At 36.9% G+C, this 141,729-nt stretch overlaps 13 protein-coding genes, 3 long non-coding RNA genes, 1 other non-coding gene and 2 pseudogenes across 25 annotated transcripts; 10 read left to right on the forward strand and 9 right to left on the reverse strand.

The window, feature by feature from the left end:
- The first annotated feature begins 7,976 nt into the window (after positions 1-7,976).
- On the forward strand, positions 7,977-12,019 carry LOC126600055 (uncharacterized). Of its 2 annotated transcripts, none has more exons than XM_050266562.1 (3): positions 7,977-8,317; positions 9,087-9,434; positions 11,302-12,019. In XM_050266562.1, exons 1-3 carry the CDS (start codon positions 8,084-8,086, stop codon positions 11,824-11,826), a joined length of 1,107 nt encoding a protein of 368 aa, XP_050122519.1. In that variant the 5' UTR covers positions 7,977-8,083; the 3' UTR covers positions 11,827-12,019. The 2 variants fall into 2 exon arrangements, with proteins under 2 accessions (XP_050122519.1, XP_050122520.1); XM_050266563.1 differs by having other exon boundaries at positions 9,090-9,434.
- A 5,175-nt stretch (positions 12,020-17,194) lies between these two features.
- TRNAG-UCC (transfer RNA glycine (anticodon UCC)) lies at positions 17,195-17,266 on the reverse strand. The gene has a single exon. It is a non-coding gene; the product is annotated as a tRNA-Gly (tRNA).
- A 606-nt stretch (positions 17,267-17,872) lies between these two features.
- LOC126600051 (fatty acyl-CoA reductase 2, chloroplastic) lies at positions 17,873-21,207 on the forward strand. The gene is made up of 10 exons (XM_050266559.1): positions 17,873-17,987; positions 18,146-18,529; positions 18,669-18,772; positions 18,858-19,057; positions 19,171-19,271; positions 19,366-19,573; positions 19,663-19,824; positions 19,928-20,009; positions 20,187-20,584; positions 20,805-21,207. Exons 2-10 carry the CDS (start codon positions 18,148-18,150, stop codon positions 20,965-20,967), a joined length of 1,800 nt encoding a protein of 599 aa, XP_050122516.1. The 5' UTR covers positions 17,873-17,987; positions 18,146-18,147; the 3' UTR covers positions 20,968-21,207.
- Positions 21,208-21,603: 396 nt separating this feature from the next.
- Positions 21,604-24,748, forward strand: LOC126600053 (lipid phosphate phosphatase delta-like). Its single transcript, XM_050266561.1, has 8 exons — positions 21,604-22,019; positions 22,143-22,238; positions 22,380-22,454; positions 22,552-22,682; positions 23,021-23,124; positions 23,210-23,338; positions 23,887-24,002; positions 24,217-24,748. Exons 1-8 carry the CDS (start codon positions 21,858-21,860, stop codon positions 24,625-24,627), a joined length of 1,224 nt encoding a protein of 407 aa, XP_050122518.1. The 5' UTR covers positions 21,604-21,857; the 3' UTR covers positions 24,628-24,748.
- Positions 24,749-25,273: 525 nt separating this feature from the next.
- On the reverse strand, positions 25,274-30,848 carry LOC126600057 (serine/threonine-protein phosphatase PP2A-4 catalytic subunit-like). The gene is made up of 11 exons (XM_050266570.1): positions 30,579-30,848; positions 29,745-29,801; positions 29,504-29,587; positions 29,181-29,252; positions 28,386-28,457; positions 28,066-28,106; positions 26,941-27,007; positions 26,278-26,469; positions 26,039-26,128; positions 25,837-25,944; positions 25,274-25,706 (listed from the first exon to the last, which is right to left on the reverse strand). The coding sequence occupies exons 1-11, from the start codon at positions 30,669-30,671 to the stop codon at positions 25,641-25,643; spliced, it is 942 nt and encodes a 313-aa protein (XP_050122527.1). The 5' UTR covers positions 30,672-30,848; the 3' UTR covers positions 25,274-25,640.
- A 6,916-nt stretch (positions 30,849-37,764) lies between these two features.
- LOC126600454 (uncharacterized) lies at positions 37,765-39,224 on the forward strand (annotated as a pseudogene).
- Positions 39,225-50,083: 10,859 nt separating this feature from the next.
- On the reverse strand, positions 50,084-52,479 carry LOC126600455 (uncharacterized; annotated as a pseudogene).
- Positions 52,480-56,635: 4,156 nt separating this feature from the next.
- On the forward strand, positions 56,636-61,271 carry LOC126600048 (DEAD-box ATP-dependent RNA helicase 37-like). Its single transcript, XM_050266554.1, has 7 exons — positions 56,636-56,870; positions 57,384-58,184; positions 58,273-58,356; positions 59,262-59,504; positions 59,692-59,859; positions 59,967-60,080; positions 60,667-61,271. Exons 2-7 carry the CDS (start codon positions 57,432-57,434, stop codon positions 61,168-61,170), a joined length of 1,866 nt encoding a protein of 621 aa, XP_050122511.1. The 5' UTR covers positions 56,636-56,870; positions 57,384-57,431; the 3' UTR covers positions 61,171-61,271.
- A 390-nt stretch (positions 61,272-61,661) lies between these two features.
- Positions 61,662-64,352, reverse strand: LOC126600052 (protein WHAT'S THIS FACTOR 9, mitochondrial-like). Its single transcript, XM_050266560.1, has 2 exons — positions 62,947-64,352; positions 61,662-62,047 (listed from the first exon to the last, which is right to left on the reverse strand). Exon 1 carries the CDS (start codon positions 64,297-64,299, stop codon positions 63,007-63,009), a length of 1,293 nt encoding a protein of 430 aa, XP_050122517.1. The 5' UTR covers positions 64,300-64,352; the 3' UTR covers positions 61,662-62,047; positions 62,947-63,006.
- Positions 64,353-65,582: 1,230 nt separating this feature from the next.
- LOC126600056 (F-box protein At3g58530-like) lies at positions 65,583-73,916 on the forward strand. Of its 5 annotated transcripts, none has more exons than XM_050266567.1 (13): positions 65,584-65,839; positions 65,974-66,033; positions 66,376-66,474; positions 67,263-67,393; positions 67,484-67,544; positions 67,797-67,867; positions 71,756-71,842; positions 71,921-71,993; positions 72,084-72,151; positions 72,243-72,311; positions 72,828-72,933; positions 73,010-73,101; positions 73,521-73,916. In XM_050266567.1, exons 1-12 carry the CDS (start codon positions 65,666-65,668, stop codon positions 73,073-73,075), a joined length of 1,065 nt encoding a protein of 354 aa, XP_050122524.1. In that variant the 5' UTR covers positions 65,584-65,665; the 3' UTR covers positions 73,076-73,101; positions 73,521-73,916. The 5 variants fall into 5 exon arrangements, with proteins under 5 accessions (XP_050122525.1, XP_050122524.1, XP_050122521.1 ...); XM_050266564.1 differs by having other exon boundaries at positions 65,585-65,839; positions 67,484-67,559; XM_050266566.1 differs by having other exon boundaries at positions 65,587-65,839; positions 66,376-66,459; positions 67,484-67,559.
- A 1,770-nt stretch (positions 73,917-75,686) lies between these two features.
- Positions 75,687-81,917, reverse strand: LOC126600050 (carbon catabolite repressor protein 4 homolog 1-like). 3 transcript variants are annotated; one of them, XM_050266556.1, is made up of 12 exons: positions 81,171-81,916; positions 78,384-79,137; positions 78,042-78,128; positions 77,848-77,931; positions 77,682-77,768; positions 77,499-77,585; positions 77,278-77,331; positions 77,020-77,111; positions 76,813-76,927; positions 76,538-76,685; positions 76,291-76,445; positions 75,687-75,874 (listed from the first exon to the last, which is right to left on the reverse strand). In XM_050266556.1, exons 1-11 carry the CDS (start codon positions 81,326-81,328, stop codon positions 76,300-76,302), a joined length of 1,812 nt encoding a protein of 603 aa, XP_050122513.1. In that variant the 5' UTR covers positions 81,329-81,916; the 3' UTR covers positions 75,687-75,874; positions 76,291-76,299. The 3 variants fall into 3 exon arrangements, with proteins under 3 accessions (XP_050122513.1, XP_050122514.1, XP_050122515.1); XM_050266557.1 differs by having other exon boundaries at positions 75,687-76,179; XM_050266558.1 differs by lacking the exon at positions 75,687-75,874 and adding an exon at positions 75,955-76,191 and having other exon boundaries at positions 81,171-81,917.
- An 11,318-nt stretch (positions 81,918-93,235) lies between these two features.
- On the forward strand, positions 93,236-101,333 carry LOC126600457 (uncharacterized). The gene is made up of 5 exons (XM_050267019.1): positions 93,236-93,262; positions 96,380-96,487; positions 96,888-96,981; positions 100,872-100,931; positions 101,106-101,333. Exons 1-5 carry the CDS (start codon positions 93,236-93,238, stop codon positions 101,294-101,296), a joined length of 480 nt encoding a protein of 159 aa, XP_050122976.1. The 3' UTR covers positions 101,297-101,333.
- A 1,235-nt stretch (positions 101,334-102,568) lies between these two features.
- Positions 102,569-103,461, forward strand: LOC126598731 (uncharacterized). The gene is made up of 2 exons (XR_007614949.1): positions 102,569-102,748; positions 102,996-103,461. It is a non-coding gene; the product is annotated as an uncharacterized LOC126598731 (long non-coding RNA).
- A 7,150-nt stretch (positions 103,462-110,611) lies between these two features.
- Positions 110,612-111,520, reverse strand: LOC126598726 (3'-5' exonuclease-like). Its single transcript, XM_050265091.1, has one exon. The coding sequence runs from the start codon at positions 111,401-111,403 to the stop codon at positions 110,768-110,770; it is 636 nt and encodes a 211-aa protein (XP_050121048.1). The 5' UTR covers positions 111,404-111,520; the 3' UTR covers positions 110,612-110,767.
- A 923-nt stretch (positions 111,521-112,443) lies between these two features.
- On the forward strand, positions 112,444-116,994 carry LOC126598723 (serine/arginine-rich splicing factor SC35-like). The gene is made up of 9 exons (XM_050265089.1): positions 112,444-112,751; positions 112,846-112,924; positions 113,332-113,411; positions 113,527-113,593; positions 114,288-114,359; positions 114,537-114,764; positions 114,863-115,043; positions 115,143-115,758; positions 115,886-116,994. Exons 1-8 carry the CDS (start codon positions 112,676-112,678, stop codon positions 115,146-115,148), a joined length of 789 nt encoding a protein of 262 aa, XP_050121046.1. The 5' UTR covers positions 112,444-112,675; the 3' UTR covers positions 115,149-115,758; positions 115,886-116,994.
- A 2,525-nt stretch (positions 116,995-119,519) lies between these two features.
- On the reverse strand, positions 119,520-120,996 carry LOC126598728 (60S ribosomal protein L21-1). Its single transcript, XM_050265093.1, has 2 exons — positions 120,689-120,996; positions 119,520-119,976 (listed from the first exon to the last, which is right to left on the reverse strand). Exons 1-2 carry the CDS (start codon positions 120,923-120,925, stop codon positions 119,719-119,721), a joined length of 495 nt encoding a protein of 164 aa, XP_050121050.1. The 5' UTR covers positions 120,926-120,996; the 3' UTR covers positions 119,520-119,718.
- An 8,411-nt stretch (positions 120,997-129,407) lies between these two features.
- On the reverse strand, positions 129,408-131,295 carry LOC126598732 (uncharacterized). Its single transcript, XR_007614950.1, has 3 exons — positions 131,206-131,295; positions 130,384-130,463; positions 129,408-129,539 (listed from the first exon to the last, which is right to left on the reverse strand). It is a non-coding gene; the product is annotated as an uncharacterized LOC126598732 (long non-coding RNA).
- Positions 131,296-131,623: 328 nt separating this feature from the next.
- LOC126598724 (mediator of RNA polymerase II transcription subunit 6-like) lies at positions 131,624-134,667 on the forward strand. Its single transcript, XM_050265090.1, has 5 exons — positions 131,624-131,964; positions 132,408-132,582; positions 132,795-132,864; positions 133,982-134,091; positions 134,278-134,667. The coding sequence occupies exons 1-5, from the start codon at positions 131,723-131,725 to the stop codon at positions 134,437-134,439; spliced, it is 759 nt and encodes a 252-aa protein (XP_050121047.1). The 5' UTR covers positions 131,624-131,722; the 3' UTR covers positions 134,440-134,667.
- Positions 134,668-135,167: 500 nt separating this feature from the next.
- Positions 135,168-136,664, reverse strand: LOC126598730 (uncharacterized). Of its 2 annotated transcripts, none has more exons than XR_007614947.1 (2): positions 136,381-136,664; positions 135,168-135,974 (listed from the first exon to the last, which is right to left on the reverse strand). It is a non-coding gene; the product is annotated as an uncharacterized LOC126598730 (long non-coding RNA). The 2 variants fall into 2 exon arrangements; XR_007614948.1 differs by having other exon boundaries at positions 135,168-136,012.
- Between the last annotated feature and the right edge of the window lie 5,065 nt (positions 136,665-141,729).

Genomic DNA, 141,729 nt, shown 5'->3' on the forward strand with positions numbered 1-141,729 from the left:
TGAACTCATGATGCATTTATACGAAAGAGAATCACGGGGTCAACCATTACAGTTAGAAAGGTCGTATATCGTAATGTGCTATGGACTCTTAAGTTATTTGGGCTGGATTGAACTACCTTGTGGTAAAATAGTTCGGTCTTTTCCATGAGGGGTTGAAAACCTAACGCATGTATTTTATGTTGTTTTTGGATCTTATTTATTGAACTTGTTGAAATATCCTATAACGATCGTATTTTTGTGAAAAGATGAGTTTAAATATCCTAACCTCATTTTAATTAATATCGAGACATTTTGTGATAAAACTTCACACCTGACGGATTGTGCATGTGATAATAACCAAGTTAGAGACAATATTAATGTTGTTGGAAGTGAGTCTTTAGCCCGTCTATCTGATGATTATACAAAATTTACATAAACAAAATATAAATTTTGGAAAAATCGAAATGCAGTCACATGACATAATCAATACACATTTTTAGTATTATTTTTTTCATTACTATTCTTGCATACATATAAATCTCAATGAAAGCAGTTTATTGCATGTGAAGTGAAGTTTATAATGTCAACCAAATAATTAATTTATGTATTTGGAGAGGGTGGGCTATTGAACTAGTACTGTCAAGTGCATGTGACTAGGCCCTTCAAGCATAATTTTGCAAATGAATGCCAAAAAGCTGTTAATCTCAATAAGTTGCCAGCATCATTGAAAGTACATTTACACTAAGCTAAAAGATATGCTTTTGTGAAAAGTTATTCGAGAGGGGATTAGGTCGTGGCAGGTGGCCCTCTTTATATAAAATTTACAATTACTTCCAGGCTCGTTCTTCTTAGCTTTATCCTGCAAACGCACATTTTCTTTCACTAATTTTGGATTAGAAAAATGTTTGGAGAGTGTAGCAAAATCTTACTTTTGTTGTAAAGTCTGACAAAACATATAGAATTATACGGTTTTTAAATTATGAGTAAACTATAGTTTTATTCCCCAGATAACACTTGTTTTGAGATAGAACCTTCAAGTTAATACTTCGTCAAATTCAGTATGACTCATGTTTTGGGACAATATCATCTTCTAATTCACCATTTGTTTTTATGCACAACGTTTGGTCGAGCTATGTTACCATGTGTGTTAGCTTCAAACTTGAGAGCAATTGCGCATCTTGGATAGATATTCTACTTGGGTCTTGGGCGTTAGGGTCTTGTGTTTGTGTTTTGGAGACAGATGCTCTGCCCTCCCATTTTCCATGCCCTCCTATTTTGTGTGATCACGGTTAAGTCACGTCAACATTTTATATTATTTTTTTATAGATATAATAAGACAAAAAAAATAGTAATATAAAATGTTGAGTGGCTTAACCGTGACCACACAAACAGAAGGTCTTAACTAAGAAGATCAGACTTGCAGAAAGAAAAAGAAAGAAACAATACAGAGAATATAGAAGAAAACTTAGAAAGAATATGAAAGGTTTTGTATTGATAGAATGATATTTTCTTACAAACAATAAGCTGCAATCAGCTTTTTATATCCCTATAGTAGCCTAACTACCTTGCTTACTGTGTAAGCTACACAGCACCATCCTAACTAACTTTCAACAGAAATATGAATGACATGGCAGATGATGTGGCAGATGATGTGGCATTCACTTGAGTCAATTATTATCAGTCAACATCCCCCCTCAATCTCAACGAGGGAAACCAAGTTTGAGATTGAAACAATGACGAGTGAATGGCGGACTATGTAATCCTTTAGTAAGAATATCAGCGGTCTGTTCATCAGTAGGAAGATACTCAACCAACAGATCACCATTATGCACCCTTTCACGGACAAAATGATAATCCGTATCAAGGTGTTTGATTCTCGAATGATACACCGGATTAGCACTGAGTGCTATTGCGGATTTATTATCACAGAATATAGTGGGTTGAACAGGTAATGCAACTCCCAAATCTTTCAAAAGGAGCCGAATCCATGCCACATCTGCTGCAGTATGAGCAAGTGCCTTGTATTCCGCCTCTGTAGAACTGCGAGAGACAGATGATTGCTTCTTTGACTGCCAAGAGATTGGATTCCCACCAAGATAAACCACATAACCAGTCACAGATCGTCTTGTGTTCAAATCAGCAGCCCAATCAGCATAAAAAAACGCTGTCAAATGTATGTCAGTATCAGCTGCATATGTAAGACCACATTCGGCAGTGCCTTGAAGATATCGAATAATTCGTTTGACAGAAGTAAGATGTATATCTGTCGGAGCAGTCATAAATTGACACACGGAATTCACAGCATAAGCTATATCTGGACGTGTAAAAGTGAGATATTGCAGGGAACCAACCAAACTTCGGTACAATGTGGAGTCCTGCAATGGTATGCCCTCATTCAATAGCATCTGATTGTGAGGTTTGCATGGTGTATTCGCAGATTTACAAGACTCCATTCCAGCTTTATGAATAAGATCTTTAACATACTTGGATTGATTCACAAATATGTCTCCATTCTCCTTGTATTGAATCTGAAGTCCCAGGAAGTAAGTAAGTCTGCCCATATCCTTTAAGTCAAAAACACCTGCCAAATCATCGATAACTTGCTGAACTTTGCTAGCATTTGATCCTGTCAAAATGATGTCATCGACATATAGTAAAAGAACCACCACATCCTTGTCATCATTCTTCACAAACAAACTGGTATCCGATGAAGAGGGTATAAATCCCAAAGCTGGTAAATAGGTTGTGAACTTTGAATTCCATGCCCGAGGGGCTTGCTTCAACCCATACAACGATTTAATCAACTTGCAGACATAATGGGGTTTAGTTTGATCAACAAACCCTTGAGGCTGTTTCATATACACCTCTTCTTGTAAGTCACCATGCAGAAATGCATTTTTGATATCTAACTGCCTCAATTCCCATTTATTTATAGCTGCTAAGGATAAAATGAGTCGTACAGTAGTGTGGCGTACTACTGGACTAAAAGTTTCTGAGTAGTCAATGCCTTGTCCTTGGGAAAAACCTTGAGCCACAAGTCTGGCTTTATACCTCGATACACTTCCATCAGGATTCTTCTTAACTTTATATACCCACTTACTGCCAATAATGGTTCTGTTTGGTGGAGAAGGAACCAACTGCCAAGTTCCTTGAGTTTTGAGGGCATTAAACTCCTCTTGCATTGCAGTTTGCCAATGTGGGCTTGTAGAAGCTTTTCGGAATGTTGATGGTTCCTCCAAATCTTTTATTGCAGCAACAAATGAAAAACCCCCAGTAAAATCACATTCATTATCCAACTGTAGAGTTTGTAATTCTGGAAATGAACCAATATAACCTGTGTAAGATCTTCTTGAAATGGCACCGGACTTCAACCTGGTGACCATATGGTGAGCTGATTCTTCATTAGTGTCAACCACAGGAGAAGAGATTGGTGGTAATACCTCTAACTGGGAAGGACTATGGACATGCAACAATGATATTGTACTTGGAGTTGATGTTGATAGAGTAGGAGAGCTATGAGTATGAGCAGGGAGATTCGGAGAATCTTGACTTGATGAGCTTGGAACGTGTAAGTTATCCATTGATTGGTCTTCCACAATTTCTGGATTGGCATATGACTCGGCATGGGTTGGAGAAGCTGGGGGATCAGAACCAAAACATGGTATTGGAACAATGATTGGAGACATTGTTGTACTCTGGACTGTATTGAACTTCCCATAAGACACCTGCAAGCTTGTTTTAAATGGAAATGTAGTCTCATCATGCACCACATGTCTGGACAATACTAGTTTAGTACTACTCAAATCATAGCAGACTACCCCTTTATATCCAGCCACAAAACCAAGAAAAACACACTGCTTAGACCGAGGTTGCAATTTATGTTTAGTATATGGCCTTAAGAATGGATAAACTGCAGATCCAAATATCTTCAATGTATGCAACACAGGGTCTTGTTTAAACATAATCTGATATGGAGACTTCATCTCCAAAACCTTACACGGCATTCGGTTGATCAGAAAAGCAGCATGATTACAAGCATAATTCCAGAACTGTAATGGAACTTCAGCCTCTGTTAAAAGTGTGATTGCAGTCTCTACGATGTGCCTATGTTTCCTCTCAGCAAGACCATTCTGCTGAGGTGTGTAAGGGCATGATATGGAATGTGCAGTGCCTTTGAGTGCCAAAAAGGACTGAAACCTGTTACTCATATATTCAGAACCACCATCTGTCTGTAAACACTTAATTACAGAATTAAACTGAGTTGTAACAAATGCAAAAAACTTGACAAATACTTGGAAAACATCGGATTTATTGATAATAGGGAAGATCCATACAAATCTTGAGAACTCATCCACAAAACTTACATAGTATCTAAACCCTTCTCGAGACTTAACTGGAGCAGGCCCCCAAATATCAGAATGTACTTTTTCAAACATAAAACTAGCCCTAGTTTCTTTGACAGGAAAGGGTTGTCTACACATTTTTCCAGAAAGACATGAAGAACAAACAGAAGGTGAGGAATCTGCACTAACAGTCTGTCCAACAGTTCTAAGCATAACATCAAGCACTTCTGCAGATGGATGCCCAAGCCTCTTATGCCAAATAGAAGTCTTTACAGCTTTCCCAAGTAATGCAACAGCTTTATTCGGACCAGCAACCAATCTTCTCGAAAACACAGTCACAGGAATCTCATATAGCTCTCCCCTACTCTGGCCGTGGTACAACATCATTCCTGTTGCCTTGTCCTGTATAAAAAATATACTCTCATCACATATGAACCAGCAATGATTATCTTCACATAATTTCTTAACAGATAAGAGATTAACAGTAATGGTTGGAACATGTAAAACATTCTTGAGAAACAATAAATGTTGTGGAGTTGAAAGTGTTGTAGAACCAATATGATGAACAGTCAAACCTTCCCCATTACCAATAGTGATTTTCTCATCACCATTGTACTGCACAGGTTGATTTAGATTCCCAAGATTAGATGTCATATGGTGTGAAGCACCTGTATCCAACACCCATGTATCAGCAGCAGAGAAATGTTGAACATTCTGACCATATTCTGCAGCAGTCATGTGAGACGGAGCTTGAGTAGAAAATGCAGTAAGAGAAGGAGGTGGAGGTGCCCCCTGATAGGAATAGTTATTCCGATGTCTACATTCCAGAGCATTATGACCTTTCTTTCCACAAATTTGACAGATTATAACCTGATAACCATCACTCATATTCGAACAGTTTGCAGCAGTATGACCTCTGCGAGAACAAATCTGACATTCAACTATAGGACCTGTTTTGAAGGTAGTATTACCATTCCAAGAAGACCGATTCCCAGTAGAAGAACTATTATAGTTGTTTCCCCATCTCTGTCTATTCCCATTATAATAAGGCCTTGAATTATTGAAAGACCCATAACCATTTCTGTTGTAGTTCTGAGAAGTATTAGACCCCTGAGAAGTATTATACCCATTTCTGTTTTGAAACCTGTTGTTCCCTTGATAGCCTTAAATATCACCAATTCGGGATCCTGCATTTGAACTCTCTCCTTGTGAATACCCGGAATTCTGATGACCACCTGTGACCTTATCTCCTTGAACATACATTGCAGCCATGCCACTTGCCAGCGTAGAGACCCTTGCTTCCATAGCAGATTCAACACCAATCAACTGCGCTCTAAAATCTTTCAGCGGAATAGAAGTCTCCCTTGCTAAAACTACAGCCTTGACAATATCAAACTCCGGTGGTAATCCAGATAAAGCAGTAATAACAACATCATTATCAGTAATCCTCTCCCCTGCAGACACAAGCTGATCCTGAATGGCTTTCAACCGAAGCAAATACTTGTCAATAGAATCACTGCCTTTTTGAATTGTATGAAACTCAATTTTGAGTTGATTAATCCTAGCCCTGGACACAGACGCATAGCGGTCTTGTAAATTTATCCAAGCTTCATGAGACGTTTTACACCCTATTACATATTCCATAGCATCATCCGACAAAGTAGCAATTAACAGACTCAATAGGGCCATATCTTTCTGAACCCAAGATTTATAAGCTGCTGTGATTTCTGTAGTCACTCCATTCTCAGTGTTAACCACAAACTTTGGTGGAGAAGGAGACTCACCAGTAAAGAATTCAAAGAAATCATACCCTCATAAAACCGACTGAAACTGATAATTCCACTTAACAAAATTGTCATCTTGCAACTTCACAGTCAACATACCAAGCAAACTTTCAATGCGTACTGATTTATCAGACATCTTTATCACAAAGTACTGACAAGAAATCAATCTCAATCACAAATATGTTTAACTCCAAACTTCAACAATGATCACCTCTTCAATATATTCTCACTACTTCTTGGCATCGGCCTTCTATATGTATATACTTCAAACGCTGAAATTCCAGCAATTTCGCAAATGAACAACTGTAATCATATCACACCACAACTATAATTCGTCTATCTTCAACAAATCTTGGCATCAGCCTTAATCAAATCCAACACATAACCCATATATGAAAAACCAAAGAAAACATTCCAATTCACCATATATCTTCACTGAAGCAAAAACGCAAACACTTGATGTGCAAAGAATAAGGAAAGAAACCAACAACCTGATTGAATGACCCTCAACCCAAAATTCATCAGCAAGCGTTCAAGCACTTCACCAATCCTCCAAGAACTCCACCACAGCCTTCAACGATCGATCCCAAAGAATTTCTCAGCGGAAGAAAATACCCAGAAAAAAAAAAATCAACCTTGGCTCGATACCATCTTAACCAAGAAGATCAGACTTGCAGAAAGAAAAAGAAAGAAACAATACAGAGAATATAGAAGAAAACTTAGAAAGAATATGAAAGGTTTTGTATTGATAGAATGATATTTTCTTACAAACAATAAGCTGCAATCAGCTTTTTTATATCCCTATAGTAGCCTAACTACCTTGCTTACTGTGTAAGCTACACAGCACCATCCTAACTAACTTTCAACAGAAATATGAATGACATGGCAGATGATGTGGCAGATGATGTGGCATTCACTTGAGTCAATTATTATCAGTCAACAGAAGGGTACAGAAAGTGAAAGGGCAGATAATATGCCTCCGAGCCTCCTTGTGTTTTAGTGTCGTAGTCTCAAGTTTGCGTCTTGGGTTTGGTGTCTTCGTGTCTCTAGCACCCGCAACTTTTGAAGTTGAATCTCTTGCGTCAGGGTTTGGACTCTCGGTTATCAAATTTTTCACACCAAGGCTTCGTGATAACATATTGAGTGTCAAACTCATGAGTCCTTGGGTTGAGTCTCGAGTGCTAGGCCTTTGGTCCGGGGTCACGCGGTCGAAGTCATGGCTTGGAAGTAAGAAATAATTTTATACTAAAGTTATCATTACGAGAGGAGGAATTTAAAATCTTTCATTTGCAAGCAAATAAAAATACAACTAACCAATATTCTTGTTTACTTTGCATATTTTGTATATTTTATACTAAGGGGAGGGGGGAAGTTCGGCTAACTCACACAATGAGCAACCTCAATTGGTATTGAATTCGTCATCTACGAGATTTGAACATAAGATTTCTCACTTAAGTTAAAAAGAATACCGCCAGACTGCAGTACTGAGTGACCTGTTTACTTTGTATATTAAACATAAAGTCAGATCAAATTGCAAATATCCTACCCACCGTACGGGGCCTAAAACAATGCCATTACCAATAGTGTTTGAAGTAATTGAAGTGAACTGAGTAGCACGCACAAAAAATTGGAGAGATTTTTCAGTGTGATCGGTATATATAATGGTATACCACGTGTTACTATACAAATGGTAAGATATGTGTGTTAAAAAGTTAATAACTTAAAAAATAAAATTTCCCACCACTTATATAAAAACAAGTGATGTACCATCTGTATTCCTGTCACAATGAAATTTTTTTCGTGGAAAGGGTAATTATAAAACTGCCCTCTCTGTTTTAAGCACTTGTTTTCTATTAACTTCTCTCCCTCATTTCATTATGCTCTGCTTCTACCAAACATAAGCTTCCTTTTGCTTCTCTCCAAAAAACAGAGGAAGCACACAGCCATTGAAGAAGCTCAGAGATTCATAATATAGAGATGAGCCGGCTCGCACCGTTGTCGGAAGAGCCGAACATCAACGGAGAAGAAGACGCCGCGAACTGGTCAAGCAAAGGCATTCTGCGGAGCACTCAGCCGTGGCGGAACTGGATCAAGACCCACCTTTCTCCCCTCGTGCTCTTCCACAAGAGGTCCGACTTCAAAGTGCTTCTCAGTGTTCTTGGTTGCCCTCTCTTCCCTGTCTCTGCCCTCCCCAAACTACCCCTCAATGAGGTACCTATTTTCTCACCACTTTCCATAACTCTTCCATCCTTATTTAGTAAGGAAAAGTAATGATGGTTTGATCATTGATTCATTATGTGTTTGGATACTTTGGTACCTTGATATGCAGGTCATTCCATTTATTAATTTATTACATTTTCTTATACAAACGATATTGGAGAAGGAAAATTCGAATACAGAATCTTGAATGCAGAAATAACAATTCTTAATTAACTAAGCTAAAAGTCTTGTTTATTTATTAACATAAGTTTGTATTTGGCTTAAAAGTCGAGTTTGGACGACCTTTACCGATTACATTGCTGACCACTGGTCACACATACATAGTTGTGAAAGTGGTTAGCAAGATGACTAGTAACTGAGATACGTTGTTGACCGAACGATATTAGAAAGGATGAGATCAAATAAATGACCTCGGCTACGAATATAATTAACTGCTCGTAAATTCATAATTACTTAAGCAACAAACCTGTGGTTTTTTTCTTTTCGGGTAAATTTTTTTTTGGTTTAAAAGTTTTGTTGGATTTACTTTTGTTGAGGGAGAGTGAGTTCCCATGCATGTGAGAATATAATAATGACTGGCTTTAGGCTAAATTAAAATTGTTATTAAAGAAAAAGTAATTAGAATGTAATTTAGTATGAATTAAATAGGATTTTATTTGTTTTCAGAAAAAAGGTACCAAAATATTTACTCTAATTTCATGCAGGGAAAAGTCTTATTGTCCCTCTAATTTAATTTTTTTTTTCTTATGATTTTCCTAAGAAGGTTTCCTCAACTGCACAATACATAATACAACACTTCACAGCTGCCACCGGTTGCCGCAAGCTAGAAGGCAAAGTGAAGAACATTTTCTCAACTGGGAAAGTGACAATGGCAATGGTTGATGATCCCGGCCCCGGTGGTGGCTCAGCTGCCGGAACCACCACAGTTTCGGAAAAAGGGTGCTTTGTGATGTGGCAGATGGTTCCTAACAAGTGGCTGATTGAGCTAGTTCTGGGTGGTCACAAGGTGGCAGCTGGTAGCGATGGCATAGTCGCTTGGCGTCACACGCCGTGGCTAGGTGTCCACGCTGCCAAAGGCCGCATTCGTCCTCTCCGGCGAGCTCTTCAGGCAAGTCCTACTTAACTAAATATGTTTTAAATTAGAATAATTTAACTAAATCTCAGTTTTCACTGGGAAAATGTGTCAGACGGGACCAGGGACAAATAAATGGACTTGGATTCTCTGCCCTCCCAATTCGGTGCCCTCCCAGTGCCCTTCTGTTTGTGTGGTCACGGTTAAGCTACGTTAATATTTTATATTATTATTTTTTTTTGTCTTATTATTTTTATAAAAAACAATATAAAATGTTAGCATGGATTAACCGTGACCACACAAAACAGGAGGGCACGGGGAGGACACTGAAATGAGAGGGCAGAGAATCCAATTCCCAAATAAATATAGGTGTTGCTTGTTAGGTAATATAGCATGTTTTTTCTCGTACTTTTCCCCAAATAACATTAAAAGTTATTTATTTTAATACATACATATATATATATATATATATATATATATATATATATATTTTTTTTTTTTTTTTGTTGGGGGTGGGGGGATATGCCGGTTTTGAGTTTGTGACTGCAGAAATATTAGCTAGGGTAGAGATTTTCAGTGTGTCTGGAGTCACAAAATACGAGGTGGTACACCATATATCGTTATATAAATGGTAAAATAATTATGTTAAAAATTTAACAACTTAGAAAGTAAAACTTTCATTCACTTATATAATGATGCATGATGTGTCATCCTTGTTCTACGCACAATAAAAATTTCTTTAATTGAGAGAGGCGTCACCAAAATTTAAGAACTAATAAGTCATCCTGCACTCCAGGTGCACTCTTCCCCAGTTGAAAAAATATGTACACACGGATGAAGTGCAAAATGATTTTTTTTAGAGTGCATATAGCAGCTCCAAAAGAAATAAGCATGTAAAACCTTCTTTTGTCAAAATTGCTATCATTAAGCAAGAGTTGGCTTGTACATAATAGAATAATGTACTCTCGGAAGATTAAGAATCTAGACCATATCGACATCGACTTTCATCATAGCCAGTTTCACAATTTGACAATATAAATACTATGCGTATTTTATGTTACAATCGTACTCAAAATATATAGAAAAGCACATGAAAAGAACAACAAAACTGCACACACCAGCAAGCACTCATCTTCTACTTAGAAAATTCCTCAAACATCATGATGGGTAGCTTTGACAAGTTCCCTTTACGTTTGCATCTTCTACATATCTAACAGATTTGTAGAGAGAATTATAAGCAAAGATCTGTAATGACCCCAAAGAAAAAAAAAAGGATGTGTTAGACCCACGCTACCCATAAGCTGAAATGTGCTTTTCAGCTTGTACAATAAGCACTTTATATCTGATTAGGTATTATCTACTTATTTTTTTTAATTATTTTTTAAATGTTTTTGGTAGAGTTGCATATGCAAACTAAGACATGATCTTTACCAGCCAAATTACCGGATCTTGTTGCAAATAATTTTCTTTCATTTGTTGATTTTTTTTGTTTCTTTTGAATTTTTCTTGTTGCATGCATGTTAGGAATTTTTCTTTCCCCTGCCTTCATTCAAATTCATGACAAACACCAAAACCATTGGATGTGTTGATAGTCAACGAATCCAATGGTCGTTTTTCGTTGATATAAGTAACCGGCTATGTATATCATCTCTTCTTACAATATGTGTGCGAGCTTACCTGCATTAATTTCAATTCATGACGAACACCAATACCATTGGATGTAACCTCGGCACAAAGTTAAACATATCCAATGATCTTTATGCTCATTCGAAGATTATCATAATATATCCGGCTACATATAATCTCCTCTAAAAATAAGTACGTGAATTCTACTGTTACGCGTCGGATTTCAGATACTATGATGTTATATCAATGGTGACGTTTTTTTATTTTTGGTTAGTAGGGATTAGATCCAATGGCAATATCAGCTGTATTTTCCCTAGCGCAGTACATGGGGGAAAAGCAAATCTCCGGCGTTGATTGCTTCGTCTTGAAATTGTCAGCTGATCAAACGGATCTGGCTGAACGAAGTGATAGCACAGCAGAGATGATCAAACATGTAATATTTGGCTACTTCAGCCAAAGAAATGGGCTGCTAGTGCACCTAGAGGACTCTTACTTAACCAGGATCCAGTCACCTGGTGCCTACCCTACCTACTGGGAGACCACAATGTCGACGAAAATCGAGGACTATCGGACGGTGGAGGGTGTGATGATCGCACACTCCGGTCAGACGAATGTGATCATCACACGGTTTGGGGACAATCTAAAGACAGGGTCTGCAATCACGCGGCTGGAAGAAACATGGACGATTGATGATGTTGCATTCAACGTCCCTGGATTGTCCATGGATTGCTTCATTCCTCCTAAAGAAGTACAGAAAAATTACCCTAAGAAGAATTTTGATTGGAGATCACCATTGCATTAACGATGATGATGATGATGCTCTTGATCACGATTAGTTGATAAAGGATTTGATTATGTTTTGATCCATGACTTGTGTGAACAGTTGAATATTTTTTTACTCTTCCCGCTCTATGTGTCGAAGTGTAAATATAGTTATCTTCATCATGCTTATGTACATCTTTATATACATATTTTTTACTCTTCCCGTTTGATAACTATTTTGTTTTATTTTTTATTTTTTTTACTAGAGAAAGAAAGAAGTAGATAATTGGAAGCTTTTATGAAAATGATTTGGGCTAAGTTTATTTTAACAAAAAATTATGTTATAACTTTATTTCATGAAAAAGAATTAAATATTAATGGAAAACTCTTAAATTTTAATAAAAAGGACAAAAGAACTTAAATTTTAATGAAAATGACACAGTTTTAATATTAAAAAAAAGAAAAAGACCTGACACGCTGGACCCGTGCGTCCATCACATGCATTGTTTATGAAATTGAACACTATTTATGAAACTAAACGGTATTACACTATTTATTGGTCCAGTTTCATAAATAATGTCTAGTTCTTGGTCCACTTTCATAAATAATGCTTAGTTTTTGATCATGTTTCATAAATAGTGATTAGTTATTGGGTTTAGTTTCATGTGATTAGTTATTGGGTTTAGTTTCATAAATAGTATATAGTAATTCGTACATTTTCATATATAGTGTCTATTTCTTGGTCCAGTTTCATCAATAGTGTCTAGTTATTGGCTCACTTTCATAGTGCCTAATTCTTGGTCATGTTTCATAAATACTGTCTAATTATTGGTTTAGTTTCATAAATAGTTTCCACCTATTGATTTAGTTTTAGAAATGGTGCTTAATTCTTGGTTTCATTTGATAAATAGTATCTATTTATTAGTCCAGTTTCATAAATAATGTCTGCAAAATTGAAAAATAATGCAAATTAAATCAATAAAGTCAAATACAAAATATCCATCAAACTAAACACAGATGGTTTCAACTCCATATGTTCTTTTATTATTTATTAGAAAGTTTTAGAATAAATTCAATCATAGACAATTTTCGAAATTTGAAGATGGTAAACAATGATGTCTTCCATGGACACGTTCATGTTCTTGGGAGACTTCCAGAGTAAGATGCCAAGTTCCATGACCATGAGGATTCAAAATTGACATCGCCAACACCTTGCCCATCATCGGAATATTCTTCATCGCTTGGGGTTTCAAATACGAAACTTGAAGTCATTGGTCTATTTCAATCCCAACTCGATGTCGGCTGGAAAAAACAGGGTAGCTTTTTATTTTGCAAAAACCATTTTGAAATATCGTAATTAACGCACACATCGCTACCAATTAAACGGTTTGTGATTATAAACAAGCCATTATAAAAGCAGAAGAGATTTGGGGTCATCATATCAGTGGTTATTGTCCAGATGAGTTTTGTCATGTCTATCAGTAGTAAGCCTTCTGATAAGGGTCGTGCTCCTTGCACGCGCTTTTAATTAACTTTTTTTTTGTGTCTTTTTCACCGCTCCGTGGGCAAATCCATCTTTTTTTCAAAAGGGAATGGTTTCATTTTATTGTTCTTATTATTAAATAAAGTTTCATGATGGTTTTTTTGTTAAAATCCAAAGTTTTGAAACTTTTTTTATTAGTTTTCCTTAGATAGTTACTACAATATTCTACTATAATCTACATTCTATGCTAAGACTAGTATAAGGGTTTGAACTTAGGACATAATGAATTAAAGAGGCCCTAACGTTAATCCACCACTTGCCAATGTATAATATTTGTTTCTCCTAAAATACGTTTGATTTAATTTTTCTCTTTTGGTTTATTTGTTTTATTTATTAATTATGGTTTCTTGCCACTTATTACTAACCGAACTCATTCTCATTAGTGTAGATAATATTGTTTGTAAAAAAAATAAAAAATTATGATTTCTTAAAATAAAATTAAAAAGATTAGGGTTTCCTTTCCCAATTAGGATTAGGTTTTCCTTGTTATTTAGGGTTTACCTTTTATTGTTTCCTAGAACAAATTGGATGTGGTAGCTATATAAACCCGATCCTGTTTTTCTATTGTGGTATTGAGATTTCACTTTAGACAAATTTGAGACCTTTATCAATCCGGTGGATTCCAGTACTCTTGTGCTGTTGATTTACGACGCTGATCTAAGACTGTATTTTCCACTGCGTATTTAATTGTCATCGCGGAGATTACTAGCGAAGAAATTGAAATTCACTCCGGAGTGGAAGCAGCAACCCCAATTAACGGAGGAGCTGAAGAAACCGTTACACCATCAGCCTTCCGCTGCAAGAAATGCCGAAGAGTTGTTGCATCGCAGGACAATGTTCTGGATCACAAACCGGGCGAGGGAGAGCAATCGTGGCGGCGCAAACCCAAAAGTGGCGGTGGTGATGGCGGCAGCTCGAAGTCGGTGGAGGAGGGTTCAAAAATATTGTTCGTCGATTTTTGTGGACGAGCCTCCAATGTGGATGAAGACGGCGGTCGGAGAAGGTGCAGTGGAGGGGAAGTTGTACTGCGGACATTGTAAGTCTCGGTTGGGTTGCTTCAAATGGGCAGGCACCCAATGCAGTTACGGTGCGTGGATCACCCCCGCCTTCCAGCTCCATAAAAGCCGGCTCGACATATGATATCGATCAACCTCACAAGGCAAAAGCATGGCATCAAAATAAATAATTATAGCACTAAAGCAATGTTTAGGAAATTATATATATAGTGGTGAAGCCAGAAACTGTCGAGAGGTGAGGCGAACTTAAGAATGTAAGGTTCCAAAAAAGGGCAACAATCAAATCCTTTTATATAGTAATGTCTTTCATGATTTATCAATACAAACAAATTACAATTGTTGCCGGCTATGTTTCATTTCATAAAAATGTGGCATAATATGCTCATTATTAATAAAAATAAATACATTTTTCTCAATATAAACTCAATGACCTCACTTTGTTGGAAACTACCCGAAATACTTGAAGAAAGAATATCAAGAATATTCGAAGTAGGACTACTCGGAATATTCGAAAGAGGACTAGCTGAAATATTCGAAGGAGGACTAGTTAGAATATTCAAAGGAGAACTGGCCGGAATATTTGAATAATGATTTAATGCCTACTGTCAAAACCAATCATATGACTTTCTACGGAGAAACGGAGATGTCGGAAGGTGATAATCAAACACTAAGCATTGAGACTCATTCAAAATATGGTTGACACAAAGAATGTGTTATTAAAATTTTAGAGTGCAATTCTCACCTTTGGAGCCATGAATCAACACTTGTTTTCAACAAACTCAATGCTACAAAATAGTTTGTCCAACAACCATGTCAAAAACCAAATCGAACTAATTACTAAAAGCTACTCATGATAAACGGAAAGTTAAATGAATTCAGACCATGAAAGCTACCAACATCAAATTGGGTTTATCATCTACCAGTAAACAAAAAGAGGGGTTTTTACAACCCAATGAAGCTTATTACCTGAAGAACACAACAACAACCAAATCGAAGAGATATCGTTGCCCGTGACACTTGCACGAAAAAATTAATAAATTTGTTGTAGTTTAGAGTTTCATTCCACTCTAAATCAAATCCAGAACACAAAGAAAATGAAAATAGGGTCACCTGCTTGTTACCTTATCTTCTTTTTCGTTCTGAATTTTCGATCCATAAAAGAAGCATAACCAAGGTGGTGAGAGTAAGAGAACGATGCAGCAGAAAAACAAAAGAGCTTGTGACCTGTGCAAAAAAAGCCTTTGCGATTTGAGAGGGAAATGATAGTAAATTGAAGTAATTTGAAAAAGAGTTTGAGCTCCAACAAACCTTACCCATCCTCACTTGGAAATCAACAGTTGCCCACTCCAGATAAAGATTTGAAATACAACGAAATCCACGGGAGCCCAAGTATATCGGAATTGCTTTTTGCTTATAGAGGAAGGACACTGAGTATGGGAGCCAAAAACAAGGTGATCTCTGAAGCATTTCACGAGGGGATGCTAAGTGAAGTTTGCACCTCACGTAGGATTCTAAGTCCCACTTTAAGCCTTGGGCTAATAAAAGGAAGTATGCACCTCACGTGGGATTCTAAGTCCCACTTTAAGCCTTTGGCTAATAAAAGGAAAAGACAAATCAATGTCCTATTTCGCAAAGCCTTTAGGTGATATTATAGAAGGTCATATATGGGTTTTAAATAAATCCAATTAGCATCTTATTTTGTCAAGTCTGAATACAAGTCTACAAATTCAAATCAAATTTAATTCATAAGTCAAACTTGTGGAGCTTCAAATACACTGAAGGTTGCATCAAGGGAGGAAAATAAGAGCTCCTTTAAAAAGTGGAATTCAACTCACGTGGACCTTACAATCATGGGCACCGTTGACTGAAGATGATGCAAGTAAACATGGAGGCACATTATGTGTGAAAACGATGCCGATATCGAATCTGTGGAGGACGTAAATCACTTCAAATACCATGAACACAAACCATCTCAAAACACAAAGTTTGATTGCCTTACGCTACGTTAAATTTAATGGATCAAATTCCTAAAGTGGCCAATGACATGAAGTCGCTCCAAATATCAAAAGGCACGAAGCCATATCAAATACCAAAATGGCACAAAGTTGCTTTAAATGGCACGAAGCCATGACAAGACCCAAATGGCACAAAGCCATGTCAAATCAAATGACAAAGCCGCTACAAATGGCACGAAGCCGCTACAAATGGTACGAAACTGTAATAAATCCCAAATGGTACAAAGCTGAAGAAAAGTCTCAAATGACATGAAACCGTATCAAATATCAAATGGCACAAAGCCGTGACAAGTCTTAAATGGCACGAAGCTGCGTTTTGCTCCAATGACATAAAGTCCTTGCCCGCACGAGCTGAAACTGCATAAGGCACCAACAACTCCAATGGCTCAAAGTCCTCGCTTGCATGAGGTAAAACTGCACAAGGCATCAAATGCTCATTGCCTGCACGAGTTAAAACTGCACAAGGCATCAAACCCCAACAAATACATAAAGAACTACGAGTGATTTGATCCCTCAACGAGGGTACGTAGGCAATTTAAGGCTCGACCTAGGTGCAGTCGCAAAATCAAACACCCAAATCCCCAAGTTACGATTTATTCATATTAGAATCAAAGACTTTTTTTCCTTTTAATGAAGGATTGTAATTAATAGACGCATAATCTAGAATAGGTCGAACTCAAATTAATAAAACCCTCTTTGAAAAATGAATGAGAGTGAAATTATATCGAGTGAATTATTTGTTTACATATTGTATACAATTTTTGCTCAACACTCACAACGAGAATTCTCCTTGAAAAAACAAATGAACAAGAAAAAGTATGAAAATATGTAAATTGCGTTTGCCGGGAGTCGAACCCGGGTCTATTGCTTGGAAGGCAATTATCCTAACCGTTGGACTACAAACGCTTGACTTAACATTCTTTCAGAGTGTGAGGTAATATAATAATATTTTATGTTTATATTAGATAATATAATGATCATTGCCGAAGGAAAATTTGAAAGGCAGGTTTATAGGCTTTGTTCAAATGAATGTTAACTGAGATCTATAGGCCTTGTCCACTAAAATTCAGAGATGACTAACTTAATAGAAAATTCTAAGGCTCGATCGTCAAATTAAGTGGTTGTTCGACAACAAACAAACAAACTATGTTTCTATGTTAGGTAATTATCAACTGACATACTCATAGCTAAAAAAGAACCATACACAACCGCGCCCAGCCTACATAAGAGCTTAGCCCAACTGAAGGCATCATATTTCTCAATGTTCCATCCACACCCTTTTTGACATCAGATTATTTTGGGTGGTTAAAACTTGGAAATCATATGCTCATAAAAAACCTACCACACCCAAAGAACCACTCATAAAAACACAGTGGGAGTGGGAGATGACAAGAGAGTTCCCGCCAAGTTTGCCGTTGGTAAAAAAAGTGTGAAAGGGGGTGGCATCCAAAGAGTGCTCCCTCTTGTGCCAAAATCTCCCCTATAAAAACCAACTCCATTTCCACACATTCACCTAACTCCCATCTCCCTCCTCCCTCCTCCTTCCACCCTTCCTTTCTCTCTCTAGAAAATCAAGTTTGCAGAAACCATATCCAAACTACCAATCTTTTTCTCATCAAAATCTTAGGTAGTTTACTTGCTTATTTTTCTCTTTTGGGATAGGAAGTGTTTAGCTAGGGTTTCAACCCAACCATGCATTTTTTACTGCAACTTTTGTTTGTTATCCTTCTTTTTTCCTCTTTCATTTGATTAATTTGTGTTTTTCTTTTACAATGTCGTTGGCAGTGATGGAAGCTGTGTTCCTCAACTCTTTCTCACCGCCGTCAGCAGTCGCACAGGATAAAATCTTGAGTGTGTGTGATCATAAGAGGAATTGGTGCTTGTTGAGGAGAAAAAAGAGTGTGGTGTTGTGCCAAGGGTCAAGTAGTGGCAATGTTGTAAAGACTGGCGGGTTTTCTTCCGCGGCAGTGATGGATGCCGGAAGCCTGGTTTTGACTCCGAATGATCAGAAGAGCCCGAAAGAGAGTAACATCGCAGTGAAGGATTTGGTGCCTTTTGGTGGCTCATCGTCCTCCTCTTTGGTGGAGATGCATGATGGCATTGGAATTGTAAAATTTCTTAGAGGAAAAGGGTTTTTCATAACTGGTGCAACCGGGTTTCTAGCAAAAGGTAAGAACTTTCTACTAAATACAGACAGAAAATGTATCTTTGATCATACTTTTGATGTTTTTTTTTTCTTTGTTTAAGTTTGATCTTTTCTGATGTGTTGTGTACATTTATGTTGTTCTTTTTTGTTAAAAACATCTAGTTCTTATCGAGAAGATATTAAGGACGGCGCCGGATGTGGGGAAGATATTTCTATTGATCAAGGCAAGAAACAAGGAAGTTGCAATGGAAAGATTAAAAACTGAAGTACGTTTTTCTCTAATCTATTTATTTTTCTTCTATTTCGTTGCTCTTACTTTCAACTCTGATGTGCGCGGTTGTTATTGCGTAGATCATAAATGCAGAGCTTTTCAAGTGTCTAAGACAAACTTACGGAAAATCTTATCAATCCTTCATGTTAAGCAAGCTAGTTCCTGTGGTAGGAAATGTGTGTGAATCAGATCTTGGCATAGAAGATGATGTAGCCAGTTTGATTGCGAAGGAAGTTGATGTAATTGTAAATTCTGCAGCCAACACTACATTTCATGAAAGGTTAAATGGCCTTTTACATCCGAAGTTTCTCATTTCTTTGCTACATGTATACGAATTCCTCCTAAAAATTGAGTTCGGATTGTGATATATTGTTGCACCGTTCTGTTTTTCAGATATGATGTAGCTATAGATATAAACACAAAAGGACCTTGCCACCTTATGGCCTTCGCAAAGAAGTGCAAGAAACTTAAGCTCTTCCTGCAAGTTTCAACCGGTAAGTAACAGAAAGCTGTGATTTCTTCTATGGAACTGCTTTTGCCAACTCGAATTTTAATTAAGGATTGATGCTTTTGTCATCTCATTTTCAGCTTATGTTAATGGACAAAGGCAAGGGAGAATTATGGAAAAGCCATTTTATATTGGCGAAAGCATAGCGGGCGAAAGTCACATATCTGAAACCCCACCAGGATTTTTTTCCCTAGATGTCAAAAATGAAATAAAATTGGCTTTGGATTCCAAGGGAGCTTATGAAAACAATGAGGTTGCTCAAAAGATGAAAGAGTTGGGTTTAGAAAGGTAATGGCTTCAACTTTTTAACATGACAAAACTAAGACCTGAATTAGATTGATTATTGTTTTAACATTACAAAACTATCATCTAATCAGGGCACGAAAGTACGGATGGCAAGATACGTACGTGTTCACCAAGGCAATGGGTGAAATGATGATTGATAACATGAGAGGTGACATACCCGTAGTCATAATCCGGCCTAGTGTCATCGAAAGCACTTGCAAAGAGCCATTTCCTGGTTGGATGGAAGGAAATAGGTACATCTTAATTGTGTAGTTTACGCTGAAGCAGAAACGTCATCTACATTTTTCAGATTTACATCAGCTTTGAAATAAACCTCTGCTGTTCCGATTTTCGCAGGATGATGGATCCAATAGTTTTGTACTATGGAAAAGGGCAGCTCACAGGTTTTCTAGTCGATCCAAATGGAGTACTCGATGTGGTAATGACTAGTTTTCTTTTCTTAAATTTGCCCTTAGGCATGGTTGGTTGCTTTTATGACATTGACATGGAGAAATATGTGCCACCTATGCATATACACACAAACATGTATGTATATGTGTGTATCACATGTTCATTCACTGAATTTTAGTTGGAAATTGGCATGACATGCTAGCAGGTTCCAGCAGACATGGTTGCTAACGCAACGTTGGCGGCGATTGCAAATCATGGAATGGCTCAGAAACAAGACATAAACATCTACCAGATTACTTCGTCAGTTGCAAACCCTTTAGATTTCCAAGAACTGAGTGAACTACTCTATGAGCATTACAACTCCTCGCCGTGCAAGGACGCGAAAGGCAGGCCAATCCAAGTTCCATCGATGAAACTCTTCAGCTCGATGGAAGATTTCTCTGCTCACATTTGGAGAGATGCCCTCCAACGAAGCGGGTTGACAGCGTTGTCTTCCTCGAACGGGAAGCTGTCTCAGAAGCTAGAAATGATTTGCAGAAAATCAGTTGAGCAAGCAAAGTACTTGGCTGGCATTTATGAGCCATATACTTTCTATGGTGGAAGGTATGATACTGCATAATCCTTTGATATATTCTAAACTACTCTGATTACCGGGAAGGAGATCAAACTCAAGTGCAAGGGAAGCACACTCCAACCGGCCCAATCCACTCAAGTAGTGTGCTCCCCTATGCACCTACATCCGAATTCTCCGTAGTTTAAGTTGGATTAACATATCGCTCAAGTAAAAGAAAAACACGTGAATTTTATTAATAAATTGGTGCAGGTTTGACAACAGCAACACTCAGAGACTGATGGAGAGGATGTCAGAGGAAGAAAAGAGGAAGTTTGGATTTGATGTTGGAAGCATAGATTGGAAGGAGTATATTACAAATGTCCATATCCCAGGTCTTAAGAGGCATGTCTTGAAGGGCAGAGGGGGTTTGTAGCTCAAACAAAATGCTGCCTGCCTTGTGGCCCTAATCAAAATATCTCAAGCCATGCAACTAGTTTGTAATAAGCCACATTATTTTCCATTTTTCTTTTTTCTCTTTTCTTCTTTTTAATTAGCCTATAAATCTGGTGGGAGGGAAGGTGCAAAAAAGAAGTGTTGCCTTCGCTCTCCCAGTGTACTCTATTTCATTAAACTTCTATGATGCAAGAAAGAAATACAAATGTTCAATCACAAATTCTGGAGTGACCGTCTCGCTGCTAGCAATACTATATTATTTGTGTCATTGATGCCTCGTTAAATCTTTAAGGTTTTAAATTTATACACATAGACGATCATCAATATAATTTGTAAATTGTAATACAATCATGATTCAAAGTTAAAAGATGAAATTATATTTTATTTTTCTAATTTTACAACTGACGTTCATAATATTTGAAGTTTTGAACTTACAACCTCCTTGCTTCTGATTATAATTTTTTTAATAATAAATTATTAGTTTGGCAATATTCAAATGTTATATTTATTAAGTTAGATATGAAATTAAAGAATTAAACTTGATGTGAGGGGTAATACCAAGGGCCACTTGTATTAGTTTGGCAAATATTTGGCAACATTGGAAAGTGGGACGTTCTTTCCTGCGGAAGACATTTCTCTGCCAGTCAAAATCTAACTACAATTGTCCAACGAACAAATTGTTTTGCCAAATCCAATTCCTACCGCTTGTTTTCAATTTCGGTTTCTTTGATTTGAACAGGGAAAGAAAAAGAGAAGGTTCGGTTTTCTTTGTTTTCTGCGACTCTCATAGTCTCCTTCTTGTTCTTCTTCTCTCTGAGACAGAGAACGCGGAGAGAGAGAGAGAGAGAGAGAGAGACCGGAGACAAGGGAATGGAAAGCATAGCAGTGTGGCAAGGGGCAACACTGTGCGGGATTGTATCCTGGGTGATAGTAGCTTCATATCTCGATGTGACCCGAAAGCTTCGATCTTTGCTGCAACCATGGGTGGCCCACCATGTCACCGCCGGCACTCCTCTCATCCTCCAGATCCAGGTTTCCCACCTTCAAATCCAATCCGGCCCAGATGATCATTTTTCTTCTGTTCCATCAAATTTCAAATTTTATTTGACTTTTTCAATTTTTTGGATTTGGGTTTTTGTTGGGTTTTTTTTACAGAATTATCAGCATAGATTCTTGGATGCTTTCTTCTCTGCCTTGTCATGTGTTGTTTCTGTGCCATTTTACACTGCTTTTCTTCCTTTGCTTTTCTGGGTAAGCTTTTTCTTCTTACTTTAACAAAGTGAATTTTGGTTCCTTTGGTTGTTAATATGCCATTTTTGAGCTGTATGTTTGTTATGTTAATCGACATTCTGAGAATTTCTTGTCGTTGTTCTTTTCGTTGACGGTTTTTAGAGCGGGCATGGAAAATTGGCTAGACAAATGACTCTGCTGATGGCTTTCTGTGATTATATGGGGAACTGCATAAAGGTAATCACTTTCTTTCTTACTGTTTGGTTTTTGTATTCGGTAAGTGCTTTAGTTTCTGGTATCAAGTTATATATTTTTCGGCTTTGTGTGTTTATAGGATGTGGTATCAGCTCCTAGACCTCGTTGCCCACCCGTTAGAAGAATAACCGCTACGAAAGATGAGGAAGATAATGCTTTGGAATATGGATTGCCATCTTCTCACACTCTAAACACAATTTGCTTATCCGGGTATCTACTTGTCTTCTTGCCCATGCAGCTTGTTTTTCAAGCATAAATTTTTTTGCAGAGCTAATTATAAATTGTTTCAATTTTAGTTAAAAGGTTATAAACTGTGTGTTGCTGGATCCTGATTTTGAACATATATTCTGAATGAATCGGGATGGTTGGTTCACGCTTATTTCCCCTAGCTCTCGATTTATCAATTTGAGGCAAAACTTGTGTTATTCAAGACTAACTAGCATTTTAGCCATGAATCGTCAACACATGCATCAGAAAGCCAAGCGCATGCCGTATGAATTACTGTCATGTATGTACTAATGGTTTGCTCTTGGGTTAGGGGTTTCCAGACTCCTTTTGCATTACATCCTATCGTATTCTCAGAATGAAGATGCCCATGTTAAAATTGCTGGATTGGCTCTTGTTTGCTTGCTTGTGGGTTTCATTGGTTTAGGTGAGTTTATCTTTTTCTATGAGTTGTCTACAGCTTCTTTATATTTATTGTTTAATCCCGAAGCTAACTTGTGTTTTATTGATAGGAAGAATTTATCTCGGCATGCACAGTCCTATTGATATCATAAGTGGCCTTGCTATTGGATTGGTGATTCTTTGGTTCTGGCTCAGTGTTCACAAATACGTTGACAGTTTTGTAGTCTCGGGACAAAATGGTAAGCACACTACAAGTCATTTAACTCATATATTGTGGTTGAAACAACCTATAGCACAAACCTAAGCGTTTAAAGAACTTAATAATGCAAGAATAGACTGCAACAGTCAGGTGGTGAGCTTGAAAATACACAGATATGACCACCACATGCTCTCTTGCAAGTCAGAATTTGGAATACGGAAGCTTTCAGAAGGCGTAACCAGCCTTACAAAGCATTCTGTGAATATCCTTGTAGGACTGAAATAAGCATGGAACTCGGTCTGATACATGAGATACATGCATCCGACATGGATAAAAGGTTTCTAGAAATGCCTTCAGTATCATGTTAGAGTAGGGATGGCAACGGTTCGGTTTGGGGACGGAAATGCTATATCCATCCCAATAACCACGAAAATTAACCATATCCATAACCGCAAGTTAACCATCCGGTATAATCCATAACCATACCCACTGGATAACGGATTCCCCATCGGTTAACGGGTATTGCAGTTACATCCTTGTAAAGTCCGTATCCGTATGTAATCTTAATGCACACTGTTTGTATTGCAGTTACATCCTTTTGGGCTGCCCTAAGCTTGATACTGCTTTTTGCTTATCCAACTCCTGAGTTCCCAACTCCAAGTTTTGAGTACCACACAGCCTTCAACGGCGTTGCATTCGGAATTGTAAGTAATCGATGATCCCTTAACATCAGAATTGTAATTGTTGCTAAATTTGCATATTCGTTTACTATTACACAAGCATTATCTTATCAGGCCATTTTTATATTATCATGTAAAACTTTTTTTTTTTTTTTTGTGAAATTCATGCAAAAGTTTCTGTCGGAGTTTATTTTCCGCCACCGTAATGTTGATAACTAAAAACAACAATGTTATCCAGGTATCTGGGGTCCAGCAGACGTACCATCAGTTCCACCATGAAGCCGTTCCACGTGTATTTACATCACAATTAACCGCCCCTGGCTTTATGGGAAGAATGGTTGTGGGAATACCGACCATACTTATCGTGAAGTTCTGTAGCAAAGCTCTTGCTAAATGGATTCTTCCAGTGCTGGCCAACACCCTCGGTATCCCAATAAGATCAACCACTTACGTCGCATCGCTAAAGGGATCGAGTGATGGCAAAAAATCAGATGGTTTGAAGCAATCGGGTTATGTCCAAAAGCTGTTCATTTTCTCCGGCCAAGAATCGTTTGACGTTGATACAGGTATAAGATTCCTTCAATATGCCGGCCTGGCATGGTCCGTCGTCGATCTTGTTCCTTCCCTTTTCTCTCATCTAAGATTGTAGGTAATGTTTCATTATTCATATTATTAGAATATGCACTCGCAATTTTCCAAATGGAAACATGCTCTCTGTCCGGTTTTGTTAAATGTATATGTTGCAGTAATGAAACATATTGATTTTGCTATTCCCATGGAAACCTCTGAAGAGTTGCACGAATGATTTTGCTATTCATTCGAGAGCTGCAGACATTTGAAGTTACAGTATACCCGAAATGCTAATATCGGAGGAAATGAAAATGGTTAAGGGTGTTGCAACTGTTGTAACAACGCGCTATTCCTATTAATTTGTTTGTAAAAAACGCTATATTCCTTATTAATTAGGGGCACATGCTCTTAACTACTTAAGCTACAAGCTCCGGCGTTGGCCATCTTCAAACACTCAAAGCTCTTTGTTCGACACGTTTTGTATCCTTCAAAGTTCGGAGCCTTGAAGTACAAGATAAACTAAACATCTCCCAATGAAGAAACAGCTGCGGAAGAGTAGTCTACAAAACAAGCACTTGGATTTTCACAAAAAGACCATGTGCAATGGCTTCAAAAGTGCACGGGCACAGCGAGAACCCAAGGACGTTCAAGATCCTGCGGTCTTGTGCAAGTGGGTGAGCAAGTATGAGCACAAAATGCCATGATATTGCAAAAACATCGAGCAATCGAAGAAAAGAGCAAAACATCCACTAATAATAAAGTCCCATGCACCCATGGGAAGGGTGAGCAAAACGTACAAGGCGAAAAAGAACGAAAATACAAAAACGAAAAAGGATATCCACATCTTCTGCTGCTGGATATGATACAATAATTACGATGAGTCAACAGCTAGGCGAACTATTCGATGGGAAATCCAGCAACGTTCTAGTGTAAGACAAATCAGCAGGCACCTTACCTGTGTATTTTACATCGGTCTTGGAATCCTATGACCTAGATTGCAAACCCAATAGTCATCTTGTGCAAAAACAATGTGCTACCCCAATCGTGGAAGAGTGGAAGAACCACAAAATAAATGACACCAATGCAGTAGTTTCAAAGAAAGTAATCGGGTGTTCTACGGGTAACATCTGGCTCTCCTCTCCTCGGAGCTGGCTCAAACTGCAAAAACGTAAAGCATATTTTGAAGCCCTCGCAAAATTTATCAAACTGTGCCTTACCACTTATTTACTTATGACCCTCTGTGTGTGTGTGAGTGAGAGAGAGGGGGAGACAGAGAGAGAATGAATACCTGAATGAAGGTATGGCCCCTGCAGTCATCGACTTCTAAAACAGAAGCCATGTTCCCGCAGCGATAGCAATAATTAGGTGCACTAAATATAGTAACCACCTTTTGTTCCTGTCCAAACAAAACAACGTTATATAAATAGACCTCATCCGCTGTGTACCAAAGTAGACGATAAAATATCCCTTTTTTACAGATAAAAAATTACATGTGCCCAGTTGAATCCATCCATGACCAACTGATGAGCTCTTGCAATCAACTTTAAATTGTTTGTATGATTAAACTGTTCAGATATATCCTGCAAAAAGGAATCGAGTACTTTGACCAGTAAGAACTACATATTCCACAATGCAAACATCATATACAGTATATGTTAAGATGTCAATTAGAACTCTGGGCAGTGTAATATCTTCAAAAATAAGAGTCCAACGAAATATTTGATGTTACCTGGCCAAAAGTATATCCTGCACCGCGAGGCGAAATACCCCAACCACATCGGTCATCTGGGTCAGACCATAACAGATCACACATCGGCCCTTCATGTGGAACCTCTTGAACACGATCAAAATTCCTTATGTTATCAAGGTTTTCAATTGAAGGGGACAATCCACCATGCAGGCAAAATATTTCTGACTCGACCTAAGAAGGAGAAATAAGCACATAGGAGTATCATAATAGGAAATCCACATAAGTACTTCAGGAAGGCAAACTGAGACTTGTTCACTATCCACACTATTATTACAGTGAGCCCATCAATGGGTAAAAGTGAGTCTAAACAAGCAGCAAACAAACAGGATCAGCTCAGATTTTATAAAGAGAATCTGAAAAAGGTACATCTCTCCTAATTTTTATCTTCTATCAAGATTCAAGAATGTTAGTACTTGCAGTGTTTTGAACTACCGCTATTCTTCTCTAACACAGAAAAACATCTTGAAGAGTTGTCCACTAATTACTAAAGTGTGCTTAATAAATGAGCAAGGTGAAATTAAATTACAGAAAACCACAAAAGCAACTCAGAAATTTATTCTGTTTATGAAAATCGTCAATCCATCTGTATCCAAAGTAGTAACACATCATTTGATAGCAACCAAGTGGAAAACAAATACTCACCAATGCTGTCAGTGGAAAGTAGTCAAAAAGGTCAGTGAAGATCTTCCAAACATTGGCATTGCCATACCTGTAAGTGAATAATCAGACAATGCACTGTCATTGATTTGCCAGAGGAGCTAGAAGCAGATTGTTCTACATGCATAAATTGTTGGAAACCGCCACATAAACTACAATTTAATCTAAAATGCTAAAATACGACAAACTAAAACAATCTTTACATCACAATAGTAGATAGAAATGCCAAACCAGTACCCAAATGACGAACAAACAAGAGGCCTTAAGAGAATGATACAGAAGTGAAAGTCCATCAAGAGTGATAACCTCATGCTCTATTGCATCAGGTGTTGAACCATGCCACAAACACAAACAGACTACAGTAGGAAGGATTCAGCATAATCTAATAGAGGCTTCAAAAACTGCAGTGTCCTGTAATTATAAGAACTCAAGACTTCACATCTTGTTGAGATGATGATAAGAAACAAACCGAATGTTTTAAAGAGAAGCAGTTCCTGACAGATTGTTTCAAGCAATATTATGGCTAAATAGCATCTCGATAACATATATATGCAATAAATTAATATTAATATCTTCGATAAGGTCTTGCATAATTTGTGAGCTAGCACACCAGTTGGTTTGTTTATCATACATAAAGCTTATGCTAACCAGAAGAATAAAAACTTCATAAACCTTGATTGGAGTAGTACTAATATGCCTTCTATTGTAAACATGAAATGGTACTAATATTCCCTCAATTGATGAAATGGTACTAATATTCCTTCAATTGACCTCAGTCCAAGGCAGAAGAAGTATTCAGACTCACATGGAGTTTACATCCAGATCTGGGGTAGTAACTCCAAGGGACTTTAGCAAGTATTCATACTTGCTTGTTTGAGTCTTACTGTCCAATAATGAGTCCAATAGTCCCTAAGTTTCAATCCTCTTATTATTTGGTTTAACTAATGTAATTCCCCTTCTTCAATACCAATCATTTGTGGTTATGGATGTTTTCCTGCTTCCAACATGAAACTAATACAGTCATAAGTTACAAACCCATATCCATTGACATAGGCGTTCAAGGTAAGTAGTATTTTCAAAACATGGTTATTTAGCGTGCAGAATACTCACTTTCGGAGACACTCATCATAAAACCCATAAACCTGAGTAATCTGTGAAAAAAAAGAAACGAGTATGAAGTTATAAACCACCATAATGATTCCAGATCAATGTTCCAGCACAATTTAAACTTCACAAATGCAGGGTAAATTACAATGTTGTAAAAAACCAGCATTCAAAAAAAAAATTGAAAAGAAATTTGAAGTTTGAACAGAATATCCTTTTGTTTTCTACAGGCTCAATATTAGTTGTAACAAAATAAACAAAATATTAGCACATTTGCTGAAAGCAAAATGAAACCAGACAACATAAAATGGCGAAAGATAAAATACCTGGCGACTTTCATGGTTTCCTCTGAGAATAGTGATTCGCTGAGGATAACGCACTTTCAGGGCCACTAAGAGCTGGATGAATAAAATAGCCATTATCAGCAATAAATTTTGAAAGTGTAAAACAATAAAAAATTGCTAAACAAATTTCAGATGCCATGCATATTAAAGGAGGAATAATCCAGTTTCATCCTAAGCCGGTCAAAGTTGCCATTTGAAACAATTTGGTTTTGGCCCCTAAGGTATCGTTTGGTATGCAGACGGGATGGGACGGGACAAAACGGGACAGAACGGAGAGGGAGCAAAGATGCCCTCGGATGGAAACAAGGAGGAAGAAGAAGTAGACGGATAAGTTATAATTTTGTGTTCCACGGATGTGGAACGAGTCGTTCCAGGGGGTGAGGTAGAACGAAAATTCACCCAAAACTTGTCCCATGGAACAGCACGTTCCACCCTTTTTAGATGCACCAAACGTGGGACAGAACGCTCCGTCCCACTCCGTTCCGTCCCGTCCCACGTACCAAACAGTTCCTAAAAGAACTGTCTAGCCAAATTGTGACCGGCACCCTTATATGATGATCAACAAAGCACTCACCCCAAATGCAAGCTGAATTTCATAGATTGTCACCCAGTTTCAAGAAAAATCGATTGACTGACAAAATAAGAGATAGTGACTTTTATTCAAATGTAAAGCATTCACATGAAAGTATACACACAGACATATGGTAGTATGGGAACAACTCTACAGCAGTACTTTTCATAATCATAAGAAAATCCAAAAGATTGAGGGTTGCATACCGTCACAGTTTCAACAGAATAATAGCCGCGGTCCACATAATCTCCCATAAACAAGTAATTGGTATCAGGACACTGTCAAAGAAAATGATAAAATTAGAGCAAACCCTCAACAAGAATATTGGCAATAAAATCAACAACATGGCAGATACCAATGGGAGGAAAAAGAACAAGTAAGGGAACAAATTTGAACACCACAAAATGATACAGATTAGGTCTAAGGGAAAGAGTTATAATTAATATAACAAGCAGCACTCGACAAAGTCAGTATCCATCATCTGAAATAGAAGAGTTGAATACAAAAAGCTCATAGTCAGAGCTGATACCTTCCCTCCAATTCGGAAAAGCTCTGCAAGGTCGTGAAACTGCCCATGAATATCTCCACAAATTGTCACTGGGCTTTTCACAGGCTGTAAGTACATGTAAATAAAAAATAATTAGTGTCTACCCATATAATTTGAAATGAAGAACAAAAATAACGCTTTTTACCATACAAAATGCAATAAACAGTGAAATATGTAATGTAAGACAAATATAACAAGAGACACTAAAGCCCAAAATCTTCACCTGAACATTGCTTTCTCCCATTAGAATTTCCTTTGCTTTTTCGCATAACATTCTCACCTACAATGAAGCAACGAAGAAGAGATCATGTACAGGTACTTTGATTAACTTTTTTACCAAGAGAAAATGGAGAAGATAGAAAATTGAGAACTTTTTTTGCACTCATTACAAAACTTCAAAAGGAAAAGAGTAGGAAGTAGATGTTGACGAGGAACGGTTCTGATACTGGTAAATCTAAGATGCAAGTGCACCAATTGTGCAATCGTGACAATTTCAGAGTTTCCCATGTACAAAATCATCAAATTTCATTGCCTAACAATATTTACCCTATTTCCATTAAAAACTCTAAATACCGGGCATCTCCCTCCAAATCATGAGAAAATGATTCATACTAAAACTGCTTATGGCAAAACAAAAATTCCATATCAAAGAAACTTTTGTATCACTACTAATAGAGCTCATGAGTTGTCCCAAAAATTGGTAAACAAATCAAATGCACAAAAAATTTGAGACCAAGAAAGGCTTTTGATAATAATCACAATAAACAGAACCTGAATTACATCACTACAAACATTCAACTAGAAATCCCCCATTTGATCTCTAAGGAAACCAAGAAAAGTAAAGAACTTTTTCCCTCAAGAAAATACACACACAAAAATTCAACTAGAAATTCCAATCCCCACGGATCCAACAGCAAATCAAGCCCCATGATCCCATTTTCCCTCCCAAATTTTCCAGGCAACCAAACAGACACCAACCCAACCCTAATCCCCAAATTCCTCAATAAAACACCGCTCAATCACCAAAAGAAAGAAAACGAAGAATGCGTAACAGAACCTGTTGCTCCGAGAGTGGCTTGCACTGCATGAGTTGCTCGATCTGCTCGTTGAGATCGCTGTTCGTGTCCGACGATACCGAATTCACGCCCATCTTGCTTCTCTCGACTTCGAATTGGAAAATCGAATTGGGGATTTTATTGGTATCCGGATTAGGGAGGATTAGGGATAACCCTAACCCCAGATTAGGATATTGGTGCCAGTCCTCACACTCTGATCCTGCTTAAACCAGAGGTGGAGAGGACGGAGACAAATCTAAGGAGAGAGCGCGTGAAGGAGGGAAGTGAATTTGTAGGCTCTTCCGCTGCCACGCATTTATTGAATTACGTAATTGTCCCTCTGCGGTTTCAATTTTTAAACTGCATGCCCTTCGTTTTGTTCGTGTGGGCTTTCTCTTGCAATTGTGAGAGGCCCGGCCCAAACCCATGCTATCGGCACAACCCATGTTTAAAATATAGGGTCTCACACCGCTTGATCGTCAAATCGGATAAATTAAAGAAGATCAAATAACAAAAATTAACAAGGAATGTGTGAGAAGTAAAAATGGGTGTGTAGATATCACACTCCAAAATAAATTGGGAGCTACTAGACCCACCCACATTTCTTGTTTCCCCACCCTCCTTATTTTCCGCTATGAAACTGTATTAGGGTTAATTTTTAAGGAAAACTAATCAAAAGGACTTCAAAACTTTGAGTTTTAATAAAAATAAAAAAACCATGTTGTAAGTTTATTTAATGGTTAGTATAAAACCCACTTTTAAATGAGCTCAACTTAAATGGCCCAACCTAAATAACAAGTTGATTTGTCAATTTTGCCCCTAACGGTTTTAGGTTAACTTACATTAATTAATCTGTTAGTTTAGTTACTTTGAAATTAGCACAACCGACTCGAATGGCTCGTTTTTTTGCTAAAATGTTGCAGAGTTCTTCACTTTGTAGATTTTATTTTTTTTCGTGAATTGGGCGAAGGTTTTGAGATTCTATTTTTTTGAAATCTTGATTTTTGTGTTGTTCGTTTAGGTCTTTCAAAGTAAGAATTATTCTTCAATTGAAGGTTCGTTAAAGGTTCTTAGATTTTTTTTTTTCCGAAACTGAAGGTTCTGAGATTTTTTTTTGGATTCGTGATCTTTGTTGTTGTTCATTGTTTCACTAGAGTTATGTAATTGATTGCCGTTCTTCATAGTTTCGTTGTTTGGAGGTAATTGGCACTGCATTACAGGTTTTGAGATTCTAGTTTCATAGTTTTTTGAGTTTTTGCATTGATTGATATATTTTGTCTTAATTTGTGTTTAAATTACAATATATCAGGCAATTGATTCCTTTTTTTTTTTTTTTTTTTGAAATTTTCAGTTTTGATCTTACTGTTTTGAAGACTTTGCAAATAGTCTTGATTTGTTCATCACGTTGTATGTGTTTAATTTTTCATAAATAGTGGATGTAGTTTTATAATAGTTTCTGAAACAGTTATTATTATAGTACTTTTTAGCTTTTTAATTTTGTTTTAGAAATATTGTTAGTTTTTTTGTTCATTTTATGTGAATATGATTTATGAAATAGTTATTGTTTTGTTTTACAAATATTAGGTTTTGTTTTGCAACAGATTACTAAGCAGTTTTGGTTGTGTGTTACATTTTGTCTTTGTGTGTTTAATTTTCATAAATAGTGGATGTAGGTATTATACTAGTTTCTAAAACAGTTATTATTATAGTACTTTTTATCTTTTTTGTGAAATCTCGTCCCAAAATTTCACTATTCATTACGTATCTCGTTATTACAAACGACTGAATACATGCGTAATAAAAATTGGAACTTGGAACCAGAAAGATTTTACAAAACAAGTATCGATCATTTTATTCAAAGTAGAGGGAAAAGATAATATCACTATATATAAAATATTAATGATAGAATAAAATAATAATAAAATAAGAAAGTGAGGAAGGGTGGAGAACCATCGAGAAAAAAAAAAGAAAAAAAAAAGAAAACAGGAGTAGGGGGAAATTGGGCGTGGGAAAAATGAGGGGTAGAAGCCATTTTCCTCTTCCTCCTTTACTCACTTCACCCCTTGCAAACTATTTTCAACATAACTTCCTCATATGATAATGAAATCACACGAGGCTGGAAGCTATACTTGCGTAGCAAAGCCGTCTTCAATCTGATACCATACCCACTCTTTGAAAACCAGTGCACAAAGAAAAAAGGGTCCAAACATATCGACGTTTTCCGGCGACTTTTTCCTGATTCGACGAACCCTGCTGAAACCTAGCCTCGACCCAAGTGAAAATAATTGTTCTTTCACCGTGGGCTCTCCTCTAGCGTAAGTTTTATTTTTCCAAGGTGTTAACTTTCAGTTTTGGGATCAGTCCTTGATTTCAAATTTTAATTTGGTATTCTGCATGAATATTTAAGATGATACTTGTTGTATTGTTAAGGAGTTGAATCGGAACTAGGCAAGAATGATTGGTTGCATATTTAGGGAAGAACCTTGAAATCCTAACCTCAATTTGGTTCTCTTTAGAAATGTAAGAGTTGGGTTTGTTTTATAAGTATCAATGTTATTCCCGGCCATATACATTTGAATATTTTGTATGCCATATTTGTCCTGCACTTGAAGAACATTGTTGAATTTGAATGTGTTGTAGCCTAAGTTTGTGTAGATAATTAGAGTTCTAAAACTACTAAGTGGTTCTATATTTTTCCATGGCATTGTCAGATGCTGATGCTAAATACTTGATTGGACAATGCTATTACTAGAGTAGAATATGACTCTTGGTTTTGGTCATTGATTTATTGGTGGTTCTTTATTTCATTCTTTCAGCGGATGAAGAGCTTAAGACTGCTAGGAATTTATATTTTATTTTGAGGCACTTGGATAAACAGTTTGGTTTTCTATGTTAATCATTAAGAATCATTGATACGGTTTGGCTGGTGTACTAGTTACGAATAATTATTCAAATGTTATAGTTTAGGGATTGCATATTATTCTATGGCCAGAGAACTAGTTTCTTGATATCAAACATTATACCTATTCTCTAGTTGAATATAACTATGTTCTGAATTCAAGATCAATTTAATATGGTAGATCAGGTTCTTGTGGTTCGTTTGGCATGCTTATTTGATTAACTAGTGCAAATAAATGTTATCAAATTTAGTGAAGTTATAAATATATTGGATTCTATGTGAGGTGGTTGTTTTCAAACTATATGCTAAATACATAACTACTTATACAGAGAAAACCTAGGCAGCTAGTTTTATTTGCCTATATATCAAATTATACGTATCTTCCTCACTCAATTTCATTATATACTCCAATTGGATTAGTTCTAACGAACCATTTAATTTGCTATAACTAGTCCAGCTAGTTATTATTAGATTATAGTTATATTGTTGCTTTTATATGTACTATTGGCTTTGTATTGTGGTATACAATTTGAAAGGGGTATGCTTATAGTAGTTGATTACAATTATATCTAAAGTATATTGGTAGTAATGTCATGGCTGGTATAGATATCAATAATTGATAGATCCAATTTGGTGTAATTACTATTCGATTGAGTACTTCACCTTTACACGTATCATGTTGTTTGTTTAAATGGTAGAATGATGTTCCATTAAACATATATATCTATACGCATGCCTATACTGAAACCAAAATCAAGTTGATGATTCACGTTCTGAAGCTATATGTATATATGTCTCATATGCCTAGACAAGCGATACAAAGAAAGCATATAGTTTGTAATAGTCATTATGATTATATGTTTATAGTAATGTCTTTTGGTAGTCATAGGAGGTAGTCATAGGAGTTTAGTGAAGTGGTGAACTATGAATGACTTGATTCCTTTTTAGGGTACGTAGGCAGTCTAACGAGGAGGTTAGATGCAGCCATAAAATAAAAGAAAATGACTATGTGGTTAAATAATTGATTGTGTTGTGGTCTTGTCTCGGAGGCGGGACGTGATAGATAAACAGGAATATGGTGATGTCACGTGTCGATCTTAGACGTATGTTGGGATCGGGGCATGACATTTTTAATTTGGCTTGTGTTGCTTTTTTTTATAGAAATATTGTTAGTTGTTGGTTCACTTTATATGTATATGATTTTTTAAACAATTATTGTGTTGTTTTACAAATATTGTGTTACATTTTGTCGTTGTGTGTTTAATTTTCATAAATAGTGGATGTAGTATTATAATAGTTTGTGAAACAGTTGTTATTATAATACTTTCTAGCCTTTTTAATTTTGTTTGTGATGTTTTGTCTTAGAAATATTGCTAGTTTTTGGTTCATTTTATATGAATGTGATTTTCTGAAACAGTTGTTGTTTTGTTTTACAAATATGAGGTTTAGTTTTGCAACAGATTATTAAATAGTTTTTGTTGTGTTTTATATTTTGTCTTTTTTTGTTATATGTATATAATGACACACCTCGACCGAGATCGAGGCATGCTGGCCGTCACATGAGGGTGACGTAGCCATGTGCACTGTGCGGAAGCACTAACAATAATGGAGAGTACAAATAAATAAGAACCAACTTAAAAGAGTACTAGCTAAGATAAGTGCTAGGGTATGAGTGAAAATACAATCAGAGCGTAAGTAGCCTAAGTTCAGTCCATAAAACAAGTATTAAACAAACGACACCCAAAGATGTCATACATTGTGATAGTATATTAGAACCTCCGTTCAATCCTCGTGAACCACCAACGAACAAGCTTACCTAAAACTTGGAGGGGCGCAAAACAGAAAGTGTGAGTGGGCAAAAACAAAACTTTTCAAAACCATTTCATTTATCAAATGCTTTAACCCCTAGCCGTAAAACATGTATAATTTTCCCAGAAATAGAATAAAATATATATATTTTAAATCATGCTTCACATATCTATATTCATAAGAATGCCATGCCAAATATATAACAAAATGAGTAACTCAGGTGAAAATAAGTTCATGGAAAAACATCATATTAGTACGGTTTAATTCATAGCTCATTGAATAAATCTAGCCGGAGTCACCGAAGGTGACCTATACGGCACTACATCTGCACATGAGTCAGAACCACCTGTAGTAGTCTGTATGACAGGACTGGGTGTAATATAGTTATGCTTAATGCTACACTCTCATGATAGCTGTGTAATAAATCGCTAGTCGTCTACGAGTCGGAACCACCTATAGTAGTCTGTACGACAAGATTGTACACCTAAATTAGATCCAATGTGAGCATATGGTGCAGGATGTGACATTATATACAGGCATGTGCCATATCTCTGACTAAATCACTAACACTAGGGTACAGGTGTATGAGCTCAATGTTTCTCAATTAATCACAACCGTTATTCACATTCACAATTCATAAACTCACATGGAACTTACCTGAGCGTCCACAGCACCACAATTATATATATATATGCAAACATCATATGCATATTCTAAATGTAAAACATTTGGCATGGCAATTTAAATCATAGCTCATTTTACTGCATTTTCTGTGAAAGATACCAAGCATATACATATATACTGAAAACCAAAAGCCCACTCACTGGTATGTCGAAGGGTCAAAGCCCCTGAGCCACCCTTGACTGCGCTCGTCCTCGGGGTAGGTCTCCCCTATATGCGAAACAACTATAAATACGTTAATTTAAAGCACATAAACAAAACTAACTAATAACTTCTCAAACATTGCTCAAATGAGATGTTTAAATATACTAAAGTGATCTGCTCAACCTCACAAACATCCCCATATTTTTAGAAGAATTTTCCGACCACCCACGCGCCATCACGCGCCGCCCAAGCGCGGGTCCGTGTCAGGCACACTGATGGAACAGTTAACGCCGTTAGAGAATATTCCGTCAAAAGTAGCATATTCCGTTAAAACTAACTTGATGCTGTTAGAATATTCCGTCAAACTTGACAGAATATTTTTTGTCTTCTTCCTTCGAACTCCAGTGACTGTCGCCGTCGTAAAAAAATTGGGAAATTGTCAAACCTTAATATCTCAGTCCATACCAAGGTTCTAAAAAACGCCAGGCGCTAGTCAGGGGGCAGGCTGGCGCCTAGGCGGCTAGGCGGAATCTAGGCAGGCGCCTAGATGGATTTAGGTAAATTTCTTGTATATCTTGTAAATAAGTGCATATTAACACTTACCAAAAATTATACTTGTATGAAATCCATGGATAAGATAATACAAAAAATGATAAAATGCAAAAATAGTATTCAACAAGTCCAAAATTTAAAAACACATTAAGCATATATGTCATATAACCATAGTGAGGAGTATTGTAGGATGATAAATGTACAACAAGTTCACAATTTTAAACCACTTAGACTTAGATAGGATTTTTTATTTTATTTTTTAATTTCATAAAAAAAAACCGCCTAGCCCCACCTAGCCCACCTAGCCTGCCTAGAGCTGATCCGATTTTTCCAACCGATTTGCAAGAAAACGCCTCGGATCACCACCGCCTAGGCCGTTTTTTAGAACAGTGGTCCATACACAACCAAAATCCATGAAATTTGTACCAAAATGAAGCTTACAATGAGTAGAACAAAACCTTAACTTTCAAAAGTCCTAAAACTGACGGAAACTCGTTGGAAAATCCCTCGATAATCCGGCTAAACCTGCAACTCGTCAAAACTCAAATTCCCGACGTCCAAATCACTTCATTTTTCTTCTTCGAGCTTCATGAAGACGATCTAAAGCTTCCTATAACCTTAGAATCTTCCAAAAACTCCACATTTACGTGTGCATGAACAATACCTCGAATCTGGGTTTTTGGTTTTCGTGTTTTCCGACGGCTTTGCGTCCTAAAAATGGTACCACTCGACTCCTAAGCTTGTAAGGAGTCCAAAGACACCAACCAAAACCTCGATCCACGACTGGTTGAAGGGTTTTGAGGTTGACCATACGGTTTATACGGAAATGGAAGGAAATCTGAGAGGAAGAGAGAGAAAGGGTCAACGGGTATGTTTGTGTGGGTGTGTGTGTGTGGTCTAGTTTGGGTCACCAACCAAAAACAAAAGAAAACTTAGTCTTAATTGGGTCCAAACAATTAGGACTTCAGATAATTGGCCCATTTTACACACTCACAATCCAACGCTCAAGGGCAAAACCGACATTTTACACCATCGATAAAAATAATTCGGGACAGGTTGTCACATATAATATTTGTGTACTAATATTTTTTTATTCATTAGTTATGGAGAATTGTAAACTAGCTCAGTTTACATATGATGGTTTATCCGTTGTTAGTTCTATTTCATCAACTTCTACAATCAATCAGATTTGTATTGGTATTTGTTATAGGTTTAAGGGTTTGAGACTTGGTTGGTTTGAGTTGTGATATGCTTTGAATGAAGATCCTACTTGTCTTCTAGATTGTGAAGTTGATGTTATGAATATGTTGAAGGTTCTTGATGTTGTTGGAAAATCCATCATAGAAATATTGGTTATTGATAAATGTGATGGTTCTACATTTCAGTTACCTACGGAAAATATATCTTCATTTTGCCATATATCAAACTCTATGATTGTTGTTAGTGAAAATGATCAATTAGGGAAGTATAGTTCTCATGGTCATGTGAATGAAATGATTATATATAATATGAGAGGCAAGTTTTTAGGGGACGTTGTGTTGATTTCTGAGATAGGTTGAAGTTTTCTGTTGAATGTGGTTTTGATTTGAAATATTTGAAGAATGATAAAAATCGCCTGATGGTTGTCTTTGACATGTGTATGCATCCAAGTGTGATATTAATGACTTTTTCGTTATTCAGAAGTTGCATAATGTGCATACATGCAAGAGTATGATTCGAAAGAAGGAAAACAAAGTTATTGGACGACAGTTTGTTGCTTCTCTCATCAAGGACAAAGTTCAATCAAATCTTCTTATTAAACCAAAGAAGATTATTTCACACTTAAAACAATTTTTTGGATTAGATATTGATTATGCTACTGCATACTTTGGCAAAGAGAGTAGTTTTTGAACTAAATGGTGATGATGTTGATGCTTATAAGTTCTTGCCTTTGTTGAATGTGTCGGTTCAAGCAATCCCGGTTCTGTGTTTGAGTTTGAAGTTGTACCCGAGACCAATAGATTTCTTCGTTTGTTTATTGCTTATGATGCATGGATAAAAGGTTTCATGGTTTGTCGCCTGATGTTATTCATTGATGGTACTTTTATCAAGAGCAAATACAAGGGCACACTTCTATCTTGCTATGCAAAAAATGGGAACAACGGTGCGTTAATACTTTCTGACTTTACATTCAATATTATTTGTTTTTTTGTATTTTTTTTGTGCAAAAACTTTTCATAAATAGTTAAAGCACAGTTTTACGAAATAGTGCCATGACTTTTATACTAGTAGTTCTATCACAGTTTGATAAGTAGTTGACAATTGACTTTATTTATTTCTTTTTGTTGTGCATAGATATGTGATTTTATTATTAAATAAAGGAAAAAAGTTGCAAATATACTTCAAACACAGTTTAAGAAATAATTTAATTGGAGTTTTAGAAGTAGTTTATATTTTGACAGTACATTTTCCTTTTTGTTGTGCAGAGATTTTTGAGGTTGCTTATGCTATTGTTGATTCAGAAAATAGCAAATTGGAGATGGTTCTTGTCAATATTATCTGGTTTATTGAGGCATCAGGATAGGGTGATCACGTTTATGTCAGATAGACATGATGATATTTTGAAAAGCGTTGCAGAATTCTTTCCTGAGTCTCCACATTCATTTTGTATTGTTCATTTGAAACAAAATGTCAGTACTTTATTTTCAAAGGCGGCTGGTGAATGACTAAAGACGAAAATGATGAATCATTTAGCAAATTGTGCATAGGGGTGGGCACGGTGCTGTTCAATGCGGTTCCACCCCTAAATCGAAACCGAAACCGACAAATATTAATGGTTCAGTTCGGTGTGGTTCCGCTTAAATTTATTACTAGAACCGTACGGTTAGGTCTACACTGGTTCCAAATTGATTCTTGCCGATTTACAGTTCCGAATACTAAATTATTTGATTCAATGGCAAAGGCATCTTATTTCCCACCAAATGGACCTTGATTGAAATGAACTAGGCAATATAGAAGAAACTAATTTATAATTTAGGTTGATAGTATATTGTTGAATATTATTCAACATTGCATTAGCCAAGACAACTGTTGCCCAAATTTATCCAATCTAAGCATACTGCATTGATAAATCATGTTGGGCAGTTCAACATAATTTCCTTTCAACTAATTAGTGACCAAGGATCTAAAAAAGACCAACAACATTCTTCATTCACTTTTCAACATCAAATAGTGAGAGACAATATTGAAATTATTTATGTTTCCATATGTTTGACTGCTAAGATTTGAGCTTATTGATAAAAGTGATTGCATATGATAAAAGCACAATAATTAAGATTTGAATGGTTTCATTGTTGATAAGTCCAAATCGAAAGTTATAATCAAGTAATGCAGTTAACTCTGCTATAGGTATGAAAGCTTACGAGACGATCAACAAGCAAATGATGCCAAGCAATTGAAATCTGTTCCTCTTAATGTAATTGTGACAGAGAAACCAATCGATGAGATAAACTGGGACCAACTTATATTCCTATGACACCTGAAAGAATCATCATTTTGTCAAGCTACCTCTATTAGTTTTCACACACTTTATATAAAGCATATTAGACCATTTCATCATTGAGAGAAATATAAGACACGTTAATGTGTGCAGTTGCTATCTTCTGCAATAGAATAGAAGTTTGCTTCATATAAGACTTATTGTAAATGCAACTAAACAAGTCATGAGTAACCAAAGATTGCTTTAAAATTACAAAGACACAACAATCTTAGAATCAGGATGGCAATATCAGGTAAATGTCAAACACATGCCATCTTTTGTTTATCTTTAACCCCATCATCCCTTTCACGATCTCTATCCTTATCCATATCTTCTACCTTCATTGATCTGGGTAAATGTCCTTCATTCCACAAGGATTTTGTGATAAATTAAGAATTAAGAGTTGGTTTGCAAGTCTATAGACAAAGTACAAAATATTTATTAAAAAACTACAAATTAACCCTCAAATCAAATTAAAAACAGAAAAGGAAAAAGAAAATGGTTCTGTTGAAGACCGTGTCAGTGCTCGAACTCTTATGATAAGCTAAGAGGATGATCTAACTTATATGGAATAAAAAAAGGGAACAAATCATGTTATGTACTTTTACTCATGATGCTAGCAAGGAACCCATCTGCAGGACATGACTCAATTAGATAGTGTTAATCACCAGGGCTGATCCTGAGTTTTTTGGTGCCCGGGGCGAACGCTCAAAATATGCCTTTTTTTTTAAATACAAGAACATATATTAAAATAAATATCTAAAGAGGGTTGGAATTTAATCGAAGTTGGGAGACTAGACCCTCATGCTCATATTATATTACCTTGAAGAAAAAAACATACAAGGGGACATAATACCTAAACGCCGACCATCAAAAGCAAAATCATATTCAACCACTCCAAGCAAAACTCTCTTGAAATTTCAACCTATAAAAAATCATCTTCTTCATTTATTGAAGTAAAATCATCAATTATATTATCATAATTCAAGTCTCCAAATGCATAAAATTGCTAATTTATTTAGACTACCTTGAGTCATAATAGTCACAAGTAAGATTTTAATAATTTTAATTTTGAAAAATTTATCAAATTATAATTCCAATATATATATTATAAAAAATACTAACCTATCATTCCAATATATATTATAAAAAATCATTAACATATCAATTATCATTGCACATATCATTCCAACTATATAATAGAAAATTATTAATATATATTATGAAAAATACCTAATATTATCAACCTAAGCTAGCAAACCATGCCAATCTGAAATTCGTAGAAGAGGAGTTTTGCAATTTGTAGTCACCAATCGGGTTTTGCAGACGACTCAAAATACAGTCTCACATTTGGCTGCAAAATGGAGCCATAAATACATTATCAAACTGCAATAAAAAATAAATCCATTAAAAAGAAAGAGGCCAAATCGGAGGAGAGGCCAGACCGCAATCATTCCAACAAACATATATTGTAAAAATTAGTAAATTACTAAGAAAAGAGTCGGAAAACCCAATATATAAAATAGAATAATGCCTCTCGTCCAAAAAAATATATAGAATAATACCTAATAATGACTCTATGATCTGTGAGGTGTCACGATTCGACTTCCAAGTTGTGAAGAGAAGAGTCAGACTCAGAAGACGCGACTTCTGGGTTTGCAAATTTTTATTTTTTTTTATTTTTTTCTTATATATCCCCATACTTGTTAGTATAGCAAATTTGGGTGCCCCATAAAATTCTGGGCCCTGGACAGTTGCATTGTCTGCACTGGGCCAGGGCCGGGCCTGTTAATCACACATATATAGTGCAGGTAAAAGAGAATGGAAAACCAGTGAAACTCAACCATATTCCTAATCTCAAATATGAGAAAAGATAGAGAAAATACCAAGGAGGAAGGACGGAGGACGAAGAGTCGTGAACTGTCGCAAAGGATGGATGATGAAGGCCATCACATAGAGCTGAGGTTGTGGGCTATCTAAGGAATCAATGATATTTTTGGATGAGAGGCCATGAGTGAGGGTTAGCTATGTGAAATCAGGGAATATGGATGTGAGGTTGTGTGAGTGAGGTGAGGGTGAGGTGAGTGAGCCCTAATTGAGATGGGATCCACTGCTTTGCAACTTGGTGAAACTAATTTTTCAACCTATTTTACCATGACATGTGTGTATATAATTTATTTATTATTAATACAACGGTTCGGTTCGATTACGGTCGGTTCTTGTTCATTCAAAACCGGAATCGAAATCGGTTTGAACCGGTATAGTTCGATTTTTGACTCAAAGTTGACTTTTTGGTCAACACAGTTTTTTTCGATTTTTTTTCATACAGTTTGATGCGGTTTTGCGGTTTGGTGGTTTTTATGCCCACCAGGTATGCATGTACTTCATCTGATTTTGATGATCGCATGACGGAATTCAAGGATAACTAATAATAGCATATGAAGAATTTTTTGTCTGATTTGCCGAAAGAGAACTATGCTATTGCCCATTTTCCTGATAAAAGATGGGGATCGATGAGCAATGCACTTTCAGAATCTTTTAATACCATAGCGTCGAATAGTCATTGTATGCATTTATGGATCTTCTTGAAGATATTAGAGTTCAGCTGATGATTAGTATGGTTGAGAAGATGATATTTGTCAGACTATTCATACAATTTTGTGGCCAAAGAAAGAAAATGAGATGAAGTTGTTGTTGAAGGATGACATGCATTAGAAGATTAATCATTCAGATGTAGATGTTTTTGAAGTTAGGACGGAATGAAATCGGTTTGTTATTTGTTTGGACGATAGGACTTGCTCTTATGTGCAATGGCAACATAATGGTTTTCCATGTTCTCATGCATTGCAACTGTTGCAACATAATAGTCGTGATGTATTTGAGTATGTTAATGATTACTGGAAAGCAGCTTTAATCGGGAAGACCAAAGAAAAGGTGTGAGGCCTCCAATTACGAAGATTCTGTCTGGAAGACTAAAGAAAATTAGGATTAAATATGCTTGTGAAATCAGTGGGACTAAGAAGACCATCATTTGTAGCAGGTGTGGATGTTCTGAACATAACAAGGTTTATGTAAAGTTGTTATACAAGATGATTGATATTTTGAGAGATGGGAGTTTATGGGTGATATGTAATAGATTTTCATTTTGGAGACTGATTATTTTTGTTTTGAATTGATGTTTTGGAGGATGTAACTCTAGTTTTAGAACTTTGTTCGATTATTTCCAGTTTGTACGAAACAATGTATTAAGTTTGATAAACAGTTAATACATATCCAAGTTTATGGCTTGTGGTTTCAATATCTGTTTACTATTTTGTTTAGTTTTGAAATTAGTCGATAGTTATTTGCAATGGCTTTATCATAAACTCATAGTATGTAATATGAGGTTTATTTGATTTTGATGAAACAAATTTTTCAGTTTAATAGACAATTGTTTTTTGTTATGAAATAATGTTGCCAGTTTCATCAATAGTTGTTATTTTTTCGCCATTTTTGTTGTCCAACATACATTTTTACAAAGAAAATTAAATGAAACCTTAGATTATTATATATATGTGAACCCACATTAACACTAAACTTGAACAATAACATCAAGACTTAGTCACAACCCTCTCCGTTTTTCAAAAGTCCACCTTAACTTGATATTATTAAATTAATTACTAGATGATGATCCAAGCATGATGCTAACTAATAATTATGACTCATTTATTTTCAAAATGGTACATCTATAAAGTATACTTTTGTATTTCATCAAATCGTTGAGATGCAATTTTAAGAATTAATCATGAAATGTTTTAGTTGGCATGTCATTTTTTTGAATGGGACACGTCGAGATACCTTACTAAAAACCTAATCACTGATAAAATGAATACCTTACTAAAAAAATAAAAAAAAAGAGATCAATACGCATATTGGCATCTTATCGAACTATCAATAATTATTTTCCATATTGATCTATTGATACTTCTTATCATCATGTTAATTTGTAAGTTACGTGACATGTTATGGCTTTTGGATGACAAACTTAATCATTGATATACAGTTGTTCTTTTTTTACGAAATAATGTCGATAATTTTAGAAATAGTTGCCTATGTAGAAATAGTAATACTTATTTTTAGAAAGAAAAAAAGGCCAATGTTTATGGCTTTAACATCTTATTAATGTTATTTTGCTATATAATTTTAGCCATGTTGTTGTTCAACATACATTTATATAAACCAAACTGCATGAAATTTTAGATTATGAAATGTATGTGAAACCAAATTAACTCTAAACTTGAACAGTATGTATTACATGTGAAACCACATTAAAACTAAACTTGTAGAATTTGTAACATATGTGAAACCACATTAAAACTAAGTTGTACTTTTAAGAAGTAAATGCACATCAAAATTACATATAATCTATATTATGAACTTTAATTCTAATGTCCAATGCTTGTGAGTGTCTGTGAGATTTCGATAAATGCTTCTTGTTCCTTGGTCCAGCTAAATTTATGGTTCATCAAATTGGTGACGATATATTTGCATGCCTTTTTAACTTGGTAATCTTTGATACTTCCTTGAACTTTCTGGTTGTTTGAGAGTTGACCAATGAAGCTTATCATGTATAACTCGCAATGTGACCTGAATTTATAAATATATTCAAGTTGTGAATGAATATGAGGATTGAAGAAAAATGAAGCTTGTTATAGATATGCTAGAAAAACAAAAATAAAAACAAATCAAAACATACTTTTTCTAGAACTATATGAAAATTTTACATTGTTTCTTAAATTGCAGAAAACACAAGTGTATGTAGAAGTAGAATTGTTGTAATTTTTTTATTTATTTATGAAGTTGATTTTTGTTGTGCACATGTTCTGTCTTCATTGACTTGGAATTCAAATTCACTTTTGATGGAATTGATTTTCTTCATTATGTTTTGAGTTGAATCCATAAGATTTGTATCACTGCTTATTGATTCTCTTGCCTTGTCAAGCTAATACTGGACTAAGTTTCCCTGCATAAAATTGTAGAGATCAATAATATACTTATTTTTTAAGTAAATATGATAGAGTTTTTTTAGGGATTGTTCGTTGTTTTACTTACCATTATTGTTACATTTTCCCAGTAATAATCAAATTCTAGATCTTCATCTTTTGAACTTTGTCAAAGAGAATTGTAATGTGTTATTTTGTAGTGTTGGTGTCCAAAACTACTAAGGATAAGTGGTTGTAATGAAACAATGGGGAAACAAATCTTTGATACTTGTTTATATTGGTCCATCAATTGTCTATATAGCTTGTAACATCCCATATCACCCAAGAGAGTGATCTTTAAATGTATATTCTCATCCCTACCTAGCACGAGGCCTTTTGGGAGCTCACTGGCTTCAGGTTCTGTAGGAACTCCGAAGTTAAGCGAGAAAGAGGCCAGAGCACTCCCAAGATGGGTGACCCACTGAGAAGTTGTTCGTGAGTTCCCAAAAATAAAACCGTGAGGGAATGGTAAGCCCAAAGCGGACAATATCGTGCTACGATGGTGGAACGGGCCTAGGATGTGGTGGACCCGGGCCGGGATGTGAGGTGGACCCGGGCCGGGATGTGACAATTGGTATCAGAGCCAATCCCTGGCCGGAAGTGTGCCGATGAGGACGTCGGGCCCCTAAGGAGGGTGGATTGTAACATCCCACATCACCTAGGGGAGTGATCCTTAAATGTATATTCCCATCTCTACCTAGCACGAGGCCTTTTGGGAGCTCACTGGCTTCGAGTTTCGTAGGAACTCCGAAGTTAAGCGAGAAGAAGGTCAGAGCACTTCCAGGATGGGTGACCCACTGAGAAGTTGCTCGTGAGTTCCTATAAACAAAACCGTGAGGGAATGGTAAGCCCAAAGCGGACAATATCGTGCTACGATGGTGGAACGAGCCCGGGATGTGGTGGACCCGGGCCGAGATGTGAAATAGCTTATCCTTATTTTGCATAGTTGCTTCAATGCTTTGTTCATTGATGTTGTGCTGGTTTAATGAGAATCAATTTTAGTTAAAAATGATTCATGAAACTAATGTCTAGGGTGGTATGCCTAACACATCATAATTACATATTTTATATGTTCATATAACTATATACAGAAAATTTTAGTTGTATAAATTTTCAACTTTATAATGTATATAGTTGATTAAAAAGTTATATAATGGATTTCTATACTTACAAATATTGTTGTGGAGACATAGAAGTTCATTTGTTACTTTGTGTTATCTTTTTCTCTTTTCATGTAGCAAAAAGAATCAATTATCTGAGTTGATATAGGTCCGTTTACCATCAAACTATGTAGGTCTTCTTTCAACATCATTATTCAGTAATAGTTGAAATTTGTACTTTCTGTTGTCTAGTATTCATCGCTTGTCTTAGAAATTATAATAATTTGGTATTGTTGTACAAGGAAAGCTTTTTTGTGTACTAAACGTTGATTTAAGAGTGTTCCTAGTACTTACGTGTTCTCTGTTAAGCAGAACTGAATTAATCTCTTTATGTCATCTGGTTTAAGTATATTGTACACTTGCAATTGGGTCCATTGCATGCTTTTGTCTCTGTGATTTGTTGGTAAAAAGTCATCCGACTGTGATGAAGGCTCGTCTTTTAAATTCAAACTGAATGCGGGAGTGCCTCCTATGACTCTTTTTTTTCTTTTTGTCTCCCAATTGTTTACATTTTGCCTTGCATGTCATTCTTCTAGATATTTTTTATAGATTCAGTGTCTATTTCTTGATATGTTACTTTTGTCAATAATGTAACACTTTTCTCCCGGAATATTTGTTGTCCATCATCACATTCAGTTGTTTGTTGAATTCCCTTTTCATGGATCGTGCCTTTCATTTTGTTCCTTCTTTGATTCGGAAATAGCATTCGCTTTCCCTTTTTCCTTGTTCTTAGTCACTGTTTGCTGTTGTAGCGTTTGGAAGTTTCTTTTCTGCCTCTTTGATCTATTTTCATTCTTTTCGTTAACTTTCTTCTTTCTTTTTTTTTTTTGCCTTTGCTGTGGTTGTTTATTGTGCCTTTTTTCTATGTTCTTTGCTTTGGTTTTGCAACATTGTCTTCTTTGGTGATGGTTTCAATCTGTAGATGAATAGTTTCCTTCTTTGTATGTGATACCTTTTATGTTTTCCCAATCATTTTCCTTTGTTGTGTCATTTTGGTGGTGGTTGATATAATTTGAACACTGGTGTTGGTTGAGCTTGACATTTGAAGTTTTATGTTAACTAAGACCATCTGCAAAAACAATGATTTATATAAATAGCAATTACTTTTATAGCTATGGTGCAAATAGAATAGTACAATAGTATAAATGTTAAACTATTTCTTAAATTGAAGCTAAATTGCAAACTATTTATGAATTTAAGCTGGAATATCAAACTATTTATGAAACTAAAAATATTTTGGAAACTATTTATGAAACTGAAAATATTTTGTAGAGACTATTTATGAAAGTGAATCAAACTATTTTTGAAAATGAAGATATTTTGCACATTATTTATGAACCTAAAGATATTTTTGTAAACTATTTATGAAAATGTACCAACATAAGAAACTTCTATATAAGTGAAAACAACGCAATTTTTTTTTTTGTAGATCTGCAGAAATCTTTTTATTTTTGTTGAAGCAAGTAAAGTATGAAGATGAAATCACAGTAGTGAGTGAAATTTAGGATGATATAAGTTTATACCAATGTTCTAAAAAATGTTAGGCGCTAGACAGGCGGCGGGTTGGCGCCTAGCACCTAGACGACTATGTGGGGTCTAAGCGGCCTAGGCTGATTTAGGTAAATTTCTTGTATATCTTGTAAATAAGTGCATATTGACACTTACAAAAAATTATACTCGTATGAAATCTATGGATAAGATAATAAAAGAATGATAAAATGCAAAAAAAATATCCAACAAGTCCAAAATTTAAAAACACATTAAACATATATGCCATATAACCATAGTGAGGAGTATTGTAGGATGACACATGTACAACAAGTTCACAATTTAAAATCACATAAAATGCAAAATAGTAGGAAAATAAGGAAATATAGTAATGTAAGATACTTATCTTTAGCATTACGGAATTTAAGTTGATACACACCTATTATATAAAATTAACAAAATTTCAAGGTATAAACATAAGCGCATGTAGTACCAACTGTGAATGAAAATGTCTGGACCTGAGGGTGATAGAGTGGTAAGAGCTGTCAAAACCTCATTCCTTATGTTGTCATCTTTAGCGGCCCCCAACATATTCATGAGCTCTAAAGCATCACACATCTCCACAATTTTCATTCTCCTATCATCTGTAAATCAAGAGAAGACATAAAAATTTACAACCTGATTTCACAGCTGGAGATCAAAGAGATGAAACAAGCACTTCTATGTTACACAGCTCAAACACAAGAAAGTTTCTGAAAACGATTCCAGCGCAAACTGTAAATGGTAATTCATTACCCAGGTGTGCTTTACAATATCAAAAGTGCATTGCTTTACCAACAAGGCAACCATCACCTATACCCGTATGTAAAACAGGTAGAAAATGTACAAAAGAAATATTTCTTTCAACAAATGAAGTAATTCATAATCTTATAGTATACTTGAGAACAAGGCAGTGCTTGCAACAACTAAAATGTGATTTCTAATCTTATTTGGGTATCCCGTATACTTTGTAAATGTTTTTTAAGTTAAATAATATTTAAGTGCAAGAAAGAAAATGGCAAAGCTTATGTATGCACGTCAACAAATATACAAATTAATATATAGCATCGTTTCCATTTAGGTTTTTCTAGCATTTACCTAACGCTTGTGAAAGTGGCAGAAATTAGCCACATTTGACATTGGTTCCACTGTTGGTGTCTTCGTCTGAACTTGTATTTCAACCGCCTGTGGTACTGGTGACGGTTCGTTCTTATCCTTCAAGGTGTCTAAAAGTCTTTGTGGAGAAGCACTCAAATATGGAATTTGTGAGGGTTCCAACTCAACCGCCTTTAATTGAGCTTCTTTTAACTTATTTTTCAAGCTCTCAATCTGTTTCAGATAGTTATTGATTATTAGAATATTTGCAGTGGTCTTTGTTTGCATCTTTAACATTTCGGCGTTATGTGCATTGCTATTCTTCTGATTAATCTCTACTTTTCAGAAAATCTTTTCAACTTCATTGTTCAGCATTTTGATCGTTTGGCTGAGTATCAAGCATTCTTTATTTGATGCATCCATTACATGTGCCATCATTTCCCTGAAGGTTATATACCTTTTCTCAGCAATGCTTCTAGCTTTCTTGAACTCATCGAATAACTATTCACTTATAACTTCATCAGTTTGCTCCGTGTTCTTGTTCACATTATGATCATTTCCTTCGTCGTTGTTGATGACATTCTAATCAAGCCAGTTATGTTTTCCATGTTTTGTCCTTCTTCATTTTCAGAATGAACCTCATCAATTTCGACATCAGTTGTCTTGCATTACTTTGCCATCTTTTTATGCCTTTTTGCCTTTTAAGATTGTTCTTCTGGTTGAGCAGAAGGAATATCAAAACCAAACTACACATAATAACATTACATATTTTGTTAATTTTCACAAAATGTCCAACATTTTTTTTGGAAATTGAGCACATTGTTTATGAAATACACACTATTTATGAAATTAACCAACAATGTTTATGAAATATACACACTATTATGAAATTAACCAACATCGTTTATGAAATATACACACTATTTATGAAATTAACTAACACTGTTTATGAAATAGACACTCTATTTATAGTACTACAACATAATTGCTCAAACTATTTATGAACAAATAAGTCACAGTTTATTATGGAAGAGTACAAAAGACACATTGAATGAACCATTTCTTTTGTAGAATCAGTTAATTGTTTATAGATGTTATTTGGTCATATATGATAGTTTTTTGTTTGGAGATTGTTTTGTACCTGTTGTGGTATGTCCTCTCTGTTTGATTCATCTTTGTTGTTTGATTCATCCTCTTGAGTATTAGGTTGCTTTCTTTTATTCGCCTTTTCATTTTTGTCGTTGTTTCTTTGTAGGTTCTTCATGTGGCTGTTCAGAAAGAATGATATCCTTAATCTGCAAACAGTCACATTAGATAAGTGTCATTTTATATGATAAATCATTATTTTTGTGTTGGAAAACACTATTTTTCAAAGTGAAATATATTGATTATTGGTGATTACCTTGATTTTTCCACTGGGATATCCTTGATTGCTTTATGGATCATGCTTGTGTCCCATCTTGTGATTGTCGGAATCATGTTTTCTCGTCCTTCTATTGTCTCCACTAGATTTGTGTGAGCACGTATCCAGTACTATATGAATTAAGTAAGTGATGTTAGTTTGTGCAAAACTTTGTAAGAAACAATTCATGTTATTTTTATTAACTATGTTGGTTACTTACCAAAACAAGGACGGTACATCCACTAGTGGTCGATTCTTCTCCTTCCTCCCTTTTTTTTTTCTTTTCCGAGCATCTTGAACAGATAGTCCCTTACTCATTTGGCCCAATTGTACTTGTTTATCTACTGCAAGTTTGTACATATTTTCAGGAAACTCCAGGTGATGGAGGTTCCAGAGTTTGTAAATAGCAGTGATTGAACAAGGTGTGCGCATATGAGTGAAGCAATATCTTGTGCGTCCTCAGGTGTTTCGTCTTTAAGTGCTTTCTCATATGCCTTTGCAAGATGCTTCTTCTTGACTACCTTGACATCTATGAAGTACTTTTTGATGAGGCGGTCATCATCATCAAATTTGGTTGATTTGTTTGTATTCGGCATATTGATTCCTTTGTTGTTCAATCCGAAGTTTTAGGCAACATCATCGTTGGTAATCCCATGTGATTCATGATGCCCAGATTTAAACTTTTGGTTTGTTTGGTTGTAGCAGTTAATGATTTTGATCAAGTCCATATCGGACTTCCTCTTCCTTTATGACGTAATCAAAGTCCCATCCATGTACGTCTTCAGTAGACTCCAAAATGGCATCTTTGCTAGTTCATCATAGACGTCTTGACGTCGTTGTAACATAGGGTTGTAAACTTTCATTGTTTCTGCAAACCTGGTCATGTTGCATCTGTATTGGAGGTATTCCTTCTTCTGTTTAGCTTCTTTTTTCTTAGTTTTACCCCTTCTTTGCTGGGTTTTTCATTGTTTTCATCTTCAACAATGAAAATTGTTAGGATACTATTTATTGAACTATAACAAAAAAATGCATGTTATTTATGAAACTACACTAAATAAACTCACTCTATTTTATGTAATGTACCAAAATAAACCCCATTGAAAAAAAAAACTACACACAAATGACATAAACTAACCAAGAAATGATAAAACTCACAATATTTATGAAATATGTCAAACTTTTCATGAAATATCCCACACTATTTATGGATATAGAACAATATAACCCACACTGTTTATGAATTATTCCACACTATTTATAAGGAAAGGGAGCAAAACAAAACAAACCAACCTACATTGTTTATGAATGGGATAAAACAAAACCAAAACAATCCTCAATATTTATGATATATAACTATTAAGAATTGTTTATGGATCTAGAACAATATAACTACACTGTTTATGAAATATACCACATTATTTATATGGAAATGGATCAAAACCAAATCAAACCAACACACATTGTTTATGAAAGGGATAAAAAAAAAATCAAATCAAAACAAAACCAAATCAATCCACATTATTTATGAAATGGAGCAAATTGAATATTAGTCCAAAATAGCAGCCAATATTTATGAGATATAACAATTAAGAACTGTTTATGGATATAAAACAATATAACCACACTGTTTATATGAAAAGGGATAAAACCGAAAATTATTTCTGGAATTTAAGCATAATAACCTAACTATTTTGTGAAATTGATGAAAAATAACCCCCAATCTTTATGAGATGTAACAAAATATACACTGTTTATTGATCTAAAACAATATAACCCAAACTAACTATGGATTTGAGGCAAAAATAACACACAATATTGCTTGAACTATCCTAAAGTTAAACATGAAATTGAAGAATAGTAGTAAACACAGTCGGAAATAATTGATTAGTTATCAAAATGCAGTTTCTAATTTAAAATATAAAATTGATAGATTATATGAAATCAAGAACATGCAAACAAGGATTTCAGTTTAGTACCTTTTGTTTGGAGGCAACTTGTTGCTCATCAGGAATGACAAGCCCGACCCTGATATTCTCCAAACACCAGGGTACCAGGGTAGGCACATGCTGGCCAACACCCGAAGTTAACGAAGCCATATTAGGATGCATGAGAACTAAAAACAATTAACCGACATACATAAAACTTGTAAATTTAATTATAATGAATATGCAATTGTGGAATGTGTTCATAGCATACAACTAATCCGAGACACTAAAAAGAAATAATATAAAATTGAATGAACAAAGAGATGGGTCCTACACCGAGAAGACTCGAAGATACTGATGTGAAAGTGCCTTGACACCAAAATTGTACCCCTCGATTCCCTTGACACCAAAATTGTACCCCTCGATTCTAACTCCTGAGGGGGCGTAAAACAAAACATGAGTGGACCAAGTTGATATATTAGTAATACTAATATAGTTGTTCAACAATGTACTAACCCCCAAAATTTATGAAAACTCATATAGCATAATAAGTAATAACTAGCATGCCATAAAACTTCTTAAAACATATATTATATTTAGTGTGCTAAGTAGTAGTAGCATAAAGGCATACACACACACACACACACACACACACACACACACACACACACATATATCTTCATTTGCCCGAAGGCACTACATCTCTCGGCCGAAACCAATATAAATATATTCTGACCAAAGCCACCAACCTACGCCCAGCTGAAGCCATTATAAATATATTCTGCCCATAGGCACTATATCTCCTAACCGAAGCCAATATAAGTATCTTCCGCTCGTAAGCACTACATCTCCCGGCCGAAGCCAATATATAAGTATCATTCGCCCGTAGGCTCCTAAATCACCCGACCGAAGCCAATATATAAGTATTATTCACTTGTAGGCAGTATCATTCCCCCGTAGGTAGTATCATTCGCCCGTAGGCAGAACATTTGAGTAACCACTAAATAAGCACATAAAAACATAACATAATATTTCTAATACATATATATATATATCTCTCAAAACGAAGCTCAGTAGCTAAAATGTCATATAGTAAAACCATGTTCATAAGTAGGTATATAATCATCAATCATATATACCACAAAGAACATAAAGTCGATAAAGCATAATATATCATAAAGTGTAAATCCAATTTACTCATAAACATTTCATAAAATGTAACCAACAAATCATGCTTTTCATGTATGCATTTCTAATAGTAAAATATGCATTTTGGAAGGGGTCCACTCACAGATACTTTGCCGTCGAAGAGCTATGCAAACAAGAGAGGACGGAAACGCCATACACAATTGCACCTAAGCACATAAAGGTACCAATTAATAAAACTATACTAGAACGGTTGAATTTCAGGAAATAAACGTCATAAATGGATTCAGGACGTCGAAAAACATAAGAGGGACCTTGGGTACCCCCACACGTCGCCACTGGACAGCGGCCTGGACGGCTACGAGCCAATTTGGGTCGCTAAAAAATTGGTCGAAAAAGTCACCGGCGGCCCTACCGTGGACGACAACGAAGCACAATACCTCCGATAGAAGCGCTTGTGCTCCACGTGCCGGCTAAGATAGGTGCCTACGCGCAGGCCCATACGCCACCCACGTGCTGGCCAGGGTTCTGGGTTAAGACAACTAGGTTGGGCAGGAGGTTTTGGACCAATATTGACTTAGGCTTGGGTTAGGTTTAGGTGGGTTGGGCTTGGGTTAAGTGAATTGGGCTTGGTTACATAGGCCCAAGGTTTGGGCTGGGTTCTGGGCAATTGGGTTTGGGCTTTGGGTTACTGGGTCGACCGAATTAGGGGGTTGGGCTAGGTTCTAGGCAATTGGGTTTGGGCTTTGGGTTATCGAGTCGGGTCGACCCGATTCCAGGCTGGTTTCGACGAAAAAGAAAACCAGAGATTCCTAAGCTCTAGTCAACCTTAAACCTTAACCACAACCTACGATTTACCCATCAAATTGAAAACAAACAAAAGTAGATTATGATTATACCTTTAGTTTCCTAAGTAGTGGTCGAAGTTGGCCGGAAAACAGTCTGAAACACACGGTGCTCACCGGAAAAACTAAGGATCGAAAAACAAGGTTAAGTATGTCTATTTTTGGTTCGAAAACAACCCGATTTTTTGTTCGAAAACAACCCCATAAGGCTAGGGAAGATAACGAGAGATTGGAATAGGTCCGAATCAAATAAAGTTTACCTCGAATCGCCGATCTCGAAACCGAACTCGCCGGAAGGGATTTTCTGGTCGTCTCTGTGCTTCACAGAGAATGAGGGAGAGAGGAAGCCCATCCCTGGTGGTGGGTTAAGGGGTTCGTTGTTGTTGATGTGTAGGTGGGTGTGAGTAGCTCGGGGAGAAGGAGAGAAGGTTAGAGAGGGTGAGCTGAGAAAGTTTTGAGAGAAAGAGAGTTATAAGTCATGGTGAAGGGAGGGAAGAGAGAATGAGAGTTGGGCCGGGGGACACAAACAAAGGGTGGGCCACTCTTGGGCATACCAAACAAGACCCAAAAGCAATCCCATTTCAAAATATTTGGCCCAATAAGGGGAAATTACCAAAATGCCCTTTCGTTCCATAAATTATGGGACGGGTCGTTACAAGGAACTTGTTGTCCGGCCATAATTTGTTGTTCTTCTACCATTGTTGATTAGATTTTGGTTTGAAATTTGGAGTTTGAAGTTGTAATTGGGTTTTGCGGAAAGGAATCCGAATTGGTTTCTTTTTACTGGTTTGTAGGGGTGGTTGGTGCAATTAATGGTGGTGAAGTGGTAGATTGAATGTGGTAACCGTTATGTTTGTAATGGGCTTGAGTTAAAGTTTCGTCAGGGTTATTTTTGGAATAGTAATTGTTATGCGGGTTGGCCTTTTATTTGAGCCCGCGTTTTTTGTTTTTTTAAGGGCTTGAGTTATGTCATTATGATTAAAATTTAAGCCATTTTTATTAAATAATAGTAATTTTTATTAGCTTTAGAAGTCATTACACAATAGGTCGAATGTGTCACTAAATATGTCAATTAAAAGTGGGTGGGGAAATAGGATTAAGGGGTGTGATAATAGCTCTTAATAAATTGTGAGAATGATTATCCCTTGCGCAAACAAAACAAACTTCTTAGAAGTAAAGATTCTTCAACCTCGGGAGTCATGCACCTAGCGAACATCAAATATAAGCTCACAAAGGTTAAACCTTAGAAGTCATAAGGTACACACCGTACTATCACCTAGAAGACAATACAAAGACAAATGATAAAAAAGGGCTATGAATCCCCTCAAACCCTTGCAATGACACCGCAAAGAGAGGGAAACACCACCCTTTGATGATTTTCAAATCAACAACAAAACTCTACTACAAGCAAGGTTCTAAAAATTAAGAGCTAGGCGATAATTAGGCGGCAGGCAGAGACCTAGGTAGATTTTTTTTTAATTTTAATTAAATTTATTGTCTCATAATAAAAAACATGTAAATAAGTGACCAAGATTGGTTGAATACATAAAATGTAATATGTATTCAAAGTTATTTTGTAAGAAAAAAAGCTTAGAGTTATTTTACAAGAAAATTATCTCCAAACCTTTAACCGAAACAAACAAACAAAAATTGAACCGCCTAGGACCGCCTAGAATTGTCTAGATGCTTCATCAATTTTCTAGGCCGCTTTTTAGAACATTGACTATAAAATGCTATTCTCATTAAAAGGAGAAAGCGACCACAACCATAAAGGCTCATGTGGTAGAGTAAGAGGTCTACCACTACCAAAATAGAAATAGAAAGAAAAGAGATCAAGAAGAATGCAAACTCTAAAACCAAAGATTGAGGTTAGGTAGAGACTAGAGTAGGACTTTCTTTGTTTCTCTCTTTACCAGCTGTGGTTTTTATGCTAATTATCTTTCTTTTACCATGAGCGTCTTTTTTATAAACTAATAATGATTGATTTGCTTAATAAAGGTATATGAAGAAGCGACGTAATTTCAACTTAACGTGTCGTGTTTGGATATGTTGAAATATGTATATCAGATATAAATACAAATGCAACATTACATACAAACAATTTCTTAATTACATGGAACTGAGTTCCCTATATTGTAGAAAGATTAGAGACCTCAGAAATCAAGCATGCAGGTTTTTAACCCTCACAATTTCACGCTTCACCGTCCGGTTATTTTTATGACGGCAGCCACCTTTCGCCCTCCAAATTGTACGGACGCCAATGCATTTAAAGATATTTTTTAATTTAATTTAAAATAATAATAATAATAATTTCCTCGCAATACGTCTCGGCAGCGTAGAAAAAGGAAAAAGGAAAAAGGAGAAGAAAGAGTTTTGGTCCCATTTGAAAAGGAGAAGAAAATCTCAGAAAAAAAAAGAAGAGAAAATCTTATCGACGAAGAAAACGAAAAGCCGGAGCTATATCTTCGCCTGCGGTTCGATCCTGCCATTCCTGCGCTCAGAAAAGCTAGGGTTTCTCAAAAATTTTATCTGGTTCCCGATCCGATTCCGCTGCTTTCACTGCTTATCGAGGTTCGAAGTTCTCTCAGTCTCTATAATTTTTGAGCTTTTTTGCATGTGTTAATCTGCTCTTCGAATGCCTGCTGTAGTTTTCGTTTTGAATTTTGATCTGTTTTTTTTTTCTCTCTGATTTTCGTGTATCGACATTGTTTAGTTTTTTTTATTTTTGATTTCATTTTGCCTGATTTTAGTTTTATTTTTTGCTCTTTTTGTGTTTTAAGTTTTCTGCGTGATGTTTATTGCGCTAAATCCAATTTTTTTTAATTCTTTTATGTGTTAAATTAATCATGTTATTTTAAAAAAAATTAATCGAGTTTACTGTTAGCTTTATGTAAATTGTAACTGAAATTTTCATGTTAACCAGTTTCTAATGATAATTTTCGTAGACGAATCCCCTTTCGAATGGTATAGTGGTAAGATTGATCAGGGTTTTGATCTGCAAGATATATAGAGTAGAGATAAATCAAGAGACCAATTTTTTATGGACTCTGATTTTTTTGTTCGTTTGTGTGTTTGGTGCATTAGGTTACGAATTAAATTTATTTAAAAGGGAGGGGTCGCGTTTTTCCAATCATGAGAACTTCATGGGCGGATTCTGTAGCAAATTCTCAAGGAGAGAATTCGACTGCTGGTTCATCTGACAATAACAGCTCATCTCGCCCTGCACGATCAACTTATGTCCCACCACATCTTCGTAATAGGCCGCCGTCTTCTGATGCCCCGGCTCCTTCACAGCCTGCCCCATTACCAGCCAATGACCGCGTAGGTTACAATGGGCCTGCGCCTGGCCCTGCCTGGGGTGCTGGCAGTTCTAGGCGTGATGTTGGGCGCCCGGGATATGGTTCTAGTGGTGGTCGAGGTGGTGGTGGTTGGAACAATAGAAGTGGGGGATGGGACCGTGGGAGGGAGCGGGAAGTAAACCCTTTTGCTGATGAAGACATCTCAGAACCGACGTTTAGTGATCAAGAAAACACAGGCATTAACTTTGATGCTTATGAGGATATCCCAGTGGAAACTAGTGGGGATAATGTGCCACCACCTGTGAATACTTTTGCAGAGATAGACTTAGGGGAGGCATTGAATTTAAATATTCGGAGGTGCAGGTATGTGAAGCCAACTCCTGTTCAGCGTCATGCAATACCTATTTCTCTTGGAGGTAGGGATTTGATGGCTTGTGCTCAGACGGGTTCAGGGAAGACAGCTGCTTTCTGCTTTCCAATTATTAGTGGAATCATGCTGGGGCAGTTTGCTCAGAGACCTCGTGGAGCACGTACTGTGTACCCTCTTGCTCTTATTCTCTCACCTACCAGAGAACTCTCTTGCCAGGTTAGATTGTGCTTATGCCAGTAACATAACATGTATTCTAGTGGTTTATAGGCAAAAGCTTATTGTTTCTGTTTTGGCTGGTTTGCAGATCCATGAAGAAACTAGAAAATTTGCTTATCAAACTGGTGTCAAGGTGGTAGTTGCTTATGGAGGAGCACCAATAAACCAACAGGTTTGTATAACTTGACTTTGACTGTGGCTTACTGATACTTTGGATCCTTGTCTACTTGCATGTGTGTATGTATATATATATAATTAGTTGTGGGACCCACTCTACATCGAACTTCAACAATCCAAACCGTCTATTTTGTAAATCTCAATTCAAAGATAATCCTTGCAAAAACTCAATTCAATCCAAAACCATTTACCTATTTAATTGTCACGATGAAATTTCAATGTTTCTTTAAACATAGTGTTTGTCAATTTCTATAAACTCAATTAGATGCCTCAAATATTTCCAATTTGGCTAATATTTTGCAAGTATGATCTATTAATAGACGGTTCGGATTGTAAAAGTTCGATGTGGTGTGGGCCCCACAACTAATCCCCATTTTTCTTATTTGTTTCTTCATTTTCAAAGTTCTTTATTATAGAATGAAGAGTGAGTCTGCGAACAAATCATTGAACATAATTTTGAGGTTGTGGTTATGGTTTTTTTTTTTTTTTTTTTTTTTTGTGTGGGAGATGTTTTTGGATGACTTGTATTCGGTTTGGTCCCTAGCCCATTCAAAGTATTAAACTTGTAGGAAATTTGGTTTAGGTCAATAAATAATTTCATATTTCGGTATAGATCAATGATCATTTCATTTTCTATCATAGGTCAGTTAAAACAGTTCCCCTTTTCAACTAAAGTCAATACAGCAATTTTCCTCTCCAACTAAGGTCAACACCACTTGCTTAACTTTCTCTTCATTGATATCTCTCCTAAAAGCACAAAATGTTGATCGACTCAATCCTGTTGTGGAAAATTTTGTGACCTCAAATAAATTATTATTGGTGCCTATTATTGATGCCACCTTCACTTTGTTTTTTGTTTTTGTTTTGATGATTCACTCTTGTTTTCCAATATTGTGTCAGTTGAGAGAACTTGAGAGGGGAGTTGATATTCTTGTGGCAACACCGGGACGATTGGTAGATCTGCTTGAGAGGGCAAGAGTGTCATTGCAGATGATCAGATATTTGGCTCTTGATGAGGCAGATAGGATGCTGGACATGGGTTTTGAGCCTCAAATTAGGAAGATAGTGGAGCAGATGGACATGCCTCCCTCAGGTTTGAGACAGACCATGCTGTTTAGTGCTACGTTTCCAAAGGAGATACAGGTGTGTTTTAATCGTTAGCTGGGTTCCCTGTTGGATTTTTCTTTACTTATTGACTTGTATATAGTCATATTAATGCAATATGAACATTCTATATAGTCATATTGAATGCTGGTTAAAGTTGTTCCAAACAGTGGAATTCCAAACTGAAAGTATCTGATAGCTTTTACAAATTTTTGTTGGAATGCAGCGACTGGCATCGGATTTTCTTTCAAAATATATATTTTTGGCTGTTGGAAGGGTTGGTTCAAGTACTGATTTAATTGTTCAAAGAGTTGAATTTGTTCATGAGTCTGATAAACGAAGTCATCTCATGGACCTCCTTCATGCACAGAGGGAAAATGGAGCTCATGGCAAGGTAACATGGAAGGAAGACTCTATGTTAAAGTTCTGTTGATTCTTTTGAAGAATTGGTATATCAGTATCCTGCATTCTATTAATAGTCGTTTGTCATTGAATTTGCAGCAATCTCTGACATTAGTTTTTGTGGAGACAAAGAAGGGAGCTGATGCATTAGAACACTGGTTGTGCATGAATGGGTTTCCGGCAACTACTATTCATGGTGACAGAACACAACAGGTAAATTGTTCGGAAAATTGATCTTTTAGTCTATCAGAAGTGATATTTGTTTCCTAATGTTTTGTGTCTGATGTTATTCATCGTGAAAAAAGAAGTTGATCTCTCTCTCTCTCTCTCTCTCTCTCTCTCTCTCTTTAAAAAGAACTTTGTTGAGCTATTTTGCTGCTCTAGCTGAGCGAATTATTCTTCTAGTTTTCCTGCAGCAAGTTTTAGTAATTCTGAACCATCAATTTTTCTTTCTAGTCATGTTCTAAACCATCTTTGAACCTGTGAGACTTCTCCTGTCTGGTTAATACGTAAAATTTCCAGTTTGCTAAACTGGAAGAAATTTATTTGGTTACATTGGAGGGAACCGAACACTAGACATATCCTAATCCTAACTCATTACCCCACCCTCCACCACTTAAGCTAACCCCAAGGGCAAACTGGAAGTAATTTCATCACTATGAAATAGCGATTCTTAGTAGAAAACTTCACTTGGTTGTAATTGTCATCCTTTTTTTCCCGTAGTATTTTATGATGACCATGCAAGTTTAGCATTAACCCGGATCCTCATATTGTTACGATGCGATGTACTTATATGCAGGAAAGAGAACATGCATTGAGATCATTCAAGAGTGGAAATACACCAATTTTAGTGGCAACTGATGTGGCTGCACGTGGTCTAGATATCCCCCATGTAGCTCATGTGGTAAATTTTGATCTTCCAAATGACGTTGATGATTATGTTCACCGGATAGGTCGGACAGGGCGAGCCGGCAAGTCAGGATTGGCAACTGCCTTCTTTAATGAGAACAATCTCTCATTGGCAAAACCACTCGCTGATCTAATGCAAGAAGCAAATCAGGAAGTACCTGCTTGGCTTACTCGTTATGCATCAAGGGCTTCTTATGGCGGTGGAGGCAGAAGGCGATCTGGGGGAGGTCGGTTTGGTGGCCGTGATTTCAGAAGGGACGGCTCTTCCAGTAGGGGTTCAGATTTTTACAGTGGAGGAAGCGGTGGTGGTGGATATGGCAACTCTGGTGGCTATGGTGGCGGCTCGGGGGGTTATGGTGCTGGTAACGGTGGTATGACCAGTGCCTGGGATTAGTGCTTCCATTAAATACTGGATGTTGTTCCTCGACTTTTTCTTTTTTATCCGAGTATATAATATTATCCTCATAAAAATTAATGGACTATACATTTTGTTTCCTTTTCCTTTGTTGATTTTCTAGTTCTAAATTTTCTTACGTGGTAACTTGAATGTTGATATTTGAGGAGACAGGAGAGGATTGTTAGCTAACCTAGTTTTGTGGAAGCACCTCAGAGACTTGGGATGTTTAGCCGTCCGTCATGGCTTCCCACATTCCGGGCTATTTTACCATAAAAACATCAACATTGGAGCTGTTTATTCTCTATATCATCATTTACAGACTATATTTACAAAAATTCAATAGATTTGGTTAGTCATCTATGTGAACAAAGAAATTAACAGCTCACCATGAGAACCGTACTTGTTACCTTAACTGTCAAGTTGTTCGACAATATGTATGGCTAAGTAGTATTCAAACCGAATGAATTTTTCTACAGATGACCCGATGGTAAAGGAAAAGAATAGTTTCGATTATACTTATTGTTCGATATAATGATGTCACATTTAGTGGGAATGAGGAAAATTCTTGACGCAAGTATTGTCGAAACGTAAGTGGAGAAAGAAGATAGCACAAAATACACCTACATCTCTCACTATGCAACGGCATAAGAACATTGCAAAGAGGCTGATGCAAGGAATCAAAATAATAACTGCAACTTCGTATCATTAGTTCATGGTGTGGCATAAAAGTTCAATTGCGTGCCATGTAGCTTCACACTCAATTTCAAATCCACTGTTGGGAAGAGTTTGATGATTTCACCTCGAAGGTTCTTCCTGCATCCTCGAAACATCGCCTTCGTATTACACTTGAAATGCTGCACCACTTGAAGAAAGGCTGAAACATAATATCATTCAGATGAGCCGTCAAGATTACAGACACGTTACGATACTTCTCATGTTAAAAAAGAGATGCAACTGTACCATGTTACGCTATTCCTAGTGTTATCGGAACCGTTCATGTTACTGTGTCTCTTCAAGAAATAACATAATCTGATAATATCTTTCACGAGAACAAAATATACGAGCACCTAATAGCTATCGAAGCAAATGACAACACAATCAACAAAATTAGAACCAAATAATTCCTTCGGTTTTATCTCAAATAACAACCAACCAATCTACAACATTTTGGGAATCAACCCAACACATGGATACCACAGAACATAGCACGTTGTAGATTTTGTTTCCACAATTCAGTTTGAACAAGGATGTTTAAAACAGATTTCAAATGCTGCTATCTAGACGCTAGAGTACTCAAACTTCATCCTAAACCTTATCCAGTAATAGTTTTATATGCCATGTTGTGGTTTCCACAATATTTCCCAAATCGAAAACTGAGAGACCGAAAGTATGTACAACGGTTTGAAGTTGATATTATAACATTGTATTGAAGGTCACATTACAAAACGTATGGGAAAATGAAATATGAATTTGGGAAAAATGTATACAAAACAGAAAGCATTCTGAACGGAACTTGGATTCTTTGACGATTCCATTTTACTTAAAAGTAAAAAAACCAACAAAAAGCAAGCTTGCAATGTCTCAAAGATTATTTTTGCAATTAGGTCAGAAGGTTAAACCTAAACTTCATAATCAATACCATATTGTGCAGAAAAATTTAAACATCTCAAGCAGCAATCCCAAAAACAAACTTTTTAGTACAGAGATGAGAGGACAAAAATCCGTTAACTAAGAAAAATCTATGAAATCAATCTTTCTGGTGAAGTTTCTTACTTTAGGGTGAGTGCAATTGACATGGAATGTAAGCACAATGTCTAACTTCCGATACAAACATCAATCTTCATCAGACCCTTCTGAATCTGAATTCGATACTTCATCTTCATGGCATTCATCACCTGTTCCAGTCTCTTCCTCTTCAGATTCTTCCTGCCCACTTTCACTCTCCATACTGTTAAGCAAAATCTCTTCCGGGGATAGCATGTTCACACCTTTACCCCGATAAAGAAGCCCTGTTCTCATGACGTAATAGAACTTCTCTCTCAAACTTGTGAGGGGATGTGGGTTCACTAACTTCCCTCTATGGTACCCTTCCCTGAGTGAAACAGTGGTTGTTTTACACTTCAATGAGAGGTAGAAAATCCCCGGATACCTTGTGAAGATTCTCGTAAACTTATGTGGAAGATTCAATTCCTCCCTCAAGCTTCTCAAGTAGTTCCTCTTAGTCTTCTTATGAAGAGTCAAGCTCAAGAACTCATGCAAAACTCCAACTACCCTTTTCTCCATAAGATCACTCTTAGGATCAATATGCCTAGAATCCTCATATGGTGAAATATACGGTAACTTCTGGAACTCCTCCATCCATGCCCTAACCTTCTTCTGCCCACCATAACCCCTTGGAAAATTCATCGGAAATGCCAACACCGTCTGCCCCCTTTTGAACTGCCTATACTCATCCCCTAAATCACCAACCTCTCTACTCCTCTGCAATTCCGAAACCGCATACTCTTTAGGCCATTGTATGGCCTTCAAGCATCCGACCCCATTCGAGGCCTTAACAATCCGAAAACAATCAGGGTATTTCGGAACCAACACTTTTTCGAAACCATCAGGCAAACCCAGATCCCATTTCAAAGGATACAACGATTGGAGAGGTAAAGTCTTAGACTTTGTCATCATAAGCACTCTACAGAGCCTCTCCACAGTGTCACTCTCATGGGTTTTGTGTATACTTTGTTCTTGTGAATCCAACAACAATGCTGTGTCTGTTAATTTGAAACATGGCAAATTGGCGTAACGGGCATGTGGGAATTCTTGGAAAAGAGTTGGATACCTGCGGAGGAAGCGGAGGACGGGGACGGTGAGGCCGAGGAGCTTCTGCCAGTCGGCGAAGGACGTGGCGGTGAGGAAGCCGGTGGGGGAGCGCTTGATTGCGTCCTTGAGGAGGCAGGCGGCTTTGAGGTCAGTCTCGGTTTCGATGACATGGTCGATGCTTCGGTTTTTGACCCATTTGAGGCGGACTTTGGTTATGCCCCGCCGTTGGTGGTGGCGGTGGAGGAGGAGGAGTAGGTTGGTGGGTGAGGAGGAGGGGGTTTGGGGTTTTAGGAGAGAGAAGATGAAAGCCTTCATTTTGCTCTGGGTTTTATTTTGGGGCTGAAGTATTGGAATGCCGAGTACAACATGAAATCCAATGTAGACCAATATTTTTTATTTTTTATTTTTTTTGGATTTAGAAGGAGGATTTTCATAACAAAAGATAACGCAGTTACCAGAGTTGTATGAGGGCATTTTTAAGTGACAAATACATTGATTTACAGATAATTCTCACAAAAAAAGTATAAAAGTAAACTCCTAACAGCTATCACAAGCAAGCACAAACACCCCCTACAAATCCACCACAAAGACGACAGATGCAGCATACCTATATCGAGGTACACACAATGTCATCGCGGGCAAGCGAGGCCACATCATTCGCTAGGTGAGACATCATTCGCTAGGCGAGACATCACCCGCTAGATGCAATATATACAACATACACTAATTTAAAAACAGAGTCCACCATTAGCTCATCTCCATTGATTGGATCCTCTCTTATGTAGACAAATTGTTGGTTTTTAGGAAGGAAATTGTTATTAGCACTCCAAAAATCTTATTCTACACTCCAAACTTTCTATATTAGAAAAGAAAAATGCACTTGTGAGAGTGTAGAATGAGAATTTTGAAGTGCCAATAACATTTCCGAAAACTTTCCTTGTTTATTTGGATTTTACATCCTTTAGACAATAAATATATTAAGTAAATACATACACCGTAATCAAGTCTTTATATTTTGTTAATATTGTTAGTCCAATCTGATATGTAAGGAATCACTTCCAATTCACTTCCAAGTTCCAATTAATTTTTCGTCCAATATTTTCATCTGTCAAATTTTATGTCAATTTGCTAATGTGTCATATGGAATGGCGTCAAAAGTTTCTTTTAGCTTAGCTATGGAGTATATTACAAAAAGGGTTCGATTTGTGGTATTCTCCCCACTTGGAAGTTGAAGAATTCATAGTCGACTCACATAAATGATGAGTTTGATATTTAATCATTTTGATTGACTTATTGTGTGACTTAGCAGAAATATTCTTTAGAGTATTGTCATATAAAACATCTACTCATCTATGGTCTTCTTCTAAAAAATCATCCAAATCGGACCATATGACCATGATGATTATTTTTATATAATTACATGCCTCAACGATTTATAATTTATTGAATTTATTGTTAACATATAAAATATAGACGATTCAACCTCATTTTTCGAGTCACTTTTCTCAAATGATCCGAACTGTTTATTCTTGAACTAGCCCCTAGTTGTTGTCACTACTTGGGCTAGGCCTAAAAATCGGGTGTGCCCTGCATAACAACACATTTTTGGCCCCAAAAAATACAAAAAAAAAAACAACGCAAAACCAGAGTCGCACTCTCTCTCGCTCTCTCTGTGATAAAAATGGAGGAGAAACAAGTAGAAGTAGGTGAGGAGGAAGTAGCTTGGAGCAGAGAAATCATTCCCAAAGTTCTGAGAATAGTGAGCACAAGACTGCCGCAGAGAGACCTCATCTTTCTCTTGCTAGTTAGCCCATGGCTCAACGCAACTCTCGTCTCCTGCCCTTCCATTTGGCTGGTACTTTTTTTTTCCCTTCTTTTTTCTCTACTTGATCCCTTGTTTTTGCTTAAAAATTGAAAATTTGAGATAGGTTTTTGACTGGTGTATTTTTTTATGTGGTTATGTGACGTGGGTTTTGATTCTTGTTTCAGCATCTGGATTTTCGAGAGATGAATAATGCTGGGAATCGCCTTGTGGATGCTCTTTCATTGGTTAGAAGTTAGATGTAGCAAATTTGATTGAAATTGTAATTGTTTGATACCAGCATTCGATGATGTAGGGGTAAATGTTAGCAAAAAAACATTGAAATGACGATGTTTTGGCGATCTTAGCGCAAAATAGTGGCTTTTTTGTGCCAAGGTCATGTTTTAAGAAAGAAGAAAGGATGGTTGGTTTGTCCATTGTATATAGAAGTTCAATAAAAAATCGATCTTGAATGATGCAATAATGGTATTTTTGAAATGATTGGGATGTAGTGTTTGCTTCTTGTAGTATTACAAAATGCTTCAAGTGAATGATTGTATTGATAAGGATTCCTGATGCAATATTTCCAGGCAAGATATCGGCATGTGAAGCATATAAACCTTGAATTTGCACAAGACATTGAAGACAAGCATCTTGAACTTGTAAAGAGCAAGGTAACATTCATTCTGGTATGAGCTTGCGGCCAATTTTATATTTCAAAGAACTAAGAAGTTATTGATTTTCTGGTGTGCAAGGAAGGGACGTTGTAATGATAATAACAATAGTAATGCTTGTGAATATTAGAATGTTTATAATTGTAATAATTTTTTTTACTCCATTTTGCACTAAATTTTAACTAATACAAACACCAGAGAAGGTGCAGTTGGAAGATTGTTGATTTGCCAGCGTCAAGGCATTATAATGGGTTTTAACGAGTCTGTATTGTAGGGCACTGACACTCATATGAGCATTTCTTGCCACACAGAAGGCATACCATAAAACAGTTTACCTATGTCCTGTCAGTATTTGTAAGGTATGAGAAGCATGACAGGGTTAGGACTAATCAAGCTTGTGATTAAGTCTAAATTTTGGGTTAAGCTTCAAGACTTTATATTTTCGACTTGTAGAATCAACTAAGCTTCTGTTCTTATCTTCTAAGTTATTTGTGGTTTCTTGAGTTGGGGGATCTTACAGCACAAGACATGTTTTTGTAGCATGATATTGCAATGGAAAGGAAACCAGTTACTCTACTAGACCTAGCTTTTCATAACTTCTATCCCTTGCACAGCAGATCACCTGTTATTATAATTCTCATGTTCCCCTCAAAACTTGGAATCTGGATGAGCTGGCTAAATGTAGTCTTTATAATACTTGTGTCGAAGAACAATGAGTACTTGATGAAGTATACAATATTGTTCATAGACAAATGCTTTTTGATACCTCTGATTGTGTAAAAGAAAATTACGCATTTTTACAGTGTCGAGATTCTCTTCAAGATCTGGAGGTTTTGAATCTTAATGGCTGCCAGAAGATATCTGATAAGGGAATTGAAGCTATAACCAGTGCTTGCCCCAGTTTGAAGGAATTTTCGAGCTATTGGAATGTGAGGTATTAAAGTTTGATTTGTCTTTCAAATCTTATTTCTAGTTGAAACGTTGTTTGCTTTCACTGAATTTGGGAACATGCATTGAAATTCAGGGTAACAGATATAGGTTTAGCGCACCTGGTGAAGAACTGCAAACATATAGTTGATTTGAACGTAAGTGGCTGTAAGGTACTTGTCACTTGGTCCCATCCTATTTCAGTGCCTTATGAGTTGCAAAGTATACACTTTGAAAAAGATTGGTTTTATTGTCCTGAAGTAGGTTATGGTATGCTTCAGATGTATCCCTTATTTAAGTAGGTACCATAGGTGACTGTTATACGTTATATTGGCTAGTCAACCTTTAAGTTTTAATATTTATTTGTGAAGAATTTATTTCAATTGTTTATTTTGATGTGGAAATCACAGAACCTTTCAGACAAAAGCTTGCAATTAATTGCTCAGAATTATCCAGAATTACAGTTGTTGAACCTGACAAGGTAGGAAACACTGATCTTAATCACATCATCTGGCGAAAAGTTAATTTTGTAAGATTAATTTTTTTTATCTGCTTATGTGTCACACTTGGTGCGATGGCAAGTGCCTTCGCCCATAAGCGGTAGGTCTCGGGTTCGAGACTTGGGAGCAGCCTCTCCATAAATGGGGGTAAGGCTAGCCGACATTCACCTCTCCCAGACCCTACGTAAAGCGGGAGCCTTGTGCACTGGGTACGACCTTTTATGTGTCACACCGACCACACTTAGTGGGATAAGGCTTTGTTGTTGTTGTTGTATGTGTCACAACAGGAAATCACACCAATGATTTTTCGATTGTGTGGTTTCCAGATTATGACCCAGCTGAAAATGGAATTGCTTAGCTATAACCCGACATTCTAAGTTCTTCCTCTAAATACACTTTACCTTCTACACAAACCAGTGGTGAAACTGATTATCCTATGAAAAACCGCAACCTCCCTTCCATGCTTACATATTATAACTTTTTTTTTTTTTTTGAGAAGAAACAAACATTTTATAAAAGAAAAGAGAAATACACTGAAGTGGATAAGAAATCCACCATTTACAAGATACAAGAAAAACTCTCAATAGGATTTGGCTACAGCAACAATAGCTAGACCTAACTCACTTTACTGCTGCTAACAAATCCCACAGTAATTGAGAAAGAGAGTAATTATTAAAATCATTTGAGACTGAAGCCCATAGGGCTGCCCAATATTTTACTCTTCCCCAAAGTACTTCTACCCCCACACCCGTATAATCCTCAAAAATTCTTTTGTTACGCTCCAGCCATATGTTCCAAAAAGCTGCCGAGACCAGACAACCCCACAAAGCTTTAGCTTTCCTCCCAATTCCTAGGGCCTGAAACTTGGTGCTTAGAAGCTCGAAGCAACCCTTTGGAATGACCCAACTAGCTCTAACCTCCTGAAACAATTTCCACCATAGTTGAATCGTGTACGAACAATGGAGAAAAATGTGGTTTACACTCTCCTCGTTAGCTTTGCACAAACTGCACCAATGTGGGGATAAGCAGATAAAATGGCTTCTCCTTTGAATTTGGTCACAAGTGTTGAGCTTCCCTTTGGCCACCAGCCAGACAAGAATTTTGACATTCGGAGGAACTTTTGATTTCCAAATCTGTGAATAAGGTGGAAAGTATTGCATAATCCCATTGTTACTCAAGAAGGAACGATAGGATTTGCATGTGAACAATCCTGATGCTTCCAGTTTCCACCTTCTGTTATCCGTTCTTGATTGAGACAAGCGAACCTCTTCCACTTTCTGTAATAATCTAGCCGCCTCTTCTATCTCCGCCTCATTCAAATTTCTCCTGAAATCAAAATTCCAACTCAAAGAATTGGTAGAAAGATCCGCAAAACATGAAATGTTCTGAATGTGCATCCTCGATAGCAAGAATAATCTAGGAAATTGCTCTTTCAATGGTCCTCCTTCTAACCACCCATCCTCCCAAAACCTCACCCTCTCCCCGTTGCCCACCTCAAACTTACAGCAATGAAGAAACAATTGGGAACCACTCGAAATATCTTTCCATGGGCTACGGCTTGAACCCCTCATCGGAGGAAATGTGTTCCATCCGTTATTCTGTAGCCCATACTTGCTTCTTATCACCTTGTGCCAGAGAGAATGAGGTTCCTTTGGGAATCTCCACAACCACTTAGCAAGTAATGCTTCATTCCGATTCCTCAAATTCCCCACCCCTAAACCTGCTTCCTCTTTACTTTTAATAACTATCTCCCATTTTACCAGGTGGTTTTTCTTTCTTTCCTCCACACCTTCCCACAAAAACCCTTTCATTAGTTTTTCTAGGCGTCAAATTACCCCGCAAGGAATTTTGAACAAAGACATGTAGTAGATCGGCAAGCTTCCCAAAACAGATTGAATCAGAGTTAATCTACCTCCTCTGGATAAGAAGGCCTTCTTCCAGCTTTGAAGTCTTTTTTCCATCTTTTCTACCACTGGATCCCAAAACTTAAGTGCTCTTGGCCTACCCCCAAGAGGGAGTCCCAAATACTTTATAGGCCAGCTACCCACCTCAAAACCCCAAGAATCTGCCAACCTATTTAATTTCTCACAATCTGAGTTTATTCCAGCCAAATAACACTTAGCTTTGTTGATTTTCAACCCTGAAACAGAACAGAATAAGTTGGGCACCTCTAATAGATTGTTCCAAACTCCCTCATCTTCCGCCAAGAAAAAAATGGTATCATCTGCAAATTGAAGATGAGAAATCTCCACCTTTTCTTGCCCAATGCATAAACCTTTGATGAGATGATTTTCTTGAGCCTTCTCCATTAACCTACTCAAGACATCGACTACTAAGGTAAAAAGAAAAGGTGACAGTGGGTCACCTTGTCTCAAACCTCTTGAAGCTTGAAATTTTCCCCTAGGCCTCCCGTTGATCAAAACGGAGAAATTTGCAGAACTTAAGCATCCCTGCATCCATTTCCTCCATCTATTGCCAAAGCTTTTTCTTTGAAAGACTTCATCCAAAAATCTCCACTCGACATGATCATACGCTTTTTCAAAATCTATTTTGAGCACCAATCCCTCCTCTTTCTTCTGCCTGACCTCTTCTACCACTTCATTTGCAATAAGGACGGCATCCAAAATTTGTCGATCCTTAACAAACGCTCCTTGATTTGGAGAAATTGTGCTGCCCAAAACCTCCTTTAATCTTGAGGCCAAGGTTTTCGCCATAATTTTATAATTTTATACAAACCAGTAACAAGACTTATAGGCCTGTAGTCCGTCACTTTCAAAGAATCTGACTTCTTCGGAATTAGACAAATAAAAGTTTCATTTGTCACCACATTTATTATCCCTGTGTAGTAGAACTCCTCCATAATCTTCATAATGTCCGCCTTCAAGATATCCCAACAATGTTGAAACATTTGCAAAGAATAGCCATCCGGTCCTGGCGATTTATCCTTTCCACAATCAAAAACTGCTCTTTGAACTTCGGCTTCCTCAAAAGGCCTCTCAAGCCAATCTGCCTCAAATTCGCTTATTGGGGCCCAATTGATACCTTCCAGGCCCCAACATGCCTCTTCGTTGCTACTAAACAGGGACTTGAAGAAATTGACGATATGTTCTTCTATCTCTTTCGCATCCTCTATCACTCCCCCGACATCCGGTTCCAACCTTTCTATATAGTTTCTCTTCCTTCTCCCACTTGCAACTCGATGGAAAAATTTAGTATTACCGTCCCCTTCCTTTGCCCATTCCACTTTACTTCTCTGCCTCCACTTCACTTCTTCCTTGTAAGCCAGATCTCCCACAAGGAAAAGTAGTTCTTCCCTCTTTCTTCTAGCATCAACATCTAGCCCTTCCATCCCCTCTCTCCTATCTAACTCCTCTAAGCTGGCCTCAGCTTCTTTAAAGTCTTTCTCGACTTCCCCGAAACTCTCCTTACTCCATCTTTGCACCTTTTTTTTTATGGCTTTTAACTTGATCAGAAGCTTGTAAACCTCCCATCCCTCCACCTGCTCAGATTGCCACCATAGGTTGAACTTGTTCCTGAAATCTGGATGTTGTAGCCACATGTTTTCGAATCTAAAAGGACTTGGCCCCCATTTCACCTTGTTGGAATCTAGCTGGATAGGGCAATGATCAGAAATGACCCTTGCCAAAGCCATTTGTCTTACCTCTGGAAAAATCTCTTCACAACCTACAGAGAACAGAAATCTGTCTAGCCTCTGACACACAGGTTCTTCTCTGAAATTTGACCATGTAAATTGAGCGTTGTGCATTTCCAAATCCTTGAGTTTTGTTTCTCAAATGAAATCATTAAAATTCCTCATGCTTGTAGGTTTCATCCTCATGCTTGTACATATTATAACTTTTTATTCACAGGTGTGTCAAGTTAACAGATTCTGGCCTGCAGCAGATATTGCACGGTTGTCCTAGTCTCCATAGTCTAAATTTGTACGCCCTGTCAAGGTATTTGATAGTCTCTGTTTGTAAATTTGAGCTAGTTCTTCTTCTTGTATTTTGATTGGCTGTATTCTGTTTGCTTAGCTTCACTGATGAAGCTTACAAGAAAATATCACTTCTTTCCCATCTTAAATTCTTGGATTTATGTGGCGCCCAGGTAAGATTAACTAGATTTAGTTTTGCTGACATAATTCTTTTGGAACACTTTACCAAAATGATGGTAAATAATCATGGAATCACATTTCAGAATCTGTCAGATGAAGGGGTGGCTTGTATAGCTAGATGCAAGGGCCTTCTTTCTCTCAATTTGACATGGTAAGTTGGTAACTGAAGCACTCAAATAAACATGTATATGAAACAAAGGAGACGCATTACAGTTTCAAAACCAATCTCCACTTTCTAATAGGTGTGTACGGGTCACTGACGTGGGGGTCATAGCCGTTGCGCAGGCTTGCACATTTCTTGAATTTCTCAGGTAATCCGTAATCTTGATAAGAATTTTTAAAGAATGTAAGGCTCAACTCTGGTCTCTGCATTCTTGACTTGAGAAATTTCAAACTCTGGTAACTTATTCAGTTACAGTATATTTGAATGTCTTTGACAGCTGGGATGGAATCACAAGGTTGAAAATCCTTTGACCGGTCTGCAAAAGCAGTCACTAATGTTGCTTATCTTCTTTATTTCTTTATTTAAAACCCATTTAGAGACCTAGAAGACATTAGATTGAGCTACAAAATTGCTTTGTGTAACTGGTTAAATCTAATTTTAGGGTTTCCCGTGCAGTAAGCCTTATAATTCAATTAAAAAAATTAAATAAAGTGAAGTTAGGAAATTTGACAGTTATTTTGAAAACCAGAGTAAAATCATAAATGCAGCAGAAACAGAAAAATTGACATTGTTGGATACTTTTATTTTTAAGTAAACCTACACGGTTCCCATGCTGTTGAATGAAACCTAGTGATCTTACTGACTTATGAATGAAACAATGCAGCTTGTTTGGGATAGTTGGGGTGACCGATAAATGCTTGGAGGCCCTTTCACTGACCTGCTCAAACACACTTACAACTCTTGATGTTAATGGATGTATTGGAATTAAGGTTAGTTTGTATTTGGTAGAACTTCTAGTTACTAAAACTTTGACCAGTTTTTTTAATTGTAATAATATTCTTGTAGAAACGGAGCCGTGATGAATTGCTTCAGATGTTTCCAAAGTTACGATGCTTCAAAGTGCACAGCTAATGCTCTGAAAACTTGCAGATGAACAGGTTTGGTTTTCTTCCATTAAGTGGCTTTAGTAGATAAGAAATGGCAATCTGTCCATTAAAGAAAGGAATTTTGGTTCTTGAAGCTCCATATGGGTTACTTGATACAAACTTTAAAAAGACAGGAATGATAATCGGGTTTCCAATAGCTGCTATCTTTCCTTCATATTCCAATCTTTATATGCTAGTGACTCTCTTCCTAGATTGTGAGTTTGAGGTTAAGGTTTGGCAAATAAGGAAGTCGGTTCACCAATGTTTCGGGGCAGTCCTCATCAGTTCAAGTTTTAGTGAAATGCTTATGTGCACTGACTTGTATTACATTAGTTGTGTTGGTTTGAACGAATATGTTGGCATTTGTCTTTATGATTAAGTTATATAACCATTTAAACATCATTGCCCATTGCCTTTTGTATGTTTTTCAGGATTAGTCTCCGGGCTCATTGATAATAAATCGAAGGAGATGCGAGGGTGGGTGCAGTGCAGACTTGCGGTATTTCATGCAGCTCGACTACTGTCATCTTCAGTGTATCTTAACTTAGGAATGTTACGGGTCTGCGTCACACTAATTGAGCTGTGGTTGGAATGGTGCAATGTGTATCACATTATAATTCATGTTAAGATTGTTTATCTGGGTGACAGAAACCAAATGAAGTTTGATTGCGGCGTTATGTTTGTAGTTAACGAGTTTCCGAGCAGCATCTTTTTTTTTCATTAAAGTCCCCCCAGATATTTTGTTAGGTTCGTAGCCAAGGCAAGGCAGTCACTTTACACAGATAAAAGTACATTTTTTAGCTGAGACATGGTCATTGTTTCTCTCATCTTTTCATGTCTTTCCATCCTCTGTCTTTTTTTTATTTATTCTCCCTTAGACGAATACAATTTTAAATTTTTACGGTGTTTTAAAATATTCAAACTTATATGCAAGAGAGTTGTAACAGAGTTTGATCGTGGCCGGCCTGCATCGTTGTCGGCCGGAGGTTTCGCTTATTGCAGGCACGGCATTGATTTCAATTCTAGGGTTGTGCCGGCATCATATACTCTTAATCTCGTCTCGAGTTGTGCCTTTCCTCAATCGTGAGAAACAATTTGGAGTAGGAGACCATTACAACGGTATGTCGGTGGCCAGAAAGTCTCTCCTTAGAAAGATTCTTTAGGCCCGTGGGACATTCCATGTACTCGAGAAAGTGTCAATTTTACGTGTCTAAATATCATCACTCTCAATTTCATGTTGCTTTATCTATCAATTTTTGGAGAAATTTTTATATGCTCAAAAAACAAAATGATACACCATGTCATAAAAATAAATGGAGGAAAGTTATTTTTCAAGTGTCCCCGAGTCCCTCCAGTTGTCTAATATAAGAGTAAATTGTAGCAATAGTCTCTTAACTCAATTGGAGCAATAGTCCATCAACTAAAAATCCATTACCATTGGTCTCTCAATGCATAAAAACGTGCAACTATGGTCCATCAACTAAAAATCCAAAACCATTGGTTCTTCAATTTTAATTCAATCGGAGAAATGATCCCTCAACTTTAACCCAATTGGAGCAATGATCTCTCAATTTTAACCCAATGGTAGCAATGTTCATTCCAACATAACTCATTTTGACAAAATTTTAACAAAGTTGACGAGAATGACCATAACTACATGTTTTGATGAATTGAGGAACCCCAATTGTAGGAATGATTTTTTCAACGTAACTTATTTTGACAAAATTTTAACAAAGTTGATGAAAAGAACCGTAACTACACATTTTCACGAGTTGAGGCACCAATAGTAATGGATTTTTAGTTAAGGTCCATTGCTCCAATTTGATTAAAATTGAAAGACCATTGCTACAATTCACTCATAATATAATAACTTGATGTACCACCTCGTGTTCCAAACACATCGAAAGATCTCTCTAACTTTTGAGCCCATATCCGAGCCAGCAGTCACGCCCATTCTTTTAGAACAAAATTCAAGTCCGGATGAACATTCATATTCCCTCCGAGGATGCCAGAAGTGATAAAACAAAATTGAAAAACCAATCAACAACGCGGGCATTTCGATTGATCGATTGATCGATTGATCGATTTGTCGAAAGAATGGCACAAATTCTAAGCCAGCATTAAGGTCGATTAACGATTAGTTTGTATTTTTCTTCCTCATTTCGGAATGCAACTGTCACTGTTTTGCAGAACTCCTTTATCTCAAAGTAGTACCGAGAAGAAACGAAAAAAGAACCGAGTAACCCTCACACATGTTTAAAACCATTTATGCTGAAATGGAAAACCAAATGCACTTAAGTTGCAAACAAGATGAGCTACTTCAATAGAAAGACGGAACCCGAAACGGAAGAAAACATCAAAATCTTATTCCTCATCCTGTGTTTCCTTACCAAAAATTAAAATGGAAGAAAAAGGGGGAAGGGCGATGCGAACAGATCGACAGGAGCACGGGAGAACCCAAGGTATAAAAGAGAAAAGAAGCAAGCAACTGCAGGCCTACTAACCACAAGCCTATCTGAGACTAGAGACAGGACTAAGACCAGATATAATGAAGAGGTGAGCATGTACGAAACTATAGGCAAAAACAAGATCGGCAATTGAGCAGGGATCATAATAGCTTTTCTATAAAGACAAAGGTGGCATAATACAAAGCAGATCATAGCAAGGATCCCGCAAGGAGATACCTGGAAAGAACTGTGGGGCATGATCTAGCATTCTTACAATAACTAAACTCAATCCAACAGCTTCTTTCAGCCTTTTTCATGGATGTCTCCGGAGCTCTCTCCTACAAGCATCGAGGTTGCAATCAACACAAAAACCACATATGTGGAGACATACAACACACACACACACGCAACACAGGCATTTTATGCATTCATTATTTATAAGAACACAAGAAACGACAATGTTTGATATTTCAAATTGAGAGGTTTTCTTGAAGTAGAAAGCGTTACTCTTAGCCCTGAACCAACTAAGCGGATGTCACACCATCAACCTTAGTGATACAATCATATTTAATCACACTGGATGTACTTCATGAGTGTACCTGACCTTCCTCCCCCTAATGCCAAAATCTTCCTAAATTGATCTCTGAGAAAATGACTAGAAAATGACTAGAAAATGAAAACAAAAAAGAAAGAAACAAAAACAAATGAAGCCCAACAAATAAGAATATAAAACAACAAAGATTTGAAAAACTACCTGAATGTGTCAACGTCTAACTCTAGGCTTGCAGCGAAACTCGGCTAAAAGTGCAATATGATCTGATGACCACTCTGGAGAAGGAAGGGCTGTGTCTTTCCTTAAGCTTTCCTCATCCAAGAGTTCCAACAAGGACTCCACCGTTAAGGAGTCAGCTGCAACCACATGTTAACTTTATGAATAATGGTCTATCACAGTGAGGCATCAAAATGAACAGATCAAACAAATTTGTAATCCATAAACTTACCGGTGTAGAATATGTAATCTAGGGTACCAATGAAATCTCTAGTACAATTTGTAAATAACGGCTCATTTGTGGTGGGATCCATTCTCCTTCTCAGCTGCTCCATCCCAAGACCAACTCCCAATCTTGCAAATGATGAATATGCACTAACCTGAGAGTTGCAATAGTAATTCAGATCAACACAAGCCCTATAACCCAAAAACATGCACATTCCACATTCCCAACAATAACAACAAAAAGATGATCAAGAAGGGAGTACAATAGAAAGCATGTATTACCAGTGGTAGCTGATGTATCAGCTTACTGAGAGGGCGCAGTATATTAAGAGGATCCACTTGTAAATCTGTATGCAATGGATCTACCTTTCCCATAGCCAGAAGTGTATGAGGAGCGCTGTAACAAAGTTCAGCAGTACCTTAAGCAAGCAACATACCAGTAATAAATTCTCGAATGCAATTAAAAATCATCAGTAACAATCAACAGACCTTCCAGGAACTGAATTAAAATCCCCACACACCAGCATCGGGATATCTGCACTGGCAGCTATTTTCTCTAGTCCTTTTAAAAGAGTATGAACCTGATAAGAAACACAAGAAAACACAATATTAGGAACAGCTTCTATGCCGGTAGGCATAAGGGCATGATTAGTTTAACAAATCTCACTGCACACTTTCGGAATGCCATTTTATAAATGATCAAAACCATACACTACTGTATATGGAAGAACCAAAAATACAAGATACCTGCCAGAGTTTGACATCCTTCAGATCTTGGTGGACATTTACATGCGTATTTGCCTGTATTCCATACCATCAGAAAAACGTGTTACAAGATGCCTTGAAAGATGCCCGTGCATTGAAATTGGGGCAGTTGAAAAGATTACAAATCCCAAAGAGTACAACAAATTCAACTTACAAGACCATTCAAATATTACAAGTACAAAAACACAACATGCATGTCCTACCACACAAAGAAGTTGCCGTTTCCCAGGATTATCAGCTCCCTGATTGCTGAATTTTGCTTCCAGAACCACAATGAGCGCAACATTATCCTACACACACATTGAGATCCAGGCATGAGCTTCCTAGATCAAGATCAATTTAAAAAGATCAGGTTCAGCAAAAAAATCCATAAATATCAAGCCCACCTTAACTAATCGATTTAAAGCACTTTTCTTCTGATTACTTGGAATCATTGCATCAGTCAAAGACTGAGCAGCCTTATTAAATTCAACCTGCATAAACACAAATTGCTTCATACTAAGAACGAAATAAAACATATATATATGAACTGTTATATCTCGCACTCCCAACCTCATATTTTTTGACATGGGAAAATCTATCTCTACGGAAAAATGTTGCACAACCATCAATTGTTTGTGTGTTTCCATTGTAAACCTGAAGCCAAAGAATGCAAATTAAAGGCCAAAAGAATTTCAAAAGCCATGCACATAAGTCAGATGAAGTTTATTCAAGCTATAATATGTATAAAGGATGAGCTAAGAGACCTCATTTGTTTTTCTCTTGTATAGTGCTTGATAACCATGTTTGTCCAGCTCGGGGGCAAAAAATTCCTCGAAATGATCACTTCGAACCTGAGAGGGACAATGATCAGTTCGAACATCACAAAATGCATAGTTCTTTCATAACTTACACTGAAATGGATGAGCTCTTTATGACATGTAGCATTCACTAATTCCACATATCTAGTTGAATAATACCCTAATCTTCATGAATCCAAGAAAATTGGCTTGAAGATATCAAGACATTTGAGTAATGCTCTAATTATCAATATCAAAATTATTAAAAAGGAAGTTAATGAAATGAACTGATCAAGCATGAATGTGTACCTCCTGAAGACAAACAATATCTGCGCGATAGCCAACAATTTCCCGCAGCAAATTTTGCCTGCGGTAGGGCCACGAAAGTGCCCATGAAGGGCAGTAACTGTATGATTCACTGGTGGCATACACATCAGACAAAATGTTGTATGAAAGCACAGTAAAAGTTCCAGAAGATGAAATACGGCCATCTGAATCTAAATGCCCCATGACGTCAACTCCATTGACAGGAACTAGACGCCGTGGACTGGGAGAGGGTGCTGGAATGACACGGGAAGTTAATATGGTATTGACATGTCCCACAGGTACTTTTGATTCAGCATCAACTACAACGCATTCAAACTTAAGAACATGCCCAATATCATCAGCCGTTGGTGTATACGTTTTAGAGCGGCCCACTTCAAACCATGTTTCACCACTACTCCTTTGTGTAACAGCTGCAGGATATAAAGGTGCTGAACCATTCGTCAAACTCATGCTTGACACGGAACCAGATAAGCTAGTGTTAAGGACTCCAGATCCAGAGCTATTGAAGCGTCCAAACACCTCTTCTTCCTCATTTCCATTTTCATTTACAGCAGTAGCAGCACGGTCATGCAAAACACGGTGATGCTGCCATGCATCTGAGAAGCACTTAGGTGAACAATGGTAACTTTTGGCAACAGGTATTTTGGCCTTAACGCAACCTAGACACTGCAATGTGGCTTGCTCAGATGGATGTACACTACAGATAGCAACTTTTTTATCACTTTGTACACGATACCTGCAACCAAGATCAAGAATGGGGCAACATAAATCACTGAAACCGTCATTAAACCAAAAAATAAAAGATTTAATCCATATTAAAGATGTTTATTTTAAAGAAAGATTTATCAATATTTAATCAATCTGAAGCCTCAACATCAATCAGCTTGCTCAATTTACTAGTTCCCTAGCTTACCTCACTCTACATATGGAAACAATGTTGAAGATCAATTATGTATTTAAGAAGGATAAAAATTTGTCAACTGATTCATGTTGGAACCTAAGCATCCTCTAACCAAATTCGATGCGCTAAAGTGACATAGACATGTAAAATCCAACAGTAAATACTAATTCTCATCAATTTTTGTATAAGAAAGAACGGACGTCATGCCAAGATCTTGTCAATATGTGCAATATCAGGTGCCTGGTAAACAGGTAAATATGCTGACCCAAATCAACTATCATCATCATATGTGCTATCAGGTGCAAAGTAAGCACCCAATATTTTGTCATTGAATGATCAACTATCATCATCATATGTGCTATCAGGTGCAAAGTAAGCACCCAATATTTTGTCATTGAATGATAGAATCTCATCACGTTAATTGCATAACACAAAGCTTAAAGGAGTACGTGACATTATTTCACCCCACATGACCGGAAAAATAAAATTTAGTGCGTCCTCTGACACGACTAACTGCCGACACTAAAATATAAGCTTTGAAAATATCCTCTAGTTGGTTTATAACACAACAGCCCAACTGATGAATAAGAATTTAGGTCAACTGCACATCAAACGGAGAGCGAAACAAGGGTTCCTTCGTAAAATAATCTATCGTATTGGCCCACTGGAAAATATCCCCTTTTTATAACAAACTTAGAAGATTAACCTGCTTTGGACTTGAAAGGACAAAAATGCGGTCAATATATGAATCAAGATGTGGATTGAGATCTCGAATATCTAAACCGCAATCTCAGCCGACATCTTAACTTGATCTTGATTGTGAATTGGCCCTAACGTCACCTAAAACAGGTTAGTTTTAAATTTTATTTTTTAAAAGGTTAGTTCTCTAATGGGACCAATGCAAACTGGCTATCATTGAAAAAACCCAAAAATAAATATGGAAAGATAATTAAAAGTTAGTCAAAATTCAGTCAGGTTTTCTCTCTTTCTTTTTATTTTTTAATTTTTTTTTATAGAATAAAAGAATGGGAAAAAGAAATTGCAAATTCTGGACGTAGGTGCAAACGTAAGCGTTATACCGGTGGAGGATAGTATCTATAAGTGGAGTTATAAGCCGCAGCCTGCCTACTAGTTTTCACCACAAGCTCAGAAGCAGAATAAATGCTTTAATATATTTTTAATACATACAATTGGGCACTCCGAACACACATGTATTAACACACAAAAAGAGTAGTAATGCAAACTGGATTTCCAAACCAGTATCAACAATTTGACGTTTATCAGTGCTACAGTTGTTGCAGCATTCATAACTCTCCTAATAATTCTTACTATAACAAACTATTCTAGACTTGTAAACTCTAACTCGTAACCCAATTTGGCCCGGTTGTAATTTACCAAATGAGCTTTGAGTCAGGGACAAATCATTTACCTTTTATTTAAAGTAAATAATGCTATTGAGATCATCAAATTTTTCCAATTCAATTACACAATTGAAGGCAATTAGTACGGTAAAGCATCATCAGAGAAAAATCTACACAGAATTCAAATCCAAGAACAGAATTAAACAGTGATGAATGTAGAACTACAAATATACAAACTTACCAAATGATGTTATGGAAAAAAAAAAAACACACCAAAAGATACAATACATGAACAAATTACACTAAGATTCTACACACCTAGAACCTTTTCCCTATAGACTATAATAAAGCTACAACCTTTGCCAAAACCCGCGTAACAACACTACCAAACAAACCAACCCAGAAGCCCCAAATAAGCTCAAAGCCCCCAAAAAACCCGAAAACCAAATGAAGCATATAAAAAATGATAAACAACAACTGAAATTGATCGGGGAAATTGTCACTTACCACTTGTACCTCAAGAAGTGGCCATCAAGAGGGGCTGACTCCGGCACATCGTCTGTCGTGACATTCTTGTCAGGCCGGCGCAGGAGCACGTATGGCGTGAGCTCGCAGCCTACAATGGGAATATCCGAAGGGAGGTGCACGCGTAGCACGCTCAGCATGCTTTGTTTTCGCTTCTCACTCTAGGCAGCAGCAAAAATCTTGACAGCAACGTAACCCTATCCTACCCAATCGAGAGAAAACACACGAGCGATGGAGGCGGATACCAGGCGGATCCGCCATTTACTTGACCTGAATCCCCGCCAGCCTTGACGGAGCCGAGAACCCCAAAACCCTAAAAGAAAAAAATCAGTCCCTGAAATCGAACGCCACAGATCGAGAGCTTTGGCTTGGGAAATTGTGGGGTTTCGGAGAGGGCGGAGAGGGAAAGAAAGGGTCTTCTTTTTCCTCAAGAAGTGATTTAAGTGGATCGATTGGCGGAGAGGGATCGAAGATTGTAGAGAGATACAGAGGGATAGAGAGAGAAAGTTGGGTTTCTTGAGAGAGAAAGAGGGAGAAGGGAGGAAGGGGATCGATAATTAGGGTTTTACAGAGGAAGTGAAAGTAATCTTGTTTGCCTCCAAGTCCATTTCCTGAATTGAGAGAGACACAGCGAAGAGAGAGAGAGAGAGAGAGAGAGAGAGACGAGGGAGGTGGCTCTGGCTCTCTTCTTTTATACCGTACGAGTCTCTATACGACTTTAGCATTGGTGTTGGTTTCTCTCCCATTTTTGTTTTTGTTTTTGTTTTTTTATTTATTTTTGAGCGTGTGATTGTTTTCGTGGTGTTTTTTGCCCCTTTGCCCTTTTTGGGTTTTGGATTTGGTTTCAAGAAGTTTCCAACTTTTATCTGGCTATAATACTTGGTAGGTTATATGATGAGACCATTAATAGTTAGATATATTAGTTTAATGGTTTAAATAAAGAATATAAGTATCAACTGTTGTGTTTTGTGGTTTACAAAATATAATTTAATTAGATGGTATCTCTATTATTGAAATAAGAATTTGTGTTTTATTCATTGTTCTAAAAATTTCCGCTTAGCGCCGTCTAGGCCCCACTTAGGCTTTAGGTAGCTGGTCACCACCCCAATTAATGTTTAAGCGTTTGAAAATTAAAAAAGAGCGCCTAGACTAGCTAAGGCGCTTGCCTAGACCGCTTAGGCCTCCCATACCCTCCTAGGCACCTGCTTAGGCTGCAACTCACTTAGATAGAAAATAAATAACTTTCAATTTGCATTTAATTTTTTTCAATAAATTGTAAGAGACTTGTTGAATACTTAAATGAGCACACACTATATGCTTGTTCCCCATGTTTTCATTATGTTCCAATACTTCATAATACATATGTCATTCTATTTTGTAGTTTATGATAAAATTATATATATTTTAGGTATAAACATACACTTATTTACACGAAATATAATGGATTTACTTAAATCCGCCTAATTCACCTAGATCCCGCCTATCCGCCTAGGCGCTAAACCGCAGTCCGCCGCCCGACTAGCTCCTAACATATTTTAGAATCTCTATTTATAAATGGATTTATTAGATTAATTTTTAAAGTTGGGAGCAAAATAATTGGAAATTCGGAGAGAGCAATTAGAATTCCTATTCATGATGATTTTAGCATATTTTATATTTGTTTATCTAATTTTGTTCGAATTTTCAACAATTGGCATATTCTTAGGGTAAATTATATTTTAACACTTAATTTTGGGTCACATAACAAACACATACCTTATTTTTTAATTATTGCAAATGTTATACATCAACTTATGAATTCGATGTAATGTCAGACATCTGTTAATCTATACATTAATTTACCGCTAAATAATGTGTCAATTGTGATCCCACATTTTTACTGATGTGATGTCAAATTTAGATCACGTGCACAAATAACCAATTAAAATTATATGAAATTATGAAATGGTATGGCAGGGTAGCAATGGGTTTTGTGATCCAGTGCAGCGGTGCAACGGGTTGGGGAAGCTAACGTTAGGTCTTTTGAATTTAATATAAAGATTGTATTATATTTTCATAATTTTAATTTGTTGTTTGTTCACGTGACATAATCTTGACATAACATCAAAAAAAATATGAGACTCACAGTTGACACATCATCATTTTACGATTAAATTAATGAATTGACTAACGAAGGTTTGACATTATAATAAATTTGTAAGTTAATGTATAACATTGCAATTGCAATGTTCAAAAAATAAGATATAAGTTTGTTACCCAAAATTGAGGATGCAAAACATAATTTACCCTTCTTGATGCCATCTCATTGGTAGTGAATATTTTGCATGGAAGGGTTTGTTCAGTTTACAAAGGTATTAAGCATGAGCACAAACAAGCATATTTTTCTGTCAAAGTTTCTTAGAATATGTGTTATTTTCTTAAAATATTCATCACAACCAACCTTGTTTTGCTCTTGGACTAGCGAGGCATAAGTGAAGGTGTTTTATGTACATGTGCATGCATGAAGACATAAGTGAAAGTGTTTTCCCCATGTATTTTGTTTGAATTTCTGATGTGATTGGCAAGGGAATACATCAATTGCTCGTTTCTTGGCAAGAAACTCTAGTTTTCCTTCATGGATTTTGGAATGAAGGATTTTTCGCAAAGTCTGGCAAGCAGTGGAAAGATGTCTCACGAATTGATAATATATCTCGGATCCTTCTTGTCTTCTCCAGAGATAGGCTTGTAAAGTCTTGGTGGTTTAATGGCTCCGGTGGCAAATATGGTGTCTAAAAGAGCATGGAAATCTTCATCATTTCACAACAACGGTAGGCAAGCTTATCTGCCTTTATCTCTATCTCCCCACTTACTTTCGTGGGTGGAAGTGGCTTGTGACTTATTATCAAGGGCCAAGGTTTTGTGTGCTTCCCTCTTTTCATTCTTCCCAGACCATATTGTGGTTGCTTAACAGACATGTTAGTCTTTCTTATTACTGCAAAAAGCCTCAAGAATTGGTCAAACCAATATTCTTAAGATATATTATGTACTTCGGAGCAATATTTGTTCATGCAAACTTTCACAAGGGCATCTTAATCTTTTTTATCGTAACAATTGAGAGTTAGGTCTAGGAAACAACGTAGCTAACTAATAAGCTAAGCTCTTCTCATGCTTTTGGCAAGTATTGTTGAGTTGGGTTGTGGCAACCTCTCTTCATTCTACAAGACTACAAATACTTACAAAATTTGTTCGCCAGATCTTTCCAAGTTTGGATAGAACTTGGTATTAGTGTAGAATATCATGTATAAACACGATCAGTGAGACTCTTTGACAATTTTCGAATCAGGATATTATGATCGTCGTCTTGAGGTTGTAATGAAGAATCTTATATGCTTCTTTGGGCTATCATTTCGTTTTCGATTGTTCCAGCTACGTCATTACTTTTTGGTGTAATACTTTAGAGAAGCAGTAGCTCAATGGGCTACCTTAGAGCAACTCCACCCATGGAGCCCTCCCCCCTGGCAATCCACTATTCAATCCACTCTATTGAACAGTAACTGCCTTAAATGAATAGTAATTACCATTAATGAACAGTAATTGCCATTTACATCTCCACCCTTGGAACCCTCTCCCATGGCAATAAGCAATAAAAATAATAGTTTTTTATGTTTGTTTAAATAATAAAAAATTACAAAAGCTATCTCTCTCTCTCTCTCTGACACAAAAAAAATAAAAAATACAAAACCCTCGGGCCACAGGCCCGTCGACTCCCCACCCCCCCTTCGCTCGACCTCCCACCCTCACTCGAGCCCTTCCCCGCTGGATTTGCTCCCACCGGCCCGAGGGCCCTTTCTCCTCGCCTGACGCCCGAGCAACCAGCAAGGCTGGAGTTGCTCTTAACGGTCAGGGCCGGTCTAGAGATTTTTGAGTCCCGGGCCGACGCCAAAAAATATGCCATCGCTTCATATGAAAAAATTATTTGTTTTTACACGTAAGACATTGATAAAATTATATTTAGAAAAACACTTCAAACTCAGTAATTTAGAAACATGGAAAAACTAATTTATTTTGTATTGATAGAAGGAAACCAAAAAATTTCAGGCTTACAAGTAGATAGATTATGAGTTTTGTCTTCCATCTTATTTACTAACCTTGTCAATATAAGACTAAAAAAATAATGATATTTTCAAGTCTTTAAGGATATGTAAAAGTAATGCATGGGCACCAAATTAAACATTTCGATGACACGTCATATGATTTGCAAATTTGGTCTAAAATTTTAGTCTACGCATTACCCGTTGTTGAAGATTAGACCTGAATTGGAATGCATGTTTAAAAATAGCAACCCACATAGTTATTAGCTAGTAATTAAAAATAAATTAACAACCAAATAAAAATTCATAAAAATTGAAAACAATAAACATGCACATAGCATTTCGAACTTAGGACCTCTTGTCCTAATTTTAAATACAAAAATCATTGCTTCTAATCAAACTTCTGATCATTTAACCAAATTTAATAAATTTATACTATTATGAAAGGAACTTTGTAAAAATTGGAATTTAAATAAGCACACACGGTGTTTTGACCCAAGACCTCCTCATTAATTTCAAACAACAAAACACTGGTTCTAATTAAATTTCTTTGTCATTAAACCAAAATTTTTATAAATTTATACTTTTATGAAAATGTATATAAATATGTAACACTAATAATTTTGGTGCCACTAATTTTTTTAGGCCTCAGACGGTTGTCAAGCCCTCACTGGGCCTGGGTCGACCATGGTAACGGTCCACATCGCAACTTAAACACCTTTATTTGGCTTGGCCCATTTAAGTATGTGAACTGATTTGACATGGTAAAAATGTTTTGGCGTGACTTGAATTTAGATGGTAGGTATCAATGAATTAATATGTTAATGTACTATAATGTTATTTTATAGAGTCACAGTTATTTGGTGTTGATTTGCATGATGTGCCAGCTGGTAGTGAGGACGTTTCCCCTAATCATGCGTCTCAGTTAAGCTCTGGGTCTCTCGGTGGTATGGCAGACAGTGGGTTGGAACTATGTGGGCCTCGACTCCCAATCAGGTCTGAGTCAGCATTTTGCCCTGGTGGACCACAATGTGAATCGTAACCAGATGGCAAATGTTTTGGGTTTTCCTGGGGCTGGGAATTTTGAACTGGCTCAGATCATTTCAATCTTATGCCAATTATTGAGCAACTCCAACAGAAGCGAAGGAAGAAATCGCGTAGACATCACAGAAATGGTGGTTTTCTAATAGGTAGCTCGTTATCCATTCCCCAGGATAATCTCGGGTCCCCATTACTGTAGCTTGGAAAACATCTTCTAAGGGAAGGTCAGGAGTTAGAGGCCCCTTCTGGAGGACGTAGGAAACTCATGGATAAGGTGTAGATGCTTAGTTTATCGGTGGAGGTCGACGAAGTTCAACCCCGCCGGGCACAATGAGTTGCTTGAGTTGGAACTGCCGAGGGCTTGGGAACCTTTGTGCAGTTCATGCGCTTCAACGCCTAATTCATAGTAAAGATCCCATGGTAGTGTTCCTATGCGAGACTAAAAGCAATGCTCGTTAGATGGAACGTTTATGCTTGAAATTGAACTTTGATCAAAGTTTTACAGTAGATAGTAGAGATAACTCGGGTGGGGTTTATGTGTTATGGAAGGAAGAACTCAACTTGAACTTGCGGTCTTACTTGCAGAATCATGTAGATTTTGATGTTGGGATGCCAGGGGATTTGAAGTATTAAAGGTTCGTTGGATTTTATGGTTTTCCGGTAGGGAGTGATCAGGCTAAGTCTTGGCAGCTACTTGGCACCTTATGTGGGACTGCGACTCATCCTTGGCTTTGTATTGGTGACTTTATTGAGATTCTCCAAGCTAATGAATAGGAAGGGGGTAATTTTCGGAGCAATGGACAAATAGAGGGCTTTTAGGAAATAATGGAGACGTGTAGGTTCATTGATTTGGGATATTCTGGGAATAAGTACACTTGGTTCACTACAAGAGGCGGTGGTATTAAGGTGCGGCTAGCCTATCCATTGGGCTCTTAGGAGTGGATTGATCTCTTCCCATAATTTAGAATGCAGCTTTTGAATAAGACATCTTCTGATCATGTTCCAATTTTATTAACTTGGGAGGGAAGTAATATTAACCGAGGGAAGAGGCTTTTCCGTTACGAGGAGGCTTGGAACATGTATGAGGTATGTGCTAAAGGGTCCAGAATGGGTGGGAATTAAATGTGGAAGGCTTGCCAATATATCAGGTTACGGAGAAAATCAAAGCAACAAGGATGATGTTGACAAATTGGGCTCGTAGTAATGCCAAGATGGGGCTGCAAGAGATTAGGGAAGTTGAAGACAAGCTTACCAGTATATTGGGTTACCTTTTCATGGAAGAGTTGATTGAACAGAAGAAGTCCTTTATTGGAAGGTTGAATTTTCTGCTAGAGCAAGAGGAATTATTTTGGTGCCAAAGGGCGAAGGAGAATTAGGTCAGGCTCGGTGATCGCAACACTAAGTACTTCCACCAGAAAGCTAATAGAAGACAAAAACAAAACTAGTAACATGGGCTGATGGATGACGATGGTTTGTAGCATGAGGACCAAGGGGGTATGGAACGTGTGGTGGTTAATTATTTCACCACGTTATTCAGGTCTAATGACGTTGTTGATTTTGAAGATATTTTATGTAATGTTGCACCGTCAGTTATGGAAAAGATGAACTCTGAACTTGGGAGGCCTATCTCGGATGAGGAGGTGAAGTGTGCCATCTTTCAAATGCATCCCACTAAGGCTCCTGTACCCGATGGTATGTCACCTGGTTTCTATAAAAAACATTGGGTGACTGTAAGGGCTGATGTTTGTAATGGCATTCGGTAAATGGTATCATCGGGGCATATCCTTCGCAAAATTAACTATACACACGTTACCTTGATTCCCAAAGTCAAGGAGGCGACTAAGATGTCTCAGTTGCGTTTTATCAGCCTATGTAATGTGTTGTATAAAATTTTGGCGAAAGTTTTAGCCAATAGATTGAAGACCATTCTCTTTCATATCATTTGACCTACTCAAAGTGTTTTCATTCCAGGAAGGTTGATTTCAGATAATTACTTAGTAGCAGCGGAGGTTGCTCATTACATGCATAAAAGGGTTTCGGGGTTGAATGGGCATATGGCTTTGAAGTTGGATATTAGCAAGGCGTATGATAGACTGGAGTGGAAGTTCTTGGAGGTTATAATGAGGAGCATGGGTTTCTCTCCGAGATGGATCCATATGATAATGATGTGTGTGTCTACCGTGACTTATTCTTTCAAGCTGAATGGCGATCCAGTTGGGTATGTGCAACCTGGTACGGGAGTTTGACAAGGGGATCCATTTTCCCTCTATTTATTTGTTATGTGTGCCAAAGGATTATTGGCTCTCCTCACAAAAGCGGAAGCTGAAGGCGTTTTGAAGGGTATCAAAGTATGTCGCCAAGCCCCAAGCATTCATCATCTCTTTTTTGTAAATGATAGTTTTTTTGTTTACTAGGGCTACATTACAGGAATGTCAGAGTATCAAGCATGTTCTGCGAATGTATGAGTTGGCATTAGGGTAGGCCGTGAATTTTGAGAAAAATTGTGTGTCATTTAGTAACAATCTCCATAATGTTGACAAACAACTTCTTGCTCATTAATTGGGAGTGAAGAAAGTGGAGTTTCACGATAGGTACTTGGGCTTATCGGTGCTTATTAGAAAGTCGAAAAATGAAGCTTTTTCACATGTCAAGGATCGACTTTGGAAGAAACTTCAAGGCGTGGGGCTTGTTGAGTTGCCCGAGTCAGGAGATGCTTATAAAGATAATGGCTCAAGCGTTCCCTATGTATTATATACAATACTTTCTTCTTCTTAAATCGTTCTGTGAAGAACTGAATGTGATGATTGCACAGTTTTGGTGGAGTGGTGATCCGGGCTAGAGGAAAATCCATTGGTTCAATTGGAGACAATTGTGTAAGCCTAAATTCGAAGAGGGGCTGGGATTTAGGGATTTTTATGCTTGCACCATAGCACTGTTGGCGAAACAAGCTTGAAGGTTTACCCACCAACCTGATTCCCTGGCATATCGTGTTTTTAAGGCATGATACTTCCCAAATACTAAGTTTCTTAATGCTCTGATTAATGCCAATGGGTCATATGTATGGATGAGTATTGCGAATGCATGGCAGGTGATAGTTAAAGGGCATCGATGGCAAGTGGGAGATGGGGAAAATATCAACATTTGGCATGACAATTGGCTACCGAGAGATTCCTATTTTAAAGTGTCAAGTCATTTGCCGGTGAACTGGGATAACGAGGCTACGGTGGACAAGCTCATAGTTTCACACTCGTGGCAATGGAATGTTGAGCTACTTCAAAAGTTATTCTTTTAGGAGGAGGTGGAGTGAATCTTAAATATTCCGTTAAGCTTTCGGACAATTGGAGACATACGAGTTTGGCATTACGAGCGTCATGGGAAGTTCTTGGTGCGGAGTGCTTATCATGTTGCTAGGGAGATTGTCTCTGCGGATAGGGATAGTGTGAGCATCTCTGCTTCTTTGCCAAATGATGGTTGCGACAAGTTGTAGAGGAAGCTGTGAAATGCTTATGTACCAGGGAAAGTTAAGATTTGTGCCTGGAGGGCAAGCTTGGATGCCCTACCTACAAATTTAAATCTCATTAAATGGAAAGTGAAAGTGGATAATCTCTGTGTGCTTTGTGGGTCATCTAATGAGTCGACAAAACATGTGTTGAGGGATTGTAGTTTGGTAAAGGCTACGTGGTTTGGCAGACTGGGTCATAGATATGTCGATGGATATGGTCAACAGTAACCACTGCTATTCAATCTTCCTCCTCAGGCTCTGAGCTATGTTTGATGGTCTTTTCGATGCTGTGGAAGAATATGAATGATGTGGTGTGGAATGGAGCAGGGTTGTTACCGCAGGAATTGGTGGTCCAATCGGAAAGTTGGTTGCATGAGTATCAAAAATGGCATAAGTTGGCTTTAAAGAAATCCAATTATCTTGTCCAACGGTAGAGTAAGCTCGGTGTTGGTTGGGTCAAATGAAATTTTGATGATGCCTGGGTTCAACATTAGATGAGAGGTGGCTATGGTGTTGTTCTACAAAATCATAAAGGAGATCTCATAGTAGTAGCAACTGGCTTCAGTGGAAGTGGAATGACAAGTTCTACTTTCGAGGCTGAGTTGTTTATTGCACGGTAAGCGGTGTTATTGGTCCAAGAATGTTGTCTAAGTGATTCCAGTATCATCTTCGATGGTGACTCTAGCTTGGTACTGGCTACCTTGAAAGGGCAGGATGACGATTGCTCGTTGATGGGGCCTATAATTAACGATCTTCGTTATCTACTTTAGTCTTTTCCTCAGTAGATGGTCACCCATGTGCTGAGGGAAGGCAACTCTGCTGCACACCGTCTTGCTCGTATGGGTGTGGGTAGTAACCAATCATTTTTATGGTTTGAAGACCCTCTTGATTTGATTAGGGATATTTTGTTTGAAGAAAGTTTATAATTTTGATGTATTGTCTTTTGAGGATAGGTTATTTCCATCGTGCGAGACACTTTTTTCCCTTCGACCGGGTTGAAAGCCCCGACAAGGTTTTATCAAGGCCCATTACGCACACTATCCTCAGATTGTACATGTTCAATTTGATTTGCAATAAATATGGTACCTCTTAAAAAAAAAAAAAGTACTCACTATTACAGCACTCGACTTCAAAGAAATTTCATAAATATTTCAGCTTAAAATTTCATTAAAAAGAGAGTTGAAACTGTAAGTTTCAATCATGTAGCAAATTTGATAGACTTTTTGCTTGCATACAATCAATTCAATAACAAAGAGTTATTAAAGTCTAATTTTTAGATAGATATATTCCAAAACTTATGGAGATAATTGTTAACAAACTTTCTCAGCTCAATAATCACTTTAGAATTTTTTATTGCAAAAATTGCTAATTAACTTAACATTTGCTTTAAACTACATCGTTAAACACCTTATAAATTCACTAACTTGGTCCCCTCACCCCATATCTCTTTTCAGTTTCTCACCGATCTTTCTCAAGAAAAAGAAATATAGGACGAAAAGAGAAGATGAGTTTCCATGCAGCTCAAGCTATAATGCTCGTGCAACTGTCTATGCTTTTATTTACCAGCTTCATCGTGTTAGGTCAAAACCTTCACCCGATAGCTTCCCCGGCTCATATCCTCCTAGTCACCGACATAGCCACTACCACTACCATCACACACCGAGCCACTCATTGGTCCACCCTCCAATCTACTCTCATGTTCATCTTTCAAGCCATGCTTCGATTCACCCACCACCAGTTCACTCACCTAGCCATTCATCGATTCACCTGCCAAGCCAAACACCAGTTCACTCACCTAATTGTTCACCTATTCACCCACCAAACCAAGCACCGGCTCACTCACCAAGCCATGCACCGGCTCAACCTCTAAGTAACCACGCTCCCAATAGTGCACCAGTTCCATCACCTGCTTGCACCCTGATTCAACCCCTTAGTCATTCTCCATCTCCCCAGGCACCACTAAAGAGCTTCATAGTGGTTGGAGGAGTTGTGTTATTGCAAGTCCCGCAAGTACTCTAGGTTTGACACCCTTGTGGGTGCCTCGCCACTTCAAGGTTAGTCCAAGTTAGCTTTCGTTATATATTTTTATACCTTTAATCACATATGACATTTCTATTTCACAAAATTGATTTCATTGTTGAATGTTGACACACTGTCTAACACATTGAACAATTGATCATGATTAATTCCATTACTCTTCCAAGAAAATATGCCTATTGATCCACTTGTTACTACCATAAATACCAATTTTTAGGGTTTAGATCTTTTATGACTTGTTTTTGGTTTTTTAGATTTCATCTTTCATTTTTTGTTTTTGTGGCAGGTGCTACTGTAAAGCTGTTGTGCAGTAATTATAAGAACTCAGTGGTAGTTAAAGCCAAGACAGACAAGAGAGGCTATTTCCTCATAGCAACCCCTAAGAATATCATCACCTCTTTGTCGCATAAAGTGCAGGGTTTCACTTTTTACATCACCGTTGACCTTTTGCTCGAAGCCAACTAAGGAGTGGTTTGGGAGTGAGGTGCTTAAAAAAAGCATCCATGAAAAAAAGCTGTGAAGGTTTTAGGTGATTGGTAAACTAAAAAAAAAGGGTTTATTTTGGAAGCTGCTGTGAGAATAAGCTGAAATCAAAGGAAAAAGCTGAAACTGCTATTTACAGCTTTGGAAAACTGGTTTTTTTTCAAAGCACACGGAGCTACAATGCTCCTTTAATGAAAAGACCCACTATCAGATTGCTTTTTTTTTTCTTTCCAAAAGCACTTTTACAAAAAAAGTTTACCAAACACTCTGCTGATTTATTTCACAGCCGCTTATTTTCACAGTATAGCCGCTTATTCTCACATCAGCTTTTTTTCAAAGCATAGCAATACCAAACCAGCCATAATTTCCACACTGGACAGAAATGTGCAATCTTGAGGCCAGTGAAGACATTTGTCACCAAAAAACTCTCATTCAGTCCCTACTCAGTTGGTCCATTTGCCATTGAGCGTAAATGTGGCTCCCATTAATTTTACAGATCCCGTTGTCTTTTATTTTGTTACCACTTCGTAATAATGTGTGGTTGTTAGGGTTTTCCCAAACATGGTTGATTGAAATTAGTACTTTTTTATTTGTGTTTCAATAATATGAATGTGGTAAATGTTGTAGGCATAATTTACTGAACAATTATGGAGGCCATAGAGAGAGAGAGCGACATAGAGAGAGAAGAGAGAGATGTGTAATTGTGGGTGTGTGTTATTCCACCTCATTGTGCCTTTATTTATAATAGTAGGGAAGGTTAATTCCTTACCATTTTAGAATTACAACTCTAATAGGATATTAACTACTAATGGGAATATAAAAGATATCCTTAGTTATGTTAGGATTTACACAATCAAATTCCTATTCTAATAGGACTGCAACACTCCTCCTTGAGTGTGTAAATACTCAAGTAAATGGCGCATCAGGTCTTCAACGATGAAGTAAGTAAAGTTGATGAAGTAGTTGGCACAATGAGCGAATACGAGTCTTAAATCAACGGAAGAATGTATAAAAAGGTAAAACTCACAAAACCTCGCTATGGTAAAACCCAAGGTGGGAGAAAACCCATAGGCTAAGGAGAAAAGTGAGAAGTTGCATTAAGTCAAAATTGTATGTCTTCTAGATGCAAGTAGAAGAGCTCACAAAGGTATGATCAGCCTAAGATGGGTGCCTCGTTAAAACCTATTTAGGTAGCAAAAACTAAGTGGGAAAAATACTCATAATCATAGGGAAAAAGAGTACATTAAGATCAAGTGAGTATACTTCTGGATACTCCCCCTGAGTTTGACATAACTTCCAAATGAGAACTACAAGCATTGCATATGAATAGTTAGGCATACCGATTCCTGAGATAAGCTTCTAGAAGGTTGACTTCTGCAGTGACGTTGTGTAGAGGTCGGCAATGACTTCAATCTCCTGATGCTTTGCTGATGTAGATGTAGATGCAATATGTCTTGGCGTTGACTTTGTTGATGTATCATGGCTTGGTTGGGTGGATACATGCGGCATAGTCTTCACGGATTGTCGTCTGAACTCAATGATGCATGAAGACATAGCAAGTACTTCGAATATGCTCAACAAGAACTCCTAACCATATCTCACATGTGGGGTAGTGAAATAAGGTGAGTCTTGGAACGATTCGAAGATTTCGCAACTAAGGTCATATCGTGGACCTTCAAGATATTGTGATATCCTTAACGGTAAAGACATAATCATTTGGGGATTTTACCTTGTGCGGGTTTGATAAGTAACCTGGGTCAACATAACAATAAGGCAAGCATAATTTCAAGGATTAGGGGGTTGGATTCGCTCGAGATAGGTTGGGATTTGCCCTCATAGTACCTTTAGGGTACATCTTTAATACCAATTCAGTGATTGCGTGTAGGCGCGGTGCTGTATCTTAACAGTGAATGAGATGTCTTGTTTAATACAATGACCTAAGTACAATGAAGCGCAAAGTTGAACTTAGATATGGAATTTCAGATTCCATAACCTTTTCAAGGGTCTCATTTGCATATAACGTATGGCGATCATAGGTATACTCAAACGTAACACATTTGGGGTGTAGTTCGACTAGTAAACCAAAATACCGTCAGGACAGCACTTGAACTTCAAGTCAAAGCATAAAAGAGTTTTCCCAATATCCTTCATAGTTTAACACGTAAGGGCATAATTCATCCCTAACTGATCAAATAATCACGTAGATAGGTATACCACATCAGGTTTTACAATCCGTAAGTGAACGCCTCAAACAAGTTTAAAGGGTGTTCCGTGGTTTGGAACTATTTGAGTCAGTCAATGTAATTCTTTGGGAATTTACATGTAAATCTCCGTATTTATATCCCCATGGAGAAAGCACTAACCACATTTCATAATGTTGTTATCAATCACAGGACGTTTGATTGCATCGTAAGGTGTGCATCATATCACACTATTTCATTCATTTCATTACACTTCTTTTCCCACTTGTAACACAACAGGGTTACCTAGGGCAGTGTAGGAATGATAAGTCCAAAACATACTGTGGTAATGAATTTGACCTGGATTGTAATTTTGGTTGTCCAATCAGTTCTACGTTGTCACTTAATCAACGGAACACGGTTCGATATCGTCGCTTTTTATTTATGTCGGTAGCTACCATATAAGTGAAAACATCATCGATGATAATCTCATTTCAATTCCATTTAGCTCATCTAAACTAGTATATTGGACCAAGAACTTCAAGTCTCGGGAGTAATCAGGATTAATCTCATGAGATGGAAATGATTTGAGACAGCAATCAAGTATAGATTCATTGTTGGGCCATGTCTTCCTTTTCTAGGGAAGTGAATCCTACGAACCGAGTGATATGTCGTGCTTCAGGCTAAGACAGATTGATTGACTATCCGCCAATGTACTAGATTGTTCAATAGAAGCGTCCAAACCATCCAACAGGGACGACACATCCTCCATGGATGTTGACTAGAGGTCCATTAAGTACATCTATCCTTGCAGGCACGTTTGCAGCTGGTATATGATCTCGTCATTTTAGCTAAATCAGATGAATGAATTTGGGGCAACATTCTGAAAGCTAGAATTCATTACACTTGCTTATCATACTTGTGCGGTACGAGGATCGAGATGAGACATAATAGGTAATGTCTATGCAATTTCGCACCGTTCTCCAGGAATGTTGACGTTCTTATCTCCCCCTAACGGTAGGAAGACTGTCTCATTGAAGTGACAACCCGCAAATTAGAGGTAAAGAGATCGCATTCAAAGGCTCTAAGATAGCTAGTGTGAAGGACATAATCGATAAAGATTCACATCCTTCGTTGATGACCTATATTGGTATGTTGCGGCGGCACAACTTGGCACATGAAATGCACACCCAAATGCGTAAATACAAAAAATCTTCAGGTTCGTACCCAGTAACCAACTGTAACGTCAAATAGGTTGGGTGGCAATGGGCCTTAAAGCAGACCAACATAGCTGCGTACATGATTACATAGCCCTAGGCAAAAAATCGAAAACTTGGTACGTTTCACCAAATTTCGAGCGATCATTTAAATTGCGCTTTATGATCACTAGGCGAGACTATTTGAGGTGAACATGGGAACTCGATGTTTAATTATAAACCCAAAATACATGCAATACTTTATCGAAAACCATCGATATAAACTCTCTGACATTATCCAGTCTCCCAGACTTTAAGGAATAAGTAGGGTGGTGAGCCTTTAATCGACCAGGAGGTTTAGCATCAATGTGTGTGGACAAACATGTGACCAGTTTGTCGATTCATCAACCAAAACCATAGGTATTTATATGGTCCACATTTTGGTTGGATTAGTCCATATACATTCTCTTGAATCCACTATGAAAAGATAGTCATTTCGTATCTTTGCTAGGGATGATTTAGAAATCAAATTTCCCAAAACGAGCGAGTTTTGGCAAAGTGTGTTTGTAGGCACAAGATCCTTACTTCGGGTAAGGAGATTCATCGAAGCATTATTGTTCGACCTAAGTGTCCCAAAATGTCGTGCCAAAACAAGTAAACTGCTCGAATCACCCGGCTCCAGGACGACCATATTTGGTGTGTTTCCAATTGGGAGACAACTCATTGGCCACAAATCAAAGTTTCATGCTCATTTTTGAAGGTGGTGCAAAGATATTTCACTATATTTTCTTTAGTGGTTTCATTGATGATCATTGTTCTCTTGAATATCCTTAAAAACTAAACCAAACGGAGAATTTAAGGACCCTTAAATGGTAATTCAGTACCATTTATACAACGAGGAGAGTGCCAATGTTGTTAATTAGGTTGGATAGACTTGAAGTCGTTGTTAGAGATGTGATTTAGGTATAAAGTTTGTGTGCGTAGTATCGCATTCATCTAGACAACTAACTTCCCCACATTCCTACCTAATCATGTGTTTAATTGAATTTGGTCACATGTATACAAGAAACATGATTCAATTAACTCGTATTTGAGGACAATATCAATAAGATTATCCATAAGTAAAACAAACACCAAACATGAATCCAAGAACATGGAAGAATGTTCACAAAGTAAATGGTTTACTAAAGGGATTCGACCAACAAGGTCATCCATGTCAAAATTTTGCTCTTCCAATGATGTTAGGTGGAGCAAAATCAATCTTGCATATTGACTACGAGAATGGTACTTCTCAACAACATTGGTAGGGGCATAAACAGGTGCATAACCAATGATTTATTCCATTAAGACAAAAGTAGATTCTGCAGTGTTGAGGTTCGGGAACAATATCCTTTATTCTTGAAGTTTTAGGTCTTAGGTGCCAATGATCATGCTTCGAGCATGATGCCACACCCTGGCAGGCCTTGATTTTACCATATGTTGTAAAAACAAACTTGAAATTGGATTGTGAAAGAGACATACCCGAAATGGGTTTGGTAGGCTTTAGCCAAAGCCTCTGCCAAAGCAGAGCATGCCCTTCGGTGCATCCCTGCCGAAGCAGGGCATCACCGTTCGGTAGGTTTTGACCGAATTGGGTTTGAGCCATTCGGTAGACTCTAGCCGAAATGGGTCTATACCTTTCTTTCACGTTTGTGGTAGTAATCAGATTCGATAATTTGGTAAACTTCCACTTTCTACACTGCTGCTTCAGGGGCGAGTTAGAAACATGGAAGGACGAGAAAAATATTCTCCAGTCAAAATTCAATCAGATTTATAAGCTTCATAATTGTACTCATTCATGGATGTAATCATGATGTGCTTTGGGCAATATCTTTCATGATTAGACGGTTCATAGGAAAGAGCCAAAGAGCCATGGAATCCTCGTTTAGGAGGTACTTCTGTTGGTAATGCTTCGTGCATATGTCTTCAAATGAAGATCATGGTGGAGGCTTATTTAGCTCTTCCATGTCATTGTTGGCTTCAATGGTTTATCAGCTTCTTGATAGTCAAGTGGAGATTCATGCCTTGTACCCCACATAAAGTGGTTTCTATTAGAAACTTCCAAATAAGGGAAATTGTAACTCAAATAAAAACCTTAAATTCCAACAACACTGTGATAACATGTCTGCAATATCACTAAGTGCCAATCCTTTGTTTCATTCAAGAATGTTTGGACATCGATTATCATTTTGTCTGAGAGAAAGTACAACAAGGTGATTTGGATGTAGTGTATATTCCCACGGATGATCAAGCAACTGACATTTTGACAAAGGGTATGGTCCAACCTTTACCAAGCATTGCTACAATCTGCAACTAGGAAATCCTAGTTGAGATTGAGGGGGAATATTGACTGTACTAATGGCTTGGCAATCAACTAATGACATGGAAAAATTACAATTGAGGATTGATGACTTGGCTGATGACTTGGCATTTAGTTTGTTGGTATTGTCGTAACTAATTCAGGTTGTTAGGATTGGTTGTTGGAGTTAGTTAGCACAGATAGGCTATATAAGCTCATATGCTAGTGTAAGATTCAATTCATTCAGTGTATATTTTACTCAGAAATATGAAGTCTCTCTCTCAATTCATTGCTTCCTTTCTTCTTCAATTCTCTAGTTCATCTTCATTTCTTGTTTTCCTAGTTCTGTTATGATTAATGACATCCATTTTCCAGCTTGCAGTATCGCTATCAATCGGAGAGGAGACAAACGATAATACAACTTAAGGGAAGGATGTAGAGTTTAAACTAAAAACACAAGGAGTTGAACAAAATATGTATTTATCAGGCAATTCATCACTTTATAAACTTGAGTCATTCTGCTTCCGAGCCCTTTGTTTCGTTGCTTCTCAATACTAGTCAAAATTTCTCGTTTAAATATTTTTTTGGCCACTAGAGGAGGGAGTAGGATTTGAATCCGAAACGCAATAAATTAAAAAAACAAACTTTGTATATCCGAACCCTATCTACTACTTGTACTTCACATGTATACTCGAGTCATGCAACAGTTAAGTGTCGTTACATCATCTGCTTCCCAGCCCTTCAGTCACAAAGACAAAGTCAGCCAACTATCCACATGAATGCATAACTAAATTTTTTTTTTTTTTTATATCAAACGATTGATTTCTGGAAATATGACTTTAACCCCTCAAATTTAAATTTTTCCATATAAAACCCGACATAATGTTTTTACTAAAAAAAAACCCAGTGACTAGGATCCACCTAAGTGAATTCATTAATTGCATATTACTTTACACATTTTACATTTTTTAGATGCCTAAAATACCCCTATTGCATATTTGATGTGCACAATTAATTCTATGCGGATTGTAAGGAGAGAGTTAATGATTTTGCAAAAAGGAAAATAAGACATTAATGTTTAAAAAATTCATTGCATATTAATATCAAATATGAGAATTGGTGGCTTAATTCTATGTATCTGGCATTATGAGTTCATAAATATATTTTTACAAAAAAAAAACCTAATATGTGTAATAATACATAAAAAAAAGTAATTTACCTACCATGTACAAAAATGTTATTTGATTCAAAATGTGTCTTTGTATTATACATATATATTTATGTCTGTGTAATTATATTTATATAATTAGACCATATTAATTTACCTACCTACTATTTGAAATGTTCATTTCCAATGATGCAAAATATTGTATACCAAGAACAAAATATTGCATAAACTTAGGAATTGGATCATGCTTTTGATTTTATCTTTTACCTACAAACAATCATATACATATTACTTTATATATTTTTACCAAATAAAGGTCCCTAATAGGCTAATATATGTAATAATACATGAAAAATAATTTACCTACCATGTATACAAAAATGTTATTTGATTCAAAATATATAATCTAGGTTTTCTCAAAAAAAAAAAAAAAAAAAAAAAAAAAAATATATATATATATATATATATATATATATATATATATATATATAATCTAGGTGTAGTGTGTGTGTGTGTGTGTATATATATATTATATAATTGGAACAAAATAATTTACCTACCTACGAATTAATTTCTAATAATTTACCTACAAAAAATTATCGTGTGTAAATATCTTTTTTTCACTAATACATGGAGAATAATTTACCCATAACAAGAAGAAATATAATTTGATGTATTATATTGAAAATATTATGCCATACCTATATTTATACAACAATAAAACGTGCCTAATATATTAACAGTACATGAAAAATAATTTACCTACAAGTTAGATAAGTGTTATTTGATTCAAAATATATAATACGGATTTAGTATAATTTTTTTTAATAATTGGAACAAATTAATTTACTTCCCAATTAATGCAAAATATATATATCACAAAAAGGTAAATTTTTGGTATGATATGGATACAATTAATGCAATACAACAGTTTATATATTTTATTTCACTTTTTCTACAACTTTTAATTTGGAATAAATTTAGGGATTTGGGAAAGTGGCATGTGTGTAAATAAATTGCATTAGTAGGTCAATAGTGCATCGATGTGGTTGCAGATTTTAAATTTGGGCTTTTATTGGACGTTTATATTTAGATGGGTTTTTATTTAGGAATCACGAATTGTAAGGGCCAAAATCTAAAACACCCTTTATTAAATTAGATGTTAGATTAGGAAGCCGACAACATTCAAACACACAGTGATAGAGGACCACAGTGGTAGAGGCCATTTGTTGAATGCATAACTAAATTTACTACGTAGTTTTTGTCCTCTAAAATACCAAAATAAGATAGCTTCAATTCTCAATCAATATGAAACCAAGAAATATTTGGAATTTGCAAAGTAAGCTTTTTTGGTCAAAATAGCCTTTTATATTCATGAAGGGCAGAAACCTGAATCAAATACAAAGGGGAAGTTTATCACTGATACTTTTACAAATTTGGATCACATGCATGTACGCCAGTAATTTTATGAATTAAATCAATAAGATCTTGTAACAAATTAAATAGATTATTTGAATCAAGCTAGGATTTTAGTATAAGGAAATAGTATAATCTCAAAATACTCGTTGAATAATAATCTCCACCCTCCCTATATATTGTCCATAGACACTTGTAATTTACCATCCCACAGAGTGAAATACAAATACTTTTTTAGCTAATAAACACAAGTGCTAGAGATGTCTAAATTTTCATTCGTCCATTTCATTCTCCTTCTTGTTATTTTCTCAGGTATGTTTGGCTTATCCTTTGTAGTTGTTTTGGCGTTTTGTTTGTTTTTCTTTTGGGCTTATGATAATTTCAAAATCATTATTTTCTTGCATATTCAACTGTCTTATAATTTGGTTTATATTTGTGAAAAACAAAACTTATTTGCGCTTATTCAACTGTCTTATAATTTTGCAGTTGCTTTTAAGCATGGAAACCTGCGACAAGCTTACGCACAAAAGAGATGCCAAGAGCAACTGTATCCAAGCAAGTGCACGTTATTGGATTGCGGGGAGAAGTGCTTTAACAAACACCATGACCAAGGACATACATGCATTGCGAACCGTGCAGGCACTGACTACGCTTGTTACTGCATCTATAATTGTTAATGTCTCTGCTGCTGCGGTACTTCTTTAGGTCCTGATGTACTCTCTTATGGTATATTCAGGCTATAATATAAAATAAAAGTCCAGCTTCTTTTAACGATGGAATAATCTACATATTGTAAAAGAGAGGCAATCGGCCAAAATTACAATAAGATTTTCTTTTTATCATAGTCTTTCTTCAAAGATTGGTGGTCAACACACAGTTGTATGATTTCAATTTACCTTTTACACTCTATTCTCTATCATTGACATGGCAGGATCTCCTACGGGCTAAAACATCTAAAACCATAAATATTCCACCTGCACAAAAGCAAAGAAATTAAAATCTCTGCCTAAATTTCCCAAATTTCTTTTCTTGGTAACCGTAGGCTCAATTTCTCAAAATTATTATTAAAATTTACAATTTCTTCATATTTCACTGCTGAACGATCAATGAGCCCTATCACACTAGCAAGACTAATGTAGCGATGGTGATGAAATGAGTTTATATGTGACATGAAGAATGCATAGAAGTAGTGGGGGATCCAAGATTTTAACACAAAGTGGTCCTAATATAGAAGATCAAAGACGATAATACTGAGAAATTGTACAATAGACTACAAACCTTTCATTCATAAGCTTTGTACAAACAACACTACAAGCTACAAAGACTAAATTTTTATCCACGATGAGGTTTCATTCTCTGAAAACATATGATGATAGTTTCCTTGTTAATATAAGAAAAAACATATCGATGATGATTTTAAACTATCCAAAATTGGAGTTGAACTATCCAAAATTTGAATTGAACTATTTGGAATAGGATTGTCTAAACTGATCGATGATGATTTTCCCTTGTAATATCATTTCATACTTCTAATTTCTACACATCAATTAATCAAAACAAAAACCATGTCAATTGATGAAGCTAAAAAAATAGATAAGTTAAACTATATAAAAAGAATTACAACAAATTAGCAATAACTATAATTCATTATGAATTTAAAATTTTCATCCCATACACATCAATTTTAACATCCTCTATGATTAATTTAGACAGGTGGAGGCATGAAGCAGTTGGTGGTGGCCTAGTGATCGGTTGGATGGTGTTAAGAAGGAAAATGGAATTATAATTGAGAATTACCCAATTCGAGAAAGTGAATGCAAAATGGGATTGGGTGGAGAATATACTCTCTTGATCTTCTTCACGTTGCTTAATAAGACTTGCTTTTAATTATTTTGTTTTAAATGGTTTGACTCAAAACGACATTGTTTTGGTCAAGCCTTATTAAAAAATGAATAGTTTCTCCTTCGATAATCATTTGGAGAACCTACAACCGCCGGTCCGCCATTTCACTATTCTCCTCAACCAGATGCCCAAAATTGGGTGGTCTCGGAGGTCCTTGGAGGTATCCACTGTATCTGGACAACGATACAGTAGATACTGGACTATTTAAAAGAGTAAATCCTAATTTGGTAAGTGCCGAAGAGAATGTGTCTTTGCTTAGAGTGCCTTATTCTAGAGTAGGCGTATACGACAGATCAAAGTTTGGATTCTTCTAGTTCTCCCGGTCCTGATGACTTCAATGGCTATTTATATGTTGTATATGTTGGAATACAATTGGTCTAAATATAGTTGTGGCTATTCAAAATTTTTTCATTGACGGGAAATTCCTCTTCATTTCAATTCCAATAGTTCTTATTCCAAAAGGTTTCAGTGCAGATTCAGTTTCCCAACTCCGTTCTACAGCTCTGGCCAATTGTCTTCAAAATCATCACTTGCATTCTTACCGAAAGGTTGGGCCCGATTGCTTCCAGGATTGTATCCCCTCATCAACATGTTTTTCTTAAAGATCGAACCATCTCAGATGACACTATTCTCACTTCTGAGTGCACGAATGTCCTTGATAAACGATGTGCAGGAGGTACAATCATATTTGATATTCAAAAGGCTTTTGACACTTTAGGCTGGTCTTTTTTGTTACGCGTTTTAAAAGCTTTTGGTTTCTCCCATGTGTTCGATAATTGGGTGGAGGAAATTCTACGATATGCTTATCTATCTTTATTAGTTAATGCTTAAGTTTATGGCCTTTTCTCTTGTTAAAGAGGTGTTCAACAGGGTGATCCTTTGTCTTCTGTTATTTTGTTCGGTGTATAGAAGGTTTTGAGTCGTGGTTTGTCGATGCTAATTTCATCTAGTGAGTTGGTTTCCATGGCTGCCTATCGGGGCCTATGTGCCCCTTCTCATGTCTTATTTACTGATGCTATTATGATATTTTTGTGTGGTACCCGTGCTGATCTGAGGCGCATTATGAGATTTATTAAGGAATATGAGTTTAACTCAGGTCAGGTAATCAACAAATCAAAATCTTTGGTTTTCTTTGGTAAAATATGTTCAACCAAGGCAGAGATCTATGCGAAATCTTCTGGGTATTGGAGTGGGTTCTTTCCCATTCAAATATTTGGGTGTTTCCATCTTTCAAGGTTGGCCTAAGCGAAGTTACTTTGAGGGCATTGAAGATAAAGTAACATGTAAACTCTCGACTTGGAAGGTTATGCTTTCTCAAGTGGGTTAGTTACAATTTATCACGTCTTTCATCCAAAGCATTCTAATATATAGTTTTCAAGTATCGCTTGGCCCCGTCTTCTTTTAAATCAAGTCTAATGCTGGATAATGAATTTTTTCTGGTCAAGTGATTCAGACACTCGCGGTACTCTTCTAATTTCTTGACATGTTTGTTGTCATCTAAAGCCTCTTGGTGGCTTAGGGTTAAAAGATTTGGTGGTTCTATATCGTTCATTGATTTTAAAGCATTGTTGGGATATGGTGTATTCTTCCTCTCTAGTGGTATTTTCATGTGTGCTTGCTTCTTGCATAGATGTTTGATTTCTCTTTTCACTTTTAAATATCATCATTGTGGCTGGGTTTTTAAAAAGTTAGGGTAAATTACATAGTACCCCCTCAGGTTTGAGATCTATTACAACCTCATATAACATCTTTAAAACATTTCACTTTCATACCTCACGTACTATTTTATTTCAAAATAATACCTCTGTTAGATTTTTCATCCATTGTTCCGTTAAGAGCTGACGTGGCAACCACATTTATGCCACGTGGCAAAAAATAATTTTTTATGAATTTAAAAATAATTAATTAAAAAAAATATTTTTTAAAAAAACCCTAAAACCCATGTCTTCCCCATCCCCAACCGCATTCACCCATCCCCAGTAACCCCATATCCTCCTATACTCCATCCTCATATGCTCTGTGCTTGTATGCAACAAGAATCTTCTGTTGCCGCCCCCATCCTCTTCTGATAGTCTGTCTCCAACAAGTCCATCAACAGCAACCTCACCGGCTCCACAGTCCTCGATGCCCCACTTGTCTCTGTTGACTACGCATCATTTCCCATCTCTTTGCTCTACTATATTTTTGTAATGGAATATTTAAAAAAAAAAAAATTAAAGCCGGTTTAATATTCATTCTTGGACAACGAATTGAAAATTCTGCAGCAAAACCAAAAAATAAAAAATAAAAAAAGCAAAAAGAACAAAAAATCTTATTGGGGTTTTCAACCCGGGTTTAAGAACAAAATGCCTCACATAAAGAAAGAGGAGCCCAACCAATAAGTAAGAAAGAAATTAGTTGCTCCATCTATAGGCACATTTTGCAACAACAGTTGGGCTATTCAAACTAAAAGATCATAAATACATTTATGCAAGGGTAATCGGAACAAAAAGATGGAATTGAAAGTCGATTACGGACTAGAGGAACAACCACTTAAAAAACATGAGAGTCACGAAATCAAGCCGCTAGCTAGCACTTTGCATAATCAAGGGAAGCAGGCTTGCCCTCGAACTGGATTTGATATGAAGAAACCAAATGCCCCATATAAAAGTACAATCTACTATATAATCAAAAGTTTTTTAGTAGAACCAGCAAAAAATAGCAATAAAAATTTCCGAAAAAACCTATAACACTGATTGTACCACTAGAGAGGGACGACATAAAAGCTCCAACAACCAAAACCAAAGACCCATAGTCCAAGAACATTCCAAAAAGGGGTGTGCTATCCACACACCCCTTGATAATTTATGTCCGTTGATCTTCTTCAATTCATCCGATCCAACGGCCAAAAATTAAAAAGATGTGTGAGAAGTAAAATGGGGTGTGTGGATATCACACCCCTTCCAAAAAATATGTGAGAGACTTAACAACTGAATTACAAAACAAGCAATGAGAAACCATCGAAACTCTCATATGTTGGAGCACCATATTAATGAGGAGACAACCATGTAAGACTTTCCAATTAGTTAGGCTTTACCTTGTTTGTATTCGATGAGACCAAATAACTCTCCCCCAACCACTTGGATATCAAAGTTTAGCAAGTGAGAATAAGTCTCTTTAGCTCTGAGAATACCAAAGAGAGCCAGACTAACATAAAGAGTCTAAAATGTCTACAATGTAAGAGGATTAGTTGTAATTAAAGCAGCAACTTTAGGAAAATTAGTAGTGAAATCCGACAGTAATTCCCAATCAAAACTGCATATAAAGTCTCTTACTAGGCTCTAACCATATGAGCAAGAGCATTATGGATGTCATATAGAAAATTAAGGACATGCCCAACCAATTATCTGGCCAAAAAGAAACTTGAAAACCATCACCCACAATCCAAGTAGACGTGAAGAGATAATAGAGATAACTTTTTGGGTAAATTACATAGTACCCCACAGGTTTGAGATTTATTACAACCTCATACAACATTTCAATTTCATACATTCATTAGAAAATCCGTTAAGTGATGAAGTGGCAAATATGAGGTGCTGATGTGGTTGCCAACTTTTCATCAAGTAAATAAAAATTAATAAAAAGGAATAGTTATTTAAAAAACCATTTTTTAATAATTAAAAACTTTAAAAATGAAAAAGAGGATCTGGAGGTGAAGGATTTTGGCCTTCTTCGTCCCCAATACCACCACCACAACCCGACGGAAAAAGAGGTCCTCAACACCGCACCTGTCTGCTAACTACGCTTCCAATTACCACCACAACAACCCGATATCTCACACCTCGCGTCGCAGCTTGGTCCATTACGTCACTCCGAGTTCGATCTCGACATGACTCAACAGATCGAGAGGCTGATTTGGCGATGGGGCACCACCCATTTTAGCCCCAACGACTCGATTTCGTCCGACGAGGTGGATGTGGACAACCCCTGTGCCTCGATGTTCCCACGCTGAAGCTCTGTGCGGTTTGTGACCGACGAGGTCGCGACAGACTCGCCAAAGACGGTGATTGACGATGGAAAGCCGTAGTGGTGCAAGAGGTTGCCGAAGTTGTCGCGGCAACATCGTCTGCGACGGAAGAAGCCGATTACTCTGCTATTTCCATGAGTTATGGACTTTCTCTTTTATTTCTATATATGCCGTTCCAATGGAATCAAGTGCCAAAATTAGAATAAACATCCTTTAGTCAAGTTGGACACTTTTCCAAATAATGTTTGGTTCATGGTTCTCTTATACAAGCACAATATTCTCATGTATTTTAATCATACTTGATCCTTATGGTTTAATAAGCGTGAGAACTATCTTAACTAGACATTGATGCAATTTGTTCATAAGTGTGAATGGCAAATTGTAAGGCAATAAAGCACGCATACCATTAAAAACGTCCGGTCATATTTTTATCATTCTTAGCAATAGCATGATCTTCTATTTTTGAGAATGGCATAGAATACTTTCTGCCATTTTTCATATAGAATTGGATCACGATAGTGTTCTGAGGCATTTTAAATTATTTGTCATACAGTTTTGAATTCAGAATTTAGTTTTAGATTAAACTTCTGAGTTATTCAATTCAAAGTTTGAATTTATAGTTTTCTTTAGTTTTTTATTATATTACAGTTCAATTTGGTACTAAAATTAGATTTTAAATTTGGCCACTAAAAGTATACATGTGTGCGCATCATCTGATATCAATTTAATGCATTCTATTGAATACATTTTTTCTCTCTCCTCTTTTAAGAATTCATTGAAGAAGAGTAATATATTTTTCGGATTGCACTGATTAAATTCTATTAAATTCTAATAATAAGCAATCATTTTTTTTCGTTACAGGATTTCAGGAGACTATTTTTTTGGATTTTGAGGCTTTTGTTTCCGGGCTCCAAAGTCCTTTGTGCTTAAGGTAAGCAATTTATTTAAACATATGGGGAAAAATTGAAGTTAGAGTTGTCTTATTAATAAGAGTTAAATCTTACTTTGGTTTAAGGATAAGTTCAAGGATCAGTACTAGCAACTGTTCAAATCTTTTAACACTTGAATAATTTGGGTTGTTTTAGGTTATGTTTGGTTGACGACAAAATAGGTTTTATATATGTTTGGCTGGTGAGAAATCGTGTACCGGGGTAGCCTGCCTTGAACTTGAAGTAAGTTGTCTCTCCTATATCTGACAGCTTTAACTGCTACCAGCTGAGAGAAGTGGGTAGATTCGTTACAGAGGGCAAGCCCACTGCGGCAACGTGCGGCTTCAGTGGCTCTATATGCAGTGCTTTTACTTTTATTCAGGAGTTTCAGGGCTGGTTTGGTATTGCTGTGCTTTGAAAAAAAACTGCTGTGAGAATAAGCGGCTGTGCTGTGAGAATAAGCGGCTGTGAAATAAATCAGCAGAGTGTTTGTTAAACTTTTTTGTAAAAGTGTTTTTGGAAAAAAAGCAGTCTGATAGTGGGTCTTTTCATTAAAGGAGCACTGTAGTTCTGTGTGCTTTGAAAAAAAACCAGTTTTCCAAAGCTACAAATGGCAGCTTCAGCTTTTTCCTTTGATTTCAGCTTATTCTCACAGCAGCTTCCAAAATAAGCCATTTTTTTTAAGTTTACCAAACACCAAAAACACTCCAAGCTTTTTTTCATAGGAACTTTTTTTTAAATCACCTCAACCCCAAACTGGGGCTCAGAATTGGGACATGGCATGGGCTTTGCCAGCATTATGTCATGCTTATGAGATTTGGGTTCTGGCTGAGAGGGTAAGGCCAATAATTTTGATTTGTTTGAATAATGAGATATATGCTTTATTTTGTAATTGGTTGTTGATATAATGGGAAGACGGATCGCTCAAGACAATTACGTTTGGTTTTGTATTTTGATTATGAATGAGAATAGATTTTACTATAGTTTACACATTCAACACAGTTTTAAAACCCGCGGCATCGCGCAGGTTTAATTTCTAGTTTAGGCTAAAAGAGAAAATAAAATCCTAACTTCTATTAACGGTAGAATAATCTACACATATTCAAAGAGAAGCAATTGCCGAAATTAATATAATATTTTTTATATTTTACATAGTCTTTCTCTAATAAAAAGAAAGAGTTGTTAATGTCACTTGTAAAATACTAACTATCATGCACTTCTCTCTGTATATTTTGCCTCGTGTTTTCTTAAAAACGAAGATTAAAATGACTTTTCTAGGATGGCTATAAAAATTTCCTTTGGTTATTGGCTTGATTGTTCCATAATGCCCTATATACTCTATACAAAATTTAATTTTACCTTCTACACTATTTTCTTTATCAATTTACCCTTTGTCATCATCCTTTGTGTTTTAATAAACCTCATTAGTAGTCACTTAGTATTACGGTGTAGTAGTATTCTTCTTCATTTGTAAATGAGAGGTCTTAGGTTCGATTATCGTCAAAGGTGAATTTGAACCACATTATTGATAGTTCATTGTGAAATTTAGCTCACTCATCTTCTCTAGTATAGATAATATCGTTTGTTAAAAAAAATATTCATTAGTTTCATTAAGGTAGGAGCACTTGCGGTTTGGTACAAGTGAAAAAAAATTACCCGTTCACAAAACAAAAACCAAAAACCCCGCCAAATTAACTCGAAATTTCCCTTCTTGCCAACTGTAGATGGCTCAATTTCTTAAAATTATTAGTAAAAACTTACAATTTATTCATTATTCACTGCTGAAAGGTCAAAGACTCCTATCGCGCTAGCAAAACTAAAGTTAGCTGAGGTGATGAAATGGGTTTATATGTGAAATGAAGAATTGGTACAAAGGAGTAAAGAAAGACCCATTAAACTGTAAATAAAGTAATATTTTATGTAGATACAAAGAGCAGAGCTTAAAAGAAGCCTTATTATTTCCCTTTTTCCTATACCAATATTGTTGTAGGGGCAACACCCATTAGCAGAAAACATTAGTAAACCCATTATTGTTTTGGTATGTTATATATGTTGAGTGTTGATGATAATAGGATGATTTTTACTAAGAAACTGTAATTGGCACTATAGAAGAGTCAAAATTGCATTCCTTGCAAGTAAAAATATAAAGTGAGAGGAATGCTCGATGAATTTTTGTACCGCTAATAACGACTCACTTGAAATACTTTATGAAAATCGACCCCGGCTAAAATAGAATCACAGCTTCACATTTTGATGAAAAACACCACATTATTTATAAAAAAAAAAAAAAAAAACAAGTTCAAAGGTTCACGATAGTGCAACAATAAACATCTATCAACCAACTCCTCGAATACTTGAGGCCAAGCATACAAAGACCATTCAATTTCAGGAAGAAAGACGTAAGTCCTTCTCTGATCGATTCATATTCAATCAATTACAGGTGGCCAATGTAGAAAATGCAGAATACTGAAAGCCTGAATGAATGGTAGCAGTATATATAGAAAAGCAACTTCTAAATACAAAGGTTTTAAAAAACGTTAGACTCTAATCATGCAGCGGGCTAGAACTTAGTGCTTAAGTGGGGCTTAAGGGGCACCTAGGCGATCTAGACGGATTTACATAAATTTATAATATATATTATAAAATATGAATATATGTGTATAATTTTTTAACTTTTCTTTTTCTAATTTTATACAAAGAATAGTGGATCTAGTTTGTTTTTTTTAACAAAATAGTGGGTCACAAAATGGACCAAACTCGAAAGAAAAGCCCTATTTTATTCAATTAAACCGACATACCTCTCATGTTCCACAGCCTTTTTCCAATGCTAGTCCCAATCAACCATCATTTGTTTAGTGGCCCTAGGCTGTAAAGCATTTATGCCTTTCTTTTCCTCCATTTTTCTTTGAACTTTCTCTCTCTCTTCTCTTTTAGAGATCCCTTTCTCTCTCAGCAGTAAAGCCCAATTAAACTTTCTCTCTCTCTTTTCTTCAAGAGATCCCTTTCTCTCTCTGCAGTAAAACCCAACGGACGAATTATGTGTATTGTTCATCCAATATTCTCAATCTACTTGGATTCATCGAATGATATTGGGTGCAAGAGCGCATGTTTGAATACCAAATTCAGAAACATAGGTGAGACCTAAGATTTGGAAATAACACAAAAGTTCCCGAACTTGCCATATAGAATAATTCAAAAGGACATACAAATTTAAATTAAACACGCATAACATATGCATTAAGCTTATTGGTAATTGTTCATCCATAACAAGAAAAAACAGGAAAAAAAACCTTGAACATAATCCAACCGCTTTAATTCGCTGCGCCCAAAGCCCTCCCAATTTCAAAAGAAACAAAAGCATCGATGCAAGCATACTTGATTTGCTCAAGTGAAAGGGACGGCTTATCCCAGTGACTCATTGTAACAGTCTTTGGCTTTTGAAATTCCTGCCCTAGAACATCTGCTGCCATGTCCTTTAGCCCTATTCTCCGCTGCACACTCCAGCCATACCTTCTCGCCTCCAATTCCCTAAGATCGACATACTTTGCTACCGCAAGGTCATACTCAAGGCAAAGCTTTCGAACATCGTCATTGATCCCAACGCCGACGAAGGTAAAGTCCGGATCCGCCAGAAAGTTGAAAAGACACCTGGGGATTCCCGGGGTATGAAGCAACTGAAATATGAGGCAGCGGTGGCCAACACACAATTGTAGGGTTGCGACCGGGTTGTTCACACCGCGAGTGAAACTGGGACGCCACTCAACATCGAGGCCAACGATGAGTTTGTGAAGGCGGTAACGGTGTAGGTATCGGGTTTTGTTGATCCAGTACTTGACCTTGGATGGAGTGTGCGTGACTACGGTTTCGATGTAGTCATCGAAGAAATCTACTCTGTAGATGCTGTGCGTGTCGTAGCCCAACTCGTAGTCTGTGATGCTGATAGACATGGCTAGGGTTTGGAAAGAAGAAGAAGATGGTGTGGAGAAGTTTTGAACGGTTTGGGAACTTTATGAAGATTACGGCAAAGACGCAAGAGGTCTGACGATGAATGATAGACAGCGGTAAAAGTGAGGTTTTATAGGGGCGATTAACTGACGTACCTTTCGCTTCTTTCCTTAGTGTTGAAGGTTTTTTTTTTTTTTTTTCCTTTTACTTTGTAGTTTTGATCGGAGGATAATAGAAGTAAACAGATTTGAATTTTATGAAAAATAAAATAAAAAGATTTAGGTTGAGTTTATTTTGACAAGATTAAAAATTAGGAGCCAACAAAGATTATTGCTACCTTTAGAATTTTTTGGGGTTCAATAATCTAGTTATGGCTTTAAAATGAGAAGAAGGAAAATATAAACACTCAAGTTAAGAGATATAAACATTAACAACAAATTCGAGATTCCCTTGTGATGGTTTTACCTCAAAAGAAAAATATGACCGAAATTAAAATATTGGTGTTTTTGCTTTTACAATTATGTTAAATTCGTATACACATATGTTTTTAATGTATTCTTAAAGTTATTTTTTATGAATATCGTTATTTTTTTTTTGTAAAAAGGCAATAGAGCTTTTTTAATAGAAATTAGAATCCTTACATTTTTTTCAATGCTTTCTAGATCAAAACATTTTGGTTTCTTTTTAAGATTTAATTAAGAGGTTTTGATCAATTGCCAATTATTCTTTAAAGTACATGTTATTAGTTTAAACGCATCTTCACCTTGAAACTAATTACCCACAATCTAGAAAATTTATTTTCCCCAATCCATTGAATTCCCACGCTTTTAAAGTAATGACATGTAATTTAAAAAATAAAAATAATAAGATTTGGAGCCAAAGCCCTTTAATCAAAATTTCAAAAGAAATTTGTTATTTATTCTTTTATATTAAAAAAGGAAGCGTATGTATCGAACTCTTTTTTTTACACATTAAAATGGTAAGATGATAAAAACTATTAAAATAGGAGCAAAATTATCCCTTTAAAAGGAGCAATTTTTAAAATTTCTGAAGTACTTTTCCAAACGGGCCAAAATACCCAAATTGGATGATCCAATCGCCAACGCCCCCGCCCCCGAAATAGGCGTCCAGGCTCCACTCGAGTGCAGAATCTCAAGGATACTTCACGAAGGTTCGATCTTTCTACCCTCCAAATTCTACCATCCACAAACCCTAACCCTAATTCCAAATTCCCAATTTCCCAATCTCTCTCTCTCTCTCTCAGTGCAAGAACCATGTCTCACTTCGGTAGGTCTGGCCCTGCGGACATCACCGACACCTACTCTCTCCTCGTCCTCAACATCACCTTCCGTAAGCTCGCTCGCTCTCTCTCTCTCTCTAATTTGTTTTTGGCAGGCTTTAGTGCTGGTAATTTGTTGATTGATTGATTTGTTGCTATGAACAGGTACGAGTGCTGATGATCTGTTTCCACTTTTCGATAAGTACGGCAAGGTTGTTGACGTCTTCGTCCCCAGGGACCGAAGGTTCGTTTCGATAAAGATGTTTTTTTTTTTTAATGCTCCATTAATTCTGTTTGGTTCCTGAGAAATTAAGTATCTTTGATTTGTTTGAAAACGATATGTATGTTAGGAAAACCATTTGAGAAAATCGGTGTTACGATAAGTTATGAAGGTTTTGTTTGTGATTGTATCTAAACATTAATTGTTTTTCTTATTTTTATGATTGCTGAGAAGATATGGGAATTCGACGCTTATGATCACCTGTTTACAGTGTTCGGGGGAGCAATTAGCTTCTCTTGAAGTGGAGGCCTAGTTAATTGTAGGAAGTGCACATTTGAATTTATGTCCTTTCCCCCTTAATTTTGTTGTTGTATATGGTTAACACAAATTGTTTCTGAATTTTAGATGTTTATTTCCCTCCTGTGGTTTAGGACTGGGGAGTCGAGGGGCTTTGCTTTTGTACGATACAAATATGCAGATGAGGCTCAGAAAGCAGTTGAAAGGCTTGATGGTATGCAAATTTGATTATTATCATTACTATTGCTGTTAATATTTATGTGTTTTTGCTACCTTTTTTAATTGTCACTGCTTATCAAGTGTCTTGACAATTCTAAATACTTATGCAGGAAGAGTTGTTGATGGCCGCGAGATAACTGTTCAGTTTGCAAAATATGGGCCAAATGCAGAGAGGATGTAAGTTTGTCAGTTATTGATGTTTCTTATTGTGGATTCTTGGTGGCTGAATTTTTTTTTTTTGGTACTTTATTTACCTCGAGGGAACTATGAACTTGTATTAGGCCTTCCCATATGCTTTTAATACTATTTGTTTGAAAATTATTCTTAACTACTGCATATGTTACTCTTAAATATTAAATCCTTATTGAGGTTGATCTATTGTCTGTTTTGTTCAATTGGTGTATTCTATACCTGGAAATGTATTGATACTAATGCGACCCTGTTGATGTTATTTTACCTGTCTTTTTTGGTATCGGTGCTTGTCAACAGATTGCAGTATCTTTTTTCAATTCTATACTATGGTATATGGTATCAATTCTATATGCAGCAGGTCAATCTCTTTTTATTGTACAACACTGAATACTAAACTGAAAACCCTTGTTTTGGTTAGAAGGGGTTTTGGTTGTGTAACCAAAGCTTGTTTATTAGTCTCAAACGGTTTCGTTGGGGAATCATGCAAGGATCTCACAAAACCATAGCTTTGGTTTTATGCCTGAAATGCCTTTGAGCCAAAACTGAAGGGGGCAAATTTGCGTAGTGTGTTATTAACTTGGTATTTCAGCTGCATTGATAATGGAATTGAATATTGAAAATCTAATTTTGTATTTTGTGGCTTCCATTAACTTTCTTTTTGCTTTTGCCTTTATTTCAGTCATAAAGGAAGGATTTCTGAAGCTCTACCAAAATCAAGGCACAGGTCAAGAAGTCGCAGTCCTCGGAGAAGGTTAGTTCTCCTCTTGGTCTTTCTTTTTGATGGATAGTTTTCTGTCATATGATTTCAAGGATCCTGAACTCAATTTGCTACACCATGCCAAGATTTTGATAATTATTCCAGTTTTCTTTACAAACTTTTGATGATATTCAAATGAATGCCTGAAACTTACTATTTAAAATCTTCCAGGTACCGAGATGACTTCAGAGACCGTGGCTACAGGAGAAGTCGCAGTAGGAGTTGGGACAGGTATGACCGTGACAGATACCATGGGAGGGATAGAGACTATCGCCGACGAAGCAGGAGCCGCAGTGCCAGTCCTGATTACTACAGGGGCAGGGGAAGGGGGCGCTATGATGATGAAAGGCGGAGTCTGAGTCCGTATCGGAGTCCACATCGAAGTCGTTCTATTGATAGGTTTTAATCCAAGCTAATATCCTTTTTATGTTGAATTTATAGTTGTATGCTATTTCTTCCTTTTGATTATCTTTAACGTATACTAATCTGCATTGCAGTGCCTCCCCTGCTAGGCGTAGCCCTAGTCCTCGTAAGAGCCCTTCCCCACTAAGCAGGAGCCGCAGTGCCAGCCCTGATAGACGTAGTCGTGATGGACAATCCCCAACCTCTCGAAGTGCTTCACTACGCCATCGTCCTGCTGATTCTCAAAGCCCATCCCCTCGAAATTCAGATGTTGATGTGAGTTGATGTCTATAGTTTTGATTGCTTCTGAAATTATTACTTTCACTTGCATGGGAGAAGAGTATTGATATGGTAACTTTTGACCTTATTTTACAGGATTGATATTGTTGTATGGAAACTACCATGGAAGCACCCCGTGTTGTGTACTTGTTGCAGCCCTGCTAATGTCGGGGACCCCTGATCATCATGCTTGTTTCTTTTGGAGTTTTTAAGTGCTAGTTTCAATAGGACGGGTTTATTTAGTACTCTAATATATAAATGCTGCACCTTGTGAATTTTCTTTATTTAGCTGGGATAATCTGGCAACTTGTGGGCTTGTAGTTTGTACATTGGTTTTATTTACATAGGATAGTCTGTTGTAAGTTTCGTAGTGTCTTTCCCTTCATTTTTGTTCTTGTGCAGTTTACTATTCGCTTTTATCTTCTTTGTAGCATTATTACTGATATATGAGTCTGTGGTCTTAAGTTGTCTAGTTCAGTTTATAGGAAGACTGATTCTTCAGGAACTATTTCTTGGGTTTTATAGTTGTTTGTGAAAAGAGTGATTGAGGCCAGGATAAGAGGATGTTGATTCGCAGCCGTTGATGCTGTTTCTAGTTTGTAGATGGACGTCGTGGTTGTGATGCTGGTTTTAGAAGTATGATTGTTTTTGCAGTGAGCTGGTTGCAGGGCCAGTAGGTTAAGCTGATTTTCTCCATACGTGATATATGTTGGTAAGAAATATGGCTTGGCTATTTGTTTCTGATAGTGTTATATAATTAGGATTTCTATGCTTGACCTGATAGTCGGTTAAAGGGGTTTTAGTTGTTGTTATGGCTGTAACTGGGTGTTTACCTGTAGCTGATGCTGCATGTGAGCTGGACAGACATGTTCCTTAAGAACCTGAAAGGGTTTGTAGTTGCTGTGATGGTAGAAGTTGAACTGGTGTTTCCCTGTAGCCTGATGATGCACATGAGTAGGACCTGTCATTGAGTAACCGTGATGCGAATACCCAATCTGAAGTGTGGATACTAACTAGGGAACCTTGTATGTTGGGCTCAACTTTGCAGTCACATTAATGAGACACGGTAAACAGGTTTATGGTTAATTTCTTTATGCTATGTTTTGGATGAGTGATTTTCAGTTCCCAAGGGATTGATGTCAAGTTAGTAAGGGATGAATTACAAAATATTAGATAATAGGAGGGATTAGAAATGCACCATATTAGCATTACAAAGGCATGTAAAAGAGATTTGTAAATGACTCTTTCCTTGTAGGGATTTGGAAACCCCTCTCACGTGCCTTTGTATTGCTCATATGGTGCATTTCCAATCCATTTTGTTGAACATTGTGCGATCCATTCCTTATTAACGACCTCAGTCCCTTGGGACTATGGAAATTCCATAATCCCGTAGGGTTTAAGGCTACTGTATCTAGTCCCAACCTGTTTTCAATTGTATAACCTTTGCTGCTGAATTTATATATATCTTGTATCACACTTTCTTGGCTCTAGCTGTGAAGTGGTAGCTGGTCTGTGTTATGTTGTATCATAGTCATGTGTGGGTTCGGGACAAACTGAAGTTCTAGCGAATAACCACCTGCAGCTTGCAGTTGCTGCCATTATATGATCGGTAGGCTATGACCAGTTGGGGCACTGATAATGGCTGCTTGGCGCTATGACCAGTTGGGGCACTGAGAATGGCTGCTTGGCAATCTATCTCGCACGTCCTGATTACCGAAAGATTACTTTGCATTCTGGTATGCCTGATTGATAAAATGAAAGATTTACGTGCCAATAATTGCATTTAACAATTAACAATGGGGTGCTCTTGTGAAGATCACTTGTATATAATGATCCTTTGTCGAATTATCACATCCTTTTGCTTTTCTTGTGCTACACATGTAGGTTGTTGAGAATCTTTACCTGTTTTTCTTTTCACAATAAACATTGAGTCCCTTTTCTTCGTTTACGTTGTAGACTGTTTTATTTTCATGCTTGAAAACTTGTATTCTTGTGTTGTGTTCTTAAGCATGGATAGGTGAGAACTTAAGAATATAGGGGAATGCTGCATCACTAAATCATTGTTTCCGCGATATAGACTAAACGTGTATTCTTGTGTTGTCCTTGACTAAACGTTTTCGATATGAAGTTCTAATTTTCTTACATCTTGAACCGGACTCGGAACAGGTGTGTAATCTGAGGCACTACATTATATCAGTTTTCATCTTCTCTAATTTCCTCCACTGCTCACTTGCACCTTCTCTGCCCCGTTCCTTTGTTTTCTTGGCCCACGGTATGCTTGTTTTGCCTTCTTTTATTGTCTTCCCATACGGTCGAAATTACCCGGGCCCAAATTTGGAGGAACTGAACCTTATCCGTTTTAAAATGTAATGGGGCGGGCTGGACCGGGTAGAGAGCTTGAGTTTTAGAATCGGACCTAACCTGACCCGTTTCAAATGGGTCGGTTCGGGGTGGGTCCATGGTTCCGATTACATTTTTTTTTTTTTTTTACCGTCCACAGAAGGGGACGATGTAGTTCAAGTCGTCTTCCTCAGTCGTCGAGCAGCCTAAAAGTGAACTTTGTCTAGGAAATGGGAAGCGGAAAATGTTAAAGAAGTTGAGAGATATAAACGGTGCGAGTTGAGTAGCTTAGAGAGGTCAACTGAAAGCTTTACGAATTCGAAGTTGAGAGACATAAACGGGGCAAGTTGAAAAGCATAGAGAGGTCAAAAGCTTTACGAATTTGGGTTCTTATGTCTGAGCTGTCCCAAACCGCCCGTTTAGTGAGCAACATAAACATTAAGCCGAACGGAAATCTTCCGGCTAATAACGGCAACGTTATTCACTGAACTTTGTGCTTGATGATCCTGACAATAGCAAGTGCAGAAACTCCCACATCAGATGGCTCTTTGGAGCATTCCTGCATGCAATTATTCAGGTCGAATTTATTTGGCTAAGATAAATGTTTCATTCATTTTAACTTTGTTGTTCTCTGTGTCTCATCTTGGAGCTTCGTATGATTGATTTTTCTGAGAGGGAAGGAGGTTTTAACAAAATAAATAAGCTAGAACTAATGCAACATAGCACAAATTCATTTATAATCGATCCGAATAAAATAAAAAATAATACATTTAAACGACTTGTGAACTTTTTTCAGTCTGCAATATGGATTTATTTAAAAGAAATCTAATGAAAAGAACTTGAAAACTTTGAGTTTTAATCAAAAGGACAAAAAGGTGTTGTAAGTGAATAGTACCAGGAGTGACTTTTTAGAGAAAATGTTATTTTCGTTAAAAATGAACAGTAGCGGGAGTGTTTCGTTAAAACTCATTTAAATGCAGTAGATACAAAAAGATGGCAACATCAAAGCCAAGCATCAAAAGATCAAATATTCGAGCGGTCTTGTGATTTTAGCTCGGTGACAATTGCTTTGGAAGAACCTGATGTCGAGGATGGAGAAGGAGAGGGGCTTGGACTGGCGACTGAGTTTTCTATTTCGGGGGCATTGATCTTGATTCTAATCTTTTGGCAAACTTGACAGTGGTGAGCTTCACCGCAAATAACATAGTATGTGCCTGGTATATTAAAAGTTAGGGCGGTAAAGGCACCGTAATGGGATAAGGCAAGTGACGGACTGCAATTGTCATAATCTTCTTGAATAACTAGTATCACAAAATCTTCTTCCTGTTTGTAATTAAATATGAATTCCTCGCCGACATGAAATTCTTTTGATGAAATCCACTCGTTGTAATCAACCGTGCTATTAGAAATCTACCCTTCTAAATCGCCGCCATCCTTATAAACAGTAGTGGAACAAGCACCAAAGAAAACCACCACAAGATGAAACTGACGGCGACAGTAACGGGGAGGGGAAGACTTAAGAAAGCATGAAGCAAGACTAAAGGCGGTAATGCCTTTGCATACGTATATACAGATAGATAGATATAGTTGGTGTCCCAATAGGAAATTGTTTCTCAAATCCAGTTCGAAAATGGTTTTCAAAAAATCAGATAAAAAATTGCTTGGTTTCCGAATTCCAATTCTCTTGACCACTTTTCTCCTCTCCAGCTATGCTTCAGGAGTTCAGAAGAGGCAGAGAGGGAGAGTTCAGGATTTTGACAAATTTTTCAAGAAGGGCCAAAATGATTAACAGTGAACGAACCCGAGAACCACTTCAATGGCAGCACAAAAATGACCAGTTAAACCAATCTCAAAGACCATTTGGCTAAAAATCCTTTTACCTCATTATTTCATGTTACAAATTTGCGTCATGTACTGTCAATTCACTACAAATTTGCGTATTAGAGAGCAAGCGATCGAAATGTAGGCATAAAGAAACGGGGCATATTCGATCTAACCAAATTGAATCTTAGATTCTAGCAAAATTGTGCTAGTTCAGTTATATAAAAAACAGCAAGGTTGAACCTGCAGACCAAGTTAATCAAAAGCAGAGGATGGAATAATCAGGAAAAGTTTTAAGCACAACCCTGAAGATTGTAGGTAACTCCGATGATAACTTCCACATTCGCACAAAATTGTACTTGAAAACATAACATATATCATAAGACATAAATCCGAGCAGTCTCTACTGCAGCACATGAAAGTCGATCAAAAATTTGTCAAAAGAAACTACGGAAACATTTCATTAAGCGGCCAGTCCATCAGAATTAACCAAAGCAAACGGAAATTAAACCTAGTAACCTCCTTTAAGATCGTTGACGACATCATAAGGAATGGGAGTAACAGTTTCCATGACGGCACCTTCCACCCTGAAACCAGGCTTTGGTCCCTTCGGCTGCCTCTTGGTGCTAATGACCTCACCCTTTGCTTTAGCCTCGGCCTTCAGCTGGTCATTCTTAATCTTCCTCAAACGGAATTCTTCGGTGCACCTTGATGGCTGCACATGCTCCACACGCACATGGATCCTCTTCCTGATGATTCTGTTTCCAACCTGATATCATGTAGAAGCATACTGTTTAAAATTTTTGGTGATCAAGTTAAAAAATAAAGTATACAACACTCACTACAGTGTGACCAAAGCAGGACAGAATTCCCCTACATACAAAACAACAAAACACTATGCTTCCAACGATAATCAATCTGCAATGCTCAAAACCGGAATTCCAAACGGATCAACATGAAAGATTAACTTACATTCTCCACTCTCGTAACATTCATCCTATAGCCTCGAGCATACACCGTATGGAACAAATATATTAAACACGTTATAGGGCACACACAACAGGCTTATATCAATGGCCAAAATGTATCATATCCCAATTAACTGTATCATATACCAATTAACCAAAAACACTTTCGTCACCGATAGGTGACATTATAAATACACATCAAGAGCATAAACACACATCAACAGTAGAATTAGCATCCATAAGCTAACATTATATGAAACCCTAAAAATCTATAGCAACGTTTAAATCTAATCAACCATTTCCAATAACGGCAAAAAACACGAGCAACAACACAATAATAATTACCCTCATGCCATGCCATTTAAGTCAGCGAAGTTCAAATCAATCTAAAAGAAACGAAATTTCAACAAGAACCCACGAATCCAAACATAGATTTTCACACAAGCACATATCAAACACCTTCCAGGCAACCCAAAATCCAAAACAATACAAGAAAACAAAAATGAAATTAACCTGCTTGTTGATCTCGACACCGATGGCGCGCTTGGTAACGTTCCAGACGCGACCGGTACGGCCGTGGTAGAACTTGTGGGGCATACCCTTGTGGACGGCGCCGTTAACCTTGACGTCGACATGGTCGCCGATCCTGTAGGTCTTGAGGTAGGTGGAGAGTGGGATGTACCCCTTCTTCCTGAAGGCCCTCGAGAACAGATCGCGAGTCCGGGAACGGAGACCGTGTCCAGCCGGCATTTTTCAGAGGCCTCTTCGTCTCTAGGGTTTGGGTGTTGGTTTCTCTAGATGAGAGTGTGTGTGTGGCTCTGGTATCTTGAATTTATAGTAGGTTTGGTGAGGCGGGTAGGGTTTTGGTATTTCGGATTTGTTCTTGAGATGTGGGCCTGGGCTTACATTGTCAAGAGTGATGGGATTTTTATCATTCTTTAAGATATGTTTGCTTGATGGGCTAGTTTTGCACCACCGGCTTCTTTTACGCTGTGTTTAGCCTTGATTTTGTACTGAGGTGATTTTGAAAAAAAATATCTATAAAAAAAAGTTGGGAGTTTTTTATGTTTGGTAAACATTCAGTTTCAGCTTTTTTTCACAGTTTTGGATGAAAAAAAAGTCAAAAACACAAAGTTGCAAAACCCAGCTTTGAAAAACCAGCTTTTTTTCACATCTGTTTTACATAAAATTTTATCAAACACTATAATACTGCTTTTTTTTTTTCAAAATCACTTTTTCAAAAAAGTTTACCAAACACTCTGTTGCTGATTCTCATAGCACAGCAGAAGCAATTTTTTTTCAAAGCACAGCAATACCAAACCAGCCCTTAGATGAAAGAAATAAATTTGAAATTTGAAAAAAAGTTAGAATTTATAAATTGATATGTACCAATTTTCTTGTTTGAATTCATAAACATAGAAAATTATAATTTTTGCGTAGAAAAAAAACTTGGAATTTGGGATCTCTAATTCCCAAAGTTTAAATTTCATGTAAATATGTATAATTTTCCAATTTTTACGATTAAGAGTTTAAAAATAGCAAGTAACAAATTCTAGAAAATAAAATCATGTCATTTCAATTTTCATTATTTTAAAATTTCTTAATAATTTTAAGTTTTTTTCACCCAAACGTAGTGTTAATGTTTTTATTCTTTGACTTTTTTTGTGTTTAGGTCCCATTTTGTAACGTGGGACAATTCTCAATTCTTTCCGCGAGTTACGTAACATGTGAATATATAAAAAGGTTGATTTTACCCAAATTCTTAAAGCGCAGCCAAAATCTTATTTTGGGATCATAAGGCTTCATCAAAAAAATAAAAAATTAAAAGACATAAAAGCTCTTATAACAAAAAAAAATCCGAAATAATAGAAACGAATTCCCAGGGGTAATTTTGTCATAAAATAAATAGAAAAAACGGAAATTAAAAATAATAGAAGCAGTTTTCTTCCCACGTTGCAGACTTGCAGTTCCAATTTCGTAAAATCGTTGTAGAAGCAAAAATGTCACTTCACTCGTGTTCGTCACAAGTTTCAGAGTGATCCTACAATCGTCAAATCACTAACAAAAGCCGAAAGAAAAATGTTAAAAGCAAGGATTGGGATCTTTGATATAGGCGCCTCATTTTCTTTTATTTTCTAGACAACGTCTATGCCTTTTAGAGATTTGATTAAATATTTTTTTTAATAATTTTGGTGTCATAATCTAGCATTTTGATTACCCTATCTCGTTTAGAGATAATTACAAAAAAAATGTGGTTGGATTCAATTTATTTTCACAATAATCCTACAATTTAGCAATGATTATTTACCGTTTAAAATATTTTTTTCCAAAAAGGTTTAAAATATTTTCAAATCCCATGAAATCAAACGTACCAAAATAAGTTTTTCTTTTAATACAAGAAGAGAAAATAGGACTGACAACAATATAAACGTACCAATAAACAATGTGTACGAAATCGAACCTACCAATATCAACAATATGTACCAAATCGAACGTAGCAAAATTGTAATTAAACGTACCAATATCAATAATATGTATCAAATCAAACGTACCAAAATTTCAAATAAACGTACCAATCAACAATTTTTACAAATTCAAACGTACCCATTGATAATATATATATATATATATATATATATATATATGTATGTATTGTACCTAATAATAGTCGTCAATAACTATACGTAAAAAAGTAGCAAAGATTTCACAAAAAAATTTGAAAAAATTACACAAATTTTTTTATGTTGGATCACCAACTATTTGGAATAAAAAATCAAAACCATTTGGTAAAAAGATATAATATTAAATGTATGTAGAAGACACTTAGTATTACGGTCTAGTAATACTCCTCTTCATTTATAAGTGAGATGTGTTAGGTTCAATTCTCGCCAAGGGTGAATTTGTTTGGAAGAAGAGAAAATATAGTTAATAACTAATTTCTCCACAAAATAAGGAAAACGCATTAAGCAACTGGAATGACAAATTAAAAATTATTTGAATTCGAAAAATACATAATGACATGTAATTTAACTTAACATAAAATGTTGTCACTCGGTACTACGGTCTGGTGGTATTTCTTTTCACATGGAAGTGAAAAGTCTTAGGTTCGAATCTCATGGATGGATAATTCGATATCAAATTAGGTTACCCATCGTGTGGTTTAGCCGAACTCTCCCTCCCTTAATGTTAAGAGGAATGAATTGAATTTCTTTCTTGCTTTTGTATTTTGGTCGGTGTCTGATTGATAATATCCTATGCTTTTAATTATGTATTAGAGGTATGACATGAAGTTTGTGAGTGCAGAAGGACTAAACCAATGCTAATGATCTTTTGTTGGATGGTATAGCGTTTGGATTAATATTTGAACATTGGGCTTAAATGAAGGAACGCCCAAGGCTGCTAAATTAAAGGGGACTTGCCCGAAGCCCAGCACCAAGCCCACATGCAAAGTGAAGCCTTCTCAGCCAGGATATAAGCCACGTGCTTACCATTGAAGTGACAAGTGATGGAAACTAACCTACTACTAGCCAAAGAACACTTTCCAGTGGCATTACAAGTAAAAAGCTGATGACTCACTACCCTCCAAGTGCTTTCGGGTAAGAACAAAGTTACAACAGTCGGGCTAATTTGCCTATAAAAGGAGAAAGAGGCCCCAGAAACAAAGACACTCAACCAATCAAACAAACAAACATACAAACTCTGCTTTCAAGCCATATTTGCATCCAAAAGCTGAAATCAACCCAGATTCAGTCATTTTTAGCGACAAGCTATCTCTTGTCCAGTTTAAAGCTATGTTATCTCCCTTAGTGGCGTAATATCGATTCCCTTGTGTAAACTTGTTTACCATCCATCCATTTTTAGCATATAAACCCTTGTTAATTCAAAGAAAAGTGATTGCAAGAGGTTCAACCTTGACAGACAAGGTGAAATATTGCCCGACGCTCTTTGTTTGTTCTCTAAATTTATAGATCTATTACTTAATGCATTCTCCAGTATGTATTCAAGTCATATCCACCTGCTTTCCTACTTTAATTGTCTTATTTGTATCTGGATCCGGCTAGTTTAATAGATATGTTATCATTAAAAGCAATATAGGACCAAACAAATGACTAAAGGGGATCTGGACTCCCTTCATTCAAACATACAAAACTATGAACTAAAAGTCATTATTTACAAGGCAAGAAAAAGAACTTAATATGGACTTAACACATCCACGACAATTCTTTAATAACAAGAAGTCCGAGTAACTTGGGGCGCAAGTAATCGACTAAAAACACTCTTGTTCTACATCTGCTATACTGAGATAGTAGTGGGATGCCTAGCACTGAGTTAGTTTTGATTGCGAGCCTCAAGGCTTACACCTAAGGCCCCATAAAGACACTTTTCAAAACTAACTTTGTCATCTTCTTATAGCACATCAACAAGTAAGAGCCCGACTACACATCCAAAATGTCAATCCCTTGGGGAGCTGTGCTGAGGTCCGAGGATCCCTCTCCAAAGAAATCTTCGACACCAACAGATAGTTCTGGAAAGATGGGGCAGTAGCATGCCAAAAATACAATAGAAGAGAGATCAAACATGAGAAGCATTGATTCAAACAAAATTTTTTTGTTCGTGAGCATGTCAGGAAGCCTGGCTCACTACCACTTTTATATTCAAGCAGTTAGTATTAAAGGTTCGTTTTGATTCTTGTTGTCGCTATATTAGCTCAATTTTCTGAGTCCCAGAGGAAGTTCGAGTTACTGTCCTTGCCGAAACAATGGTCGGTGACACGTAAGTTTGATTTTCTACTTTCCAGTAATGATTCAAGTGAAATGAGGTAGCAGCCGTTTACAATGGTCTTTGTTCTTCTTTGGCAGCATTAAAAGTTGAAGCTGGCCAAACAATTTATTTCCAATGGTGGTTTTTATTTTCAGAATGAAGGCTCAATCGACATTACCACTAATTAATGGACATGTCAAGAACAATGTTACGGTTGAATAGTTCATATCATTGCAGAAATTCACTCAAATATCTGCGCACTTGAAGAGGTTATCTCAAGAATTTGATCTAGTTACAACTTACAGCGTCTTTCATTGCCATGCATAGAAAAAGTTCAGGAATCATATCGGGATTGACAGTGTTCTGAAGATTATCTGTTATGCCTGCACTGCATGCTGTTTCAAATTCTAACAAGGTTGAATTTCATCACACTTTGATCAATCAATATTGAGCAAAAATAAAAAAAATTGCACAATTGTTGAAATATTCTCTTACAGAGAATACTAGAAATAATGACCACGCGTTGCTGCAAGATTAGAAAATACGTGAGCATAATATATACAGATATTTAAAGAATGATCAAGTTTGAATCAAAGGCTCATAAGGGCTTGTGAAAATGATGGTATTCAAACAAAACTCTGTATAAAAGAAGAGAAATAGACAAAAGAAAAAAATACAGCACATACCATTTTTTTGGTCTTAACCAACCTCATTCGAGAATCTCCATTAAATCCTAAACGTCAATAGAAATCAAGGATCAGAAAGACTTAGACAAAATCACATATTTGAAATCAAAGATCAAAGCCGCCCAAATACCAAACTATCCATTAAAAATATTGAAAACATAAAAATTAGATGAGTACATTAGCGAGTTTTATAAGATGATCTATGTTCAGAAAACATTCAGAACTAAATTTATTAAAGGCTGAACATTCTACGTTGGAAAGTGATGCAACACTGCAAATTACAAAGAACAAAATAGAAAAATAAAATAGAGTAAAGGATACAATTATCCATCGTTGGTAGCATCCAAATTGACGATTGTAAATTTCCTATGAGCTGAAAACGATGAAATGGTCAATGCAAACATTATAGAGATTCATAAACAAAAACTTCCTATTGGCAGGATCAAGATTGACAACTGTAATTTTTCTGTGAGGAAAAATTGATGAAATGGTTAATGGAAACATTATAGACAGATTGAAAAAGAAAAATTGAAGCTAAGAAAAACCTTGAAAGCTCACAAAAAACCGAAATCTTATAGGAGTCCTATCTTTCCATCGTTTTCTTTCTTCAAAACAAAAATAGAAAACTATAATTTGATTATGTACAAATATATACATTAGATAAAAATCGTAAAAAAAAAAAAGAATAGTTGCAGAAATAAAAAAAATGCTGAAAAAAAACCATAAAAATTCTCAATCAAAAACTGAGATGTGTGAGAAAGAAGAGTGAAAAGTGAAAAGCAAAGGAAAACGTGAGAAGAAGTAAATTTAGAAGACGCCATTTGATTATATATTGAAGCCCATTATCTAAAAAGTGTAAAAAAATTGAGAACATATGTCAAATGATATTTGAGCCAACATTTATTTGAAGTGTAATGTTCTAAGCAGTGTTCTAAAACGCGGCCTAGACGCTAGACGGTGGTGCTCCGCCACGATTATCTCGAAATCGTTTACTAAATCGGCAAAGCTATTAGGCGGCGTAAGTTGGACGCCTAGGTGGGCTAAACGGTCGCTGGGTGGGATAGACGGAAGTTGGAAGATCTGGGCGGCCTGGGAAAATACGATAGCCTACCCAGAAGTAGGCGGACATTGGGAAATCTGGGCGATGTGCGTCTCGCTGTCTCCTCTAGGTGTGACGATGGTCAGAGAGAGATAGAGAGAGAGAGAGAGAGAGAGAGAGAGAGAGAGAGAGAGAGAGAGAGAGAGAGAGAGAGAGAGAGAGAGAAAGAGATAACGAGAGAGAGAATCTGCAATTATAGATATGGTGATAAGCAGACGGCGGTAATGGTTTTTGATGAGCAGCTTAGGGTTTTTTCTTTTGAAAGTGACTCGGTGATTGGAACAGGGACGCCTAAAAACTAGTGTCTTTGGTTTTTTATTTTATTTTTTATTCTAATAGGATAATAAATGGATTGGATGACTTTGGGTTTTTTGTTAGGGTCCATTAAGCCCATCTATAAATGGACGACATTTCTACTCAAATGTACAAGGAATACATGGCCCAACTTGCATTTTATTTATAGACTTACAAAATGATACAAAACTAACCAAAAGAGCCTAAATTTTTACATATTTTCATACATATATAATTTTCTTTTTAAATTATGAACTTATTGTACATATGTCATCCTACACTACTCCTCACCATGATTTTATGGCATATATGCTTAATGTGTTTTTAAATTTTGGGCTTGTTGGATACTCTTTTTGCATTTTATTATTCTTTTATCATCTTATCAATGAATTTCATACAATTTTAATTTTTTGTAAGTGTTAATATGCACTTATTTACAAGAAATACAAGAAATTTACCTAAATCCGCCTAGGCCGCTTAGGCGCTCGCCTAGACCCCACCTAGCGTTTTTTAGAACCTTGGTTCTAAGACTAGAAATTGTGTAAATATTTATGCATAAGTAATATATTGTGATAGAGTATGAGAGAAACAACATAAATACAAATTGGATATAGTAAGCTATAACTGATTGGTGACATAAGAAAAAGTATTCATTGATTCTAAACAAAGTGGAATATGTTCAAATAAAAGTAATTGAAAAGGAAGTTAATAGATTGTGTCATTGAATCAAACTGAAAACATAGTAATGTTATTAGATTTTTGACTTCAAAATTTGATGTCATTGTTTAGATATTTTGGTGTAAATGGCAGAATTGAATCAAACAGGTTGAAAAGTGAAATGATACTTGTAAAAAGATGATCAGATATAGCTGGTTTGGTGCCTCTTTGCAATACAGAGACACAGTTTGCTAACTTATCTCAGAGGAATTGGTTGCTACCAATTTGTAAACAAAGACTTTCTTCTTTTGACCTATTGTAAACACATGGTTAGCTGGTTGGTTGTCCAATGAAAGGTTTGAGTTGGACATACAAAAGTATAAACGCAGATACTCTCATTGAAGATATACTCTATACACATGTCCAACTTAACTTATCAATGGTCAAGCAAGGAATAAGCCATGTATTTAGATTAGGTAAAAAGAAGATAGTTTGTATATATATCGGTAGCAATAAATTCCCCTGAAGAGAAAGATTAATAAATATTGAATTTAAACGGAAGTCAGCAAGAAAAGAAAGTTAAGAAAACATACCATTAAGTCTTTCCATTGTGATTGAGGATTTAGACCATACATATTCCAGCATTTATTTCTTACTAGCTTATCCGCACGCACGTTAGTGCGTACGAGAGGTATTTTTGCATCACGGGTGTTAAGCGCCCCTAAAGGTGTATTGTGTTATTTTTTTTCCATTGTAATTGTCAAGATATATTTTAAATGCATTGTGCAAAGTTGAACTTTTTCTTTACCATGTACATCCTAAAAAGTTGTCATGTTTTTCATTTTCACTTTGCTTAAAGTAATGATTTAAATGTTATTCATGCAATTGTCAAACAACATGGGATTTTGGATGCAAGTTCCTACCTAAAGTCTATGAACAATAGTAAGTAGATACAAATATAAAAAGTGATGATGGTGAAAACATCAAGTACTCATAGCAAAATACAAAACAACTTAAATGTCAAAATATAAAACCTACATCACAATATGTACGTTATTCACAATACCCATAAAGTCTATATGTCATTGTTTCTTTTGAAAAGTAAGTTTACATATTGACATCAATGCTACAATTTCCACCCATTTGTTCATGATTGATGCTTCAAATTTTCATTGCGAATCTACAAACGATAGTGAGAAAATTAAAAATCAAATAAAAAGAGTTAATTGATAAGTGGGAAATGCATATTGAAAGGTTATCGTTAATAAAGTTGTTACCTATTAGGAATCACCATAATTAGCTGGAATGAAGCAAGACTTCTTTGTATACTACATTTCGTGTAAATACACCTTGTTGGCCTACTGTGGAGCTATTTTTTACTAACACAGTTGTGGTTGACTTTGAGACCCCCTCGATAAAGCCACATATAATTGTCCATGATTGATGACGTGATCTGGAAGGTAAACACCTACATGTGGTATTGTCTGACCTTGAGATTTGTTTACAGTGACAGAGAAACTTAGTTTCATTGGAAACTGCTTTCTTGTAAGTTCAAATGGAAGCTTAGCAATATCAGTACTTTTGAGAGGGATTCTTAGTAAAAAAACTTTGGATCCGGCAAATTGTCCAGTTAGAATTTCAGCATCAATAAGATTTCGGTAAGAACCACGACACAATAATCTTATATCATTACACAATCCCAATTTCGAATCAATATTTCTTAAAAGCATGATTCGAGCACCCCTTTTCAAAGTTAACTTGTGCGGAGGCAAACCACCAAGTGAGATTGAATTTAAGAACTCTGGCTGATACAAATTCCTTATGTCATCCTCAACTGAATCAAATGAATACATTGTATCTTCTAAACCTGGAAACATCCAAATAAGATTTCAGGCAAAGAGAATGGTGATACATGAAATACATAGTTAGTCTAATTGTATATAGGAATGATGGATATGTATTCATCCATAAAAAAAAAATGAAAACTATGATAAAAGTACCAACTAACAGAACCGAAGGAAGCTAATGTATTTACCCTCTATTCTTTATTTGTCCCTCTTCTTTCTGTTGCATTTTTGTTGGCGTCTTCAACCGTATCATACAATCTCAGTTTCTTATTGAGAAAAAATGGAGGCATATATATCATCTTATCCTTACAATACCAAAAAATACAGCTCACTACATATTTGATTCTCTTTGAACACTTTATTTTACTAAAATTTGCTAAAAATGAGTTGATTAAAACTATAATTTGTTCTATTTTTGTAGACATGTATGTTGAGTTGGTTAGATTGGGGATTCCAGTTAAGGAAAACTAATGAAAAGAGTTTGAAAATTTTGAGTTTTAACGATAAAGACAAAATAAAGAGTAAAGTGAATAGTACCAGGTTTGACTTTTTAATGTAAAAATGTGGTTTTTCGTTAAAGTGAATAGTATTAGGAGCTTTTCGTTAAAGCACCCTTCCAATTATTGGCTAGGATTTGAATGTAGAATTGTTGGATAAGATCTAAGTCTGAATGATAATAAGGATCATTAGATGTATCATACATATGTTTTTAAAGATAATGAGGATCATTAGATGTATCACACATCTGTTTTTAATGATAATAAGGATCATGAGGCTCCCTTAATGTAGTGTTATGAGGAAAGCGATAAAGATAGACTAAGTTTATGAGGATACAGATAGAATAAATATTCATAGATAAGATACCTTAATGATGGTCACGGTCTTATGTCAAAATTTTCATTTTTCTGGATAGCTCATCGCATGTATTGGATTGCAAACTTCACCTAAATAAGTAAAAAGAAAGTTGAAGGTCAAACGTTGTAACAATCATGACTTAGTATGTCGCTACAACTGATAAACAACAAAACTTCATTGCCCATATGTGTGAGAACTAATAGCGACCATCAGAAAGGCTTTAAATAAAATCAACCTATTCCCTAATATGAACCAACAAAATTGTTTGCCCAATACATTGGAGAATTGATAGTGATCACTGATCATCATAAAAGCTCTAATTAGAAAAATATCATTTAAGTGTTGCGTCGTCCCATGTAAACTGGGACAACATTGAACCGGACTAGTAGAAGATTATTGATTTCACTCCAGAATAGTTAAAAAAACATAGACTTATTTTTCTGAGTAATTATGCAATCAAACTCTTCTATTTACTTTCTTGCTCGTCCATGGTATCACAAAGTGGAGCACCACTGGCAATGGATAAAACATTGCCTCAACAGCAAATGTCAAGGCATGCCTAACCAATGTGGTTGCACGCACAGATCCTCACATGTGGAGAACGATTTTGTTGTGTAAATCATTAACATATTGTACGCAGTGAGGCAGTGAAAAATGACTACCTTGGTTCCTAGATGTTTAAGCTAAAAAGAAATTTGTATGCTTATAAGCAAGCAAGACATCGATATTTCAAAATCCCATGACTTTCGGCAAGTACTTATTAAATCTTAAGTCCATATAACAACTCAAAACATTTTGTATTGCACCAAGAGAAAAAGCTAGCAATCATACCTCAGCTAACCCAGCAGCAATGACTTCGATCGACACAAAGGTCCGAATCTAATCAACGTTAACAAAAAATCACACTTGCTATAATCAATCCAATACCTGTTTCACAATCACAAAATGTGTTAAACCCCGAAAATGGATGAAAAAGTAAAGAAGAAGCATTCAAGAGATTAAGGCATTTAAATAATTAGACGAAGTGGATAAAGATTAATAAAAAGTTGGGGAGGGAAGCGATAATCTCTGCAGTGGCTGCTTGGTAATAAACAATGACACTACAAATTGACATTGTAAAATTATAAAACCATCCGAAAATTGGAATTAAGCCAAGAAGTTTTATTTATTTATTTATTTTAATTTTATCTTTGATGGTTGGTAAAATGAAAATGCACCAAACTAATATATACCTTTCCGACCCCGCGGTCACCCAAACCATCTTATCACTTCTTTATTTGCCAATATAGTACCAAAATCTGGGCACCAATTAGGAGGCAGAGCATTGTACAGGCAAGAAAGAGAATTCATGGCGACGCCACCGGTTGCGCTGCCGAACATGGAGGGCGGTCCGCTGCCCGTGGTAGCACAGCCACCGGGTACGGACATGACTGATATATGCTTCAAGGACCAGCTATGGCTGAACTCGTATCCTCTTGATCGCAATCTGGTCTTCGATTACTTCGCTATCTCTCCGTTCTACGACTGGACTTGTAACAATGAACAGCTTCGTCAACGCTCCATTCACCCCCTCGACCGAGATCAACTCGTGTAAGTAAAACCCCATCCCCAATTTTTGGAAATGTTCTTCAATTTTTTCTTTTTTGTACCGAATGTACTTAGCTAGGGTTTCTGAATTTTGTATGAAATTTTTTTTGATTAAGAGAGAGTTTGAAGAAATATGAATTAATGGTATCGGTATGCCTGGAATAATCATTAAAAATAAGTGGTTTTTAATTTTATAAGCAGAACCCAGTTGCTTTTTGTTTTTTGTTGGTATGGACTAATGAAACCTGATTGATTCGTGGTTAATCGTCAGATCAATTTGATTAGATACAGATATTATACGGAACTACTTAATTTTCTTTTGGTTTTGTGGGCATCATTGCGCCGGACCAGAAAGCAGATTGTTCATATGGTTCTTTTGATTGACCCCAAATGGTTAGGACTTGGGAATTGACACAGTTAGTGATGGTTACGTGTCCGTTTTATAGGAAAATGACCGGCACTGAATACTGGCTGAGTGAAGTTATGGAGCCCCACCTTTTTGTTTTCCGCAAGCAAAAGAGGGATGGTCCGGAGAAAGTTACACCGATGCTGACTTATTATGTCTTGGATGGTACAATTTACCAAGCACCACAACTTTGCAATGTTTTCGCAGCTCGAATTGTAAGTTTTTTCTTTGGGGTTGTTTGAACGGATTAGGACATATCTGAATGCAGTTTGCCACATTATAATTATAAAAGAACTATTAGCTTCAAGTAATTTCAAATTTATGCATTTTGATTGGACAGTGATACAGTCGTATGATGTGTTCCTAAGTGTTGGAATTAATAGGGAATCTTTATTCCATTCTGATTGTTTGTCTACTCATGTTGCAGGGACGTGCTCTCCATTATATTTCTAAGGCTTTTACGACTGCTGCCTCAAAGCTGGAGAAGATTGGATACGGTATATAGATTTCCTTGTACTTTGTCCGATATCTTGATTATGTAAGTATGATCTTAAACAGATGTTAATAAGTCAGCTAGTGGGAAGTTCTCTCAACAGTTTCTTTGTTGTTACGGTAATAGTTATTTTTGTTGGTGCTCCATGAAAGTTATATAGGAATGCTTTACTCGTATCAGTTATGTTGATATTTACATTACATCAAAACTTGAAAGATGAAAACTCTAATGCTTTGCAGAACCATGATGTATCCCAAACTCAGATGTTTTCCCCAGTTTACATATAAAGATGGTTGATTAGTTTACATTTGTTTTAATGTGGCTGTAGGGATTTGGGACTAATTGGGGTAGGCAAGTTCAATAACGATCCAATCACTACACTTTTCTCTTTCCTACTCATCCCGGTAGCAAATGTGAAGATGTCATGCAAGATAGAAATATTCAAACTCAAAGTCAAAGCTTTATTTGTCTGGTTTTGATAAAAAAGGGGTTGGAATAGGGTTTGATGGCATGCTAAATCAAGCAACCACATCTTGCTGTTCAACCATTCTGTCAAGTTCTATGAATCAGTATTTTAGATGTCAATTATTCTGAAGTGCAGTCTGTTACAGCATCACTTTTCTTTTGTTTAATGAGATATTTGCTTTGATGAGCATGACAAACTTGGACACTACGGGTGTACAAGGGTCGGTTTAGGTGAGGTCAGATTTGAAGCAATTCCAATCAAACCAACCTTTTGGAGTTGAAAGATCGAAGGGCCAATGCCCAATCAAAGCTCTGTAACAACTTGGCCGATCCAATCCAAGAATTGTTGGATTAGCTTTGGATTTGGTTGACATGTGTGCTACCATGCATGGATCATACTGCTCTTGATCACAAACATATCTTGGTTGAATTCTTGAAATCATGCCTGTTTAAAAATGGTGACTTGTAGTATCATGCATGTAAAAGGATGGTAGGTGTATCATGTATGTAATGCTAAAACCTTCAGTGTGGTGTATACTTAAAATATGAGAAGCTCGTCACTGCTTGTCATAATTCAATATTAAGTGGTGGTTTTTCTAGTGTGAGCATGAGTTTAATGTTCATGGTTTCTAATTCGTTTAAATTTTGTGATGCAGTCGATTCAGAAAATGAGGCTGCAGCCTTTGAATCAAAGGTTACCAAAGAGACAATTGACTTCAAGGAAGTAAAGCGAGTTGATCTTATTCTTCAATCCTTACAGCGCAAGGTAACAGAACTGAAACACATCTTCTCCCATGCTCCTATACTGAAGTAAATTATTGCATTGCACTTCTAGGTATGGATATTAGCTAACGTCCTGGAGGGTATCCCGATTCCTGGGAAGCTTGTAATTATCAACTCATCATAACTGTCTTACTAGGAGTAGGTCCTTATTGTCATACTGTTTATGCAGCTACCACCAGCCCCACCACCTCCACCATTTCCAGAAGGCTATGTTCCTGCTCCAACTGCAGAAGCCGAGAACGGCACTGAAACCCAACAAGCTGGAGAGACACAAAACCCTCAGATAGATCCCATCATTGATCAAGGCCCAGCTAAAAGAATGAAATTTTAGAGTACGATTGCCATTTCTGCATCTTTTTTAGAGAACAAAGTTGTGTCCAACGCTGAAGCTACAGACCGTTTGACAAGAAACGACACCACTTCTGCAAACTGTGATGGAGTATCTACTACCTCTAGGTTTGATTTCATTAATCTGTTTGTTTTTGTATTTTTATAACTGGAGGTTCTGAGTTCTCCCTATTACAATTATTCAGAAGTGATAGATCAGTTCCTAAGACAACCGTATAGTCATTTAATACACTATGCTACTCAATATAAAATAGCAAACTGGGGTTAGGGTAGTACTTTTTTGACAATTTGGAAAAAAAGACCAAAAGACTAGCAAAAATACCAACAAACCCTAAAAGGGCAAGTTTGTTGCATAGGTTGGCTTGGCTTGGAGTAATTGTAGGGATTGACTTGGATTGGTTTGGCTTGGGTTCGGTTGGATCTATTTAGGTCTCTCATGATAAATAGGCCTACATGTAGAAGGTATAATCCCAGCTTATTCAGTTGTTATTTAATCTCATGTTTGGTTCATACCGAGATTGGTGTTAAATAATCCAACTCAAATGTAGTACGGTCAGTATGTTGAAGCTCGTTTAACTTCTCCGATTCTTTTCCTTTTTTTCTATTTTTATGATTAAGTGGGTCAGTAATTGTATCAAGTAAAAGCACCGAAGTTGTAGGAAAAACCAGCACTGATTCAGAAAGTGTCATTTGTACGGTAAACTGCATCTATTGGGGAAAAAATAATGTACCACCCCGAAAGGGGTCGGACGTGAAGTTTTATGTACAACCGAGCAACTTGAAATACAGCCACGAAGTTTTATATACAGAGATTCATCGTATCCTGAGTTTGATCAGTTCGCCTGAGGAATCAAGACACACACGCACTGATCGACTAACTGTTCTCTGAAACCATATACAGGTAAAACAAGCATAATCATGTTTCAGGCGCAAACGGATTCTTGCAATGGTCTGCGCTCCAACATAACATCGACGTTGTCCCAAACGAGGTCCCAAACGAGGAACACACGAGCGCACGTAGTCATACAAATAACACGCATATGCGGTTATGCGCCGAAAGAAATCAAAATTCCGACACTTGTGGGTGCGGGAGTTGGTGCTCTCTATTGTTATTAGAGTATGTCAAGGAACTCAGTGCTAATGTTAAAAACTCAGCCTAATCTCGGCCTAGGTTTTGAAACGTGAAGATACATATCATCAACGGTCTGTTATTTTCCTTTTCTTTGAACCAAATTTATGTTGCTACTAAACCTAGCCTGTGGATCTGCCAGCATCCCGTTGCTGTGTCGTTATAGAATCTGAGGAATGAAAAATAAATTGCCGATTTCGTTATCTATCTCGGAGATGTCATCACAGCCAAGCATATAGAGGTTGAAAAATGAGCCAGGGGTGTTGCTGGGGCCGGTGTATTTGGAAACCATGATGATGCAGCATTTGTGTGAACTGGATATTTTAGTCTAACACAAGGTTGTCTGTTACGAAGGAGAAGAAGAGTGTCGCTTTGAAGGCACACAACGTCTGGAGAAAAAGCCAATACGTATCATTTCCCAATTAACCTGTAAATTTTTTATCATCTTAATTTCACTGGGTTATTATGATCTGAAATACCCAAATAAATTCTCAAACAAAATACTTTCAGCACCGATGCGTGATACCCAATTCATACAGCATAAATACACACCAACAGCAGAATTAGCATCCATAAGCTAACATTATACGAAGCCCTAAAAATATCTAATCAACCATAATAATTACGCTGCAGCCATTTAAGTCTGCGGAGTCCAAATCAAACTAAAAGAAACGAAAATTCAACAAGAACCCACAAATCCAAACACACATTTTCACACAAGCATATCAACAAACACCTTCCAGGCAACCCAAATTACAAAACAAAGAACACAAGAAAACAAAAAATGAAATTAACCTGCTTGTTGATCTCGACATCGATGGCGCGCTTGGTAACGTTCCAGACGCGACCGGTACGGCCGTGGTAGAACTTGTGGGGGGCATACCCTTGTGGTCGGCGCCGTTAACCTTGACGTCGACATTGTCGCCGGTCCTGTAGGTCTTGAGGTAGATGGAGAGTGGGATGTACCCCTTCTTCCTGAAGGCCCTCGAGAACAGATCGCGAGTCCGGGAGCGGAGACCGTTGGTAGGGTTTCGGTTTCCGATTAGTTGTTGAGATGTGGGCTGAGCTTACTGTATTAAGATGCTTTGGCCCAAATATGATGGGTTAGTTTAACAAAACAAAGTGATAGGCTACAATGGGCCTATGAAGTTTATAGGGTTTGGAATCTGAACCATGGCCCAAGGTATGTCCAAATCTCGTGGCTTGATAGAATGTGTCCTTATGATTGTATTGGCATGTTCACTTATTTGGGATTCAGAAGTCATGAATCGAAATGACACTTGACTTTTTATGTATGAGTTAAATAATCTATCGTTGATCCAACACATGGTGGTTCAAGTATGAGATATCTGATTTTAAAGTCGGATTCTTTTTTCTTTTTCTCTTGGATTCATTTAGTTTGTAAGATTATATCGTAATGGATAACTCACTAAGTTCAAGATATATCAAAAGTATTAGACATGCAATCTCTTCTAAACATGTCATCCTGACATGTGGATTGTTGGCAGGGAAAATTGGAATGGATAGTTTTCTTAATGAGACTCAGTACAAAGAGTTTAACCTTAACAAAACCTTGAAAAAGCTTGCTATAGATTGTTAACTCATTCTCTAAGCCTCAAGTGAGTCATTACCCTACACTTGTAGAGGCCAATAGTTGTGTCTACACTTATTAGTTATTACCAACATAGATGAATATTTTTCTCGGGAATCTTGTTGTTTAAACAATCCTAATCAAATTCTTGTTTTTTTGTTGTTGGATCAAATTCTTGTTTGAATATTTTAGTTGAGGTTACCCTACCCCGCCCTAATTATAAGCTTCCTTTATTTTATTTTGTTGTTTTATTTTATTTTGTTGTTCTTTTATCTTTTGTGTTTAGGTCCCATTTTGTAATGTGGGGCAATTCTCAATTCTATCCATCAGTCAGATAACATCTGTGTAAGAATTGCAAACAATGCAGAAGAAGATTTTAGAGAGAGAAAGAGCTTGATAGCTTTGTGAATTGGTCTTTCTTGATTACCAAGTAACATTTGCAAAATGTCTTATATACTACTGTGGAGTAAAAAATAATCAATAAAATTATGGAGACGACACGTGGACTTTTGGGGTTAAAAAGACAAAATTACCCTTGAAGCACACTGAGATTCCCACGCGCATGCAACGGACAATAATGGCTCAATCAAGGAAGAGTCAAAGGTGATCAAAATAGTATTTATTCAAATCCCTCTCATCACTCCTCATCAAATCCTTATGCAAAAGGTAACTCCTGATTTTTCTATTCAATTTAGGTTTAATTGCCAAGTTAATTGCAAGATATTATTTCACATAATATCTTGCAATTATACTTACAATTTGGCCATATATGGCCGGTCCTATTCTCCAAATAGGGATGGTCACTCCCTTATAAATAACCATATTTCTCCCACTAAAAAGCTAGGTCATTCTCTCCCCAAAAATTCCTAAACACTTTATGTCTCAAATTCTAACTTTGGCATCAGAGATTCTTTAGCCAAAGCCCCCATCCCATTCATCGTGGGTGCGTTAGGCTTTTGGCTTTAATCTTAGGTGTTATTATTTTGCAGTTGCATTTTCGTCAAAGGAGAAGATGACGGAAATTTGCATCCATAAATTGGTGCTTTCTTTGAGAGTCTTGATTCACATGCTCGAAGAAGATTCTCGCATTCAAAGTTTCTAATTTCTCATTCATTTGTAGATTTTTCATATGTTTTTATTCCTAGAATTTTTTTTAATAAAGTTCTTTGAATAAAGGCAAAAGAAAAGTACAATGACTAGAAATTCGGAAACCACAACAAACAGAACTTCTTATGTTCAAGGATTTGGACCAAGTGATGGAGATCATGACGTAACCCTACCACGAAAATTCACGAGGCTTAATGCGATGATGAGTGGAGCGGTACCACCCCCATGGGGCACCACCTCGGTAGCCACCACAGTAGCAACCACGACAGCGGCCGTTGATGAGCCCACTACCCACGATGAGCAGGCTACCTTGTAGCAGCAGGCCCAAGCCTGTGCCACAAGGCAGCGGCCGAAGGAGGTCCAGCGCCCATGTGCTCTAGTAGCCAAGCCTGTGCCCACGATCCGACCTGTACCTAAGGTCTGACCAGTACTTGCGGTCTAATTCGAGGTCTTGCCCATTCCTATGGCCTTCATAGCAGCCCAAACCAGTCCAAGATCGATCTAACCGTTCGAGTTTTAGATTTTTAGACTGATGAGTGAATCGAGAGTATTTTCACCCTATTTCTCCGTAAATTTGACATATCCCAACTTAAATCTCACGCTCAGAGTCCATTACACGTCCACTACTCAAGGAGACGCATACCATCCAAGCTCTTCTAACTCAAATGGCGAACAACACTTGTCTTAACAAGTCATAGAGTTGATAAACGCCTTCACACAGCAGACGACCTTGGTGAATCAGCTCTTGCAGCATACCGAGATGCAGCGTGCCCCAGGCAAGGTGTCTTGAAGTAGGACAAGGGCAGACGATGAACCTCTCCAATAGCGTCCTGGTAAGCAGCCATTTGACCAATCACGAACCTAGCATTCTAGTAGTGTACACTCTCGATTGGGCCATCGAGATAGCTTATACTCTCGTCTTAGCGTGCAGAGGAGTGTGCACTCTCAGTTAGGCCCACGGATGAGCATAGACTCACGGTTGAAGCCATACTCCGATAATCAACATGAGCAACATTCCAAGCGAAATGTTCATTCGTGAATAGGCCCACAAGGAGCATTCTCCACCTCACATCGGAGTAGGCAGCATAACGAACGAAGATAAGTAGTCACTCAATTCGGCTCAAGTTTAACTGGCAACCTGCGAAGAACTTGCTCGCATGCTAGGAATGTACCACATGCACCGCAGTCACGGCATAGACGAGTCAAACATATGGAAAAGCAACCTAGACCAATAAGTCATGACTGGGAGCAGCCAAGAGTTTCCCTACTGAAATAAAGGCAAATTCAGGAAGAAGTATATAAGCTCATGACCGAACGATTGTGTGATTTCCAACGTAACGAGGTCACTGACGAAGCATTATGATGAGACATGACCAACATAAGCAGGTCACCATTCATGGACGAGATCGAGTAGGCAGAGTATCCACGCAAGTTCAGCGTGCCACATTTCACTTCATTTAGAAGGGATGGAGACCCAGAGAGACACTTAAAGCATTACCGAAGCGCAATGATCCTTTACCGAAACAACAACGCTCTTATGTGCAAGATATTGCCATCACTCTACAAGGCGAGGCACAAGATTGGTTCCACACCTTGCCACCATAAACCATCTAAAGTTTCGATGAGCTTTCTTTGGTTTTCACCAAGGAGTATTTATTCTATCGCTTGATCAAGAAGAAGTCAGACTACTTGTTCAACATGAAAAAGAACCTAAAGGAGTCACTCCGTGACTATGTGAAGAGGTTTAAAGCAGAGAAGGCAAAGATAGTTGGATGCAATGATTCGATAGCTAGAGCAGCCTTCCAAAAAGGACTCCAGTAGACCACCCGTTGTTCAGAGAATTGATCATGAAAGAAGATCTAACTTTGGCAGATTCTTTCGCTCTGGTAGAGAAGCATGCATTTTAGGACGAGGCTCACTGATGCACATTCAATGACTTGAAGAAGTACCTGACATCACCTCCCTACTATCTAAACCATAAGCAGCGGATGACCTATTCACATGTTTGATAGTATCTGAAGCAGCAATAAGCTCTACCCTTATACGAGAAGAGCTGGGGGCCCGATTACCTGTATTCTACAGTTCAAAAGCTATCATCGATGTTGAAATCAGCTACCAGAAATTCAAAAGCTAACTTTGGCGACAGTTGTTGCAACCTAGAAACTCAAGTTATACCTTCAGACACACGCAGTCATCCTCATGACGCACTATTCCGCCCAATCCAGACGTACGACGATAAAGAGGTAGACACTAGTGGATGCAAAGTTTTTTGACGAATGTAACAACTCAGCCTAAAAGGGGTGCCAATGGCAGCGAACACAAGAAGGACACATTCGGAAGCGAGTTTTGTCTTCGTCGCCCCAAAAGATTCTACATAAGAGCAATATGTACTGGTAGTTGAGCACCACCTCCTATTGTACGTCACATGGCCCTAGCTAACCATTTCTCTATAATTCAGCTTTAGAGTGGCCCAATATCGGTAGTTGAGCATCTCTTGCTATGTGTAGCATGGCCTTATCTCCGCGGCCCCTACTGCGCCTATCTTGCATCCGACTCACGATTGTGAGAATCTTTACTCCATGGCTCATCGCCACGCCGACTCAAGCTCATATAGTCATTGTCTCTATGATCAATCCTACATGATCCAGATGCTTCTCAACGAGTAATGAAATGGGCGTTGGAACTTAGCTAATACAGTTTAGTTTTTCAACCTCGTATGGCAATAAAGGCTCAAGCCTTAGCATACTTCATAGCAGAATTCACGCCTAGCATAAGCGACACAACAGAGCAGCTCAATAACACAATGGAGGCAACTGAGCACGCCTTAGCCACGCCTGCCTCACCTGATGGAGTCTTCTAACATTTTCACATTAACGGCGCATCTAGCTATAAAGGCTTAGGAGCAGGTGTGGTCCTTATCACTCCCAAATAGTTCAATGCTTGAGCAGGCAATCACTATAGGGTTTAAAGCATCCAACAACAAAGCAAAGTACGAAGCCCTACTAGTAGGCCTCCAAATGGCAAATGACTTGGCAGTGAAAAAGCTTGCAATTCATTATGATTCCCAGTTAATCACCAGCCAGACTACTGGGGAGTACATGACAAAATATCCGAAGATAGGGCAATACCTAGAAAAGGTACTAAACAACTTGAGGCATTTCAGACTTACACCCTCACTCAAGTTTCGCAGGCAGACAACACCCACACAGACGCGCTAGCCGGCCTAGGCTCTGCCCTCGACCATCAGTTCAAACACTCTATTTAGGTGGAATTTCTAGATAAGCTAAGCATAAAGGTGGAGCCAGCAGCCGAGGTGTAATAGGTTAGTATAACTCCAAACTGGCAAGATTCCATTATTGACTACCTGGTCAATGACACACTCCTATGGAAAGATTGGAGTTTAGAAAGCTCCAAACAAAGGCAGCATGTTACTATATGTGGAACGA

The sequence above is a fragment of the Malus sylvestris genome, chromosome 14, assembly GCF_916048215.2.
Source record: "Malus sylvestris chromosome 14, drMalSylv7.2, whole genome shotgun sequence".
NCBI classification, from domain to species: domain Eukaryota; kingdom Viridiplantae; phylum Streptophyta; class Magnoliopsida; order Rosales; family Rosaceae; genus Malus; species Malus sylvestris.

Coding starts and splice junctions, on each gene's coding strand:
- LOC126600048 (XM_050266554.1), top strand. CDS start 57,432: ATGAGAACTTCATGGGCGGATTCTGTAGCAAATTCTCAAGGAGAGAAT. Junction 58,357..59,261: donor GAGCACCAATAAACCAACAG/GTTTGTATAACT, acceptor ATATTGTGTCAG/TTGAGAGAACTTGAGAGGGG. Junction 59,505..59,691: donor CGTTTCCAAAGGAGATACAG/GTGTGTTTTAAT, acceptor GTTGGAATGCAG/CGACTGGCATCGGATTTTCT.
- LOC126600051 (XM_050266559.1), top strand. CDS start 18,148: ATGGAAGCTGTGTTCCTCAACTCTTTCTCACCGCCGTCAGCAGTCGCA. Junction 19,272..19,365: donor CTTCCTGCAAGTTTCAACCG/GTAAGTAACAGA, acceptor TCTCATTTTCAG/CTTATGTTAATGGACAAAGG. Junction 19,825..19,927: donor GGTTGGATGGAAGGAAATAG/GTACATCTTAAT, acceptor CGATTTTCGCAG/GATGATGGATCCAATAGTTT.
- LOC126600055 (XM_050266562.1), top strand. CDS start 8,084: ATGAGCCGGCTCGCACCGTTGTCGGAAGAGCCGAACATCAACGGAGAA. Junction 8,318..9,086: donor CCAAACTACCCCTCAATGAG/GTACCTATTTTC, acceptor GATTTTCCTAAG/AAGGTTTCCTCAACTGCACA. Junction 9,435..11,301: donor CTCTCCGGCGAGCTCTTCAG/GCAAGTCCTACT, acceptor TTTGGTTAGTAG/GGATTAGATCCAATGGCAAT.
- LOC126598726 (XM_050265091.1), bottom strand. CDS start 111,403: ATGTCTATCAGCATCACAGACTACGAGTTGGGCTACGACACGCACAGC.
- LOC126598728 (XM_050265093.1), bottom strand. CDS start 120,925: ATGCCGGCTGGACACGGTCTCCGTTCCCGGACTCGCGATCTGTTCTCG. Junction 119,977..120,688: donor GTGTCGAGATCAACAAGCAG/GTTAATTTCATT, acceptor ACATGATATCAG/GTTGGAAACAGAATCATCAG.
- LOC126598724 (XM_050265090.1), top strand. CDS start 131,723: ATGGCGACGCCACCGGTTGCGCTGCCGAACATGGAGGGCGGTCCGCTG. Junction 131,965..132,407: donor CTCGACCGAGATCAACTCGT/GTAAGTAAAACC, acceptor TCCGTTTTATAG/GAAAATGACCGGCACTGAAT. Junction 132,865..133,981: donor GCTGGAGAAGATTGGATACG/GTATATAGATTT, acceptor TTTGTGATGCAG/TCGATTCAGAAAATGAGGCT.
- LOC126600053 (XM_050266561.1), top strand. CDS start 21,858: ATGGAAAGCATAGCAGTGTGGCAAGGGGCAACACTGTGCGGGATTGTA. Junction 22,239..22,379: donor TTCTTCCTTTGCTTTTCTGG/GTAAGCTTTTTC, acceptor GACGGTTTTTAG/AGCGGGCATGGAAAATTGGC. Junction 24,003..24,216: donor ACGGCGTTGCATTCGGAATT/GTAAGTAATCGA, acceptor AATGTTATCCAG/GTATCTGGGGTCCAGCAGAC.
- LOC126600057 (XM_050266570.1), bottom strand. CDS start 30,671: ATGGGCGTGAATTCGGTATCGTCGGACACGAACAGCGATCTCAACGAG. Junction 29,253..29,503: donor TTTTCCGAATTGGAGGGAAG/GTATCAGCTCTG, acceptor TTTCTTTGACAG/TGTCCTGATACCAATTACTT. Junction 26,470..26,940: donor ACTTTCCACTGACAGCATTG/GTGAGTATTTGT, acceptor TCTCCTTCTTAG/GTCGAGTCAGAAATATTTTG.
- LOC126598723 (XM_050265089.1), top strand. CDS start 112,676: ATGTCTCACTTCGGTAGGTCTGGCCCTGCGGACATCACCGACACCTAC. Junction 112,925..113,331: donor TTCGTCCCCAGGGACCGAAG/GTTCGTTTCGAT, acceptor CCTGTGGTTTAG/GACTGGGGAGTCGAGGGGCT. Junction 113,412..113,526: donor AGCAGTTGAAAGGCTTGATG/GTATGCAAATTT, acceptor ATACTTATGCAG/GAAGAGTTGTTGATGGCCGC.
- LOC126600050 (XM_050266556.1), bottom strand. CDS start 81,328: ATGCTGAGCGTGCTACGCGTGCACCTCCCTTCGGATATTCCCATTGTA. Junction 77,932..78,041: donor ACAAGAGAAAAACAAATGAG/GTCTCTTAGCTC, acceptor CTTTGGCTTCAG/GTTTACAATGGAAACACACA. Junction 77,332..77,498: donor AACGGCAACTTCTTTGTGTG/GTAGGACATGCA, acceptor TATGGAATACAG/GCAAATACGCATGTAAATGT.
- LOC126600457 (XM_050267019.1), top strand. CDS start 93,236: ATGGCGCATCAGGTCTTCAACGATGAA. Junction 96,488..96,887: donor GATATTTCACTATATTTTCT/TTAGTGGTTTCA, acceptor GGTTTACTAAAG/GGATTCGACCAACAAGGTCA. Junction 100,932..101,105: donor CCTTCTTGTTATTTTCTCAG/GTATGTTTGGCT, acceptor ATAATTTTGCAG/TTGCTTTTAAGCATGGAAAC.
- LOC126600056 (XM_050266564.1), top strand. CDS start 65,666: ATGGAGGAGAAACAAGTAGAAGTAGGTGAGGAGGAAGTAGCTTGGAGC. Junction 66,475..67,262: donor GCAAGGTAACATTCATTCTG/GTATGAGCTTGC, acceptor GCATTTTTACAG/TGTCGAGATTCTCTTCAAGA. Junction 72,152..72,242: donor CTTTCTCTCAATTTGACATG/GTAAGTTGGTAA, acceptor ACTTTCTAATAG/GTGTGTACGGGTCACTGACG.
- LOC126600052 (XM_050266560.1), bottom strand. CDS start 64,299: ATGAAGGCTTTCATCTTCTCTCTCCTAAAACCCCAAACCCCCTCCTCC.